Source organism: Bombina bombina, chromosome 3 (assembly GCF_027579735.1).
Source record: "Bombina bombina isolate aBomBom1 chromosome 3, aBomBom1.pri, whole genome shotgun sequence".
In the NCBI taxonomy this organism is placed as follows: Eukaryota; Metazoa; Chordata; class Amphibia; order Anura; family Bombinatoridae; genus Bombina; species Bombina bombina.
This window is the reverse complement of record NC_069501.1, coordinates 684824453-684968631: the sequence shown is the minus strand read 5'-3', so window position 1 is coordinate 684968631 and position 144179 is coordinate 684824453. Positions and strand designations below refer to the sequence as shown.

General features: G+C 38.0%; 3 protein-coding genes across 4 annotated transcripts in view; 2 read left to right on the top strand and 1 right to left on the bottom strand.

The window, feature by feature from the left end:
• Positions 1 to 6854, bottom strand: part of LOC128653902 (merlin) — a 207576-nt gene extending 200722 nt beyond the window's left edge. For both annotated transcript variants that reach the window (XM_053707462.1, XM_053707463.1), the window contains exon 1: positions 6411 to 6854. The gene's annotated coding sequence lies outside the window, so the exon portion shown is untranslated. The remainder of the gene's footprint in view (positions 1 to 6410) is intronic.
• A 22032-nt stretch (positions 6855 to 28886) lies between these two features.
• Positions 28887 to 32929, top strand: MRPS17 (mitochondrial ribosomal protein S17). The gene is made up of 3 exons (XM_053704854.1): positions 28887 to 28960; positions 30297 to 30437; positions 32297 to 32929. Exons 2-3 carry the CDS (start codon positions 30315 to 30317, stop codon positions 32588 to 32590), a joined length of 417 nt encoding a protein of 138 aa, XP_053560829.1. The 5' UTR covers positions 28887 to 28960; positions 30297 to 30314; the 3' UTR covers positions 32591 to 32929.
• A 31667-nt stretch (positions 32930 to 64596) lies between these two features.
• NIPSNAP2 (nipsnap homolog 2) lies at positions 64597 to 114466 on the top strand. The gene is made up of 10 exons (XM_053707459.1): positions 64597 to 64742; positions 73567 to 73706; positions 77312 to 77357; positions 79905 to 79999; positions 80491 to 80561; positions 89033 to 89173; positions 90258 to 90289; positions 93697 to 93791; positions 100605 to 100688; positions 110798 to 114466. Exons 1-10 carry the CDS (start codon positions 64663 to 64665, stop codon positions 110860 to 110862), a joined length of 849 nt encoding a protein of 282 aa, XP_053563434.1. The 5' UTR covers positions 64597 to 64662; the 3' UTR covers positions 110863 to 114466.
• The last annotated feature ends 29713 nt before the right edge of the window (positions 114467 to 144179 follow it).

Genomic DNA, 144179 nt, shown 5'->3' with positions numbered 1-144179 from the left:
TTCCTATGGGGGAATCGTGCACGAGCACGTTTTTGAGGCTGGCCGCGTCCGTAAGCAACTCTGGTATCGAGAGTTGCATTTGCGGTAAAAATGCTCTACGCTCCTTTTTTGGAGCCTAACGCAGCATTTTTTGGGACTCTCGATACCAGAGTTAATTTTATGGTGCGGCCAGAAAAAAGCCTGCGTAGCGTTAACAGCCCATCTACCGCCAAACTCCAAATCTAGGCCTAAATTAGATGAAAATTATATTTAACTTGGGGGGTGTTAGTGTTAGGGTTAGACTTAGCTTTAGGGGTTAATAAATTTATTACAGTAGCGGTGAGGTCCGGTCGGCAGATTAGGGGTTAATACTTGAAGTTAGCTGTCGGTGATGTTAGGGAGGGCAGATTAGGGGTTAATACTATTTATTATAGGGTTATTGAGGCGGGAGTGAGGTGGATTAGGAGTTAATAACTTTATTATAGTAGCGGTGAGGTCCGGTCGGCAGATTAGGGGTTAATAATTGTAGGTAGGTGTCGGCGACGTTGGGGGCGGCAGATTAGGGGTTAATAAATATAATATAGGGGTCGGCGGTGTTAGGGGCAGCAGATTAGGGGTACATAGGGATAACGTAGGTTGCGGGGTGTACAGAGCGGCAGATTAGGGGTTAATAATAATATGCAGGGGTCAGCGATAGCGGGAGAGGCAGATTAGGGGTTAATAAGTGTAAGGTTAGGGGTGTTTAGACTTGGGGTACATGTTAGGGTGTTAGGTGCAGACTTAGAAAGTGTTTCCCCATAGGAAACAATGGGGCTGCGTTAGGAGCTGAACGCTGCTTTTTTGCAGGTGTTAGATTTTTTTCCAGCTCAAACGGCCCCATTGTTTCCTATGGGGGAATCGTGCACGAGCACGTTTTTGAAGCTGGCCGCGTCCGTAAGAACCGCTGGTATTGAGAGTTGCAGTGGCGGTAAATTATGCTCTACGCTCCCTTTTTGGAGCCTAACGCAGCCCTTCTGTGAACTCTAAATACCAGCGGTATTTCAAAGGCAGCAGAACTCTAAATCTAGCTGTATGTTAATACATTATAAATAAAGTATAATAATAAGAAGAATACTTTGTGTAATAGGGCAAAATAGAGTCCAATTATTTCATTTTTTGCATACTTTAGAGCTATTTTCATTACTTTGAATTTACAGCTACCACGGACAGATTTTGGGGTAGATTTATTAATGGTCGTGCAGACATGATTCGCTGTAGTGAATGATTTCCGCTCAACCTCACTAAATGCAGACAGCATACGTTGTCGGCATTTAACATTGTACAAGCATTTCTAGTGAAATGCTTGTGCAATGCTGCCCAATGTTCACCGGTGGCCAATCGGCAGGGAGTGTCAATCATCACGATTGGATCGGGATGATTTCACTCTGCTACCTACGAGGTGATGGCGAAGTTAAGGCGCAGCGGTGAGCTTCTTGTTTCAGGCGAGTCTGAAATAATGGGGGTAGAATGCAGCATCCGCTGCTTAATAAATCTATCCCTTAAAATTTATTCAGCTAAATAAATGCTGATGTGTCACCAGAGAGTGCTTATAGCTGGTTATGTGGTGATTGTTTAATATACTGTTCCTTGCAAACATGGCTACTGTGTGCAACCAATCAGAACGTCATGAAGAGTTTAAAGGGACAGGAAAGTAAAAAATCAACTTACATGGGCAGACAGAACATGCAATTTTAATAGACTTTTCCGTTTAGTTCTCTTATCAAATTCAATTTGTTTTCTTTGTATCTTTTGTTGAAAATAATACCTAGGTAGAATCAGGAGCAGCAGTGCACTACTAGGAGCTAGCTGGTGATTGGTGGATGAACACATGTGCCTCTTTTCATTGTCTCCCATTAGTGCAGGGGTTAAACCCACATTTATATGTAAACACAGAGCAATAATAAAATGCTTTTGCACTTGTATGCCCCTTTAATATTGTGTTTGTAAGCGGGCAGGAGAATGTGTACATTTGAGTATATTTACACTTTTGAGAAGAAGCAGAGTAAGTAAACAGAGATGCACCTGAGTCATCAGGGTGCCAGATATGTAAATCCAACCCTTGTCTACAGAATATGCCTAACAGCTTTGTGAATGTATATTATTTTCTCTTTATTTTGTGGCTATTTGGTATTCTCACTCACTTTCACTCTACAAGGAAAGTGCTAATAATACATATTTGTTTTCAGAAAAGGATTGCAATTATGTTGATGAGCCAGAGCTTTCTTCAGGCTCTACACCCTATGTTGATTCAGCAGGCACAATTAGGAATGCAATTACATAATAGATATGACAAGATGGGTCATGTTTAGCATACTTGTGCAGCGCATTTATTTGACCGCAATAAAAATATATGTTGTCAATTATACTGGGACACATGACATATATCAATACATGACATATACATCACGGTGTATGTTCAGCTCATGTACAATGTGATAATGCTAACACACAGAACAGACAGGCACTCCCAGGACTTTCAAAAATATAATCCACATTTTAAAAGGAAAGAATGGTCAAAATGTAAATGTGCATTGATGCATAAAACCTCCAAAAATTATTTCATGCTCGAGTCAGAGCATACAATTTAAAAAAAAACATTTCCAATTTATTTCTATTATTCAATTTGCATTGTTCTAATAGTATTCTTTATTGAAGAAAAACCTAAGCAGGTGTCTGGAGCACTAGGTTGCAGGATATAGTGCTACCATCTAGTGCTTTTGCAAATGGATCACATTCTTGCAAAACTGCTGCCATATAGTGCTCCAATCACATGCACGCTCCTGAGCTTACGTCCCTGCATTTCAACAAAAGATACCAAGAGAACGAAGACAATTTGATAATAGAAGTAAATTAGAAAGTTGATATAAACTGCATCCTCATCCTGAATCATGAAAGAAAAAAACTGGGTTTCATGTCAATTTAAATAGATTTTTTTTTTTTAAATATACCACCATTAGCAAAAATACTTCTAGTAAAAGTTATTACTGTATTTCACTGGCATATGCACATATGTGACTTGTGATTGGAAGATCAGAGTGCTTGCTCAGAGATCAGGGTGGTGTGTATACAATCCACCGCTGACTATCTGAGAAGGTGAATGGCGGGGCACTGGGCAATCACAGCATATAAAGGGCTAGATTATAAATTAAGCACAAAATATCTCTTTTGCGAAAGCAATATTTGCTCTCAATTCGTAATACCAGTGCACGCAAGTGTGCGCTGTTATTAAAGTTAGGTGGAATGCGAACGCGATCTCGCGTTCCTATTGCATGGAAGCATTGCGTTCACGAGAGCACACGTCCATAGGCTTCAATGGGAGCCTCGTTCTCATGCCATCAGACACAGCATGAGAACTAGTGTAGCGAAGGGGGTAAGTTGCGCAGCGTTGGGCAGCAGATTGTAAATATATATATATATATATATATATGAATATATACATATATAAGTATTGTTTATATGTACATACACATATTAGCACATAAATATATATGTTTATAAGCATATACATATATATTTACACGGAGAACACAGTTCTCCATAGTTCGCAATGTAAAGGCATTTTTTAGTGCCGTTTTTTTCTAACACCCCACTCCCACCAACGTTAGCCCCCTAAAACTGCTTAGGGCAGTTGTTTTTTATTTTTTTTTAAAAAATACACTTTTTTTAATAAATAAAAACTAAAATATACTATATTTTGGGTGCAATACAGGCACTTTTAGAAAATTAACCAGAGATCTGATCTCTGGTTAATTTTCTGAGTGCTAATTGCTACTGCGAGCTCTCGGTAGCAATAACCAGCCACTTGTAATGGCTAGTTATTTATCGCGCACCTGTAAACGGGCAAATTTGCTCAGTTACGGGCTCGCAATAAATTAGTGCTCCACTTGTAATATAGCCCAAAATCAGTAATAACTTTTACTAGAAGCATTTCTGCTAATTGACGTATATACTGTATATCAAGCATTCTATTAAAAATTGAAATGCACCTAGGCGCATTTCAATTGTAACCTTTCTATCCGTTTTAAAAAAAAAAAATGTTTGGCCTCATTTGTGCTTTTCTTTTTATATAAATGAAATGAAATGTGACCAAGTAACCCCTTATGTTACTGTTTGTAGGGGCCCAATCTGGCCCCGCAGTCAATAACGGCATTGGTAGAGGAGGGTGTCTTCTGTCTTTGGCTCCACCTGCATTCCTGCATAAATGGATTTTCCTTTACTAATATTGTGGCAGGGATTCCAGCATGGCCACACAGTGTTGCACAGAAAAACCTGCCACCACATTTGTACAGGAAGTACGTATTTTCTGAGGGGTAAGGATGACTCACAAGCCGCGTTCGGCAAGCTCTCAGAGCTAGTGCCGGCACATCTGTTTGAGCGATGACGTGGCTCTATGGAGACGTCACAAGTAAGGGAGCTTAGAAAAAAACGTTCCCAACGCAACGTCTCCTGTCACCACGCTGCCCGTACAAATTCTTCACAGCGAGTAATCAAAGCATTGCATCTGTGGCAAATTTACGCTTCTAAAGATGGCAGCCTCCATGAGCAACACGTGTATATATATATATTTATTTATATATATATATATATAGTTTTACATATATATATATATATATATATATACACGTGTTGCTCATGGAGGCTGCCATTTTTAGAATCATCTGAGCTTGCTCAAATAAGTCCCAGGGTTACAATTACGCTAGAGTGTAAGTGAGCTCTACTTACACTCTTGACTTGCCTTTCCAGACCCCAAACACACATAAACCCTACCCACACTTACAGCAACTCTTTATAATAATTAATGTCAAAATGTGTTACCCAGATCCTCAGACTGCATATAACCCTTAACCACAACATCCCCACATGAGTTAACCCTAACCACATTGACCTATATCTCCTGGTCCAGATCTCCCCACAGCAGTTAGCCCTAACAATGACTAACCCAAAGGAGTTGACCCTAACTGTGCTTAACATCTCCCCCAGTGTGAGGCCTGTGGCGGTTGTCAACCCGTAGCTTAGTCTGCAATATGGACAGTTAAGCGTATGGAGTAGCTGCTGGACTTTGCACTGGGTGTAGCTTCAGAATTGAGGTGCGCTAAAGATGGGGTGGTAGTATTCATCTGCAGTAGTGCTAAACATAGCGCAAGTTGTGAGAACTGTATAAAAGATACTATCACTGTTATGTTACAGTGGCTCCCAATAATATCCTTCACTTTACTCGGGAGCTGCTGCTCTATTTAAGCCATGTAACTTTTGAGTACCTTGAGTATGACAGTTGTGTTGAGTAACTGATTAGGATCTAAGCCTAAAAATAAGGCTGAAGAGCTATCTTTTCTGACGAATAAAAATGAGGACATGATCAAACATACAATAAACATACAATAAAAGAAGAACTATTTTATGGGGATGGAGATTAGTTCATGGTTATGTTTCTTTGCACACAGATACAGAGCCACATGCAATCACATACAGGTTAACTCTACAGGATAGGTGTAGGCAGAATAGAAAATCAGATTCATAGAAACTGCAAACAATAGGATTTATGAGTTATTTGCCATTTAAAGGGGCAGTAGGCATCTTATATCGTGTTATAATAATATATCAGTCAAGTCTAAATGTTTTTAAAACAATTGAGCATCTTGTTACTTGCCTTATTTAAGAAGCCAATCTGGGCTTGAGTCTGCAGACAAGACTATAATTATGTTAGTATAAAGTGCATTTTTTGCAGTTGTTATTAGCTAAAGTCAATCAGGGAAAGATATGTAGCAGGGTTAGTCTTGAGAAGTCTGCAGTGTGCTTTTCAAATTATAAGTACAAATTTGAAAATTCTTAATTTTCTAAGCTAAATTATATGAAAAGGAAGTAAAATAAATAATTAATGCACATTTTATATTAAAATCTCAAGTTGTATATTGTCCTTTTAATGTAATTATAATGGAAGTTGAAGATGTAAATTTAGACATAGGTTAGGGCATATAAAGTGTTTTGGGGAATGGCAAGAGAAGCCAAGTGGGGATATGAGGTTGATTACATCAGAGGTAAGTGGCTGGAAAGAAGAGCGATGTGAGGTGAAGATACGCAGAAGAAAGATATGTAAAAGAGCTGAAAGGGTGACGTGAGATAGGAGTTGGGTGATGGGATCAGAGTTGGGTGATGGGATTGAAGTTGGTGAAGTAGATAGGAGTTGGATGAGGTTGAAAGGTAGAAAAATATATTTGACAGAGGAAATGTGAAAACAGGAACTGGAGAGAAAAGAAGGGTCAGAGGGCGCAATAAAGCAAATCATTTTTTTTATATAAAAAAAATCTCTCCACATTTCTATCTAGTTATTAATTAAAACTTCACATCAGAATAGCTTTGCACCACAATATGTATAAAAAAAACATTTGCCTTACCGGTTTTCAGCATTAAATTACAACTGTGGTTATTATAAATCACAAAAGGAAAGCGGAGACAGTTCCTTACAAACTGCAATCTTTTGTTTCCGTACTGATACTGGTTCTTTCCTCACTTTGTAGCTTTGTAGAATCCCTTTGAAGAGGCCTCGGATTATTAAATGTTTTGATTAGTGCTTTTTTCACCTGCGACTCAGATGTGGCAGTGATGCCGGATATATATTTCAGTGTCTGTGTTGCCATCAGAATATGTTAGCTGCACACAGATCCCAACAAATTCAATAAAAGTTTTAATCTTCTGTTGCTGCAAAGAATCTAAACAGTTAAAAGCTTGCAGTACAGCACAATATATCCGGGCTGCATGTTTTATCTTTCCACACTCCTTATTTTACTTGCATATGGGTGTAAAAGAGAACATGCAAGCTGAAACATATGACACATTTAGAGAGCCTTTAATGGCAGCTATGACAGCCAATGAGAGCAAAGCAAACAAGGTATATAACCTGAATGGAATGAAAGGTGAGGCAGAGAGATCTGCAGGGAAACACTCCCATCCTCAGGCTTAACTGCTTGTTCCTACAATACTGCCAACATGTAAGAAGATCCTGTGCTTCAATGATACAATCCGGGAAATTTAAATATTAAAAAGGAGAATGTTTTTGTGATTGTTATAAGCGTTCTAACAATAGAAATTGTATTAGTGAGCTGTGAAGTTTGTTTAAGTATCTTATTTATTTTATATTCAGCTTTTTAATGCAAGTTTTTTTCTCACTAGGTTACTCTGCAAAATATAAAGCGATGACGGGGAAGGTGCGTGCAAATATATTAATGCTATTAACTCTATCAGTGCTGAATCATTTCACACCCTTGTGCTAAGGTTGTTTTTAGCTGTTTGGCACTTGTTGCATTTACACATAAATTATAACTTTTCTGTGAGGTACCCACAAGAATTATACCGTGTTTTTTTTTTCATCACACCAAGGGCTATTGTTTGCGTGGCGTGCTATTGTTTGCACGTGAGCGATATTGGGTTTTCATGGCCATTTGCACAAAAGTTAAATTTTGCTCGTATTACAAGTTAAAAGCAAATGTGAAAGTGTGAACGCAGGCACAATTTACGCTAGAATTATTAAAAAACAACATTTAAAAGTACAGATATACTCAAAATAACACTATCTAATGAATTATTACAAAAAAATTGCAATAAAAAGTTTTAAGGGCTCAAAGATATGAGGGCCCCTATTTATCAAGGTCTGGCGGACCTGATCCGGCAGTGCGGATCAGGTCCGCCAGACCTCGCTAAATACGGCGAGTAATACACTCGCCGTATTCAGCATTGCACCAGCAGCTCACAAGAGGCCGCCAGCAGGGGGGTGTCAATCAACCCGATCGTACTCGATCGGGTTGATTTCCGACAATGTCTGTCCACCTGCTCAGAGCAGGCGGACAGGTTATGGAGCAGCGGTCTTTGTGACCGCTGCTTCATAACTGCTGTTTCAGGCAAGCCTGCAGTCTCGCCAGAAACACGGGGCATCAAGCTCCATACGGAGCTTGATACATATGCCCCGAGGTCTCAGATCATAGGAAAAAAAGGCAGGCAAAGGGATTTAACTTAGAGATACATACAAACACATGTCTAAAAGTGGAGAGAAAAAAAAGCCAAATCTGACATAGTCCATGCAAAACTCCAAAAATGGACTGGACAAAATTATTGGCACCTTCTCAAAATTGTAAGCAAGTTTAAGTAAGTGTAAGTAAGTCCAAGTTTGTAATGCTCCTGTAATTTGTAATGAAACTCACCTGTATCAATTAACAGGTGCTGACAATATAGAAATCACACCAGCAACCAGTTTAAATGGTGAAAAATTGACTCAACCTTTCTGTTGTGTGTCTCTGTGTGCCACACTGAGCATGGAGAAGAGAAAGAGCACCAAAGAATTGTCTGAGGTTTTGAGAACAAAAATTGTGGAAAAGTATGGCCAATCTCAAGTCCTTCTCCAGAGATCTTAATTTTCCTGTATCCACTGTGCGCAACATTGTCAAGAAGTTTACAGCCTATGGCACTGTAGCTAATCTCCCTGGACGTGGACGAAAGAGAAAAATTGATCAAAGATTGCAACAAAGTATTGTTCGAATGGTAGATAAAAAACCTTGATCAACTTCCAGGCAAATTCAAGCTGACCTTCTGGCACAGGGTACAAATGTGTCAGCTCGCAATATACATTGCCATCTGAATAAAAAGTGACGCTATGGTAGGAGACCCAGGAGGACCCCACTGCTGACACAGAAGCATAAAAAAGCCAGATTTGAGGTTTACCTAAACTTACCTGAGGATGCCACACAACCTTACATAGACACCCACAGAAAATGCACAAAGACATACGCACACACCCTCACAGAGACACCCACAGAAAATGCACAGACACACACACTCACAGAGAAACACACAGAAACAAAAACATACACACTCACAGAGACACCAACAAAAGCACCAAGACATAAACACAGACATTCACAGAAACACTCACAGGTGGTAAAATGTCTGCACATTGCCATCCCCTAAATCAACAGTGTATGACATGCATGATAAAAAAATAGCAATAATTAAGAGATCCCTTTTTAAAGAATCATATTTGTAAATGTGCAAACAAAAATACTTCTGTGAATTTAAAATTGTACATTAATGATCTGTCAGAATGGGTAGATGAAGAAATGTACTTTTGAAAGGTTGACGTATGTTTGGGGGGTTTCCCCCATTTTCCCCAACCAAGAGCACCACTTTAAATCTGGTGTACAAATGTTCCCATCTGTCAGCTATATGGTCTTGGTGGAACCATAAGCTGCGGTACTCAGTCTCATACCATTAGATCTGGTTAAATGCAGGATCTAGGCTTGTTTTTATGTATTTCAAAAATAAGTCAGCTGTAGTGTAAACTGAACAGTGTCAAGTTAACGTGTCTTATTTCAAACACTGAGCAATCTTAGCCTGAGAGTATAACATTTTATGCAGATGTAGAAATCTTAGATGAAATGCCTCCTTGCATAAAGGGGCAGTAAACTGGAATGTAATTAACATATATATATATATATATATATATATATATATAAATAAATAAATAAATAAATAAAAAACTTTTTAACTATATTGATTAATCTAAATCATTTTCCCCCAGCTTACTAGAGGCCCATATTACTTTATTACCAAAACCTAATAAACCTATGGACCACCCATCACACTATAGACCAATTTCCCTTCTAAATTCAGACGTTAAATTTTTCGCAAAAGTGTTAGCAAGCCATATGAATGCCACTTTGTCAGACATAATCCATCAGGACCAGGTGGGATTCATCCCAAAAAGGGAGGCTAAGGACAATACAGTCACGGCCTTAAACCTCATACACTTAGCACAATACAAAGAAATTCTGTGTATTCTACTGTCAATTGACGCAGAAAAGGCCTTTGACCATGTTGACCCTACGCATCACATTGGAATCCATGGGATTTGGCCCTAGTATGTTAAACAGAATTTTTTCTCTTTAGTCCCACCCTAATGCTAAATTATTAATAAATGGAACTCTGTCCAAATCCTTTACTATCTCCAATGGTACCCGTCAGGGATGTCCTCTTTCCCCACTGTTATTTGCATGCTTTATTGAAACCATTGCGACTAAAATAAGACAGAACCCCCTCATAAAAGGATTACAGGCAGGTCCACACTCTTATGCCCTCTCACTTTTTGCAGATGACATCTTATTTTCACTTTCTGAACCAGAATCTTCTATCCCACCACTCCTACAAGAATTCCAATTATTTCATTCATTATCTAATTTTAAGATTAACTCGGATAAATCAGAAGTTTTGAATATTAACCTAGATGAACCCACCCTTCATAAAGTGAAAAGAATGACCCCTTTACTTGGTGCAAGTATACACTCCATTACCTAGGTATCGATTTGGCTACAACATTAGACGAAACTTTAAAAAAAAATTACAAATGGATTAAGAAAATTATTATTCGAGATCTATCTTCTTGGCTAACTAAAAAGCTATCATGGTCAGGTAAAATTAACGTCCTTAAAATGAACATATTCCCAAGATTATTATATATTTTACAATCATTACCAATCCCATTACCCATAAAATACGTTTCAAGTATACAGAAGGCGTTCAGCGATTTTGTATGGAATAGAAAACCCCCTAGAATAAACATCAACATAATGCAAAAGCCTAAACTTCAGGGAGGATTAGGTATCCCAAACATCACACTATACAGACAAGCAATTTTTTTACAAAGAACAGTTGACTGGCATATACATTACAACCATAAAAGATGGGTACAGCTAGAACACTCAATATCAGAAACTCCACACCTGGGAAGATTGTGTTGGAGCATGGAGAACTTGAAACACAAGTTAGCAAATAGCTCCCCACCTATATTAGAAACATTTACTGTTTGGGACCACATTTTGTCTAAAAACACAATGATCTCATCAAAGCCGTCCCCCCTCACTTCACTCATCGACAATAGGCAATTTACCATAGGAGGCCTCACCATAGTAAGCACAATAGACACAACTGTTCGTGACCTTAGTGTATATATGATAACCTCGAAAGAACAGATTCTTTCACAGCAAGACCTAATAGACAAGGGTTACACCTACTTCCATAGCTGGCTTAATTATCACAGAGTGCACCGATTTGTCTCATTACATGAACAAAATCGAAATATGGTTAGACCCTTAACAAATTTTGAATCTCTATGTACTCGCACACCACCAATCACTCATACCCTTTCATTGATACATAAAATATTAACCATGAATCAACTGGGCCACATACCACAATATCTCGAGAACTGGGAGGATGACTTGGGAATAATCGTTCTTCCCCAAACGGGTGCAATGATTTTCCAGAACATAACAAAAACGTCAATATCACTTTCTGTGGTGGAAATTAATTTAAAAATCTTACACAGGTGGTACCTTACCCCAAAAAAAAATGTCATAGTTTATACTGTCACAGATCCAACCAGTGCTGGAGATGTGGCCACAGAGGCAGCGGCATGGTGCATATGTGGTGGTGGTGCAATTCCATCCAAACCCTTTGGAGATTAGTTATAACAGAAATAGAATCGATCCTGGACTTCCGATTCCCTTTGGATCCACTAATTTGGTTGTTATGCAAACCCCCTAAAATCAAATATAAACCCTACAAAAAACTATTCTATATTATGACAAACAGTATAAAAGTTCTAATAACCAGGAACTGGAACTGTAAAACTACCCCAACTTTAGATATGTGGTCTCATAGAGTTTCAGAATTCCTAGAACTAGAAGAATATTATTATATGAAAAACGACAAGATGGATGTATATGCAGAAATATAAAATATATGGGAACAATATCTCAAACAAAAACATCCACAATCCGAAAACCGCAACACCTTAACCCCTTTAATTACTTAACTAACACAGTTCTTAACCGGATATACTCTAGATAACAGAGTAACTTCATATAGATCAAATATATTATTGAACCGCACGCATATAGATGTCACAAAATTTACCAATTTTAATGATAATAAAATATATCAACCAAAGCGGGTTGCATGACCATGAGACCAGGAGCAGTCCTTTCCTTTCCCCTCTCTCTACCCCTCTCCTTTCTCCTTATAATTATTTCTTTTCTCCCTTCTTTCCCCTCTCCCTGTATAGAAAATATTATGTTTCAATCATAAAAAAAGAAGGGGGAAGATATTCTTGTCTTTTTTTCTTTCTGTGTGTTTAATTTCACATTTATATGTAAAACAATACTGAAATTGTTGTTGTTTTGATCGAGCTGCGTCTCCCACTTTGTATTATACAAATTTTGACAATAAAGTCAGTTTAAAAAAAAATAAAAAAAATCATATCTGCCAAAAGGGCACCTACCATTTATGTATTAAAGTATTCAAAGAGGTCCACAGCACCAAATTTTTTAAAAAATTATTTATTTAACACAGTAAAAAAGCGATGTTTCGGGGGTGGTCCCCTTAGTCATGCTATGAGTTACAATATGTGTGTACACAGCTTTTAAACCTTTATTTTTAACGCCAGACAGCCACTGGCTGTACAATGGCTCCCTCTAGTGGGCTTTCTTTGCAACATTTTCTATAGCCATAAAAACATTTTTTTGTAACAATGTAAGCATAATGTTTGCACATATCAATGTATATCTGTAATACAGACATATTATATAGTGTATAGTATATCAAAAAATCTGTGCATATATACATGGGTCAGAGAAAATTAACATGTAGTTTACAACTTTCTCAATTGTATAGTGAAACATAAAATTGGACTAAAAAAAAGTTTGACATCAATGCATTTTTTACATGTGAAAGTACCCATGTGGCATACCTTATAAAAATGTCCATATCCCCTTGTTTACTTAGGGGAAAGTAAGAGACCTGTGAGACAACGCTGTTCGAATATTAGATGCAGGAATCTAGAGGCTCCTGGAAAAAGGCCAAGGCATAAGCCAATTAAGATGGCAAGTCATTGACCATATCAAAATCCCTAGACATGGCAAGGACAGGGAGAAAATGTTACAACAAAAAGAAATGTGGTGGATACATAAACTTGAAACATTATCGCCTAAAGGTCTTATTAAAGCCTGTTTTTTCTATCAATGTTTTTTTATTTTTTTTTCCAGGTGCATTATTTTCAAAAAGTTGTCCAGCTAGATCACAGTCTAATTTTATGTTTCACTACACAATTGAGAAAATGGTAAATTACATGTTACTTTTCTTTGACCCATGTATACTGTATATGCACAGGTATTTTGCTTTAATGTATTCCCACTATATAATATGTCTGTATTACAGATATACATTGATATGTGCAAACATTATGCTTACATTGTTACAATTTTTTTTTTTATGGCTATAGAAAATGTTGCAAAGAAAGCCCACTAGAGGGAGTCTGGCATGAAAAATGAAGGTTTAAAAGCTGTGTACACACAAAGGGCTAGATTTATTAAGCCCCTACGGCAGCAAGTTCTCTCAAGAACTTGCTCGCCGTGATTTATCAAGCAGCGGTCACCAGACCGCTGCTTCCCTAACATCTACGCCACCTCTATTGTGGCGAAATTCAATCTCCTCGGTCGAGTCCAACCGAGGAGATTGACAGCTCCTGCCCACGCGTGATTGGCTGTGCGCGGGCAGGGGGCGGGATTGCACGCGAGCGCAAAACTGCGCTTGTGTGCAATGTTAATTACCTGTGGGTAATTTCGCCCCGCAACAGGCGAGCTGAGGCGTACAGGGGCGCGTATACGCGCCCCTGTACGCCTCAGCGTTGATAAATCTAGCCCATATTGTAACTCATAGCATGACTAAGGGGACCACCCCCAAAATGTCGCTTTTTTACTGTCTTGAATAAAGATTTTTTTAAGATATTTGGTGCTGTGGACCTCTTTGAATACTGGTATTATCTGGGACTTGGCAGTGTCCCTTGTCTTCACGAGCACCGTTCAGTAGTGCTGTTCCGCTTCTGTTTGAATATTTGTGTATTCAGGAGAAAACATGGTTGCATGGTTTTAAATAAAGAATTTCTACAGCATTGTCAAATAAAAACTGAAGTGCCAAGTCTGTCTCACACTGTGCATAGTGGTTTAGTGCACACTCAGAAATCCTCTCAAATGCAAATGCTTTACTCCTTGTAATGACATTTCCCACGCTCAATAGCACTCTGCTGTAGAGCCTTTTTTTTAAAAAATAATAGCTGTGCTTGCCTCATGGGGCCCTCTGGCCCAGTGGACCCCTGACAGGAGTCACCACTTTCACCCCCTTATGGCGGCCTTGCTGACAGCCAGGCTGCCTGACTCACTCCCTTGCAGGATTTCTAAGCACAGCACCCGCACTGCACTAGGTGACATCACATGACTGCTTACTGAAGCATCACATGGCTTATATGTCAGAGGGAGGCTTAGAAGAGGACTGCTTCGGTACTCTGATTTCCATTGCCACTGTAAGCTTTTAGTTATTTATTACACATACACAGGCAGCTCAGCCAGGAAGGAACTCAGATGTTCGTTTTTTTTCAATAAATAATACCGGACAGTAAACAGAAATACCGGACTGTCTGTTAAAATACCAGGCACCTGGCAACCCTACCTACATCGCAAAATATCCCACTACACTATTAACCCCTAAACCGCCACAACCCAATCACAAAATACACCTTTACACTATTAAGCCCTAAAATGCCACAACCCCTATCGCAAAATATCCCTTAACCCTCTTAACCCCTAAACTGCCACACACCCACATCACAAAATACCAACTAACATCTAAACCCCTTAACCAGGTATCCCCCTAACCTAACACCCCCTAAGTTACCCAAACAAAAACCTAACCTTAACTGAAAAATAAAACCTAACCTTCCTTAACCTTTTTTTACCAAAAATAAAAAAACACGTATGCCTGTTCTAAAACTAAAGTCCTATTAAAAAAAACACCCCAAATTTTTAAAAAAAACCTATACTAATACTAACTAAACTATTGCAATAACCCTTAAAAGGCTTTTTTTAAGGTCTAAAATAAATACTAGCCCATTCCACAAGTAATCCCCCACTCTCCCAAAAAAGGCTATCTAATAAAACCTACTCTAAATTTTTCTTTCCTATTGGCTGATTTTCCATTTCAAATTTGTGTGTGTGTGTGTGCGTATGTTTTCTACTAAAAAATCTTTGATAAGACGTGCACATTTTAATTGCTTTGATGCTAAGAGGCCTAGTTATCAACGTGTCTACTTTACCTGCCTTCGTCGGTCCAATACGCCCACCTAAGCTCGCCTACCTTCGCCGCCGCGGACCTGCAAAATTTCGCCTAAGTTATCAAAAAAGCTGTCAAAAAGCCACGCACCAAGTACGGGGCGATGAGCAGCGGACTGTGAGAGTTATCACTCATCCGATCTTGCTGCTCTTCGGCTTTTTGACAGCTTTATTCCTAGCCTGTCACTAAGCACCCACACTAACTACACTGTTCTACCCCCTATACCGGCGCCCCCGGAGCCTCCCGCAACTAAATAAAGTTAGTAACCCCTAAACCGCCGCTCCTAGACCCCGCCGCAACTCTTATAAATGTATTAACCCCTAAACCGCCGCTCCCGGACAACGCCCCAACCTACATTATACCTAGTAACCCCTATCCTGCCCCCCCTATACCGTCGCCCTCTATAATAAAGTTATTAACCCCTATCCTGCTGATCCCGCACCTTGCAGCAACTAAATAAATAGTTTAACCCCTAATGGCATTCCTTCAATTCCGATTGGCTGATAGGATTCTATCAGCCAATCGGAATTAAGGTAGGAAAAATCTGATTGGCTGATCCAATCAGCCAATCAGATTGAGCTCGCATTCTATTGGCTGTTCCGATCAGCCAATAGAATGCGAGCTCAATCTGATTGGCTGATTCAATCAGCCAATCAGATTTTTCCTACCTTAATTCCGATTGGCTGATAGAATCCTATCAGCCAATCAGAATTGAAGGGACGCCATCTTGGATGACGTCCCTTAAAGGAGCCTTCGATCGTCGGTAGTCCGTCGGGAAAGAAGGATGTTCAGCGTCGGCGGGATGAAGATGGATCCTGAAGAAAGAAGATTGAAGACCCCGCTTGGAAGATGACATCGCCCGGATGGAATACTTCTTCAGCTCCGCTTGGAAGATGACATCGCCTGGATGGAAGACTTCTTCAGCGCCGCCTGGAGGATCACTTAATCGGATGGAACACTTCTTCAGCGCCCCTTGGAGGATCACTTCTGCCGCTCCGGATCTCCTCTTCGGTTCCATTGGTGGGTCGGCTGGCTGAAGACAACTCAAGTTAGGATGATCTTCAGGGGGGTAGTGTTAGGTTTATTTAAGGGGGGTTTGGGTTAGATTAGGGGTATGTGGGTTGTGGGTTTTAATGTTGGGGGGGGTTGTATTTTTCTTTTACAGGCAAAAGAGCAGTTTTCTTTGGGGCATGCTCGTATGTCCAGGGGCCGCGTACAGTATTTGGTTCATTGGAGGGGCTACAGTCCAGAGGAGCGTTTATGGGTTCCCTCCTCTGAGGTTCATGCTCCCGCCCTCCTCCGTGCCTTCCATGCCCGTTTCCCCAATAAGCCTTTTGTCCTCCCGCGGGGGAGGGGTCGTTGAGGGGAGGGTACTGTCAGGGTTTTTTCCTGACTTGTTTGCCATGTGCTGCTGGCAGCCATTTTACTCACCTCTCTTTCTGACTATGGTGCATTGTGGGGGATGCTGCTCACTTCCTGCACTTCCTTTTATGGCCAGACTGGTTTTCATCATCCATGTGAGACAGGATGCAGTCTCAGAATTGTGATGTCATCACTTATTATTTAAAGGGCCTCTGTTCAGTATGCTTTGTCCTTGCGTTGTCTCAGACCTGTTTGTGAGAGCTCCTGTGTATTACCTGGCTGTCTGACGTCCTTCCTGGTTCCTGATCCCTGGCTTGTTCCTGACTCTGCTGTTCTCCTTGTTCCTGATTCCGGCTCATCTGACTACTTGCTTTGGCTCCTGACTCGGCTTGTCTGACTACCAGCTCTGGTTTTGATTACTGGCTTGTTATTTGACTTGTGGACTTTTTATTATTTTTTGCTATTAATAAAGGTGTGATTATTTTTGCACTTCTCGTCTCAGTCTGATTCCTGGCACCCTGACAAGGAGCTGTTCCGGCATCTGAAGGAGGCTGCAAGGGAAAGAGGACCTACCTGGCTTGAAGATCAGGTCCAATCGTTGCTGGGGGCTCCGGTTTCATCTGGCAAGGCGAAGGAGCAGTCAGTGCCCAGGAAAAAGTCCACCAGGCGATCCAGGCCTCCATTGCGGCTCAGCCCTGAAGTAAGCAGAAGAATGTCGGGTGGAAGAAGGTCCGGTTCGGGTGCTGGTAAGAAGAGTGTGGATGCGGAGGTGGTGCTGGCTCCAGTTGCTGAAACAAGTCCGGCGGTGGTGACGTCATTGCTGCGTGTGAGCAGCAGGGATCTGGAGCAGAGGGCTGTTGCTGGCCTAGCCACCAAATCCACTGGAGGTAGGGGTAAGGTGGCTCACGGTCCCGGAGGGGCCTGATCTGGAGGGGAGGGGCCTTCTGGTATGGGCTCCTGTGACGGTCCGGGTGGGCCACTGTTTTCCTTTGGGGGTGTGGTGGCAGATAGCGGCAGCGAAGGGGAGGAAGTGTGGGCCCCAGCAGGATCCATAGTTGGTGGGCATAAGGGAGGACAGGCTAGTGATGTTTTAGGCAGTTCGCAGCTTAGGTCCCTAGATGCAGGGCAGTTAAGTATGGGGGCACCTGGCACAATAGTTAAGCCTCAGGTTGGGCTTGTGGATTTAGATTATGGGTCTGGGGAGGAATGTGAGGAGTTTGAGCTGGGCCCTGGGGAAGTTGATTTATTTTTGAACTCCTCTGATGAGGAGTGTGTTCCTCCCTCTCCTGGGTCCTCCAGTAAACATGTTAGCCATTTTGGGGCGGTCAGCTGATAAGCCCCTTGCTGAGCCCAGGCCTGGGTTTTTTTCACCATCCTACGGTGGTACAGTTTCTTCCAGGGTTGGGGAAGAGGTGGTAGTTGGTGACTCACATGTCAGTTTTTCTTTTCCAGAGCATAGCCCATTTGGACAATGGCCAGGGCCTCAGCCTAGTCCATCTGCGAGGGTGGATGTCTTCGACAGCCTTGAGGAGGAATTCTCTGGCTTGCACGGCTCCTGGACGGACTCTATTCGTCTGGAGCCTGATGACGGTACACAGCAGGAGGTTCGGCCTGTTGGAAGCAGACAGGTGAGGTGTGGTGTCACAGCCAGGGTGTTAGAGTTGGCCAGAGAGCAGAGTGTGGCCAAGGTGTATACGGCGGCCACTCAGGGTGGTACAGGTGGTAGGGGTCGGCCAAATAGGCCTGGAGGATGTAGTGTTGTACCTAGGGAAGGGGCTAGGCAATGGCCGGTGGAGGATTTTGCTTGGCCTGGAGGTGAGGGAGGGGGGGCTCCCAAGAGGGGTAGGGGAATTAGTACGGCTAGGGGTACCAGCCGGCAGAAAGAGGGACGGGTAGCCCTGGATATATATTCACGTTCTACTGTTTTTCAGAAACAACCACAGCAGTTGGAACGGCGTGGACGGACGACTGCCACGACTATAAGAGGTGGGCAAGAGGTTACGGAGCAACGCATCGGCGGGCTCCAGGCGGCTTTACACAGTTCTTCTGGCGTTCAGAGTGCAGAGAGCACTTCAGCAGGTGAGACAGGGTTGTTGAATGTGAGGGGGAGGGATGTAATAATGAGTGGTGTCAGGAGTGTGGACAGTGACTCGGTGACGGGGAGAGTAGTGGCAGGATTGAAGGATTTACTAGCAAAATTGGAGGGAGGTGGTACTCCTCAAGGAGCTGCTGTGGAGAGAGCGTGGGTCCCGGTTGACAAGGCGGCGGGCGTATCGGTTTTAGGAAGAGTTGAGGGCTGCAGTGAGGCGGGACCTGTTATTGAGGATGGTAGCATCCCGGTTGTGGCACAGAACCCTGGGCCTTCAGGGGTGGCTCCTGGTGTCTGCCCTAAACAGGGTGATGGGGCTGAATTGAGGGTGGCTGACATAGCACTGTCTCGGTTTTGTCTCTGCTCCATTGGGCTGTTAGGGATGCATTTGACCTCTGAGGTGAGGGAAAAGATATGTAAGAGGGAGTTTATTGAATTGTTCTCTCTTCTTCCGCTTGAGCAGTCTTTTGAGATCCCCGGGGACTCTAAGAAAGATGTGGCCAAGAAAGAAGAAGATGATAGAAAAAAGTGTTATCGGAAGTTGTCAAAAACATTTTCTAACTGGTTCCAGGCATTTTTAATATATGCTAGTGTGTTTACCGGTAGGTTTCCTGATCAGGGTGCGGCACTTTTTTGTTACCTTGATGAGGTGTCTTCTGCTCAGCGGACGTATGGGGGGATGCCTTAGTGGTCATACGATGAGCGGTGGGACGACCGTGATATGGGGTTGTAGCTCAAAATAATGACGCCTTTGAGAGCTTCCCAGTCCTTTCGATCAGGAGCCGGTGGTTCCTCCATCGGTGGATCCCCTGCCACGGTTAGGAAGGGGTGTTGCTTTGCCTATAATGAAAAGTTTTGCAAGTGGGGAGCCGCGTACAAGTTTAAGCACGAGTGCTCGGGGTGCGGGGGGTCACACCCCTATTCGAAGTGTTTCCGAAAAGGTAAACCAGGCGGGATTGGGGAGGCTTCTGAAAAAGGGGGCGACTCCGGTGAGACTCGACGCGATGGAGCCCTGGCTCGCCCGGTACGCTAGGCGTAAGGGTTGTTTTGATAAGGCGGCTTTACTATTGCATGGTTTTCAGTTTGGCTTTGTGATTCCGTCACAGGGGGGTTGCAGGGTTTTTTGTGGTAATTTAAAGTCGGCTCGTCAGTGGCCAGAGGTAGTCCTTGACCATCTGCAGAAAGAGGTGGAGTTGGGAAGAATGGCGGGCCCGTTTGATTGCCCTTCTTGTGAGGATTTGCGGATATCACCTCTTGGGGTGGTTCCAAAGGAGGAGCCTGGTAAATTCGGCTCATACATCATTTATCGTTTCCAAAAGGGGGATCCGTTAATGATGGCATTCCTCAGGAGTTGTCGTCTGTAAAGTATGCGTCGTTTGATCAGGCGGTTAAATTAGTCAGAAAGACTGGTGCTGAGGCTTTGTTGGTAAAAGTCGACATTGAGGCGGCTTTCAGACTGTTACCTGTACACCCGACGTTGCATCATCTGTTGGGTTGTTGTGTAGATGGTTCTTACTATGTGGACTTGTGCTTGACCATGGGGTGTTCCATCTCATGCTCGCTTTTTGAACAGTTTAGCACATTTATTGAGTGGGTTGTTGTGGAAAGGTCAGGCCTTTCGTCATTGGTGCATTACCTTGGCGATTTTTTGTTTGTGGGTCCGGCTGGTTCAGGGGCTTGTGCACTATTGAGGGACGTCTGTTATCAGGTGACATCCGATTTCGGTGTGCCCATTGCATTTGGGAAATCTGAGGGACCGGTTACATCCCTGGAATTTTTAGGCATTACCATTGATTCGGTGAACATGGAATGTAGGCTGCCCAGGGAGAAGGTTACTGATTTACTGGAGGTTATTGACCGTTTATTGTTGTTAAAGAAGGTTACGCTTAGGGAGATACAATCCCTGTGTCAGGGTTAAGCTGTAGGTCCTGCCCCTAATCACCATTCCACCAATGACACACCAGTTGATCCTATTTAACCAATCCATCTGTTAGCAATCATTGCTTAGTATTTTGTTCCCACTACTGGAGCTATCTCTGAGCCATCACCTTTGCCTATTGGATTAACCATAACTTTATCCTCTCTTGCTTACAGATTTACTCTGGGTAGTGCTTTCTGAGAAGGCCTTTCATGTAAAAGTAGCGTTGTAGAGAATTACCTACTTCTACGATTACAACTCTGGATTTCTGCCTGCCTTCACCAAGTGCATATTGGGACTAGGAAGCAACTACTACTTATACTTCTCAGGAGGATCGAGGTAATAAACTTTCTCTAGAAAAGTACTTACTATTGTTGCAGTATCTTTCCAGTATTTCACATTCCTGATATCTCGCCATAACCGCAGCGGTCTCTGACGTCACACGCTGCTAGCAGAGACGTACACACGCTCTGTCTGCTGAATCAATCTGCGGCTTCGCTCCGGAGCTGCAGCCTCGCCACAGACCTCTCTCCCTACTACCAAGTAAGCCACAAAGGAAATTACTCTATTTCCTAACGATAACTTGTTTATTCAACCGTGTGTCTGATGCCATTATCATCTATTTAGTATTAGCCTAATGTAGAGATGTATTAACGCTTGATCTATATCCTGTGTATTAATCTGCTCCAGACCTTTGGGCTACGTCACATGCTGTTCATATACGTTTCTTACAAATAACTTAATGGTTGCCTACAAAAAGGTTGCTTATTCTCCTTGTCTCTACTATATTTATATAGTGGTTATCTACCTAAGATAGAGTATTCTAAGAGGTATTAAAGTACTCATCTACTAAATCATAATTACTAATATAAATTCACTGGATTGTAAGATAACATATAAAGCATATTTGTTATCTAAATATTCTGTGGCACAATACAAAATTATAAATAAAGTGGGACTGTTAGCACTTGTATGTTTAAACTTCAGATTCAGCCAAACTTCAGAGGTTGAACATTACATATTCCAACCTTAGGGCGCCCCGTTTGGTATCTCAGTTTCACCGAAAGTTTCCGGACCGCCCCAGACCCCAAGCTCAGGTTCAGCTTGCTTGAGGGGGGAGTCATGTCAGGGTTAAGCTGTAGGTCCTGCCCCTAATCACCATTCCACCAATGACACACCAGTTGATCCTATTTAACCATTCCATCTGTTAGCAATCATTGCTTAGTATTTTGTTCCCACTACTGGAGCTATCTCTGAGCCATCACCTTTGCCTATTGGATTAACCATAACTTTATCCTCTCTTGCTTACAGATTTACTCTGGGTAGTGCTTTCTGAGAAGGCTTTTCATGTAAAAGTAGCGTTGTAGAGAATTACCTACTTCTACGATTACAACTCTGGATTTCTGCCTGCCTTCACCAAGTGCATATTGGGACTAGGAAGCAACTACTACTTATACTTCTCAGGAGGATCGAGGTAATAAAGTTTCTCTAGAAAAGTACTTACTATTGTTGCAGTATCTTTCCAGTATTTCACATTCCTGATATCTCGCCATAACCGCAGCGGTCTCTGACGTCACACGCTGCTAGCAGAGACGTACACACGCTCTGTCTGCTGAATCAATCTGCGGCTTCGCTCCGGAGCTGCAGCCTCGCCACAGACCTCTCTCCCTGCTACCAAGTAAGCCACAAAGGAGATTACTCTATTTCCTAACGATAACTTGTTTATTCAACCGTGTGTCTGATGCCATTATCATCTATTTAGTATTAGCCTAATGTAGAGATGTATTAACGCTTGATCTATATCCTGTGTATTAATCTGCTCCAGACCTTTGGGCTACGTCACATGCTGTTCATATACGTTTCTTACAAATAACTTAATGGTTGCCTACAAAAAGGTTGCTTATTCTCCTTGTCTCTACTATATTTATATAGTGGTTATCTACCTAAGATAGAGTATTCTAAGAGGTATTAAAGTACTCATCTACTAAATCATAATTACTAATATAAATTCACTGGATTGTAAGATAACATTATGTTGTAAAGCTGAATCATTTTGTACGGCTCTCCAAAGAACTGAAGGATGACTTGAGGGTTTGGAGGCAGTTCTTGTTGGGCTTTAATGGCTCTGCATTGATTCAGGCGGTGAGGGTTTTTAATGGGGAGCTGGGGTTGGTCACGGATTCGGTGGGTAGTTGCGGTTTCAGGGCTTATTTCATGGGTCGATGGTGTGCGGCCAAGTGGCCAGAGGAATGGTTTTCCTTGGGTTTGGTGAAGAACTTGGTTTTTTTGGAGTTGTTCCCAATTTTGGTTGCCCTGTTTGTCTGGGAGGGAGAGTTGAGGAATCAGGCAGTTTTATTTTCTTTGGATAATATGGGAGTTGTGTATGCCTTAAATACATTGACGGCTACGTCCTTGCCTGTGTTGAGATTGTTGCGTCTGCTTGTCCTAAAGTGTTTGCAAATTAATGTTTGCCTTAAGGCCGAACATATCCCTGGTGTTTGTAATTCTATAGCAGACTCCCTCTCTCGCTTTCCGTGGCAGCGGTTCCAGGAATTGGCCCCCCATGCGGACGAGGAGGGTTGCCCGTGTCTGAGTTTCTTGTGGCGGCTTGGGGTGGAGGACTGGCTGGACTGGTAAAAAATTCACTGGCACCAGGTACTTGGGCAGCTTACTCTCGAGTATGGTGGAAGTTGGAAAACAGATTGTGGTCCCAAGGTTTTGAAGGAAGGGGACTTTGACAGTACGGGTGTGTTGTTGGAATGGATGTGGGAATGGGGGGTTTCTCACTTGTCACCTTCCGCAATGGATAGACATCTGACGGCATTGGCTTTCCGATTTAAAATATTGGGTTTGCAGGATGTTACCAAAGGTTTTTGTGTTCGGCAAGTGTTTAAAGGTTTGAAGAAGGGTTCAGGTGGGCCCTCTCCTGAGCGCAGGCGACCTATTACTTTCTCGCTATTGCAGGAGGTGTATGCGGTTTTATCGTTTGTGTGTTTGTCGGATTTTGAGGTCTGCTTGTTTCGTGTGGCTTTTGTTCTAGCTTTCTTCTGAGCTTTTTGAATTTTGGAGTTAGTTATTAAAATTTGACTTCCATGGGAGGTTTGGCTTTTTCGGATGTGGCATTGTTTGATTCCAAGGTGGAGATATTTTTGAGGAGGCGTAAGACCGATCAGCTAGGAAAAAGTAGAATGGTGGTTCTTTTTCCCAGTGGTTTAGAAGATTGTCCTTGGCGCTGTTTGCGTGAGTATTTGCGGGTTCACCCTGTTATGGGGGGTTCGCTGTTGGTCCATGTTGATGGTAGGCCGTTGTCGCAATTCCAGTTTAGGGCTGTTCTTAACAAGTCGTTGTGCCGGTTGGGTTTTGACATCAGAGATTTTGGGTCACATTCCTTTCGCATGGGGGCGGCAACTGAGGCTTCAGTGAGGAGTTTATCAGATTCGGTGGTTAAAGGCATTGGCCGGTGGGGATCCGGTCGGTATCGCCTGTATGTTCAACCGGAGTTGGGTGTTTAATTTGGTGGTGTTGTTATTCTCTTTTTTGTGTTTTAGGTGGCGAACGTTTGTGGTTAGTCGGCCACTCTTTTATTTGTTGGGCTCGAAGAGCGGCTTCGGTGAAGGTGGATGGATTACAGTTGGGTATCCCTAAGTCGAGCTGTGAGATTAAATGGTTAGGTGTCAGGGGGCTTCGTTGGGACAGGTTATTGCCTCTAGTGATGGATTATTGCAGGCGTTTTCAGCCTCCGACGATATTGTTGATCCACGCAGGGGGCAATGATTTTGGTTTTATGCCTCAGAGGGAGTTAGTAAGAAGCATGAAGAGGGACATTGGGAGGCTGGTGGATTTATTCCCTAGGATGAGAATTGTATGGTCTAACATTTTGTCCAGGATGGTTTGGAGGGCTGCGTGGGACCCAGTGCGTCTAGATAAAAGTAGGCGCAAAGTTAATAAGCTTATGGGGTCATTTGTCAGGAGGCTTGGGGGTTCGGTGGTCCATCATCCAGACTTAGCAGATGTTGGTCAGTGTGAATTTTATTTGCCGGATGGGGTGCACCTTAACGATTTTGGCCTGCAGTTGTTTATACTTGATTTTAAAGAGGCTGTAGGAGCAATGGTGGGGTTAGCGGGACTGGGCTGAGGTGTCAGGCCAGTCGGTGGCGGGGGTGCTAGCCCTTACAATTACAGTAGTTTATGACCAAATTGTTCTGGTGGTATTTACATTACCATGGGGGGAATTCAAGATGGGGGTCTCTAAGGGCAAGGGGTTCCTTAGAGACTGATATTGATTATTGATAACAGGCTCAATCAATTGCACGGTTGGGTCCAGTGGATGGAGTGACGGCCAGTTATATATATATATATAGGACTAACACCACTATTTTTTATGTGTAATGTGTTTACAATTATTTGCACTGTTATTTATTGAGTTATTAAAGTTTCTAAAAGTTATTTATTAAATAAAGGAGCTGTGTCCAATTTATACCAACACTAAGTCTGTTGTCTTTATTTATGGGGTTTAGGTGTTTAAGAAAATGTTATTAAGATATTTTGTGAAAAGGGCCGAAAATTAGTGACATAAAAGGTCAAGTGGCTCCTGTAAGCGGTGCAAAGCTTAGCTGGAGGGAGCTTTGACCGCGGAGCAATGAAGGCTGGGTGGAGTATAGGAGGAAGTGGAGGAGGAGCTGGCAAGGTTATATAGCCTGGCTGAGCGGGAAAGCCAGCAGTTGATATTTAACAATTTGGGAAAAACATCTCTCTCCCGCCCGTCCCTGTTTTTTATGTTCTATGGTAGTGGTGTTTGTGTGATTGTCGCAGTTTGTAGGCGGGGGTGCTAGCCCTTACAATTACAGTAGTTTATGGCCAAAATGTTCTGGTGGTATTTACATTACCATGGGGAGAATTCAAGATGGGGGTCTCTAAGGGCAAGGGGTTCCTGAGACTGATGTTAATTATTGATAACGGGCTCAATCAATTGCACAGTTGGGTCCAGTGGATGGAGTGACGGCCAGTTAGATATATATATATATAGGACTAGCACCGCTGTTTTTTATGTGTAATGTGTTTACAATTATTTGCACTGTTATTTATTGAGTTATTAAAGTTTCTAAAAGTTATTTATTAAATAAAGGAGCTGCGGCCAATTTATACCAACGCTAAGTCTGTTGTCTTTATTTATGGGGTTTAGGTGTTTAAGAAAATGTTATTAAGATATTTTGTGTAAAGGGACTAAAATTAGTGACATAAAAGGTCAAGGAGATGAGGCTGGGAGAAGGTTTTATGATGGATGTTATTGCGAATATAGGGTCAGGTGAAAGATGTTCAAGGTTATAGTTACAGTTAATCTTAGGGGTATTTTTCTGCGTAGTTGTGAATTTCTGGGTTCTTCAGTGGTAAGATTTAGTCAACTCGTGAAGTGTGCGAGCAATGCCTCAATGCCTATTATTAGATAAAAAAAATCAATTAGCAAAACACTAAGTTTTTAAATAACGTTTAGTTATGCATTATGAAACAAATGTGCAATATATTTTTATATTTTTCATTATTTATTTTGCCCCATTTCATGTAATTTAGTTATCAAAGTTGAGCAATTTCTAATTCTCAGAAATTGAAATGCCCTCTATTGACTTCTCAAGGCTAACTCGGCTACATTTATGTCCCTAATTGGAAATCAGTTAACAACTGCAAAAAAAAAGTGCATTATATACTAAGTTTATGACACTACCTCCCAACATTTAAAAATTCAAAGAAGGACCCCCCCCCCCCGGCAAAAAAATTAAAATGTGGTGTGCGGGGCTTAAAAAATCATAAGACCAAAGTAATATAAATAAAATTCTAAATAAAGTCATATATTTTAATATACTTAGGCAGCAAATCAAACACAAGCTCAAACCACTGGTATGGCTATGTGAGCTATGTATTTAATTAGCCTTTGCAAAGACATTGCTAAATATTTTTATCTTAATTGGACATTTAATAATAAATTCTTTAAAACTGCTCTCTGCATTCCCCATTAATATTCTAGATTCTGGCCTTTAAAGTCAGCAAAAATGCACAGTAGCACACTACATAGCATACACTTACACATGCAGATACACACACACTACATAGTATACACTTATACATGCAGATACACACACACACACTACATAGTATACACTTATACATGCAGATACACACACACACACTACATAGCATACACTTATACATGCAGATACACACACACACTACATAGCATACACTTATACATGCAGATACACACACACTACATAGCATACACTTATACATGCAGATACACACACACTACATAGCATACACTTATACATGCAGATACACACACACTACATAGTATACACTTATACATGCAGATACCCAGACACTACATAGTATACACTTATACATGCAGATACATACTACATAGCATACACTTATACATGCAGATACACGCACACACACTACATAGCATACACTTATACATGCAGATACACACACACTACATAGTATACACTTATACATGCAGATACACAAATACTACATAGTATGCACTTATACATGCAGATACACACACACACTACATAGCATACACTTATACATGCAGATACACACACACTACATAGCATACACTTATACATGCAGATACACACACACTACATAGCATACACTTACACATGCAGATACACAAACACTACATAGCATACACTTATACAGGCAGATACACAGACACTACATAGTATACACTTATACATGCAGACACACACACACTACATAGCATACACTTATACATGCAGATACACACTTATACATGCAGATACACATACACACACTACATAGCTTACATTTATACATGCAGACACACACACTCTACATAGCATAAACTTATACATACAAATACACACACACAGTTATGGATACAGATACACACACACACTACATCATATATGGATATCTGTGTAATTCATTGTATGGGGACCTGGGGTTGGCAAGCACATTAGCTGGCAGTCTGCGGCTGCTACTGTTTGTTACCCTGGTATTAGCACTGCTAATTGTATAAAACTGAAGGCATGCTAGTATTATCACCAGGGGTAAGACATCATCACTACCAGAGGTAGGTTAGAGAGGTCACCATTACCCGTGGTCAGAGTGTATACAGCCCTCTTACTCCTGCTTAACCCACACACCATTCCTTTTCCACAGGGAATCTAACAGGTATCTAACCCTGTGAGAGCAAAGCCAGCTGCTTCTGAGGATGGGCCCAATAGAATTTTTTTTAATGCATGGGGCAAATTCGGGACAGATGGCTAGCAACCCGGGACAGGGGGACAGACCCTTAAAATCGGGGCAGTTGGGGGGTAGCTACTAGCCTTGTTGTCTGTGGACGACTAAGGGCTAGATTTATTAAAGCTGAGGCTGACAGGGGCGCGTATACGTGCCCCTGTGCGCCTCAGCTCGCCTGTGGCAGGGCGAAATTACCCGCAGGTATTCGCCATTGCACACGAGCGCAATTTTGCGCTCGCGTGCCCCCTGCCCGCGCACAGCCAATCAAGCGTGGGCAGGAGCTGTCAATCTCCTCGGTCTGACTAGACCGAGGAGATTGAATTTCGCCACCTTAGAGGTGGCGAAGAGGTTAGGGAAGCGGCGGTCTGGTGGCTTTAATAAATCTAACCCTAAAGCCCAGATTGGCTCCTCCATGTAAGGAAAATGGTGAGTGGAGTTTGGCTGTTGAAAAACAATTCTTGCAGTAAAAATATGCTAATTTGTTTTAAAAACTGGATGATATGTTATTCAAAAGCAAGACAAGAGAAATGTCTTGTAAATACAAAGTTTTAGTATCCCTTTAAAATTCCATTATAATATGTATATATATATATATATATATATATATATATATATATATATATATATATATGTTAAATAAGCCTCTCATACTCTGCATTGTCCTGTGTAAAACATTTTAGTAAGTTGTTAAAGATCATTACTTTTCTTATCTATTGCACTATGAAATGCCACTGGAAAATCCTCTAGGTAATTTAAAAAGCGTACAAATAATTTGTTATTTGATTTTATGGGATCTCGGTATGCTCAAAAAAATATCAGTCTTTATAATCCTCATAGTTCAGTAAAGTTATATTCCATTATGCACTCATGCTTGTGTATGGCAAAGAAAAACGATAGCCAAGTTTTAGAAATTGACTTACTCAAATTAGGCTGCAATCACAAAAATAGCCTTCAGAGGGCGCGCTGACTATATTGCAGCTATGCATATTTTCCAGCATGACTACAGTTAATGTCGGAACAAATGTTCCCGGAACTGATTATTTGGTAGCCAGAGGTCAGAGGGACAGGAAGTGCTAGTGTGCTGCTGCAGTCAGAGTCTAGTAAGTAAAGAATGACAATGTCACTGTATACACGCTGCCTATAATTATTACATGATGTTTTTTTGTTTTTTTTAACCGATAGCATTGAAATCTTTCATGTGTGTTCTTAAATATTTTTTTTTGTATTATTTGCAAGTGTATTATAAGCACTATTTATTTATAAGAATCAAACACACCTCCCCATTGTACTATAAATTAATAACCGTGCATAAAGGAAAAATATTTTTTTATTGATCATACAGCCACGGAGCCTGTGAAAAAAACAGAGCAATACAAAAAAAATAACGGGATATTTTAAAGCATTTTTAATATTATAGATTTTATTTGTTAACATCTGTCTGAGCTGTCAAGTCACCCATTGATATAGTGTGGCACACGATTTGCTTGCCAGATCATCTTATGAATCATAAAATCACACTATAAAATTACATTTTAGTTTTACCAATAAGACTTTTTACTCGGTTTAAAAGTATTAAAATTAAGAATAATGTTTAAAAATGCACAGTATTGTTAAATGTTCATTATTAAAAATATTTAAATTTGCTCGTGGTCCATCTCCTTGTCAAAAATATTGAGCAATAGGTTTTAAGTATATGTTATATAAATTAAAGGGACAGTCAAGTCCAAAAAAAACTTTCATGTTTTAAATAGGGCATGCAATTTTAAACAACTTCCCAATTTACTTTTATCACCAATTTTGCTTTGTTCTTTTGGTATTCTTAGTTGAAAGCTAAAACTAGGAGGTTCATATGCTAATTTCTTAGACCTTGAAGACTGCCTCTAATCTGAATACATTTTGACCACTAGAGGGCATTAGTTCACATGTTTCATATAGATAACATTGAGCTCAGGCACGTAAAGTGACCTAGGACTGAGCACTGATTGGCTAAACTACATGTCTGTCAAAAGAACTGAAATAAGGGGGCAGTCAGCAGAAGCTTAGATACAAGATAATTACAGAGGTAAAACGTGTATTATTATAACTGTGTTGGTTATGCAAAACTGGGGAATGGGTAATAAAGGGATTATCTTTCTTTTTAATCAACAAAAATTTTGGTGTTGACTGTCCCTTTAAGTTATTCTGGAACGGGCTTTTGTTTAACTCCTCCTTGGATAAAACACACAGAGCATTTTACCATTGTGCTGTTATGTTCATTAACTTTTTTTTTTTGCAAACACATATTTTAAAACCTTTAAATAGTGTTCTTTCATAGGCATTTTTTTGTCTTTTTATTTAGTCAGTTTCCCTCTAAATAGCTAATATTCTTCTCTTTAACACAAAAAAAATTCTCTGCTTTCTAAATTTTGTTCACCGCTATTTTTTTCTGATTTATAGGTATTCAAGTTTTTTGTCATGTCAGCTTTACGTGCTCCTGTACATGCAAGATGGATTGTGGGTAAAGTGATTGGGACAAAGATGAGAAAAACTGCAAAAGTTAGAGTTACTAGGCTGGTGTTGGATCCCTATTTACTGAAGGTAGATGCATTATTTTGCTGTTTTATGTGTACAAGCCCTGTCTTGATCAATTGGTTGTGCAAGAGTAGGGGGCAGGACTACACAAGTTTTTACTTGTACTGTCACCCCAAACCTGGGCAAACTGGGTCCCTGGCTGTGAACATTGTCTGTCTGGAACATCATAAACTGTGACCATTGTCAGTCATGTAAACCCAATTTACTTCTAATATCTAATTTGCTTTGTTTTCTTTGTTAAAAAACGTACCTAGGTAGGATCAGGAGCTGGGATCTAGCTGCTGATTGGTGGCTGCACATATTTGCCTCTTGTCATTAGCTTACCAATGTGTTCAGCTAGTTCCCAGTGATGCATTGCTGCTCCTTCACTATAGGATACCAAGAAAATTAAGCAAAATAATAATACAGGTAAAAAACATTTATTCTAAATTGCTTGAGACTGGAAAAGGTTAGGATTTCAGAATAGTTTGGATTTTGGGATATTTTCATCTGTAAAATGGGACAGTTTGGAGAGGAGATGGAACCAAGTGTAAACAACAGTATCATATGTCATAGTACAGCTTATACATGCACTCTAAAAGTAGGTCTATAAAATTTGTAATACTTTTGTATACATAGTGTGATAGTACAGTACTGTAATCAGAAATGTAATAGTTGTTGTTTTAAATTAATATAGAGGACTTTTTGCATTTTAGAACACAAAAAAACAAACAAAGTCACAGGCAGAAAAGATTATGACTTACAGACAGGGAACAATAGATTGTTTTATTTTTTACAAATATGAATGAAAGTTTGGATTTCAGAATAAGTTTGGATTTTGGAATTCCAGATTTGGGGATTTGTACCTGTATAAGTAAATCGGAAAGTTGTTTAAAATTTTATGGTCTATCTGAATCATGAAATTTAAAATTTTGGATTTTATGTCCCTTTAAACTTTTAAACGACTCAGCTGTGTGAGTGCCACTGGTGACTTTAACTATTTATTTAACCCCTTTGTGGTATATAGGTGGTTGAAATGTTATTTTAAAGGTCCATTAAACCCTGTAAGGTTGTTAAAGGGACTGACAAGTCCCAAAAAAACTTTCATGATTCAGATAGGGCATGTCATTTTAAACAACTCTCCAATTTACTTTTATCACCAATTTTGCTTTGTTCTTTTGTTATTCTTAGTTGAAAGCTAAACCTAGGTAGGCTCATATGCTAATTTTTTTAGACCTTGAAGACCGCCTCTAATCTGAATGCATTTTGACAGTTTTTCACCACTAGAGGGCGTTAGTTCATGTGTGTCATATAGATAACATTAAGCTCATGCACGTGAAGTTACCAAGGAGTAAACACTGATTGGCTAAAATGCAAGTCTATCAAAAGAACTGAAATAAGGGGGCAGGTTGCAGAGGCATAGATACAAGGTAATTACAGAGATAAAACATGTATTATTATAACTGTGTTGGTTATGGAAAACTGGGGAATGGGTGATAAAGGGATTATCGATCTTTTTAAACAACAAAAATTCTGCTGTTGACTGTCCCTTAAATCAACTCATTTAGAACTGTTTCTAACTGCCCCCAGCAGAGTAGATAAGATGACATAAGATGTAACAATATGCTGGTGCCCATTATTTTATAGAAACTAAAACTTTTACTCTTATTTCTTCAATATTTAAACTACGAATATAATTTAAAAAGTCCAGCTGCATATTATTCTCAGGCTATTTTTTTCTTTAACTACACAATTATATCTAGCATTTATTTTTTTAATGTTTTATGTCCCTTTAACTGTGTCAATTTATATTAAGACTTTGTCTTCCACAAATTCTCCTGATCAGTCGCCGTCTTTTTTTTTTTTTTTTTTTTTCTTCATTTTAGTTTTACAACAAGAGGAAGACGTACTTTGCTCATGATGCGTTACAACAATGCACAGTGGGAGACATTGTGCTGTTGAAAGCTTTGCAAGAGCGAAGAACCAAACACGTGAAGCATGAACTGTCAGAAATCGTTTTTAAGGTGGGGAGAGTTGTTGACCCTGTGACTGGGAAGCTGTGTGCGGGAATTGAGTATCTTGAAAGCTTTTCAGACACTGATGTCCCAGATCTTAATGAACAGCTCCAAAATCTAGAAATCTCAGTGAAAAAAGTTGAAGAGAAGACGGTAGATCCTTGAAGACTGTAACATTGCTGTATTTGTATGAGTGCATCTCATATGCCATAACTTGAAGCCGGCTTTAATACGCTTTGAACTGTGATAGGCTAATGATTCCAGTGACACAGAACATTGGATCCAGATATATATTGATCTCTGTACTGAAAGGCTTTTTTTGGCTTGTTCTGAACACAATTATTTCCAAACGTTAGCATTGGTCATAGTTATTCTGTATAAAGAGAAATAAATCATGTTTTTGAAAATGTTTTTTCGTTACCATATCTGTAACTTACCAGTTAATTTTTTGAAGGGTACACAAAGCAAAATAATTCATATTAAACTTAACTTTATGTACAACTATATGATTTTTGTTCCAGTTTATAAAATGACTCTGCTTAATATAAGATGGACAGATGATAGAAGTCATCAGAAATGTATTCAAAATTGTGCTAGAATGTGCATAAAAAAAGCATCCGAAAACGTTAAAAGATTTTGAATGAAAGGTTAAATAAATGGGGTTTTTTTTAAATGTAAAAACAAACATGTCTGTAGAAAACCAATTCTCAGGCATCGCTCATCTACATCAGGAATATCCATTAGGGGGAGAAAAAACCCCCACTGTTATGTATTTTGAAAATCTTTGAGTACAATGTCCCTTTAAAAGGGCAGTACATTTTAAAAATATTTTCAGATCATTGTGCAGCATGTGCACAATCAATTACTATAATGATGGCCTCACCTTCTGACTATAACGATTTCTTTACACAGATGCTTTGAAAAGTCCTCTGCCAGTATCCTGAAAACTTTACTTCTTGGCGTGACTTTTTTTTTTTTTTTTTTTTTAAACGGCGCCCCAGGGTTGTTCTTCAGTCACAACCCGCTTGGTCATTTCGTTAACTGTGAGACACTTTCCCTCTGGATTAAGATGTTGGATGCTTTATCCCAGAGGAGGAACACGCTAGTTTAAAGGGAATAGCGTTATTAAGTGCTTTGTGATTGAAGAACAACCCTGTGACGTGGGTTAAAAAAACCCACCAGGAAGAAGATAAGGCTATCATTATAGTAATTCATTTTAAATATAATGTACAATGATCTAAAAATTATTTTAAACATTTACTGTCCTTTTAAGCCTTTTCAAAATGTCTTACCTAACACATTTTACATTAATGAAGTATAATAAAATTATGGAATACAATTATTATACGCAGCAAAAAGAAAACAATATCCATATGTAGATAATATAAATTATGTAGATCAACTGTGTGTATCCTTCTTCCAAATTGTGGGTTGAAATAGTTGAGCTGCTGTTATTTATTTTATTTTATATATATATATATATATATATATATAGATATATAGATATAGATATATATATATATATATATATATATATATATATATATATATATATATATATATATATATATATATATATATATATATATATATATATAGATCATCCATAAAAATACTTTTTGATTTATTTTTTTTTGATGGGAAAGAGAAAATAAACTTGATTACAATGACGTTTTAAAAAATGCCTCATATCACACAAAATGTCACACATATATTCACACAATTAGTTATCTATTGATTCCTTCCTCCTTCAGACATTCAGAACAGTAATTAACTCCTTCTATTAGCCACGGTAGAGAAGTGATTTTTCCATCTTGTCAGCTGCATTAGGAGCACTGTTTGATAAAACCAGCCTGTAATATACGGAGCAATGATTATATTTCATAGCACAACTACAGCGCAGTAATAAAAAATTTCTATGGCCCAAGAAAGAGAGTGAATCTTGCTAATCTTTGTGCCTGACAATTTGTCCAAAAAACATACGGCTAGATTACGAGTTTTGCGGTATGAGTGAAAAAGCAGCGTTAAGGCTCATAACGCTGCTTTTTCACTACCGCTGGTATTACGAGTCTTGAAGGTTTAGCTGCACCACACACTTTTTTGGCCGTAACGCAACGTAATTACCGAAGCTTTCAAAAAGTCCTTTTTCAATGGGACTTCCATAGCGCCGGTATTACGAGTCTGCCTGTCCGGCCAAAAAGTGAGCAGTACAGCCAATACCGCCAAGATCCATAACGTAAACTGAAAGTCAGTAGTTATGAGTTTTGCATAAAACTCATAAGTAAAGTGCTAAAAACTACACTAACACCCATAAACTACCTATTAACCCCTAAACCGAGGCCCTCCCGCTTACCAAACACTAAAATAAAATGATTAACCCCCTAATCTGCCGCTCCGGACATCGCCGCCACTATAATAAACCTATTAACCCCTAAACCGCCGTACTCCTGCATTGCAAACACTAGTTAATTATTATTAACCCCTAATCTGCCGCCCCTAACAACGCCGCAACCTACCTACATTTATTAACCCCCTAATCTGCCGCCCCATACTAAAGTTATTAACCCCTAAACCTAATAGTTGATGTTGCCTTTCGTTTCCCCACCTATACTTCCATATATTTTCCTTTGTTCTCTCTAAATGTTGGCATTTGAGTAAACAGTAAGGATTTTGTATAAATAATTAGACAGGTAAGATAATTATGACAGCTCTCCCTGCAAGCTCAGATAATTGTATTGGGTTGTGGTTTCAGTTAGCAGAAGCAGCTATTTTATGTACAAAAATAAATGTAAAGGAACTATTTCCCATACATTTTAAACTCTGCAGCGGGTATAACAAGTAATTGGAAACATATGGAGGGAAAACTAATTTTATAGTACCCTGTCCCTTTAACAGAAGGGACTTAAATATAAATGTAATGAAGAGAACTAATAAGCCAACAACTTCTGCAAATTTTTGTAAACGGAATGTATTAAGTGGTTTAAATGGTTTAATAAACAACATAAACGTTGGTATAGCAATAATTTATTAAAGGGATATTCTGGTCAAAATTGAAATGCACATGAATTGCATATTTGAATAGAAACATATTTACAATATACATACATTGGTAAAAATGCTTCTAGTAAAATGTATCACTTTTTTAGTGTTAGCATGTTTTTCTGCACGTGCATGTGAAGCATAGCTAGATATTCTTAGTGCACCAGCATTTTAAAAAGCTGCAGCTGCTCAGAGCGCCAGTGGGACTTATATCATGTCGGCAATTAACAAATTGAGTCATTACCAGATTATACAAGCATCTTAGGCTCTCTTAGCAAGTACTGTGTTTAAAATGCTGGTGCACGGAGCATACTTGAGTACACACTTGAAACAGCTAAAGCTTTTACTAGAAGCATTTTTGCTAATTCATGTCTATTGCAAAGATGCTTCTAGTGAAATACAACTGTGTCAATTCCAATTTTGTCTGGAATGTCCCTTTAATATATACATTAGACTACAAACATATAAAATGATCTAATAGATTTCCTCTAACTAATAAATATATCTCTATACTTTATTGACATTCACTGAACACAGCATATTACTGCCAATACAGCTACCTATTCTGAATAATGTGTTACTCTACCAATAATGAACTACTGTACAAAGCTTTATGATATTTTGACTGACTTATCTACATTATCAGGGAAGTGAAACAGAGTGGAAGTTCCATTTCTCAAGCCTCATTAGATGCAGTGAAAAACAGGGTTTAACAAGGGGTAAATAACATGACATTTCAATATTTACATAGTGATACAATAGTACCTATGAGTAACCAACACTGGGTGAAGTTCACGAGATTAATGTCCTGATGAAGTGGAAAATAAAATGTGTATTTCTTATGTGAGGAATTAATTATCTGTTCTATATCAGGGAGTTCAATCCATTCAAGTGAGATTGACTAGAATATTTCTTTCACTTGGAGAGACTCCACAAACGTAGAAAATCTATCATTCAATAAACACTGTGAAATATAATATGAAATTGAAAGCATATTCTTTTCCTTATTGTAAAATGAGTTTTCCCAACTCTGCTAGTGGGCTGTGCAGGACTGTTCCGTGAGTCTAGCTAAAATGTCTTCACTATGTCTGGTGTAGTCTCTAGACATTTCCTTCCTGCAGGTCTCGCTGTTTTTTCTTGCAAACTAAATGGTGGCAAGATTGTATCAAAATACACAAAACTATTGTTACCCTATAAGGAAAACACATGCATACAAAAATGGAACAGATTGCAAGATACTGATACAATATATTTGTATTCACTGCAGGATTTAATTGTTAAAGAGCGCTTCCTGCTAGTTTCCCTTTCCAGCGAGCTCCCTTACTTTCTGTGGGAGACGTCTTGCAACTTGCAGGGACATCCTCTTTTTTTTTTTTTTTTTTTGGAGAATTGTCTGACCCAGCAAAGTGATGCAAATGGGAAAATGTAGGCCCGATTATCAAAATCTCTGTACCAGACAGGGTCAAAATGGAATCAAAATTAGGAGTGCATTTTGTAAGCTTTCCTCACAAAGTCAGTCACATCAGACCCCTATACCTGCAGCACGCCTGTCAACTACATACCCATCAGACCAAATCATCCCTGTGTACGGGAGCATTAGGCTGGACCTAAGCAGTTTTTTTTGTAAGAAGTGCAGTTCAGAGCACTGCTAAATAAGTGCATTCAGGTCATTTGGCAGTTAATGAATACGGAAGATGGAAGCCACCAGTAGCATTCGGCTCTTTTCAGAGCCAGATTTCTTCTTGTGACAGAGTAACACACTAAGATATGTGCAAAACTAGATCTTAGTGTGTTGCACTTTCACAACAAAAAAATCTGGCTCTGAAAAAAGCTGAATGCCACTGGTGTCCTCCATGTTCCCTCTTCGATAGAGGCCGAATGACCCAGCTGCACATCCCTACTGCTTAATGTATCCATGCTTCAGGTGCACACATATAATCTGGGGATGTGGGACTATATAAAAGCATTAGCGCACCATAAAATGGCCCTTAAAAGGAGATTTACTGTATTATTTTTTTTCTCAGCTTTAATGTGTTCCCAATGATCCATTTTCTATACTGCAAATATACTGCTGTATTCTCTACAGAAACATTATAGAAACAAGAGGCAACAAGCTGCAATCAGTTCCCTGTGAGGGATTGGAGAGATAGGTACTAAAATTTTCAATGTGTCTAAGTATTGGCCATTATATAGACAGAGAGATAAGGTAAAGAGGTATTTTTGTAAACAAGAAAGATAGAGATAGGATTAGAAGTTCTGCATGAACGTGCATGTTCTTGAGAACAGTGGGCTGAGGTTTTAATGAGCAAAAACAGCTATTTAATTAATATTCAAAAATAAACCTAAATGAGCCATTTCCAATATATATAACACTGCAGCTAGTACAATAAGTAATTGGAAATATTTTAAGGGGGAAACAATTTTACAGTACAGTGTCCCTTTAACTGCTTTGAAATGCACGTGGATTTATTGCCGTCATGTGGATCGCAGCCTGTGTATGACAATCCGTGGCCATCCTAAAGGGGGAATCGCCATTTAAAAGTTGTTTTCCTGATTCCCCACACTACAGACTGGCGATCCATGGTGGCCTAGGGGGTGACACTCCCAGGCCTTTAATAAAAGTTCTGGTGACATTGCTACAAATGTGGTAATGTTACAAAGGGGCGGGGACAATGTAGATGAGGGAGGTTATTCAAATTGCTTGATCTCAACTCCATTAGCAGATACAGACGATCAAGAACCCTCTTTTGTACAATTATTATGCAAAGTTATAAAACCCAAAGAAAAGTTACGATTACACTACTGGCCTTGTTTCAGTTGCTGTAAACTGGTGGTAAAAAGTATCTCCATTAAAGTCTATGGAGATGTTTTGTGTTACCACCAGCAATGGAAACTTGGCCAATATGTATATTGCGCTATAGGTTTTATTTTCAGTGTTGCTAATCTGATAAATATCAGAATCCTATTTCATAAATTACACATATACTGTGACACATGAAATGTTTTAGGATTGTTTAATTGTACCTTTGCGGTATATGAAACCCAAAAATGTCCATTTGGGATTCAGACAGAGGATACAATTATAAAAATGTTGTTCCCAATTTACTTCTATTAAAACAATGTGCTTTGTTCCCATGGATAACAGTCTTATTATTGCCCAAAGTCCCTGTGTAAAGCCAATGATAGAGTCCCAGTAAGTTAATCCGAAACGTGCTTCGCTTCGGCTTTGTCAAGGATATTACTGGCTTTACACAGGGACTTTGGGCAATAATAAGGTGTTTTGGACCCTTTCACTTTAGGTTTATATAACCTTAGAAGGTTTGGTTAACTCAAGCTTATGCCCTATGTACGTCCATTGTTGTGCTAAAGTGTTGAGTTAATTTAATATGTTTTAATAAAACCTTTTTTATACAAGCCGTGCTGAAGGTTGGTTATGTACCAAACAATAACACTGCTGTATATGTTTGATCTTTACAAATTAAGCTCTGAACCACGTGATTAACAACTTGGTAAGTTGACACAATCTATTAGAAAAGTTTAACAACATTGCCCTATTGTGTTCTTTTTAATTTTTTATGTGTTCATGGGGAGAAACGTGGATTAAGTGTTGAATCAGAAGAAAAGACTCCAAAAAACCTTGGACACTATATCCTCTTTTGAATATATCTCAATATGCAGATATATTACCACTTTCCACTTATACCACTTTATGTTTGTTTTTGTTTATTTTTTATATTTTATTTTTTTATGTCACATTGCACATTGTATTTTTTAACATTTGATTGATTAGTTACACATTTATGTTTATTTTTAAATAACATTGTGCTGATTTCAGACTCCTAACCAAGGCCCAAAGTTTTGATGTATACTTATGTTTACAGACTTCAGACTGCTTCTGTTTGTATAATAGGTCTTTTCATATGCAGGGGAGGTTCTGTTATCAGCCCCTTTCAGTGGGTGTCCCAGGCTTATCTCATTAACAGTGTTAAACTGTGTTCATATTATTCTTTATAGTAGTGTCTATTACATACAGTTAAATGAAAATTGGTGTTTACCACCCCTTTAATTTTAGTGCTGACCGTAATATAAATCTATTATCTGGGGGAAAGAACGAAATTACAGGGAGTGCAGAATTATTAGGCAAGTTGTATTTTTGAGGATTAATTTTATTATTGAACAACAACCATGTTCTCAATGAGCCCAAAAAACTCATTAATATCAAAGCTGAATAGTTTTGGAAGTAGTTTTTAGTTTGTTTTTAGTTATAGCTATTTTAGGGGGATATCTGTGTGTGCAGGTGACTATTACTGTGCATAATTATTAGGCAACTTAACAAAAAACAAATATATACCCATTTCAATTATTTATTTTTAACAGTGAAACCAATATAACATCTCAACATTCACAAATATACATTTCTGACATTCAAAACAAAAACAAATCAGTTTCCAATATAGCCACCTTTCTTTGCAAGGACACTCAAAAGCCTGCCATCCATGGATTCTGTCATTGTTTTGATCTGTTCACCATCAACATTGCGTGCAGCAGCAACCACAGCCTCCCAGACACTGTTCAGAGAGGTGTACTGTTTTCCCTCCTTGTAAATCTCACATTTGATGATGGACCACAGGTTCTCAATGGGGTTCAGATCAGGTGAACAAGGAGGCCATGTCATTAGATTTTCTTCTTTTATACCCTTTCTTGCCAGCCACGTTGTGGAGTACTTGGACGCGTGTGATGGAGCATTGTCCTGCATGAAAATCATGTTTTTCTTGAAGGATGCAGACTTCTTCCTGTACCACTGCTTGAAGAAGGTGTCTTCCAAAAACTGGCAGTAGGACTGGAAGTTGAGCTTGACTCCATCCTCAACCCGAAAAGGCCCCACAAGCTCATCTTTGATGATACCAGCCCAAACCAGTACTCCACCTCCACCTTGCTGGCGTCTGAGTCGGACTGGAGCTCTCTGCCCTTTACCAATCCAGCCACGGGCCCATCCATCTGGCCCATCAAGACTCACTCTCATTTCATCAGTCCATAAAACCTTAGAAAAATCAGTCTTGAGATATTTCTTGGCCCAGTCTTGACGTTTTAGCTTGTGTGTCTTGTTCAGTGTTGGTCGTCTTTCAGCCTTTCTTACCTTGGCCATGTCTCTGAGTATTGCACACCTTGTGCTTTTGGGCACTCCAGTGATGTTGCAGCTCTGAAATATGGCCAAACTGGTGGCAAGTGGCATCTTGGCAGCTGCACCCTTGACTTTTCTCAGTTCATGGGCAGTTATTTTGCGCCTTGGTTTTTCCACACGCTTCTTGCGACCCTGTTGACTATTTTGAATGAAATGCTTGATTGTTCGATGATCACGCTTCAGAAGCTTTGCAATTTTAAGAGTGCTGCATCCCTCTGCAAGATATCTCACTATTTTTGACTTTTCTGAGCCTGTCAAGTCCTTCTTTTGACCCATTTTGCCAAAGGAAAGGAAGTTGCCTAATAATTATGCACACCTGATATAGGGTGTTGATGTCATTAGACCACACCTCTTCTCATTTCAGAGATGCACATCACCTAATATGCTTAATTGGTAGTAGGCTTTCGAGCCTATACAGCTTGGAGTAAGACAACATGCATAAAGAGGATGATGTGGTCAAAATACTCATTTGCCTAATAATTCTGCACTCCCTGTATGTAATCCTACATTAATATTGTAGCTCACACTATACTACAATAAATACTAACCATGGCTTTTTGTAAAACTTAATCTGTTTAAAATAGGACTCCACACAATTATGATAGAGAGAAACAGATGGAAAACAACAGATTTACATCTTCAAATTATCAATATCATCATACCAAAGAGGGATATGAACAAAGAGATTACAATAGATATCACAATAGATATGATAACCATATGCAAACTAATAGAAGATATAATGATAGGACATATTCAGAAAATCCAAGATCATACTATGAACAAACAGACAACTATTGGGAAAAACCCAAATATTACAGACCACAATATTCAAATTACACACATGAAAACGAAAGATACAATAAAGATTGGAGGATAAAAACATCTAATCGTTTTCAACCACTTAATGATGATTGCCCACAAAGAAATGAGAACCATTTTTTAGAGACCCCCCCACTCAACACCAGGGACCTCCACAAACACAGAACACAACACAGACCCACCCTTAAGAAAAAGAACAAGAGAGGGATTTGAGGAGGTAGAAAGAGAAAGGGACACAAAAAGGGTGAAATAACACCCGCTACTGGGGTCTTTAATATAAGTGATAGAACACTAAATGAAGAAGAAAATAAGGTACTAAATTTGGGTCTCAATTTTGCACCTACAGCCAAACTAATTAAATTTAATACTCACATTAATATTAGTCAATCTGTGAGGAAACTTACGCTTAAAAGGTATTTCCTTAAAAACCCTATAGAGAGAAATTGGCAAAAAACCTACACAAATCAATTCTTCTTCTGACAATATCACTTTTAAACACTCAGAGTTGAAACCCAAATCAACATTTTATCCAGTAAATGAAAAAGGAAAACATTTAGAAATGTTTGAAAAGCTAGTTCAAAGAGACATAAAAAAAGCTAATATTAAAAATAAATCAAATGATAATCTAACTCCTAAAGAAAAAAAGGTCTTAAAAAACCTTCAATCTGATCACAACATAATCATTAAACCTGCGGATAAAGGGGAGGAGTTGTAGTTATGAACAGATCACAATATACTGAGGAAGCATATAGATTATTGGGAGACGCTAACACCTATGAGATACTCAGTCTAGACACCACAAAAAAATTCTCTCTAAAATTAATGAATTTACTAGATATGGCATAACCTAAGAACATTCTAAATCAAAAAGAATACAGTTTTCTATCACCAAAATTGGTCAAAATCCCTGTATTTTATTACCTTCTTAAGGTACATAAAAGTCTAACCAACCCCCCCTGGACCCATTATTTCGGGATAGACTCTTTAACTTCAAATCTATCTAAATATTTAGATGAATTTCTTCAAATCTATGTGAAAAAAACTCCCCTCCTATTTGAGAGATACCACAGAGATTTTACAAATTCCTAATAATATAAAATGGGAACAAAATTATACCTTAGTAACTTGCGATGTCACTTCCTCGTATACTATTATAGAACATGAACTAGGGATTCAATCAGTTAAGACTTATTTAGAAAAAGACACTACCTTAATGAAAGAACAGAAAGACTTTATATTAGATGGGATTAAGTTTTATTTTAAATCAAAATTATTTTTCCTTTGAGGGTAGGTTTTACTTACAAAAAACTGGAACTGCAATGGGTACAAGATTTGCACCCAGTTATGCGAATCTCTTTATGGGATATTGGGAGGAATCCTCTTTTCCTCAGCATAAACTGGGTGCAAATCTTGTACTATACAAAAGATATATTGATGATGTTATCTTTGTGTGGAAAGGAGATGAATCAGAATTGAAAGAAATCTGTGAAGACATGAATAAGAATGACATAAATATTATTTTCACCTTTTCATATAGTAAAAATAAGGCTATTTTTCTAGACCTAGAGATTGATGTAATAGATAACCAAATAATCACATCAACCCATTTCAAACAGGTAGATGCCAATAATTTTGTACACTATAAAAGTTGCCACCTGGAGAGGTGGAAAAATAACATTCCCAAAGGGCAATATTTAAGAATAAAAATAATTTGCTCTAGGAATATAGACTATGAAAAACAAATACTAATTTTAGAAAACAAATTTAAAGAAAGGGGGTACGATGAGAGGACTATGAACCTGGCAAAAGAAGAGGTAGACAAAATAGACAGAAAAAATTTGTTAACATACAAAAAATAAAAAAAGGCTAATAATTATGAAGGCAATCCAGATGCCATAGAAGTATCATTTATCACAAATTTTAATTGTAATACTAAACTAATTAATACAATTCTGAAAAAGCACTGGCACTTAGTGCAAGCTGATCCTGTTATAGGAGACAAAGTATCTGAATACCCTAGGATTAACTACAGAAGAGCTAAAAATCTAAAAAGTACTCTAGCTCAGAGAGAGTTAAGACCCCTAAAATCTAATAGCAATGAAGCAAATCTAGAAGGAAAGAAATTGTTTTTTTCCCATGTTTTGGACGTCGCTCTTGCAAATATAGCTGCAAAATGAAGGAAATAGAGGTGAATAATTTAAAATTGAAGAAACCATTAGGTGTCAAGATAAAGGGGTCATCTATATCATTGAATGCTCGTGCAAAAAATATTACATAGGGGAAACAAGTAGAACCCTCCGTGAGAGGATTAGAGAACACCTATCATGTATAGATAGAGGAAACCTCGATACACACCTATACTCACACTTCAGAGAAGTTCATAATAATAAACCTCAAACACTTCAGGTTTTGGGGTTTAGCAAAGGTAAAATTAAACTGGAGAGGGGGTAACTTAGAGAAACAACTTCTTAAATTAGAAGCAAAAATTATTTATAATATGGATACACTGTATCCAATAGGTTTGAACTCAGAATTGGATATTTCCCCTTTCTTATAAAAAACTTCATCCAAATAATTCCTTCACACATTTATGCTGCAAGTTCACATACCATTCGTTTTATTTCAAACATACTATATGCATATGGGCCCCAATCATATAGGCCATCCCCTCTTACCAAGTTATCTTTTTTCCTCCTCTAGATAAATCTATAAGACATATTAATAATACTCTATTTAGTAGTAATCATCTACTGTTGAATATAGAATTTGTTCAAACAAATATTGTCACAAGTGTTCTGTCTTTTTAAGGGACATATATAATTTTAATTTTATTACATAACATCAGAATCAACATTTATAATATTGCTATATAGCAATTAAATGTATATATATATATATATATATATATATACAGTATTTCTACATTTAATCCGTCCCCGCCATCTAACTATGCTAACTACTAAAATAATGTCACACATATTTATGCATTTTTATAATATATTCCTATGATCATGCATTATGAGAATTCCACCTTAAGAATTGAAACTTATCTCTCTCTTTCTCTCTATTCCACCTTTAATTATCTTTTCCTAATATCCAATCAGATAAGCTGTAAGCATTTAAATATTTTGAGATGACAGACACACGTCTTGATAAAGCCTAAGCGCGAAACGCGTTGACCTTGACTCTGTTGTCATGTCACCTATACTTTGTCATTATTTACATAAGAACTGTTTTTATTAACGAGATAAGAATTTATACAGGACTTTGTTTGCTGTGCCCTTTATGGTACAAAAAAGAACTCTCTAGTCGCTACTAGCGACCGCAAAGACCATCTATATACTCCATTAGCCTATGTGGAGTTCTTTCTACCTTGCATACCACCTTCAACAAAAGACAAGAAGAAGAACATAGTCACAATTTGTGGCCGCCAAGATTACCTGTATTTTTCCCCCCAGGACTTCCTTTTGTGTTAAGGAATAGGGCACATACAAAGGAAACAAACCCATTTACTTGCTAAAGTGTATTTGGCTTTGCTGTTCACGATATTTATAATAAGATTAACAAGATTTTTTTAGTCGCTACTAGCGACCGCCAAGTCCACTAATACATTTGATCAGTTAAAGTGTATTATCTCCATTATCGACCACCATCTTCAACAAACGATAAGGAGAGAACATAGTCACAATTTTTGACCGCCAAGATCGTCCGTATTTCCCCCTCTGTTAAGGAATAGGGGCTAATACCAAGGAAAAGGAATCACTTATTTGCAAAATTGCACCTTCAATAAGCTTCTGTCTACATAAAGTTCTTTTGTCTGCTCCAGACGTTAAAAATTCAACACGTGATGTCAGAGGAGTCACGTAAAAGCCGCCACTCACCTACAGTCGGTAACGCCTCACACAAACAGTGAGTCTAATCTGCTGAGCAACACGCTGTGTTTGGTCTCCTTGATATTGCTAAATCGCTCTGTGTTTGTTCTCCTAACGATTGCAAGAACCGCATTCACATTTCAATTTCGGCAAGACAAAAACTATAGCCTGAGGCCAAGGCTATTTTTTTCACCTAAAAGCGCAAGTACATCGGGCCCCGGATGAATGCCTATGTGAGGAGGGGCCAATGACCTCACTCTAGGCATAGGGGCGTGGTTCCATGAGCCGTTGCTCACTCGTTGGTTTCCAGAGCAGAAGTGAAGACCTGTGAAGAAAGCATCCCTGTTTTTACTCACCATGTCGGATATCCAGTCGATCCTCGGAACGGTCCAGGAGCTGCTGAAGTCGAAGGGTGCCGATTGGATCCAGAAGAGGCTTGCTGCTGATGAAGACGTTGTCGCTGGAGGTGCGGTCACGGCGGGCGGTGAAGTTTCCAGGCCGGTTCGTAGATCCCGCCTGCCAGAGAGGCTGAGTCCGTCCAGTGGAAGAAGAAAGTCCGGGAGCCAGAAGAGGAGGTCGGTGAAGACGTCGGTAGCAGGCGGAGGATCCTTTCAACGTGCGGTGTCGGAGATGAAGGGAGGAGCCGTCGGACCGGGACCGAAAACATCAGCGGGCTGGACGAGTCACGGTTACCTCTTGAGGAGCCTGCAGCAGGTAATAATTTTTCTTTTTCAGGTGGCAGCTGTGTGTCCGGAGAAGCGGTGATCGGGGCTGAGGCGGCCATGGAAGCTGTGGAAGAGGATTCGGAGGAGGAGTCTTCTGTAAGTATTTTGGTGCCATTTCAGGATATGACGGCCTTTTCGGGCCTGGGAGGTTCCGGAGGTCAGGAGCAAATTACGGCCTCTAGGCCTGGGGCGCTACACGTCAGGAGCACTATGGCCCTTCAAGAGTCTAATATGAGGGACAATTTTGAGCTCAGAGCTAAGGAGCTAATAACAGTCAATAGGCCGGGGGGCAACGTTGGACATAAGGAGGTAGTAATGGTCAATAGGCCGGGGGGCAATGTGGAACATAGGGCCTCAGTAGGCCCCAGTCCCAATTTAGGAGGAATTGGGAGGAAGGCAGTAGCAAAAAGAAAACACTGCAATGAAGGATTGGGAGCTGTAAACACTGAGTTGGATGTAGCTAAAGGGGAATTATTTAGTGAGTGTTCTAGTATAAGAGGTGGGGTTATGAGGGATAATAGGAGTGACAATAGATTGAGTAGTAGTGGTAGTAAGGATTGCAGGGGGGGCTGCCTCTAGGCAGGTTAATGTTTCTTTTTCTCCAGAATTTGTGCATGCTAGGAAGAGCTCAGCAGGACGGAGCAGTGACAAATTTTCTTTGAGTATGCAGGAAGATGGTGACTCTTTGTGGATTGATGAGCACTACAGTGATTTCGGTGAGGAGGAGGAACAACAAGCATTGACATCAGGACCAGTTATAACGGAACAGGTAAGGGGTTTGGATGTTTTAACTTAATTAATTAGGGCTTTAGTTCCTGAAGGTAGTTTTAAGGGTAATGTTTCAGGGAGTCAGTCAGGGGTAGAAACTGTGGATAGGAAGGAGACGGGTAGTGTTAGCTTAGAGAGGGGCTCTAGGGAGGATATCTTTATGCACAATGTTAGAGGGTTAGCTAACAGGGATTACTCATCCTCTCAGTCTCAGGAAGTTCAAGTGGAAAGAAAAAGGCAAGAGAACAGATCCAGGATTCCTGTGTCACGGCGGCGGGCGAGATCCTGTTCACCTATTAGTTACAGAAAGAGTCAGGAAGCAGGTGAATCTTCAGTATGGGGAACTCTGGATAGACAGTCGAGGGAGAAAGGGAGACCCAGAAGGTCTAGAACCCCTAAGAAAAGGAGATATAAGGAAAGAGAGAGTCTGAGGCAAGGCAGCGAGTCAGTACGTCTGGAGGCAAGGAGTGAGATGGTCACAGCAAGGGAGACCCCTATAGTTCCCATTAATACAGGTGAGAGTATCTGTGCTATTGCTATCCCTAATGTGAGTGTCTCTGATGCAAAATGTGATATGATGCTGAAAGGATTAAAAGAGCTTGTTTCTCAGCTTGAAAGCAGTGGTCATTCTAGTGTTGGAGGTCCTTCTGGTCCTGTTGGTGTATGGGTTTCCCAGAATGTGGCTTCTGGGGGTGGTCCCCCGGAGCAGGCTAGTTCTGTGGTTTCTGGTAGTGCGAGCGTGGTTAGTCAATTTAAAGTATCTGATAAAGCCTTTAGGCGTCCATGTTTGTGTTCAGTTGGTCCTTTGGGCATTCATTTAGCTAAGGATGTAAAAGAAAAGGTTTGGAAGAGGGAGTTTGAGGGAGTGAATCGAGTAAGAAAGAAGAGGATGAGCGTAAAAGGAGATTTAGGAAATTGCCTAAAACATTGTCCAATTGGTTGAAAGCTTTTTGCATTTTGGCTAGTGTAATTGGAGAAAAGAACCCTGAACTATGTTCTTCTTTATTTTGTTATCTAGATGAGATTGCCGTACGTATGGCGGTCTCGCCTGGTGGAAATACGACGAGCAGTTCCGTTAGCGTTTGGCGGTTCGGCCTGAAATGAGATGGGACGACAGGGATATGGGCATATGGTTAGAGCTTATGACTCCATTAAGGTCAGGTCAGGCCTTTCGTGGTCCGGGGGGTGGAAGCAATGCCCCCTCTATGGCATCTTCAGCAGTGGCCTTTAGGAAAGGGCTTTGTTTTCAATTCAATGAGGGGGTCTGTAAGTTCGGGTCAGCTTGTAAATACAAGCATGAGTGTTCCTTCTGCGGTGGAATCCACTCAAGTTCCAAATGTTTCAGGAAAGCTAAATCTTTCTCAAAAGAGGACAGTGTTGTTCAAAGCCAAGACGCCAGTAAGAGTAGAAAAGATGGTGCAGTGGTTAAGATTGTACGGTAGAAGAAAGGTTAGGGAGTTTGATGCGGAAATTCTGCTAAAAGGCTTTAGTGACGGTTTATATATTCCTATCGAATCTGTTTTTTCAGGGAACTTAAAGTCTGCGTTGGATTTTCCTGAGGTGGTGGTTGAAAAAATTCAGAAGGAAATCTCTTTGGGTAGAATGGCGGGCCCCTTTTCAGTCCCACCGTTTGAAAATTTAAGAGTTTCTCCTTTGGGTGTTGTTCCTAAGAAGGTTCTGAATCAGTTTAGATTAATTCATCATTTGTCTTTTCCGAAAGGTTTTTCAGTTAATGATGGTATTGATCCTGTGTTATCTGCAGTCAGATATGCTTCTTTCGATAAGGCTTTGGATTTGGTTAGGGAAGCTGGTCCTAACGCCTTGTTGGTGAAAGTGGATATTGAGTCGGCATTCAGGCTTTTACCTGTTCATCCTTCTTGCCATCACTTGTTGGGTTGTTTTGTTGATGGTTCATATTTTGTGGACTTATGGTTTACCTATGGGCTGCTCCATTTCTTGTTCTTATTTTGAGAAATTTAGTTGTTTTGTGGAATGGGTAGTCAAAGAGATTTCTGTCATTCATTATTTGGATGATTTCCTTTTTGTGGGCCCTGCGGGGATGAATTCGGGTCAAATTCTTATGGATTCTTTTATGTTGGTGGCTAGGAATTTTGGAATCCCTATTGCCTGTGAAAAAACTGAAGGCCCTTCTTCTTTCATTAGTTTCTTGGGCATTTGCATTGATGCCGTTTCCATGGAATGTAGACTTCCTATAGAGAAGATTTGAGATATGGTCTGTTCTATTGATGCGGCTCTTTCAAGGAAAAAGCTTTCCTTAAGGGATATTCAGTCTTTGGTTGGTAAGCTGAATTTCGCATGTAAGATCATTCCTGTTGGCAGAATATTTTGCAGACGGCTGTCTTTGGCTACTGTTGGAGTTAAAATTCCTCATTTTAGGATTCGTTTATCTGTGCAAGTGAAGGAAGATTTGAGAGTTTGGAAGGCTTTCTTAAAGGATTTCAATGGTAAATCCTTGATTCAAGCTCCTGAGATTTTAAGTAGTGAGCTTCATTTATTCACTGATGCTTCGGGTGCGCATGGTTTTGGAGCCCTATTCGGGAATAAATGGTGTGCTGGTTCTTGGCCTGAGGCTTGGTCCGTTTCTGGTTTAGCAAAAAAAATCTTGTTTTTCTATCATTATTTCCGCTGGTGGTAGCTTTAAAAATTTGGGGTGTTGAATTTGAGAACAGAAAGGTTGTTTTTCATTCGGATAATATGGGGGTTGTTTTTGCTATCAACCGTCTATCATCCAGTTCTAAACCTGTGATTGGGTTGCTCAGGATGTTTGTTTTTGAATGTCTGAAGCACAATGTTTATTTTAGAGCTATTCATGTACCTGGAAAAGAGAATGTGGGGGCTGACGCTCTTTCTCGTTTTCAGTGGTGGAGATTCCGGGAGGCAGTGCCAAATGCAGATAGGATCAGTTCTCCTTGCCCGGAAGAAATGTGGTATCTGAGTTTCCTAGAATGTTGAGATTGGTGAGGGGAGCTCTAGCTCCTAGTACTTGGAGAGCATATTTATCAGTGTGGGTGCAATGGCTGAATAAACTAACTGTCAAGGTATTTGAAATATTATTAAATAATATATAGAAGTATATTTGTCTTTATTTGGTAAGTCTGTGGATATGCACACTGTTTGTAGAACAAAGGATTGTTTCTGGGACATCTCACACACTCAATATGCTAAATTATGCAATTGTATAATTTAGCAAGGAGCTGAAAATTGACAGCTGCCTGTTAAATGACTCAGGCTGTGTGGCTGATAACACCAGAATACACGTAACACAGACATTGCGTCTGGGTTAAGATAACACAGAGAAAACACATGACTTACATGCTTCCAACAACTGTAGTTAGATTCAATAAAAATATAATTCCAGGAAGATATATATATTTTAATGGATATGAGATGTATATTTATGTGATATCAAATATTAACATCTATATATATATATAATAGAATATAATATATATATATATAGATTATATATATATATATATATATAGTGGAAAGTAAAAGATGAATGATATATATATATAGTATATATATATAGATATATATAATATATATATTGAAGGCATGAATATCTTAGCCTCTGTGTGTTTTAAGAATATGAATAGATGTTTATGGACCTGAAGAGAAGTGATTATTAACATTTATTTTTATTTCAGATCTACATAGACAGGATTCATGTATTCAGAAAGAAATACACAGAAATGTAACATGCTATATTTGAATGCATGCCCGCAGAATGTATTAAATATAGAAATTGGGAAATTGTCTAATTCTCCTATTATTACATGGGTATTTGCTAAGCTTTGGGAGGTAACTGTTTTAGTCAGTCAAGAATGTTTAATAACCTCTGTTTTGTTTATATTTTTCAGGCATATAATCTCAGATCTGCATGAAGAAGGTTCATACATCATCGGGCTTATTAGAAACATAAAATATGGCATATTCTTGTTTGGAATACAATACAATACTGAATTAAAAATAAGCTGTTATTTGTATATAAATGCCAGAATACTGACAAAAATTATAATGCATTTTAAGCTAATAATTAGCAGTATTAAATTGCCTTAATATAATAAAATGTTAATAAATATAACATATTTGGTATCAGAATAATCAGAAAAAATAACCTAATATTAACCATCTGTAATTGGGGTTATATATGAATGATGCAGAGAGTGTAATCTGATAAAGAACCATTTTATGAAAATAATTAACTTGCTTAAAAATGTTTTAGAAATGTAAAGGTGAATTTGTTTTGTTTGGATGCCTGCTGCCACCTAGTGTTATATGGCAAAATTGCAGCCAATGAGATTGATTGGTTGTTGCAAGGATGCATTTTCCTTGACAACAACACTTACCAAATAAACCAATCCATGTTCAGTTGCAAAGAACGAATCCGAGACAAGCCGTGGACGTTTCCATACTCCACCATTGACTGATAATAACCAAAAACGGGGAGGGGTGAGATCAGATGATTTAAACCCCAGCATAGAGACTAAGAAAAAGGTTGTTGCTGGCTGACTCCTGAAGGAATAATAACTACGGCAGTTATTATTAAAGCACACACCTACTATTGGACTCCTTATGCATTATCCCCAAATTTTGAATTTCTGAGGTGAAATTGGATCTGTTAAGAAACATTGGAAACTGGATTGCTGTTTATTTGGTGAAGTATATTGTATTTTAAATTGGTATCACAGCCTACATATGTTTAAATCTGTGTAACTGATTTGTTAAGTTAACTCATCTGTTGCAAGTTCTGATATTGTAAGGGTTAATTTTGTATTAGGATAATTTGCAGTTAAATAGGCAGAATATATATATTATCCTATTGTTTAAGAGGCACAGTTTAAAATTGTATTGCTTGGATGTTAAAAGATTTGTAAATAAGGCTGGTTTTTTAAGATACGCGTGTATAAACTTTGCATAGCATATTTAAATAGTTTTTCAAGCGCATATAAATTTAATTTCATATTCCTTTTATTGCAAATATATTTCAAAAATGTTCATGGATATTAACTAAATAAAAGGAATTCAGATTATTAATATTAATTTTATGGTCTAGTAAGGTGCATGTTGATAAGGGTTTCTATTTTTAAGGAAAATTATTATTTGTATTGGTTATAACCCTGCCATAAGCTGATATATTATTTGGATAGCACACTACTAAGATTTTCATAAATATACTGACATAATAATTGGAGGCACTGCTGAGATTTAATAATATTCATCATATTTGATATAATATTATTTGCAGTAAATAGAAATTATTATAAAAGTTTCATATTTCGATATTAATATTTTGAAGATATAATTTTTTGAAAGGTTGAAATATTGATTTTCATATTTCGAGATTGATATTAATATCTTGAAATATTAGTTAAAGATTAATTTTTGAAAAATTAGTAAAAATATTAATTTTTCATATTTAAAAATTAATCAAAAATATTAAATTTTTCATATTTTCCAAAGTTAATAAAAATATAAATTTTTCATATTTGAAATATTAATTTTTCATATTCAAAATTAATAATATATATATACTATTTTTTTAATATAAATTTCTTTTCTCTCTCTTTTTATTGGCAAAAATTGTATTAGCGTTTTAATTCAACTAAATAATAAACCAATATATAATGTCTGTAGCCAGAAGTGACTCATTTAATTCTATACATAGTGATGAATTGGTCCCATTACAATACCCCTAATACTAAAGGTCAGGTCCATTAAGAAAGATATCTTAAGTTACATTAAAGGGAAGTTAAATATTGCTGGTAAATTAAATGATTTTGTGGATATGCTTGAAACTAGAGCTAAAAATATTACCGTTAATAATAATATGTGGAATGAAGAGAGAATGAATTCTTCCAGGAATTATTAATGATTAATCAATGCAAAACTCCCAAAAAGCGGAGAGGAAACTAATACTAAAATCTTGGCCCCTCTTAATATGCATGATTGACAAATGTCGTTTTGTGTCACAGACAAACAATTTGCAAATACAGGAGCTAGAAAATGTATTCGTTCCTCACGCAGACGCGAAGAGGATTTAAAAATAGCCAAAAATAAAATGGATGAATTTGCCCAAAACCTAGCCGCCTTAGATAAGCATAACATCGACTTACTCGCACAAATACAAGATTTAAATAAACAGCTTGCGCAAAGCCAGAAGAGAATAAGCGATTTAAAAAGGTCATATCGCCATAATGAAAACCCTTATATTAACAGTGAGAATAATACAGATAATGCCTAACTCCTTTAGCGAACGCGTCAGGGACGAGGTTACAAAAATATATAGAACAATATAGACTAAATGACCCCTAATGGGGTCAGAAATAAGATTTCCCAAATAGGCATTCACCTCATGATATAAATCCAGAGGACTGCTGTAGCGCAGCTGGCGCGGGGGGAGGGGAAACTCTAACAGAGAAGCCCAAAGTAAGTCTGATAAAGTCTATGATTCCCATAAAATAATCACCTTCGTACAGCGCGCAGTTACCTATATTCTCCATAAGGGAACAAACATCTGTAATTGATCATTTACAGGCTTTTGAAAATGCGTTAGGCTATAATGAATGTTACAAGTGAGAAATTGAAAATTGAATTTTCTGCCCTGGGTATTTTGACAGTAAGCATCACAAATTCTTTGCTTCACTAAAGGATATGAATATTTCATTCCTGGAATGGGATAACAACGACAATGCAGAAAAAGAATTTCGGGCAATATCGCACCTAAAAACTGCCGCGAAAATAGCGGTATATGGTTTTAAAGTATCGTGCGAATCAGAGTCCAATTGAATTTCCTTTCTGTATGAAAAATGCGTACAGTATGGCTTGAAGATAATCCCAAATTTGATGGCTCAGAATTTGTAAATTTATTTTTTGAAAGCACTGCCTACACCCATCAAAATCAACTTAGCTAGACAGATTTTGATGAGGGACTGCTCATTGGAATGGCTGATCAAAGAGAGTACAAAGTTATACTCTTCAGCAGTCCAGTGAGCAGGGGGTTAAAAAGGAGTCAAACCCCAAAATTGTAGCATAAACTAGGGTGGTAGCCTAGGCCCCCTCAATTTGGAATCTAAACAGAGAACCTATGCGGAGGTGGCCAGGTCAAAACAGGCCATCTCCACAGAGGTTTAACTCTGCCCCCTCCCCTACACAGGTTGAGGCGCAGGGAGACTATAACCAAAAGTGGGGGACATAATCAGGTGAATAATTACTCACAAAGAGAATACTCATCACCAAATAATTGGTATGCGCGCGAAGGGTAGATACAATAGACGGCAAGATATTCTCAGGGTAAACCAGACACCCCAGGTATATAATGCTCCCAAGGTACTACTTACTGAGCAAGCTGAACCCCAGGGGCAACCACGCCCAGAATAGAAATAGCGGCCCTGATTCTGAGGGAACCCAATGGTCCAGGAATCATTATTATGGGGCACCAAGAGATAGGCCCAGGGGTAGAGGTAACTTGTACACATCAGGTAGATATGCTTGTTTACCCAGTTAAATCGGTTGAGCGAACAATTCGCTACTATGAGTCAACCTTCTACGGCTCAGCAACCGAACAATACTTTTTTAGGCGTACAGCCAGTGGTCAGCAGTGGACCACAGGCACAAGTCATAAATACTGCAGTATCACCTGAAAGGGAGGGGAGAGATATACAAAATGTAATAATAAATATCAATGATACTATTCATGTTCTCTCCCCACAGACCGGAAACGGACAATTTAGCTGTGATGACAGGCAACCTCATCCGGGAAAAAATTAACAAACCTCTTCCCTTGCAGCACTCTTTTAACCTTGTTTCCACAGATGCAGTACGCAAGAATCCAGCTGGTCCTGTCATAGAGGAGACCGGTAGGTATGAAGCTTCTTCTGCGTCGGAAAGCATGGCAAACTCAGGTAACACGTTGGCGAAGCCCACAAATGTATGATAACGCCAACTTTATGTGTGAAATGGTAGAAACTGCAGGAAGATATTATGTATTAGTTGAGCTGCAAGATTCAGTCTCCAACCCTATCAGGGGATTAATTGACCACTGGGTCACAGGCAACTTTCTTATCCCACAAGTACTACACACAGCTAAATGAGCTAACACCCCACAAACCCAAAATAAGAGAATTTGACGGTTCTCTAATAGGTGTTGGGGGTGGACTCCTAAAAGTTTACAGTACTGCCTGGTTAAAATTTAAATTGGGGAACAGGGTCATAAGACACCCTGTCATTATAGTGGATCTGCCAACTGATTGTTTAATTATTGGTAGTGATCTCCTGAAGCGATTAAGCACCATAATTGATTGCATAAATAATGTAATTTGGTCACAAGTTAAACGACATATCAATTATTGAAAAATCTGGTATATCTCGCACCCGCATAGCTGCCACGTGGTGGAAGAGAAACCAGATGCTGTGGAGATTCATTTCTTGAATAACTCTGTACCTGAAATCACTATTCTACAAATAGATGATCAGACTCCTTTTAGTGGCTCTGATGGTAATACTTTTAAAATTTCGCCTGGTACTATAGCGAATATTTCCCTAGATGGCGATGTATTAACCATATCACTCCACAAGGGGGATCATAAAATCCCTAAGGGGGAGGCCACGCTCAATACCTCACAGGGATTGAGAGAGTTAAAGAGGATCTATTTATCCCTATACAAGTACATGACCTTGGTAAAACCAAGTATGCTAAAAATAAACTTAAAACAGAAAGCTATCTATATAAGCGAAGGTTATTAGCGCAAATAGCTGAACCTAAAGTGATTAAATATCTTTCCCCCCAAGACCACTGTGTCATCGACCTGGATGACAGGTCTGAAAGCTATAACATCACAGCTAAGTGCTTATTATCTATCTCTATAGGTAATAAGTCACCTGTTTTTAGTTTTAAATACTCCCCATAATCAAATATACATTGGCAATGATATCTTACGTAGATATGCCATACAAATAGATTGATTAACTCTTGCCTCTGGAGCAGGTTAAAGGGGGACCCTGAAGTATTTTAGGATGAAAATGCAGCCCTGAAATCAAACCAGCAATTGTCATATGCTGTGAATATGCAGGTATCTAGCAATGTCATAATTCCTGCTGGGGCTGATAAATTTCTTTTTACCCTTACAGGTGAAGAGAGAGGTCAGAAATTAAAAACTTCTGAAACACTGATTTGCCTCTCCCATAGAATAAAAAATCTGGGTGTCACAGTAACCTACACTCCTATGGTGAATAATTGGAACTATTCCAATACATATTATAGTGCATAACATGACCCCACAGGATATAACATTATCAAGGGAACTACCATAGGATATGCACTGGAATCAAGTTATTACACTTTTGGATTCCAGAATAATGTAATTGGGCTAATACCTGAAGGATACTTAACTGAAGAACAATTAATAGAACAATCCTTTGCATCTATGCCAGAGGATCTATTTAATATTCAGTCTATTTATCCCTTCAGCTCAGAGGAAGGCATCTGTAAAATTGAAGAAGCCTCTCTAGTGTTTGATCAGCCAATCAAACAGCAAGATTACCCCAATACCCAGAGTCATGGGAGCAATATAAATTATAATCAAGGGGATCTCACCTCTAGGTTGGAAGAAGCCTATGAAATAGGACAGCCTGAAATCTTTCCAGGATTTCAGCAAATAGTCGAAGAGCAAATATCCTTAGCTAATGGCTGTTCCAGCGGATGATGAACGCCAACAGCTGCGAGAACTCCTGATGGAGTACAAGGATATTTTTGCTAAGGATTCTTATGACTGTGGTACTACAGACTTGCACATTGCAAGAATACAAACAGATCCCGATGCACCACCTGTATTTGTCAAACAATACAGACTTCCCTTAGCCTCATATGATTCTCTTGCAGAGATCATAAGGAATTTGGAAAAAAGAGGTATTATCAGACAGGTGCACAGCTCTTATAATAATCCTATTCTAGGTGTCCTTAAGCCCAATGGACAATGGGATTTGTGTGCTGACTTAAGACAGCTAAACAAACGAGTATACATGTCTGGTTGGCCTGTACCGTACATTGACCAGTGCCTAGCACAAATGCAGGGATCCAATATATTCACGGCCATTGATTGTGCACAGGGATATTGGACCATAAAGGTACATGAAGAAGACCAATATAAGATAGCATTCTCCTTCCAAAAGGTCCAATATGCATTTCAAAGACTTCCTTTTGGATACATAAATTCTGGACATGAATTTGCTGTATTCATGCATAAGACTATGCCTGATGCACTGGAAAGGGGGACTTTATCTATGTTGATGATGTTTTAATCAAAAGCACAGACTTTGAAAACACGTTGCAGAGCTTAAACACGTCCTCAGCCAACTTAAAAGGGCTGGTGTCAAATTATCCCTACAAAAAGCTCAATGGTGCCGCACTCGTGTAAACTTCTTGGGACATGAAGTTACTTCTGAAGGATTAAATCCCCAGAAGAAAAAGGTTGAAGCTATAGTAAGTTCTAAAAGCCCAACTAACTTAAAGGAATTGAGATCATTCCTGGGTATGACGAATTATTCTCGCAAATTCATTGATAATTATGCGGAATTAGCTAAACCACTACTACTTCTTCTAAAGAAGGATGTGAAATGGCACTGGAGTGAGTCTCAAGAGACAGCCATCAAAGAGCTGAAGAGAAAACTCACTCAAGCACCTTGCCTAGCATACCCTGAAGGTGGTAACCTTTCTACTTAGAAACAGGGGACACAGATGTAAGCATGAGTGCTGTTTTTATACCAAAAGCATGATAATTTGAACAAAGCCATTGCTTATGCGAAGCAAAAATCTATCCCCAGTAGAAATAAAATTTAGCGATTGGAAAAAGCCCTCTTATCTACTGTATGGGCTCTACAAAATGTCCGCAGCTATATACAGAGCGAGAAAATAATTGTAGAAACGGCCCACCACGCCTTTGCTATATTTGCAAAGTGAAAGAATAAGAGATGGGAATTTGTCAAATAGCCGCATAACAGCGTGGACTCTTTCCTTACAAGGCTGGCCACTAGAAATTCGCTACAAGCAGAATAAAAAGAATCCAGTTGCACAAGGGCTTGCTGAGCTCCACGACTGTACTGCTAGAGATCCTGGGGAAGAATTATCAGAAGATGATTTTCTGGAGGAACAATTGCTTTCCCCATATAAAATGTACAATGAGGAAAATTGGCCAAACATTACCTTGGGTGTATGTTGATGTTTTGTTCTTACCATGCCACTATTTGATAATGAGCGCAGATTAGTCGCTGGCATTGGTATAACTGGGGCAAATGGATTCCCAAATATATCTATAGGTTTCAACATTGGACCAAGATCCAGTCAAGTTGCAGAACTAACTGCTGTTTTCAAAACCATTGAAATAGCTATTGAACATGATATTCATGAATTTGTGATCATAACTGACTCAAATTATGTGCGTGACAGTTTTGTGAATACCTGCCAACTTGGAAAAGAAATGGCATGCAGAAAAACAATAACAAACCAGTCAAGCATGGCAAGTTGTTCTGCGAGATTGATAATCTGGTGATATCCAATGATTTAACCATACACTGGAAAAAGATCAAGGGTCATTCCAGAGTTCTAGGTCCTGATAAGGAAGGCAATGATCTTGCGGATTCATTAGCCAAACAAGGAGCCATAACTGGAGAACTCCTTAATATTGACCACTTAATGGGTGCAATTCAGGTAGAAGCCATTACCAGAAACCCAGGCAAAAACAACAGAGTGAGCCTAACTTGGTACAATGGAGTCAGGATCCTCCTAGTGAGGACCTGATCACTAGTCAAAAAGAAGACCCCCATTGTAGGCATCTTCTTAAACACATAGAAGATCCTGAAAGCAACCCCATCTCAAAAGATGATTGTATTGGCAAAGAAGATCTGAGAATCTTAATAAATCTAGATCACAATTCAAGTTACAGGATGGTTTGTTAATTAGAACCTCCAAAACTGACATCCAGCAGTGGGTAGTACCCACCAAGTTCAGAGGTCTAATGCTTCAACATGCCATGATGCTCCCACATCTGGTCATCGTGGTGCCAAACTCACATATGAAATATTACGTGACTACGCTTTTTGGCCACACATGTTGAAAGATGTTCAAAACCTACTGTCAAGGGTGTTTATAATCTGCCCACAGTTCCAACCCACTGCACCAACGCATAGAGCGCCATTGCAGATAAGGGGGATGGTAATGCCATGGTCAGATATACAAATTGATTTTATTGGTCCGGTAACAAGGTCATCAAGAGGTAACAAGTACATATTAACAGTGACATGCCTGTTCACTAAATGGGTAGAGTGCATTAGTGCACCTAACAATAGTTCTGAAAACATGTGCAGCATTGCTCATCAACCATGTATTTTCCAGATTTGGTTTACCCCAAAGAATCGGAGTCAGACCGGGGGACCCACTTCACTAGCGAAGTGATGACCAAAATGTGGAAAATACTAGGGGTTAAAAGAAAGCTCCATATTGCTTATAGAGCTGCCTCAAGTGGTGGTGTAGAGCGTTACAACCAGTCCATTGTTAAAATCCTTAAAAAGTTTGTGAGTGAAACGGGTAAAGACTGGGATGTAAAACTACCTCTAGTCTTAATGGCATTAAGAGCAACTCCAAGTAGTGCTACCAAAATGTCACCTTTTGAACTGATGACTGGTAGAAGAATGGTTCTACCTCAGCATCTACTGTACCGTACATCAGACCAAAACTTGATAAACGCTGCCAATACACATCAATATGTGGAAAACCTAAGAAAGCACCTGCAATATGCCTTTGCATTTGCTCAAAGGAATTTAGAAAGAGGCCGCAACTGCCACCAAAACCTATTATGATCTCAAAACGTCCAAAAAGGAATATGAAATAAATGATAAAGTTTATTTTTATAACTTTGGAAGAGATCAGGTTAGGGAGAAGAAATTTCTTCCCTCATGGAAAGGTCCTTTCGTCATTACTGACAAAATATCTCCAGTGGCCTATAAAATAAGGATCCCCAAAAATGAAAGTTTCATAGATAAATGGGTCCATATCAAACAATTGCGGACATGTCATCCCAGATCCATACTACAAGTCATAGAGGGAGAATGAAGTGTTATATCCCCAAATGAACTAAAGACATACTGTAGTTCAAAGATGCCAACTGATAAACATGAAGGCTCAAAATAACGGACTTTCTACTTAAAGGACTGCCTATGATGTATACAGCCAATATCCTCACCGAGTACCACTGACTTTGATCCAATTCAAATACATGTGTCCTACATATTTTTGAATTTGAAAGGGGGATTTATGTCAAGGTATTTGAAATATTATTAAATAATATATAGAAGTATATTTGTCTTTATTTGGTAAGTCTGTGGATATGCACACTGTTTGTAGAACAAAGGATTGTTTCTGGGAGATCTCACGTGGGTATTTGCTAAGCTTGGGAGGTAACTGTTTTAGTCAGTCAAGAATGTTTAATAACATCTGTATTGTTTATATTTTTCATGCATATAATCTCAGATCTGCATGAAGAAGGTTCATACATCATGGGCTTATTAGAAACATAAAATATGGCATATTCTTGTTGGAATACAATACAATACTGAATTAAAAATAAGCTGTTATTTGTATATAAATGCCAGAATACTGACAAAATTATAATGCATTTTAAGCTAATAATTAGCAGTATTAAATTGCCTTAATATAATAAAATGTTAATAATATAACATATTTGGTATCAGAATAATCAGAAAAAATAACCTAATATTAACCATCTGTAATTGGGGTTATATATGATTGATGCAGAGAGTGTAATCTGATTAAAGAACCATTTTATGAAAATAATTAACTTGCTTAAAAATGTTTTAGAAATGTAAAGGTGAATTTGTTTTGTTTGTATGCCTGCTGCCACCTAGTGTTATGATGCAAAATTGCAGCCATGAGATGATTGGTTGTTGCAAGGATGCATTTTCCTTGACAACACACTTACCAAATAAACCAATCCATGTTCAGTTGCAAAGAACGAATCCGAGACAAGGCCGTGGACGTTTCCAATACTCACCAATGACTGATAATAACCAAAAACGGGGAGGGGTGAGATCAGATGATTTAAACCCCAGCATAGAGACTAAGAAAAAGGTTGTTGCTGGCTGACTCCTGAAGGAATAATAACTACGGCAGTTATTATTAAAGCACACACCTACTATTGGACTCCATATGCATTATCCCCAAATTTTAAATTTCTGAGGTGAAATTGGATCTGTTAAGAAACATTGGAAACTGGATTGCTGTTTATTTGGTGAAGTATATTGTATTTTAAATTGGTAGTCACAGCCTACATATTGTTTAAATCTGTAACTGATTTGTTAAGTAACTCATCTGTGCAAGTTCTGATATTGTAAGTTAATTTTGTATTAGGATAAATTGCAGTTAAATAGCAGAATATATATATTATCCTATTGTTTAAGAGCACAGTTTAAAATTGTATTGCTTGGATGTTAAAAGATTTGTAAATAAGGCTGTTTTTTAAGATAAGCGTGTATAAACTTTGCATAGCATATTTAAATAGTTTTCAAGTGCATATAAATTTATTTCATATTCCTTTTATTGCAAATATATTTCAAAAATGTTCATGGATATTAACTAAATAAAAGAATTCAGATATTTATATTAATTGTATGGTCTAGTAGGTGCATGTTGATTAAGGGTTTCTATTTTTAAGGAAAATTATTATTTGTATTGGTTATAACCCTGCCATAAGCTGATATATTATTTGGATAGCACTACTAAGATTTTCATAAATATACTGACATAACTGAGTTTAATGAGGATAAGGAGGATATTGGTTTGTTATTGGATTGGATTGAGGAATGGAGAGAGAAGAATATGTCTAAATCTATGGTTCAGCGGAATATGGCTGCTTTATCATTTTTGTTTAACCTTCTAGGTTGGGTGGGTTTATTGTATGCGAATGGCAGTCAGAAGCTTGATTCGGGGTAGGGTTTCGGTAGATAATAGGCGGGCCTCTGGTTTTTTCTGTTCTGGAAAGGTTAGTTAATGTTCTTCCTGTTGTTTGTTTTTCTCAATTTGAGGTGTTGTTATTTAGAGTTGCATTTTTGCTTCGTTTTTTGGAGTTTTTAGGATTTCAGAATTGGTTGCTGTAAATCGTTGGAGTGGTGGGGGTTTATATTATAGGGATGTGGTGTTGAATCCTCACGAGGTTCTGTTATGGTTGAGAAAATCAAAAACCGACTAGGTGGGAAAAGGTTGTTGGATTAGTTTGAGTGAGATTGGGGGGGTGTGCTGCCCGGTTACGGCAGTTAGGGAATTTTTATCTCTCCGTAGTAGTATTGATGGTAGTCCACTATTGGTTCATGAAGATGGTTCTTCTCTATCTCGTTTTCAGTTTGAATCAGTGATGAGAAAAGCTTTAGAAGCGATTGGTGTGGATAGTAAGTATTTTGGTTGCCATTCTTTTAGAATTCGGGCAGCAACAGAAGCAAGCATTTTGGGTTTGAATGTTGGTGCGTGAAGAAGATTGGGAGGTGGAGATCTGATTGTTGTAGGTTATATGTTAGACCAGATTTAGTTTGATAGTTGTATAGTTTTATAGATAGTCTTTTGTTTTAGCAGGTCCCCTTCACTGTTGGATCGTGGGACACTTATATTTATAGGGCAAGAAAAGCGGCATCTGTCAAAGACTCAGGGACTCAACTTACCTGTTCTGCTGAGCAAGTTTTAATTAAATGGTTTGGTATTAGGGGCATGAAATGGGATCAGTTATTAGGTCAGGTTATCAGTTGGGCTAGGCTTTTTCATCCCCCTGACATTCTAATTGTTCATGCGGGGGGTAATGATCTTGGATTTATGGCTCAAAAGTGTCTGATTGATATTATAAAACGGGATTTCAGTAGGTTAAGAGAATTATTTCCTAACATTATGATAGTGTGGTCCGACATTGAATGCAGGCTGTGTTGGAGATCAGTATGGGATTTAAAAAGATTGGATTCTTCTAGAAAAAAGGTCAATCGGACTATCACTAGTTTTGTCGCAAAAATTGGGGTTTTTGGAATTAGACATGTGGAATTTGAAGGAGAATCTGGTAGATGCTTCTTTTTAAAAGATGGTGTTCATCTTAATAAAATTGGACTACACCTTTTTAATTTTAATATGAGTGAAGGGGTGAAAAAGGCCTTAGCCCTGTGGGTTAGTGCTCGAAAGGAATTCGAGCAGTAGCGGGGTGCTAGCCGCAAAGTTTAAATAATTATTCTGGGTACCTCCTCATGTATGGGGAGAGGTTATGGATGTGGGGCGTGCCTGGAGGAGCGCCAGTGGAAGGCACGTTATGTTAATTAGGGCAAGCACCTTTAAGTGTTATTGTTGTTTTTAATAAAGTTTAAATTCAATCAATTTAAATAATAAATGCGGGCTGCGGCCTTTTACCCCCATGTTCTGTGTCCGTGTCTTTTATTTATTATAAATGTTGCCTAGATGTGTGGTCAGTCGGGCCCCGGATGAATGCCTATGTGAGGAGGGGCCAATGACCTTACTCTAGGCATAGGGGGCGTGGTTCCGTGAGCCGTTGGTTTCCAGAGCAGGAGTGAAGACCTGTGAAGAAAGTGCCCTCCCCTTTTGGTAAGTAGTTGTCGCAGCTGTTGCGGGGTGCTAGCCGCAAAGTTTAAATAATTATTCTGGGTACCTCCTCATGTATGGGGAGAGGTTATGGATGTGGGCGTGCTGGCGGAGCGCCAGTGGAAGGCACGTTATGTTAATTAGGGCAAGCACCTTTAAGTGTTATTGTTGTTTTTAATTCAATCAATTTAAATAATAAATGCGGGCTGCTGACTTTTCCCCTGTGTTCTGTGTCTGTGTCTTTTATTTATTATAAATGTTGCCTAGATGTGTGGTCATTTATTGTAAACAAAGTTTTATTATTGCCACTAAGCTAATTATTAGTCATCAATTGTTATAAGGGAGACGTCCCTTCTATCATGTTTTAGACGTTTTAGAGGATACATTTGAATTTTATTAAATTGTTACTCTGACTTCATTGTAGTTGTTCCTCTTTGATACATTTTTTACCTCTTTACACTGTTAACATACATTCACCTTATCTGCTAAATATTCCAGGCACTTTTATTATATATTATTTTTCTTATGGTAAACTAAAATCTGCCCATCAGTTATAATAATCTTTACACTTATTTGTATAATATTTAACCCGTGCTATCTTCACTAGCTTTTTGTAACACTTAATCTTGACAGAAATGTTCTTACAAAAAATGCTTTTTATTTTTAGGTTTCAATCATATATAAAACTTGTTTTTGAGAGCACTTTAAATTGTTTGAAAAAAATACACAAGTGCATTAGCTTAATAAAAAGATACGTTATACCTAAAACAAAAAAAAACATAAAAAAAAGATGTTTGGGGGTAGATGACAAAGACAGCAATTCTGAAGAGGTATTTGGTGTTTTACGTGCAAACTACTCTAGTGAAAGACTGGCAGAACTTAAGTGTAAAAGTATGCTCAGTACATTATGCGATGTGCAATAAGTAGTTTATTTATTATTATTTTTTTACACAGGCTGAGTCACATTTGATAATCTAGGGGTCTACTGTATACAACACCGTCAAAGCAAAGCATATCTCCATAGTGGCTGCTCTCAATATTGCAGCGCTCCTTGTAGTAGTAGTAGAAGCGCCTATAGGTCAGTTTGCCCTCTAGTGCCCTCTTCTAGTATTACAATCCTGCTCCTCCTCCTGTAACCTGACGTTAGTTGTCAGCGCTGAAGCCTGTGCAAGATGGCGAGCAGAGCAGTGTCCGCGGGATTGAATAGTGCTGCAAGGATTCAGGCCTGCGGGCTGAGTCCTCTGATAATCAGGTGAGAACTGCACTTGTTCTAGGAGTGCTCAGCGCTTTAATTCCGCTGTCTCCGTATATATTTGGGCGTTCTGTCCTCATTATACAGCTTTTACAACACTATAATAATCAGTAGTTTATTACACCGTGCAAGGGCACTGAATCAGTGTTTGCAAACCCACGTGCCCTGTTCTTGTCAATGTCGTCCTTGCGATAGTGCAATGCCAGCGTAGGGCAAGGGCTGCTCAAGGTCACTGCACAATCTGCGGAGCATGCCAGCTAGTGCAGCAGCCATACCCTGGTATTCACACTGGGTTTGTTTTGTATATGGCACCTAAAAGCCCACGCTCCATTTAATATTCCAATGTTCTTAGAACAAATTCTCATAAAGCACATTGCTTCTCCTTATATGAATTGTAACCTATTATTCTTGTACATTAGGTTTGCTGTAACTGTGTAGTGTGAAAAAGAACTGTACAAAACGTTAGTGTCTCATTAATGTTTGTTGCACACAATTACTATGTCTTTAGTGTTTTGTTTATGTGTAACATTTAACAATTTTCTAGAGAGCCAACAAAATAAGTTATTGGGAAGGCAAGTGTTTTGTCCAGTTTTTTATAGTTGCAATAATTACATTCAGTATAACTTTTAGAGTACAGTCAAGGAACATTAGGATGCCATAGACATGTATAAAAGTACAATAAAAATAAGTTCCCATTGAAACTTCGAGTTCTGTTCAATTCATGACTAAAAGGGCATTTTTATAGTATATATAGAGATTCGTTTTTCTATTAGTTAAAAAAAGTTTTTGTTAAAAAATGTACCTTAAACGTTTGTTTAAAAAATTATTCATATTACAAACCAATATGTAGCTATGACATTAACCAATCAATAATGTAGTATTATTGCCAAATTGAGCTCTCTAAATTTTAACATTGAGGCATTAAACTGCAATCTTGATTGGTTTTATTCTTAACAAATCAAAATATTTTTTTAAAAAAAATATAGAAATTAGAGTGTAAATTGTTCTCCTAGGTGAAACATTTACTAAGAACTATCATAAGCTGCTTGCCAACATAAACTTTACTTTTAACCCCTTAATGACCACAGCACTTTTCCATTTTCTTTCCGTTTGGGACCAAGGTTATTTTTACATTTCTGCTGTGTTTGTGTTTAGCTGTAATTTTCCTCTTACTCATTTATTATACCCACACATATTATATACCGTTTTTCTCGCCATTAAATGGACTTTCTAAAGATACCATTATTTTCATCATGTCTTATAATTTACTATAAAAAAATTATAAAATATTAGTAAAAAATTGAAAAAAAAACACACTTTTTCTAACTTTGACCCCCAAAATCTGTTACACATCTACAACCACCAAAAACACCCATGCTGAATAGTTTCTAAATTTTGTCCTGAGTTAAGAAATACCCAATGTTTATATGTTCTTTGCTTTTTTTGCAAGTTATAGGGCCATAAATACAAGTAGCACTTTGCTATTTCCAAACCACTTTTTTTCAAAATTAGCGCTATCTTTCAGGAATCCCTGAATATCCCTTGACATGTATATTTTTTTTTTTTAGAGGACATACCAAAGTATTGATTTAGGCCCATTTTGGTATATTTCATGCCACCATTTCACCGCCAACTGCGATCAAATAAAAAAAATTGTTCACTTTTTCACAAATTTTTTCCCAAACTTTAGGTTTCTCACTGAAATTGTTTACAAACAACTTGTGCAATTATGGCATACATGGTTGTAAATGCTTCTCTGGGATCCCCTTTGTTCAGAAATAGCAGACATATATGGCTTTGGCTTTGCTTTTTGGTAATTAGAAGGCCGCTAAATGCCACTGTGCACCACATGTGTATTATGCCCAGCAGTGAAGGGGTTAATTAGGGAGCTGGCAGGGTTAATTTTAGCTTTAGTGTAGAGATCAGCCTCCCACCTGACACATCACACCCCCTGATCCCGCCCCCCCCCCACAATTGTCCCCGCCATCTTAAGTACTGCCAGAAAGTCTGCCAGTACTAAAATAAAAGGTATCTTTTATTTATTTTTTTTTAGCATATTTACATATGCTGCTGTGTAGGATCCCCCCTTACCCCCCAACCTCCCTGATCCCCCCCCCCCCCCCAAAAAAAAACAGCTCTCTAACCCTGCCCCTCTGCCTTTTTGGGGGCCATCTTGGGTACTGGCAGCTGTCTGCCAGTACCCAGTATGCATAAAATAAAGTGCTTTTAATATTTTTTCCCCGTTTTTTTTTCTTTCTGTAGTGCAGCTTCCCCCCCACAGACAAACCCAACACACCCTGATTTATATTTGTTTTATTATTTTTTTAATATTCCCCCCACTTTTATACTTAATACATTTTCTGTAGAGTAGCGGTTCCCACCCGATTCCTTCCCGTGCACGCGCCCCCTCGTGCACGCGCTCGGCCCCCCCCCCGTCTACCCCCGCCCACGATCCCACCCCCCTTCACATCACTGGGTCCATCGATGGCCGCCACCCGCCTCCCAGACCGGCTCCCACCCACCAACGATACCGGCCATCAATGTCCGGTGCAGAGAGGGCCACAGAGTGGCTCTCTCTTCATCGGATGGCCAACGGATGTTATTGCAGGATGCCTTGATATAGAGGCATCACTGCAATATCCGGAAAGCGGCTGGAAGCGATCAGGATCGCTTCCACCGCTTTCCCAGACTGTTAACTGTCTTTTTTTTTTTGAGGACGTACCCTGCACGTCCTCGGTCATTAAGGGGTTAAGGTAATGGTTGAATAGTGGTGTTTGGGGGCCTGTTGGTCAGTGCAGTTATGTTTTTTTGTAGTTTTTTTAGTTCAGTTTAGGTTTATTGGGGTAAGGTCTCTGTTTAGGGTGATTGTATTGTAATCTATTTGATAGAGATACCAGTGTTATTGCAGTTGGGTTCATGTGCTCCCTTCCAGGCAGGTAAACACCCTGTAATTACAAGATTTGTTCGCTGTGTTGCATTAAATTATAGTTTTAAATTTGTAAAGCATTAAATGGGCAGTACATACCTTGATATTTTATATAAAATGGTTACTTATGCATAATGAAAAAACTTTGAAATATATATTTTATTAATTTTGCCTCCTTTTTATGTAATTTAGCTCTGAAAATTGAGCAACTTTTAATTCTTCGAACGTGAAATGCCCCTGCTGACTTATCAAGGCTAACTCAGCAACATATCTGTCCCTAATTGGATTTTACTGATGATAACTGCAAAACAATGTACTTTATACTAACATTGACAATTGTAGTAAATAAGATGATAGGACGTGGCTGATATGTTGTTGTATGGCAACACAACAGAACTGTCTTGTAAATATAAGGTGTTTACTGTGCCTTTAACACATTGTGTGCCGCATTTGTTTTTCAGTAGCCAAACTCTACCCACCTGTTGCCTTATTTTAAGCATCCAATCTGATTATGTTAGTGGAGTAGACACAGCCCGTCTCATTTTGGTAGCAAGCTATCCTTTGATTTGCTGTATCTTATCAATTCCTTTAAAGCCTATTAGAGACAGATATGTGGCAGGGTTAGGTTTGTGAAGTTTTGAATATTTGAAATGCAAACTTCAGAATTGGAAAATATGTTTCTGACTTAAAGTGAAGGTCAATTTTCAAGTAAAAGTGCTGGGGTTTTTAAAAAAAAAAAAATATTAAAAACAGGGTCACTTTCATTCATGAAAATTGACATGGCACCGTATTTTAAAAATACTTACCTTGTTCTTCTGAAACGCCGGATTGCCGCTCTGAAAAGTTGTCCCACCTGCTTCTTCCTGGTTTACTTACCCAGCAATGACGAAACCGGCTTGGAGGATGCCGGTGTTCTGTGAAGGGACCGAACTTTGTAAAACAGTGAACCATGTCACTTCCTGTGACGTTTCATCAGCTGTTGCTCTCAGTTTGAGCCTAATACGCATGCGTGGCAGATTCTTCACATTCCTGGGCGCATACGTAACGGTAAAACTATTTACAATTGTGAAATTCTGAAACCATTGTATAGCGCATGCGTGGGCTTTTCTATCACAAATGGGGGTGTTTTATTGAGCGATGTTTATTGAACACTGTATGCGCATTATGCTGTAAAACAGAAATAAATGTGTAGTTATTTATAAATATTTATTTATATATAAGTTAAAAACATACAAACATTCAAAGCACTAACATGGAAAGATGTTTATTTCTCCCTGCATGACAAACAGCCACTCGGATATCGCCACTGCATATCGTATTTCACAGTAAACATAAAGTTAAGTGCTTTGAATGTTTGTATGTTTTTTAAGTTATATATACATAAATATTTATAAATAACTATACATTTATTTCTGTTTGACAGCATAATACACATACAGTGTTCAATAAACATCGTTCAATAAAACACCCCCATTTGTGATAGAAAAGGCCACGCATGCGCTATACAATGGTTTCATAATTTCACAATTGTAAAGAGTTTTACCGTTACGTATGCGCCCAGGAATGTGAAGAATCTGCCATGCATGCGTATTAGGCTCAAACTGAGAGCAACAGCTGATGAAACGTCACAGGAAGTGACATGGTTCGCTGTTTTATAAAGTTAGGTCCCTTCACAGAACACCGGAATTGTCATTGCTGACGTATGAAGAGACTTGCGACAGGCTGGTGAAGCACTGGAGTGGCTTCAAGAAGAAAAGGTAAGTAGATTTTTAAGAAAACGGTTGAAATGTCAATTTTCATGAATGAAAGTGCCCTTGTTTTTAATAGTTTTTTTTTAAAAAAAAAAACAGGCACTTTCACATGAAAATTGACCTTCACTTTAAAGAGACATCAAACACAAATTGTAACCTGCTGATAATCTACCTTTATTTCTGAGAAGAGTTTTGCAATGAATAATACAGCTTTATTTTGTCAAAAACCCTTTTTGTTTGTTTTTTCTTTTCACTGATTTCCCTGTCCCCAAAACAAAAGGCAGCAAAATAAATAACTAATGTATATTGCAAAAATGATAACGTTTCAATAATTAAATGTTGAGTTTAATGGAAATGGGGAGAAAATAATGAAAATATGAAATAATATTGTAAAGGGTTTTTTAGTACATTTAGACAGTTTTTACTGTCCCTATATGTTTAACCCTATTGCAAGGGTTTAACATAACAATATTGGTACAAAAAATGCTCTAGCGAATAACAGTGTTTTGTTATTGAATCTTTATGTCCCCTGTCAGCTCGTCTTTGTGTCTAGTGGGCACCAATACGCTGCCTGCATTTACCACTGCAGACTATGGCTAGTGTGCAATGCTGCCTCCTGCTTGTGCGCAGCCAATCGTGCGCTAGCATGGGCCGACGGTCGGAAAAGTCCGGGGGATTAACATACACCACATAACAAGTGGAGAAGTGGCTTAAGAAGCAGCTGTCTGATGACCGCTGCTTCTTAAATTTTGAGTACAGGTTCGCCTATGCGAACTTGCAGCTGACGGCTCTCTCAAGATAAATGGGGCTCAAAGGGGCAGATTTATCAATGGTGTGTGTTTATGCGGCACAAAAGAACAGCGTGTTCGCCACACATCGCCAATATGAAAAGTGTATAAATACGGAAATATTTTTTTTTTTTTTTTTTAAGTATTTTGCTTGGTGCTTTATTGTGTTGTGTATGACGTTATATAAAGTGCTTTTGCAGTTTTGAGTTATTGGCAGATGGTGTGAAGGACAAAGCGTGCACCACTGATCTTGTGTAACTCTGTTACTCTGTACATGACATTTTCTGAGCTATATAGAGCATTAGTTCATATTCTCATGTCCCAATTTGGAGAAGATAATGTTACACTGTTGTTTTACTGATATAGAACAATATATCTTGTGCAGTTAAAGCACCTAAAGTGTTTTGTAGATCTATGACTGCAATTTAAGCTGTATACACAAATATAACTAAAGTACACTCAGACTAAAAAGACTACTTAAAGGGACATGAAACCCAAACATTTTCTTTCATGATTCATATAGAGAAAACTATTTAAAACAACCTTCCAATTTATTTCTATTATCTAATTTGCTTCATTCTCTTGGTATCATTGTTTTCACAATTATAAAATAACTTGATAATTTTAAATGCTCTTTCAGTGAAATATTTTTGTACAAACCCAGATTGCAAGGAATTAAGTTTAGAAGCCAAGTTCATTTTTGAAGTTTGTCAGACAAAAATAAACTGTCTGATAGGGTAGTATTTAATTAGTGAATTTGGTAAAGAATGTCTTTTTTTTTATATCTTTATGAAAATGTGCAAATAGAACGTAAATAGCTCGAAAAAAATGACTAGAACAATTTTAGGTATGTAGAAAATATCAAAGAAAACATTAAAGGGAAAGTCAAGTTTCAAATAGGGCATGTCATTTTAAACGACTTTCCAATTTACTTTTATCACCAATTTAGCTTTGTTGGTGTTATTATCAGGTATTTGTAGAGCGCCAAAAGATTCCGTAGCGCTGATTCTCTTGGTATTCTTAGTTGAAAGCTAAACCTAGGAAGGCTCATGATCATTTCTAAGCCCTTGAAGGCCGCCTCTTATCACGTGCTTTTTATTTGCTTTTCACAACAGGGGAGTACTAGTTCATGTGAGCCATATAGATAACATTATGATCACGCCCGTGGCTTGTGGCAGACACTGCACTAATTGGCTAAAATGAAAGTCAATAGATAACTGTGTTGGTTATGCAAAACTGGGGAATGGGTAATAAAGGGATTATCTATCTTTTAAAAAAAAAAACAACAATTCTGGTGTTGACTGTCCCTTTAAAAGGGATATGAAACAATATCATTTTGTGATTCAGACAGAGCATAGCATTTTAAAAAAGTTTCCAATTTACTTCTATTATAAAATTTGCTTTGTTCCCATGATATTTGGCGTATAAGAGATGCCTAGGTAGGCATCTGGAACACTATATGGCAGGAAATAGTGGGCTTGCAAATGGATAACATTCTTGCAAAACTGCTGCCATATAGTGTTCCAGAAATGGTCTGGTTCCTAAGCATATGTCTCTGCTTTTCAACAAAAGATACCAAAAGAACAAAGAAAAAGTGATAATAGAAGTAAATTAGAAAGTTGTTTAAAATTGCATGCTCTCTCCGAATCATGAAAGCAAAATTTTGGGTTTCATTTCCTTTTAAATTTCCTTTGCTGTTATTTGCTATATGCAGGCACAGATGGACAGAGGCATACAAAATAATGGACGTCTGCATCATATGATTTTCTTCTAAAGAGGCTCAAGAATAACGGAAGGGTTTTGGAGGAAGCATGCTTATTTCTAAGGCCTTATTTTTAATTCAACAGCTTGGGTAGCAGTGTATAAAGCTAAGTAATTTAATATTAACTATATTTGGATTTGAGTGGGCATAAGGTTGTTAAAGGGACATTAAACCCAAAACTTTTCCTTCATGATTCAGATAGAACATACAGTTTTACAACTTTCCAATTTACTTCTGTTATCTAATTTGCTTAGTTCTTTTGGTATCCTTTCTTGCAAATCATACCTAGGTTGGCTGGGGAGCTGGGAGCTAACCATTAGTGCATTGCTTCAACAAAGGATACTAAGATAATGATTCTAAATTGATAAGTAAATTGGAAAGTTTAAAAATCTATGCTCTATCATGAGAGAATTTTTTTTGTGTTTCATGTCCCTTTTAATGGGGAAGTGTCATTTTTTATTTATTTAGATATAAGGAGCAATTCGTGATGGGGGATAGGGAGACGGGACCGCTCTCTACGCAGAGAGGAATGCGCTCTCCCATGTCAGAGCTACCCACTCATGCGCAATAGCTCTCTATCCGCTCCGATGTAAACAATGAATCGTGAGACTTGTTGGACTGGAGCATATGAGATCACCTGAATATATATTTACATACAGTAACCTTAATTACCCTAGACAAGTGCTGCTCTATTTAGAGGACCCGATGCTCACTATTGAGTCTCGGCACTCAGTGGGTTCCCATTTTGCAAAGCGCATGCGCATAAAATGCTTGAGTGCCTTTTCCTTGATGCCCCAACAAATAATTGCACGCACATGTAGTAAACGGGGCACATTGGAGTGAGGTATGGGCACCAAATGGGGCAGCTTTTCATTGGATTTTTACTGAAACATAATAATAATAATAATAATTAAAAAAAAAAAGCATCAGCAAAGGGCGGAGGAAGGGGGCAATAGATATACGCTACAGAGTGCTAAAAACTTTATTATAAGACAAGTAATAAATAATTCATGAATGTAAGTTAGGCTAAGTTTTGATCCTTATTATGATGCTTTATTGCAACTAACCAAAGTTTACCATCACTTTAAGTGGTAGCATACTTTCCAAAGTGGCAAAACGCATGTAAATTGTGTTTTTATACTAACTAAACAGATTAGAATTGTTTCCACTTTTCATCACCCCTCAGGCAGCCAGTTGTATAAAAAGTGCACAGGAGTTAGTTCACACAGCCCTACTGTTATTGGCCTTATAAGCCTGGTTGGATGACACAGGCAGCCCTCTAGAAGCTTGGGAAATGAGGGTGGGTAACTGTGGCTGGCAAATGCAGCTGATCAGGTGTCTGTTAAACACTGTCACTAGCACTGATGACTTTTAACAAATATTTTTGCAAACCGTATCAAATTACGTATAAAGTAATATAAATATAAAAGCAGATTCACTTCATTTTGCCTGTTGTAATATAATACACCTGGTCTATACTATGTTGCTACTTTTCCCTGATGCAGGAGGTACATTTGCATTTTTACTGTCAGTGTAATCTGTTCTTGCAGTAACAATTTCTTTTTTTATATATATATATATATATATATATATACAGGGGCCTTTCCTCTTCTAGTCAAAAAGCCAGAGAAGATAGCTGGTTACGGTCACTGTTTGTGCGGAAAGTAGATCCCAGGAAAGATGCTCACTCAAATCTGTTGTCCAAGAAGGAAATCAGCAATCTCTACAAAATACAATGTAAATATTACTGCTACTGTTTATTTATTGTAATAAATATTTAACATGTATGAGTTTCGTCTGTAAAGTGCATAGTTTACTAAAGTCTGCATGTTTTGGGTAAAGAAACAGTCAAACAAAAGCTGCAGAAAATGTCTTCAATATTTTGCTTTGAAGTGTAATTTTTAGCACAATTCAAGAGAAATATTTTGTTTTAAAAAAATAAATGCCTATTTGCTAATTTTACAACAAAATGTTTTTATTCCTTTTCCATTCTTACTATATATTTTTTATAATGCATTTGGATTCTGTATTGAACCACAGCACTAAATAAACACTTAAAGGGAAATGAAACATTCAATACATTTCATTCTGCTCCCTCTAATTATGGGTGCTGCGGTAGGTTCCACTCCGGAATGCTTTGAAAGCTAGATTTCAAAACGGCAGTACCCATAACTAAAGGGAGGCAGCAATAACCATAATATTATGCTTATAAAATGTATTTAGTGTTTAATGTCTCTTTCAATAGATATATATAATTATCTCGGTTTTAACAATAAAAATGAAAATATTCTGAAAAGCATAAGTATTGTAAGATGAAATACAAACAGTAATGCGTATGGTCTACTACTGACATTTAGCATACATAATCTAAAGTAAGAGATTATGATGTAATCATCCTTTGTTTCCAGAATTCTTAATATACAATCATAAAGAAGTGATGACTGCACTATCTGAGATGTAAAAATTGCTTGTGTAACAATAAAAAAAATGAATACACCGGACTACATTTATGAAACTTGTGTGAGATGCTGACAAATTGTTCACTTCCTATCACCAACTCGGTTACAACTAAGGTGGTGACATCTGACCCTTTGAATAAAAGCTGCATTTTTAAATTAAGATGTATTCACTTCTAATTCATTGATTACATGTTTAGCCTCCCAATTATCATCAGAGGTGAATACATCTTAATTTAAAAATGCAGTTTTAATTCAAAGGGTCAGATGCATTTAGATGTCTTGGCATGTGGATAAGTCGGCATAAGAGCAGTTTTCATGATTATTTAATAATGAAACATTGGTGAATCCTGGCCTTAAAGGGACATGAAACCATTTTTTTCTTTAACCCCTTAATGACCGGACCATTTTTCAATTTTCTTACCCTTAATGACAATGGCTATTTTTACATTTCTGCAGTGTTTGTGTTTAGCTGTAATTTCCCTCTTACTCATTTACTGTACCCACACATATTATATACCGTTTTTCTCGCCATTAAATGGACTTTCTAAGGATACCATTATTTTCATCATATCTTATAATTTCCTATAAAAAAAATATAAAATATGAGGAAAAAATTGAAAAAAACACACTTTTTCTAACTTTGACCCCCAAAATCTGTTACACATCTACAATCACCAAAAAACACCTATGCTAAATAGTTTCTAAATTTTGTCCTGAGTTTAGAAATACCCAATGTTTACATGTTCTTTACTTTTTTTGCAAGTTATAGGGCCATAAATACAAGTAGCACTTTGCTATTTCCAAACAACTTTTTTTCAAAATTAGCGCTAGTTACATTGGAACCCTGATATCTGTCAGGAATACCTGAATATCCCTTGACATGTATATATTTTTTTTTAGAAGACAACCCAAAGTATTGATCTAGGCCCATTTTGGTATATTTCATGCCACCATTTCACCGCCAAATGTCATCAAATAAAAAAAAAGTTCACTTTTTCACAAATTTTGTCACAAACTTTAGGTTTCCCACTGAAATTATTTACAAACAGCTTCTGCAATTAAGGCACAAATGGTTGTAAATGCTTCTTTGGGATCCCCTTTGTTCAGAAATAGCAGACTTATATGGCTTTGGGGTTGCTTTTTGGTAAGTAGAAGGCCGCTAAATGCTGCTGCGCACCACACGTAAATTATGCCCAGCAGTTAAGGGGTTAAATTAGGTAGCTTGTAGGGAGCTTGCAGGGTTAATTTTAGCTTTAGGGTAGAGATCAGCCTCCCACCTGACACATCCCACCCCCTGATCCCTCCCAAACAGTTCTCTTCCCTCCCCCACCCCACAATTGTCCCCGCCATCTTAAGTACTGGCAGAAAGTCTGCCAGTACTAAATAAAAGGAGTTTTTCTTTTTTTTAATAAAAAAAAATAAAATGTTTTAGCTGTGATGGACTCCTGCCTTAGCCCCAACCTCCATGATCCCCCCCCCAGCTCTCTAACCCTCTCCCCTACCTAATTGCCGCCATCTTGGGTACTGGCAGCTGTCTGCCAGTACCCAATTTGCCCCCCAAAAAAGTGTTTTTTTTTATTATTTTTTATTTCCATTTTAATTTTTTCTGTAGTGTAGCAGCCCCCCACAATACCCCAACCCCCTCCCCCTCCCAGATCCTCATATATTTATTATTATATTATTACTTTCCCCCCCCCTCTTCCCACTCATTGGTGTCAGTGTGGGTAGGTAATCGCGCGCGCGCGCACGCGCATGCGCGCCCCCGCACGCTCCCGGCACCCGGCGTGCACATTGCACTAACAGGAGCCGGATGCCGGGTAGCGATGGGCCGCCCACCCGCCTCCCTGTTGCGCTCCCACCCACCAACGAACCGGCCGCATCGCTACCGGTGCAGAGAGGGCCACAGAGTGGCTCTCTCTGCATCGGATGCTTTCTAAAGGGTATTGCAGGATGCCTCAATATCGAGGCATCACTGCAATACCCTGAGAGCTGCTGGAAGCGATTGCGATCGCTTCCAGCACTCTCTTAGACAAGTGACGTACCAGGTACGTCCATTGTCACTAACTGCAAGTTTTTGCAGGACGTACCTGGTACGTCACTTGTCATTAAGGGGTTAATGATTCAGATAGAGCATATAATTTTAATCAACTTTCCAGTTTACTTCTATTATACATTTTGCCTCATTCTTTTGGTATCCTTTATTGAAGAAGCAACAATGCACTACTGGGAGCTAGCTGAACACAACTGATGGGACAACAACAAGAGACGTATGTGCATACATAAATCAGCAGCCTGACCCTACCTAGGTATGCTTTTCAACTAGGGATATAAAAAAAAAACAAAGCAAATTTGATAAAAGAATTAAATTGGAATGTTGTTTAAAACTGTATTCTCTATCCGAACCATGAAAGAAAAAAAAAATGTTTTTTCATGTCCCTTTAATTATGTCAAAGCATATAGGCAATAGAGAGAGTGATATTGCTTCCTACCTATATTATCTATTTTAAGTTCTGTAATTATGTCTGCAGGAACTCCATTACTAAGGTTGACATTTTTGATTATAAACCATTTTGCACCCTGTTCCTGTTTTCCATATTTGTAAAAGTTGATCATTAATGATATCTTGAGTTGCACAAGCAATTTTGTTTGTTTGAAACAGTTTTATCTCTGAATCACTTGTGTAATGGTCCTAACCAAGGAATACGCTTTTTTCCAGCTGCATGTATACAGTTGATTTTCATTTCAAATTCATTAAGGTCTTGCAATCATAGCTTTGTGTTTGTTTGTAGTAGCTTACTATACCTTGGCCTTTAAATCTTGCATGCAGGCTGCTGTATTTTTCCCACAAACTTGGGCTCTACCTGAGTCATTTTCTCATTTCAGTTCACAATGTAAAGCCAGAGTGCCTGGAAACCTACAACAAGTTGTGGTAAGTGGGACAATGCTGGCCTCTGAGCACCTGTGTCATTCCCAACAAGTGACTAATGCCTCAATATTGACACTGAACTCTTAGTAGGCTTGTGCAATACATTATAGGGACAATTTACCCCAAAATGTTCTCCCCCTTAAATTGTTCCCAATGATCCACTTCACCTGCTTGAGTGTATTAAAATGTTTACAAGTAGCTCGTTTACCCTTATTTCTGAATTTGAAATAGCTGATTTAACCTGTGGAATACCATCCTACACTGAGTTTCTATACTGGAGTCTAGGCTAGTGATAAGCCTAAGTAAACACAGCCAGCAGAAGAAACTACGCTCCCGTTGGGGTGCAGGATAGTTAAGTAATAAAATGTTAATTTTCCAGTTTTCTCTCTAAGGCAGGGGTGTCAAACTGGCTTTATTTGCAAATAATTGATTAGTGTTGTCAAAGAATATAACATTAAAAGATACTCAATACAATTCACAAACATAGCAGTGGCAATATATGTAGATAGTGTGCGGCCTGCATGAGTTACACTTGTATGTAATATGGCCCGCAACTCATACAATTTTGACCCACCTACTCTAAGGCCCTGATATTCAAAGATGCTCCAGCTTGGAGAGAAATTGTAGTTCAGACTTCACAAAAAAAAAGGGTTGAACTCTCCAGCACATTGAGATCTCTCTCATTTATGTATGTGAGGCAGAGACAAGCCCTGTGCAAGATAGCACTGCATGATACGAGCATTATGGTATTGCTTACACTTTGTGCATTTTATTTTATATTACTATACATTTCAGATTGGGTTCTTTCAGCATTTAAGCCTTGTACTTTCTTATTTGTATTTTAGTACATTTAAATTTTGATCTATCAGTGATTTTACACATACTGATTATGCTTTGAAAGTTTCTGTGTTACTTTGATCATACCTTTTTTTTTTTTATATATATATATATATTTGTGTATCTTTTACAAATGACTTTGTATCTTCTCCATTTTAAACTGACCGTTTCAGAAAGTGGGAGGGACAGGGCAGTTCACTGGGCTGAACAGGGGAGTTCCCAGGGTATGTCTGAAGCTCTTTCATGTAGTTTAGTTTTTGGGAAGGATGATTCATCAGTAACAATATAGTTAGAGTGAACAAGCATGTGTGACTTTAGAAGTAAGCTTCATTTATGTTTATTTTATTTTCCCCTTTTAATGCACACTGTCTGAATGCTAATAACTTTTCCCAGACTCAACAACATTTTTAGATCATAAATAAAAACTCTTTCTATCTCTCTAAAATATTTTCAGCCTTGAAATACCAGGCAGCAAAATATATTTATACAGCTTACACCAGTTTTAAATTTAGGCCCAGTAAAAAAAAATTTTTATCAGTGGAGACACACACACACCTGTGAGCTAACATTTAAAAAATAAAAAAAATAAAAGATAAAGTGGGTCAGAAGATGGTAACCACAGTACAGGTTTTCAAGCTGTAGGTTTAGATAAAGGAAAAGCCTATGAAATGCACACAATGATCGCGGGACATCTCTTAAGAGAACAGTAAACCCTTTTGAGATGGTAATATAAAATGCAGGCAGTCCCCGGGTTACGTACAAGATAGGGACTTTAGGTTTGTTCTTAAGTTGAATTTGTATGTAAGTTGGAACAGGCACTTTTTTTTAGGTGAAACTCTAGCCAAACATTTTTTTTTGTTTTGGATAGCATAGGATAAAGTTTGTTTTGCTATCTGTGCCCCTGTTCAGAAAATTTCACATCACTTTCTGTCCTTGTGACAATTGGATTTTCAGTATTTTGGATTATCCTGGAAAGAAGGATTGTCTATTTTCTCTGTATGTAAGTACGAGTTGTACTTAAGTCGGATGTCTGTAACCCGAGGACTGCCTGTATGTAGTTTATAGGTAGCTAAAAAAAATGTAGGCTGTTTGATTCCTGTTAAAAGTTCATACTACAGACTTAAAGGGACATAAAACCCAATTTTTTCTTTCATGATTTGGAGAGTGTAATTTTAAACAACTTTTCCAATTCACTTCTGTTTTCTGATTTGTTTCATAGGTAGGTTAAGGTAGGTTAAGGAGCTGCTGACTAGTGACTGCACATAAATACCTCATGCACTTGGCTCACCCATGTGCATTGCTGTTTCTTCAACAAAGGATACAAAGAAAATTTTACCAAATCAGACAACAGGAGTAAATTAAGTTGTTTAAAATTGTATTCTCTATCTCAATCATGAAAGAAAAGGTTTGGGTTTCATGTCCCTTTAACACTACTATATTCAACATAGTTAATGGTTGACCAGTTTATAACTGTCATTAATTAGCCTCAGCAGAGAAGTAAACATAGGTTACAACATTGATTTATCGATACTTAGATTTTATATTTATCTTTTCAATATTTAAGCAGGTAATATAATTTGAAAAAACATCTACGTATAATATTATTCACAGGCCAATCTTTGCTTTGAATATATCATTCTATGTAGCATTTATTTAATATTTTGTGTCCCTTTTTAAGTTTGTTTAAATGACCATTATTCTCTGTTTTTTAAGTGAAGAGATATTGCCAAAGATTCATGCAGAGGAAGACTATCCATGCACTCTTGTAGGCACTTGGAACACTTGGTACGGGGAACAAGATCAGGCTGGTATGTTAAGGAATACGCTGTATGTCACATTTGTTTTGGTATTATGTTTACATATCAAACACTTACACTTTGTGTTCTGACAGAACTTAAAAAGGAAAAACATTAAGACACATGCACTGAGGTTTTTGGTGGTCATTAGTTAGGGCCCATTGGTCTTTTGTGTAATCTATTTTTCGATTAATTTTACTTGTAGTAAAAGGTAAAATGAAACTCACAAAGTTGTTGCAAGAATATTTATTATACATTTGTAGTTTTAAGTAATGTAAAATAATGCATGATTGTCATTTGTTTTGATTGGCTAGAGAGATTGTAATTAAGAAACACATGAGAATGCAATTTTTTCACAAAGAGTGTGCATATTTATTTATTAACACATTGCTTATGGGAGTTTGCACTGCTCATACTTGAGTGTTTGGTTCTAATAGATTTCAGATTTTTTTAATAAAATATAAGTACTTGTCAAATGGGTTTTTCCTCTTTGGTTGTTTAAGTTCACCTATGGAAGTACGAAGGAGGATACCCAGCTCTGACTGACGTCATGAATAAACTTAGAAAAAACAAGGTAAGCACAGACTGCATTATATATACTGCACTGAACAATGTATAAGGACTTATTAAAAAAAAAAAAAATGTTTGCTACCGTGTGCGTGTTTTTGTGGAAATTTCAGAAAGTTTTCGTGAATAAAGCAAACAAATTAAATAAAGACCATTTCTCCTACATTGGTGTATCCGGTCCACGGCTTCATCCTTACTTGTGGGATATTCTCAATCCCTACAGGAAGTGGCAAAGAGAGCACACAGCAGAGCTGTCCATATAGCTCCCCTCAGGCTCCGCTCCCCCAGCCATTCTCTTTGCCGCTCTAACTAGTAGCATCTCCACGGGGGTGGTAAAGAGTATGTGGTGTTAGTTGTAGTTTTTTATTTCTTCTATCAAGAGTTTGTTATTTTAAAATAGTGCCGGCTTGTACTATTTACTCTGAAGCAGAAAGTGATGAAGATTTCTGCTGAGAGGAATATGATTTTAGCACCAGTAACTAAAATCCATTGCTGTTCCCACGCAGGACTGTTAAATACCAGAGACCTTCAGTTGGGGGGAACAGTTTGCAGGCTTAACTGCTTCAGGTATGATCAGTCATATTTCTAACAAGACCAAGTAATGCTAGAAGACTGTCAGTAATCCCCTCAGGGATAGGTAAGCCATTTTTCTCAGACTCTATAAAATGATGGCTTATGTTAAGGGCTCTTTGCTGGTTGACACTATTGTGGGCTTAATCGATTGCGTTTTAGCATGTTTTCAGTATGTATAAGGTGTTTTTTTGAGACTTTTGAAACACTTATGGGGTTTAATATTGCGCCTGGCACTTAATTAGACACCTAATCTGGTCTAAAGGCCTCACCACTCTGGAATGTAGAGGGAGGAGGCCTAATTTTCGCGCCTCAATTGCGCAGTTATTTTGACTAGACAGTTCATGCAGCTTCACGTGGGGAGTCCAGAGACATCAGAAAGGACTTCAGAGAGGCTTATTTCCTACCCAAATAATCCCTAAGGAAGGTAAAAGCCACAGTAGAGGCTGTGGCATTGTACTGTAGCGTTTTTAACCGGTTAATTGCTGTACTTAGCTCCGGTTTTGGCATTAAGGGGTTAATTGGTCTGAAAATTTGTGTGCAATCTTTTCAAAGCATTAAGACACTGTGGTGAAAATTTCGTTAAAGACGGATGTTTATTTGATGGTTTTTTGATACTTCAGTAATAAAGTGTGCACTTTTATTATTTAAAGACACAGTAACTTTTTTGTCAAAATTAATTTTTATTGCATTGAAGTTCTGTCTAAGTCTGTCAAACATGTCTGACCCTTCAGATAGCCTATGTTCTGTATGTTTAAAGGCCAAGGCGGTTCCCCCATTAAATTTATGTGTGAAGTGTGCCATAGCGTCCAAACAGCTTAAGGACCGTACAGTCAAGCTTAAAGATGTAGCCCTATATGATTCTTTAGCTGAAGGTAGTGAGGATAGCCCGCTATCCACTCCTTCTGTGTCAACACCAGCTATGCCCGCGCAAGCGATGCCCAGTACATCTAACGCACCAATTGCTATTACTATGCAACAGTTAGCAGCAGTAATGGATAATTCTCTCACAGCATTTTTATCCAAACTGCCAGCTTTCCAAGGAAGCGTGATTGCTCAGTTTTAAATACAGAAAATGAGCAAGCAGACGCAGAGGATAATTTATCTGTAGTGCCCTCACATCAATCTGACTTGGCGGTGAGGGAGGGCCTGTCTGAGGGAGAAATTTCTGGCACAGGAAAAGTTTCTCAGCAGGCAGAGCTAGATACCATAGCATTTAAGTTAGAACACCTCCGTGCCCTGCTTAAGGAGGTCCTAGCTACACTTGATGATTGTGACCCTTTGGTGGTCCCAGAAAAATTGTGTAAAATGGACGAATTCTTTGAGCTCCCAGTACACACTGATGCGTTTCCGATACCTAAGAGGGTGGCGGATATCGTGACTAGGGAGTGGGAGAAGCCAGGTGTACCTTTTGTTCCCCCTCCTATATTTAAGAAAATGTTCCCAATTGTTGACCCCAGAAGGGACGCGTGGCAGACGGTCCCTAAGGTAGAGGGGGCAGTTTCAACACTAGCTAAGCGCACGACTATACCAATAGAAGACAGTTGCGCTTTTAAAGATCCTATGGATAAAAAATTAGAAGGTTTACTTAAGAAAATTTTTGTTCAACAAGGTTTTCTTCTTCAACCAATTTCTTGCATTATTCCTGTAACCACTGCAGCAGCTTTTTGGTTTGAGGAACTAGAAAACTCGCTCCAGAAGGAGACTTCTTATGATGAAGTCATGGACAGAATTCACGCCCTGAAGTTGGCGAATGCTTTCATTACAGATGCCGCTTTGCAGTTAGCTAAATTAGCGGCGAAAAATTCTAGTTTCGCAATCGTGGCGCGCAGAGCGCTTTGGCTAAAATCTTGGTCGGCGGATGTGTCGTCCAAAACAAAATTGCTTAATATTCCTTTCAAGGGTAAGACCCTATTCGGGTCAGAGTTGAAAGAAATTATTTCAGATATCACTGGGGGAAAGGGCCATGCCCTCCCACAGGATAGACCTTTCAAAGCTATAAATAAGTCTAATTTTCGTTCCTTTCGCAATTTCAGGAACGGTCCGGCTTCTACCTCTACAGCCACTAGGCAAGTGGGTAACGCATCCCAGCCCAAACCAGCATGGAAACCATTGCAAGGCTGGAACAAGGGTAAAAAGGCCAAGAAGCCTGCTGCTGCTACCAAGACAGCATGAAGGGGTAGCCCCCGATCCGGGACCGGATGTAGTAGGGGGCAGACTTTCTCTCTTTGCTCAGGCAAGAGATGTTCCGGACCCCTGGGCACTAGAAATTGTTTCTCAGGGGTATCTTCTAGAATTCAAGGACTTTCCTCCAAAGGGAAGGTTCCACATGTCTCGCTTATCTTTAGACCAGATAAAGAGACAGGCATTCTTACGTTGCGTAGAAGACCTACTAAAAATGGGAGTGATACACCCAGTTCCAACAGCAGAACAAGGACTGGGTTTTTACTCAAACCTGTTTGTAGTTCCCAAAAAGGAAGGAACTTTCAGGCCAATACTGGATTTAAAAATCCTAAACAATTTCCTCAGAATTCCATCATTCAAAATGGAAACCATTCGGACAATTTTACCTATGATCCAGGAGGGTCAATATATGACTACCGTGGACTTAAAGGATGCGTACCTGCATATTCTTATCCACAAAGATCACCATCAGTTCCTGAGGTTCGCCTTTCTGGACAAGCATTACCAGTTTGTGGCTCTTCCCTTCGGGTTGGCCACTGCTCCCAGAATTTTCACAAAGGTGCTAGGGTCCCTTCTAGCGGTGCTAAGACCAAGGGGCATTGCAGTAGCACCTTACCTAGACGACATCTTAATACAAGCATCGTCCTTTCACAAAGCAAAGGCTCATACGGACATTGTTCTAGCCTTTCTAAGGTCTCACGGGTGGAAGGTGAACATAGAAAAGAGTTCTCTGTCCCCATTCACAAGAGTTCCCTTCCTGGGAACAATAATAGACTCGGTAGAAATTAAGATCTTTCTGACGGAGGTCAGGAAGTTAAAACTTTTGAACTCTTGTCGAGTTCTTCATGAAATTCCTCAACCCTCCATAGCTCAGTGCATGGAGGTAATAGGACTGATGGTTGCAACAATGGACGTGGTTCCCTTTGCTTGAATTCATTTAAGACCACTGCAACTGTGCATGCTCAAACAGTGGAATGGGGATTATTCAGATTTGTCTCCCCAGATACAAATGGACCAGAAAACCAGAGACTCACTCCTCTGGTGGTTGTCTCAGGATCACCTGTCTCAGGGAATGAGTTTCCGCAGACCGGAGTGGATCATTGTCACGACCGACGCCAGCCTCTTAGGCTGGGGTGCGGTCTGGGACTCCCTGAAAGCTCAGGGTCTATGGTCTCGGGAAGAATCTCTTCTCCCGATAAACATTTTGGAATTGAGAGCGATATTTAATGCGCTCCAGGCATGGCCTCAACTAGCAGAGGCCAAATTCATCAGATTTCAGTTGGACAACATGACGACTGTAGCGAACATCATTCATCAGGGAGGACAAAGAGTTCCCTGGCGATGAGGGAGGTATCCAAGATCATAAAATGGGCAGAGGATCACTCCTGCCATCTATCAGCAATTCACATCCCAGGAGTGGACAACTGGGAAGCGGATTATCTGAGTCGTCAGACTTTCAATCCGGGGGAGTGGGAACTTCACCCGGAGGTTTTTGCCCAGTTAACTCCACTATGGGGCCTTCCAGATCTGGATCTGATGGCGTCACGTCAGAACTCCAAAGTTCCACGTTACGGGTCCAGGGATCCCAAGGCGACATTGGTAGATGCCTTGGTCGTTCAATCTAGCTTATGTCTTTCCACCGTTTCCTCTTCTCCCCCGGCTAGTAGCCAGGATCAAACAGGAGAAGGCTTCGGTAATTCGGATAGCTCCTGCGTGGCCACGCAGGACTTGGTATGCAGACCTGGTGAATATGTCATCGGTTCCACCATGGAAGCTACCTTTTGAGGCAGGACCTTCTAATCCAAGTTCCATTCGAACATCCAAACCTAGTTTCTCTGCAACTGACTGCTTGGAGATTGAACGCTTAATTCTAGCTAAGCGTGGGTTTTCGGAATCAGTTATAGATACTCTGATCCAGGCTAGAAAGCCTGTCACCAGGAAAATTTACCATAAGATATGGCGGAAATATCTTTGCTGGTGCGAATCCAAGGGTTACTCATGGAGTAAGATTAGGATTCCAAGGATACTATCTTTTCTCCAAGAAGGATTGGAGAAAGGTCTGTCAGCTAGTTCCTTAAAAGGACAGATATCTGCTCTATCTGTTTTGTTACACAAGCGTCTGGCAGCCGTGCCAGATGTTCAGGCGTTTGTACAGGCTTTAGTCAGAATCAAGCCTGTCTATAGACCTGTGGCTCCTCCATGGAGTCTAAATTTAGTTCTTTCAGTTCTTCAAGGGGTTCCGTTTGAACCTCTTCATTCCATAGATATTAAGTTACTATCTTGGAAAGTTTTGTTTTTGGTAGCTATTTCTTCTGCTAGAAGAGTTTCTGAATTGTCTGCTTTGCAGTGTAATTCACCCTATCTGGTGTTTCATACAGATAAGGTCGTTTTACGTACCAAACCTGGTTTTCTTCCAAAAGTGGTTTCCAATAAGAATATTAACCAGGAAATAGTTGTTCCTTCTCTGTGTCCTAATCCAGTTTCTAACAAGGAACGTCTGTTACACAATCTTGATGTGGTTCGTGCTTTGAAGTTTTATCAAAAAGCAACTAAGGACTTCAGACAAACATCGTCCTTGTTTGTCGTCTATTCTGGCAAGAGGAGAGGTCAAAAGGCAACTGCTACCTCTCTGTCTTTCTGGCTGAAAAGCATCATCCGGTTGGCTTATGAGACTGCTGGAAGGCAGCCTCCTGAACGAATTACAGCTCACTCTACTAGAGCTGTGGCTTCCACATGGGCTTTCAAGAATGAGGCTTCTGTTGAACAGATCTGTAAGGCAGCGACTTGGTCTTCACTGCATACATTTGCCAAATTTTACAACTTTTGCTTCTTCGGAGGCTATTTTTGGGAGAAGGGTTTTACAAGCAGTGGTGCCTACCATTTAGGTTACCTGACTTGTTCCCTCCCTTCATCCGTGTCCTAAAGCTTTGGTATTGGTTCCCACAAGTAAGGATGAAGCCGTGGACCGGATACACCAATGTAGGAGAAAACAGAATTTATGTTTACCTGATAAATTTCTTTCTCCTACGGTGTATCCGGTCCATGGCCCACCCTGGCATTTGGTCAGGTTTAAATTTATTTTTGTAAACTACAGTCACCACTGCACCCTATGGTTCTCCTTTTTCTCCTAACCGTCGGTCGAATGACTGGGGGGGGGCGGAGCCTGAGGGGAGCTATATGGACAGCTCTGCTGTGTGCTCTCTTTGCCACTTCCTGTAGGGATTGAGAATATCCCACAAGTAAGGATGAAGCCGTGGACCGGATACACCGTAGGAGAAAGAAATTTATCAGGTAAACATAAATTCTGTTTTTATCCAGTAGTTTATCTTATATTATAGATTATTTTTACTAAAGGGGCATTAAACTTAAAGGGATACTAAGCCCACATTTTTTCTTTCAGGATTCAGATAGAGCATGCAATTTTAAGCAACTTTCTAATTTACTCCTATTATCAATTTTTCTTTGTCCTCATGTTATCTTGATTTGAAAAAGCAGTAATAAAAGGTTAGAAGCCCTCCCATTTTTAGTTCAGCACCTTGGTAGAGCTTGCTGATTGGTTTGCTACATTTAGCCACAAATCGGCAAGTGCTACCCAGGTGCTGAACAAAAAATGGTCCGGCTCTAAAGCTTACAGTACTGCTTTTTCAAATAAAGATAGCATGAGAACAAAGAAAAATTGATCATAGGAGTAAATTAGAAAGGTGCTTAAAATCTCATGCTCTATCTGAATCATGAAAGAAGAAAAAAATGGGTTTAGTATCCCTTTAAGTAATTTCCCCATTTTAAAACATGTATTTTATCTCACACTCTCTTGTAAGAACCATATCCGTACTGTTGGGTATATCGCCTCTGGAGTAGATAGAAACATCTCCTAGAGGATTCCTACCATGGCACAGCGTGGTCCTGAATAAACTGGCAGGAACGTTTTGAAGTTTCTGATTGTTATTGTGCTTTTGTCCGTAATGTACTCTGGGAAAGATTCTCGGTGTTCTTTTGGTCATGGTTATGTAGGTAAATAAGGCTTTTGGACAGTTTTTCTCTGTGCTATTAAATAAAAAAAAAACAGGATACATATTTTGGCTCAATGTTCATCTTCCCTTGATGATCTTTGAGATTTGGCTGTACTGTTAACTTTTTTTTTTTTTTTTTTTTTAATATTTTTGGAAGCTTTTTATTTTTTTTTTTTTTTTTTTCTTTTTTTTTTTTATCTCTTTAGTAGCTTCTAATTAAAGTGAAAGTCAATCCTAGTATTTGTGAAATGCTGGGATTGACCGTTGGAACGAATAAAGGGGACTTTCTTTCATGAAGTATAAAATACTTCATGCAGAAAGCTCCTTTATTTGTTTCAAGCATTTGCTGCACTGAGCTGTTCAGGCAGCCCACAGCAGAACGCTGTTTTGCTCGAGAGGTGACATTTTCACCTCTTAGCCAATAACCATGTGGGAAATCCGGCTTGTCTCCTTGTGGTGTTGTATTTCCCACAGGCTTTTTGCTAAGAGGTGACGTTTCCACCTCTTAGCAAACAGTGTTCTGACGTGGGCTGCCTAGCGTTTCACAAATGCTAGGATTGACAATCACTTTAATTAGAAACTACTAAGGAGATTTAAAGAAAAAGCTTTCAAAACTGCTTCAACCTACTGGATTTGCTCCTGCATCCCAATAGCCTGTTATTTCGTAAAAAAAACCCAGTTCTTTTTAAGATCCAAGCTCATTCAACCAAGGGGATTGCAGCTCCTTGGGCCTGTCATTATGAAACTTCAGTGGAAGTTATGTAAAGCAGCCATATGGTCTTTCACTATATTCTAGGTTTTAATGAGTTTGCTTCAAATCAAGCAGTATCTGTCTGAAATGTGTAACTGACTGTGCTATTTCAGTTCCAGGCAGAGGGTTTCTTCTCTTCTTATGATCTATTTGTAGTAATGAACTTATTTTGTTCTTTAAGGGGAGTGGGTATAAGTAGGAGTTGAAATCCAGCCCATTAGTCTTTAAAATCACACACCCACACCCACACCCCTGGATATGTTTACTAGGCCCAGTTCCTAGAATTTTAACTGTTGCCTATATTTAAGTGCCAGTGAACGAGGAGCTTTTTGTCTTCTGACAGCAAAGCTATACACACATACATGCTCTGGCAGTTCCTATACTTCATTTGATCATTATAGATCAGGGATTCATTTTTATTTTTAAATAAAAGGCAACTGCAGAAATATTAGGAACTTTCATTATTTTTTTTGTTTTGTTTTTAACCCTTTATAAACACATTTTAAGTAAGCAGAGGTTTTACCATAAGTTATGTTCAGCAACATATACACCCAGACTTGCACAGAAATTCATTAGTTCCTCACGGACAATACAGGAGTAAACTAGTGTCAGAGAAGTGCGGCAGTCTATGTATTACAAATGAGTAATAATAGGTGCTGCAGAGGTGCAGGCAAGATATGCATTGGGTGCCTGGAACTTTGGTTGATATCTCTTCTATGAATGATGCCTTAACTTTTTTAAATCGCAATACCTGATAAATCATACCTTTTTAAGAATGTGCATTGCTATGTGTCTTAATATATTATCACTAACTACTGTATAAGAAATATACTTTGTGCTTTCTTCCTTTATTTTACTTTTATTTGGTTTACAACATAAGCAGAACACCATTTTGCCATGTTTTTAGTAAATTAGTTGATACTTTCTTACATGTTGATTTGCTTGTTTCTTTTACATATAAAGGAATTCACAGAGTTCCGTAAAGAGCGGGGAAATATGTTACTGTCTCGCAAGAATCAGCTTCTGCTTGAGTTTAGTTTTTGGAATGAACCTGTCCCAAGGAATGGGCCCAATATTTACGAGCTGAGATCCTATCAGCTGAGGGTGAGTGTAACCTTTACAAGTAACTTATGACAGTTATCTTATTATATGATATCTTTTTGCAGAATGAACACACAGTAGTACGGAACCATATGCAGAAGGGAGTTCATTTATAGCGTGCGTTGGATGTATAGACTTTTAGGCAGTGCAGTTTTCATAAATAAAAAGAGAGAAGCGCTCAACCTGGAAACGAACAATAGCATAATAGCTTGTTATATGGCTAGTTACCACCCAAGAAGCAGCCTCTTTTTGCTCAACATGTGCATTTTACAGAGAAGAACTTTCCTGAAGCATATCAGTCTGATCCGGACTTCACAGTACAGTCCAGCCCCGAAATACCAGGCAATCCCTCTCTGAACGAGAGAAACCGCAAAATGAGAGAAACCGCAAAACCCCAGACGTACGTTGCTCTAGTTAAGATATCATGAATATCTGGCCTGTTAAGGGTCCTGGTGAGGACGGGAGCTGAGAAACACTGTTTTATATAATAGGTTTGTTGGCGACATTAGTTCTTGGCTCAGCCACTCATCTTATCTGTAGAGTAGATGGACAGACATTTCTCCATGCCCTGGATGGATTTTTACCCTATTCCCTCTCATTAGTTTTGTTCTTTTGCTTAATCAATTAATTAAAAAAAAAAATTTCTTTCAACTAAAATGCAAGCTACACAAAAAAGTGAAAGTTTACAGTTTTTTTTGTTTTGTTTGTTGCTAATTTTATTATGGTACGTCGGAATAAGGAAATGTTTTTATATTGCCTACAGCAGTTCCATAATCTTGGCTAATTCCCATGATCACAATAATCGAGCTCCTCTGTTGATAGGTTTCTCACACAAGTGTATTTTCCACCTTGAGGAACAAACTCTGATTTAGTGATTTGTTACTGTAGAAATGAGCAGTGAAACACTATTTACAGTGGGTTAGAATTAATTTACCTTTGTCCCACTCTGACTTTTATAGCTCAAATGTTTTACTTCTGTTGTTTAATGCAAGATGTTCTAATACAGTGGGTAAAATAATTTTATATTAAAATGTATTTAACATTTTTTTTTCCTGTTTTAATAAAAAAAATATGTATTATTTTCCAGCCTGGAACCATGATTGAATGGGGAAACCACTGGTAAGGACATAGATAATATCAGACTGTAATACAAGAAAAATATACATTAACAGTATGTGTATTAATCTGTAGAACAGACTAAAATGATTTAGTGCAACATATTTATAAGTTTTTGAATAAATCTACTTGGTTAGGGACATATACACAGCTTTAATACTTAAAACAACTCTTACAGGCTGTGTTTTTATGTTTAAAAACAACTTGGTTCCAGCAACAAACATTCTCTTAAATTGTGAAATTTCAGGCAGGCTCATTGGGTTTAGTGTCCCTTTAAGATTTATGCAATTTTTTTCTTTCATAACTCATATAGAGCATGCAATTTTAAGCAACTTTCTAATTTATTCCTATTATCAATTTTTGTTCATTTTCTTGGTATCTTTATTTGAAAAATCAGGAATGTAGTAATCAAAAAAATTGATAATAGGATAAAATTAGAAAGTTGCTTAAAATTGCATGCTCTATCTGAAACATAGAAACATAGAAACATAGATATTGACGGCAGATAAGAGCCATAGGCCCAGCAAGTCTGCCCCACCTTACCTAACAGTATCTGAATCATGAAAGAAAAAAATTGGGTTCAGTATCCCTTTAATGTTAATTAGCATAAACTCACTCTAACAGCACAGTATCCTTTGTCACTTTTATTGGAACATTAATGTCAAAAGTAAAATGTCAAGCACCCGTCCCTTTAAGTAATGGGTGCTTGACATTTTACTTTTGACATTAATGTTCCAATAAAAGTACTCCTATTATTATTACTCCTATTATCAAATTTTCTTTGTTCTCTTGGAATCTGTGTTTGAAAAGCAAAAATGTAAGTTTAGATGCTGGCCCATTTTTGGTGAACAACCTGGGTTGTTCTTGCTGATTGATGGATTGATTTAACCGACCAATAAACAAATGCTGAACCAAAAAAACAACTTAGATGCAAATAAAGATAACAAGAGAACGAAAAAAAAATGGTAATAGGAGTAAATTAGAAAGTTGCTTAAAATTGCATGCTCTATCTGAATCACGAAAGAAAAAAATTGGGTTCAGTGTCCCTTTAATTATGCCATGATTAATACACACTTTACACACATTTTATATACCTACTGAATAATCCATAATGCAGAAAATGCCAGATATTGTACAAACTTTACAAAATTAAAACTAATTCTATTTATTTCTTCTTATATTGGCTATCAAAGTGGAGTCAATCACAAAAACTATGTACAGAGAAGCTTAAAAAATCAGTTAAACATCGTTTCAAAAACAATTTCAAATCTCCTTACCTAGATCTTTAATCAATAATTTGCCAGTGTACTTGCCTAACCAAGGTTTCTAAAAAAGGAGATTTTGGTCTATTCTTCATTTGTTTTGCCTTTGTACATTTTAGAACACAGACATTTAATTAAATTATTACATAAGTAGAATTGCATGTATAATTTTTTTTTTTTTGACCACTTCTTGGATATATAAATGTAATTTAGAACCTCCTATATCAGTTTTAACTAATTTATTCCATGATTGAAATTCAGGTGCTCAAAACATTATGATTTTACTTTTGACCCTAATGTTCCAATACAAGTGTCAAGGGATACTTTGCTGTTGGAATGAGTTTGGGTTTGTCTCTTGGATTAAGTTGTGTTGCTGGTTTTTGGATTTATGAGTTTGTGGATTGCTGCAGCTTCACAGATGGTTCCATTGTTTTAAAAGGATAGAAAAGTCAAAAATGAAATGTGCATGGGTGCATTTAAATTTAAAATATAAACATTTTTGTGATATACTTTCATCAGCAAAAATTATTCTACTAAAAGTTATTACTGTTTTTCTGCAGTATACGCACATAAGGGCCTGTGTACTAGTATTCAAATACCTGTCTGTTCATAGAGCTGGCGGTGGTGTGTATTGTTTCTGGAGATATAATTTGTGTCATACAAGCTACTGCTTACTCTCTGAGAAGGTGTGGTGTTTAAATACTGTTGCACAGGCTCTCACAGCATATGTGCGTATGCCACTGGAAAACGGTAATAACTTTTACTAGAATCATTTTTGCTAATAAAATTGTATTGCAAAAATGCTTCTATTTCAAATTCAAATACACCCATGCACATTTTATTTTTTACCTTTACTATCCCTCTCTAAGGCATTAGTTCACACAACAACTATAACCCAGGCTTGTTTGTTTGAGAGGCAAAGTTTGTCATGTTTATCAATAAAAAATGTTTTTATTAAATATAACCTTAGTCTGTACAGCCAACATTGAAATTGTAACTTTGTTTGCTAAAATGTATATATTCCTACAAAGTAGATCACCGTAGTTTACAATGATAAAGTGCATTTATTTTCTGACAAAATTGTTTTACAATTGTTTTTAATTTTAATAATAAATTAACTGAAATTAATGACTGTAACATACATTTTTAGTAAATGTTAGTATTATAAATACCAGCCCAATGCATTCATGAAATAATACAGTGTGTGCACTTTTTGTTTAATTACCACAGCATGGTAGAATTGCAGAAATGGGCTATATAAAAGCATTACATTTGATGATTTTTAAGGTTCCTGATATTCTTTCAAGCTTGCTAATGTCCTTATGTTTTAATCTTTTCTTAAAGGGGCACTGAACCCAAATTTTTTCTTTCATGATTCAGAGAGATCATGCAATTTTAAGCAACTTTCTTATTTACTCCTATTATCAATTTTTCTTCATTCTCTTGCTATCTCTATTTGAAAAAGAAGGCATCTAAGCTAAGGAGCCAGCCAATTTTTGGTTCAGACCCTGGATAGCGATTGTTTATTGGTGGGTGAATTTATCCACCATTCAGCAAGAACAACCCAGGTTGTTAACCAAAAATGGGCCGGCATCTAAACTTACATTCTTGCTTTTCAAATAAAGATACCAAAATAATGAAGTACATTTGATAATAGGAGTAAATTAGAAAGTTGCTTAAAATTGCATGCTCTATCTGAATCATGAAAGAAAAAAATTGTGTTCAGTGTCCCTTTAAGCAGTATCTTGCACATTTCCTTGATTTACTAATATGTTGCATAAACTCTGGCATAGACCATTAGGGAAAGAGCATAGAATTCACATTGTGCTTGAAGTAGACCTGAAACCAATATGTTGTCAGCCTGCATGCAAGAATTAACAGTGCAAAATATAAGTACTATTGGACTTGAAAAATACTAGGAGCCAGGGAACCAAGCTACTAAAATTGGTGTTATGGCTCCTAACTTTTGGATATTTTAAACGTTAATTCCTATATAAAATTATTAGTTATTCAAAATAAAGTTATTAAAAAAAAAAAAAAAATTTCAAACTATTACTAACTGCTTAGTATTCTGGATGGCTCCTAATGTTTTGATTCCAGTATTAATTTTCCTGTTTTTGTCTTACTGTGGTTTCTATTGTGTCTTAGGGCTCGTGCCATACGCTATCGACAGGATGGGGATGAGGCAGTAGCCGGCTTCTTTTCCCAGATTGGCCAGTTATATATGGTTCATCATTTATGGGGTAAAATATTTTATATGTTTAATGTTATAATCTAAGCACATAACTGGAATTTCAGAGACCCTTTAGTATGGCCTGTGCTTCCCTTTATAGTTTGTCTAGGAAGGGAAGTGAGTAAGTGAATGCACTAATCCTAATGGTGGGAGAGTGTCTGAAGGAGTATATTAAAGGGACATAAAACAGTCTGGTTCATTGTTGCATAACCAACATGGTTATATTAATACACTTTTTACCTGCCCCTTATCTCAGTTCTTTTGACATACTTGCATTTTAGCCAATCAGTGCTTCCTTTTAAATAACTCCATGGGAGTAAGCACAATGTTATTGATATGGCACACATGAACTAGCACTGTCAAAATGCACTGAGATAAGAGGCGGTTTTTAACAGTTTAAAAATCAATTTGAGCCTACCTAGGTTTAGCTTTCTGCAAAGAATACCAATAGAACAAAGCAAAGTTTAATTTTGACTAGACTGTCCCTTTAAGCTCTTATTATTTACCTGAGGGCAGTAGCTACACTGAGAATTTCTCAGTGCTCATTTTGCGAGAAAATACGTTTCTTGTTTTTTTTTGTTTGCTTTTACTTTGATTTAACAAATTTGTTTTACTAAAGGAGCACTGTATCATATCTTTTTAAGGTGGAATATTTCTTAGATTTGAATAAGGAAGGAATTGCCAGGAAAATTATCATTTATTTGTAAAGCGCTGCCAAATGGTGGAAAATGGTGAATAAGAGTTGGAACATAAACTCACTAATAACAGTTTTACGAGGTTGTTGGAGAGGCTATACAATGCCTTGCAAAAGTATTCACCCCCCTTGACATTTTTCGTGTTTTGTTGCCTCACAACCTGGAATTAACATGGATTATTTGAGGATTTGCATCATTTAATTTACAAAACATGCCCACAACTTTGAAGATGGTTTTTTTTTATTATTATTGTGCACCAAACAACAAATAGGACAAAATAACAGAAAAAGTCAATGTGCATAACTATTCACCTCCCTAAAGTCAATATTTTGTAGAGCCACCTTTTGCCGGAATTACACCTCCAAGTCGCTTTGGATAAATCTCTGAGTTTGCCACATCTTACCACTGGGATTTTTGCCCATTCCTCTTTGCAAAACTGCTTCAGCTCCTTCAAGTTGATGGTTTGCACTTATGAACAGCAATCTTTAAGTCTGACCACAGATTTTCTATTGGATTGTGGTCTGGGCTTTGAGTAAGCCATTCCAACACATTTACATGTTTCCCCTTAAACCACTCGTGTTGCAGTGTGTTTGGGGTCATTGTCCTGCTGGAAGGTGAACCTCCATCCTAGCCTCAAATCACGTGGTACCTAGTGGTACAGGTTTTGCTCCAGAATATCCCTGTATTTAGCACCATCCATCTTTCCCTCAACTCTGACCAGTTTCCCAGTCCCGGCTGCTGAAAAACATCCCCACAGCATGATGCTGCCACCACCATGTTTCACTGTGGGGATGGTGTTCTTTGTGTAATTTGATGTGTTGGGTTTGCGCCAGACATAGCGTTTTCTTTGATGGCCGAAAAGTTCAATTTTAGTCTCATCAGACCAGAGCACCTTCCTCCATACATTTTGGGAGTCTCCCACATGCCTCTTCGCAAACTCAAAACGTGCCATTTTGTTTTTTGCTGAAAGTAATGGCTTTCTTCTGGCCACTCTCCCATAAAGCCCAACTCTTTGGAGCGTACGGCTTATTGTCGTCCTATGTACAGATACTCCAGTCTCTGCTGTGGAACTCTGCAGCTCCTCCAGGGTTACCCTAGGTCTCTGTGCTGCCTCTCTGATTAATGCCTTCCTTGCCCGGTCCATGAGTTTGGTGGGAGGCCGTCTCTTGGCAGGTTTGCTGTTGTGCCATATTCTTTCCATTTGGTTATGATAGATTTGATGGTGCTCCTGGGGATCATCAAAGATTTGGATATTTTTTTTATAACTTAACCCTGACTTATACTTCTCAACAACATTGTCCCTTACTTGTTTGGAGAGTTTCTTGGTCTTCATGGCAGTGTTTGGTTAGTGGTGCCTCTTGCTTAGGTGTTGCAGCCTCTGGGGCCTTTAAAAAAAGGTGCGTATATGTAATGACAGATCATGTGACACTTAGATTGCACACAGGTGGCCATCATTTCACCAATTATGTGACTTCTGAAGGTAATTGGTTGCACCAGAGCTTTTTATGGGCTTCATAACAAAAGGGGTGAATACATACGCACATGCCAATTTTCTGTTTTCTATTTCTAAAAAATAGTTTTATGTATATATTTTTCTCATTTCACTTCACCAACTTTAGACTATTGTGTTCTGATCCATCACCATAAAATTCAGATTAATAAAACATTGAACTTAAGGCTGTAATGTAGCAAAATAGGTAAAAAGTTAAGGGAGGTAAATACTTTTGCAAGGCATTGTATATTCTTGCCAGTAGAATTGCATTGAATGTTAGAAATCAATACGATTTGGTTTTTTGGAAGTGATATTTCTCTAATGTTAAGAGCCTTGAGACGTGTTGTCTCCAACTCTGTATTGTAGGTACTTGTGATGTTTTCCAGAGTCTAGGAATCAGTTGTTTGGCTCCACTGATCATAATATGCGATGAGAGCATAATTTGACATTTTAACTTAGGTGGTTTGTTAAATAAAAATATTAAGGGGTCTAGTTTTAAGTTGGGTGATATTACTTGCTCTATTTCTTTCAGTATCCCCTTCCAATATGTTGTGATAGACGGGCATTTCCACCATATATGTAACAACGTACCTTCTTGATCACACCCCCTCCAGCATAATTTACTTGTATTTGGGAACATCTTGTGGAGTCTACTTGGATTTAGATACCATCTGGTTAAGATTTTCATGTTAGTTTCTAAATGCTCATGGAAGAAGGGGATTTACCCATCTGTCGAAATATAGTTTGCCAATCTTTGGGTGTAATTTTTAATTTTAATTCTTTTTCCCAGGTTTTGGAGCATATTTTGCTTTATCAAAAGGTCTGTGTTGGAGAGAAGGGGGGTCAATGGTGAGGGTATACTAGAGAAATCTTTTTTTATCCTTGAGTATTCTGTCCCATGTGTTGTATATTTGTTGGATTTTAATAGGGAGATGTGGGTTTAGTTGTCTTTTCAGTTTGTGAAGCCAGCAGGAACTGCCGAGGCTCTTACTATCAGTTATGGTATGTTCTAATCCCACACATTCTTTGTGGTCGGTATGTTTGCACCAGTCTATTATACGTGTCAAATGGGATGCTTGTCTATAATATGACAAGTTACTCCCAGCCCTCCATTACTTCTGTCCCTATACATAATGTGTTTAGAGATTCTGGGGTGTTTGTTGTGCCATATAAATGCATAAGATAAGTTCTGTAGGGAGGAGAGGAATGATTCTGGTATTGGGTTTGGTAATGTTTGGAATAAATAAAGGATTTTCAGTAGTAGGGTAATTTTAAAGGCGTGTATATGGCCTAACCATGATAAATATTTATGACTCCAGTTTTGTAAATCAGATTGTAGTTCTTTAAATAGTTTTTGATAATTTAGTGTAAATAATTCCTGTGATGTCTTTGCTATGTGAATTCCAATGTATTTTATGGATGATTTTTGGATAGAAAATTGATGTGTTTTTTACAGATTTGTTGCATTTCTTCTTCTGGCATTGCAATACCCAATACTTCTGATTTAGTGGTATTTATTTTATAGTATGCTAAGGCGCTGTATATGTCTAGATGTTTTTGGCATTATTTGGTATTGATACAGTGATGTATAAATTATCAGAACAGTTCTAGTTCTTTATAACAGATCACATAGAATGTATAGTATATATTTAATGGTAATAATTTGTGCTTTAAAATGTTATTAGACTATGAACCAGTACATAAGCCATACATCTTTTGCAGCCTGTTTGTATACTATTAAATATATGTAGATAATAGCTTGTTAAGTTTAATTATCTCCAGACCGTTCGGACCGATGCTGGCTATCTTTGCTGTTTATGGTGCTGTGTCCATGGTAATATGGGCTGATCTGGTGTATGCTACGGAGTTGGGCACATAACGGCACAGACTACTATGGTTCTATGTTGTTTACATGTTCCGCTAACCAGGGCCGCCACTAGAAATTTTGGGGCCCCTGACTTAACCATTGATCAGGCCCCCCCCCATCCTCCTTGGACATGTGCAATTTTTGACCAAGTGACTAAAACGTATATGCACTTTATTCTTAATTGTCTATTTAAACTTGGAAATGTTGTAAAGGTAGAAACATACACTGAAACACACACACACACTCACACATAAGGATTCACATATAGACACTCTAGCAAACACGCAAAGAAACTCAGACACAGACACCCAAACAGACACTTAGCACTTGTTGTTTACATTGCCCGGACAAGTAATGAGGTAAACTACAGTTTTGTAAAAAAAGGAGATTTAGAAAACAAAATATGGAGTTCTGATTATCTTTTTGCAAAGGAAGATGCCAACTAAATGATGACAACAGCATGCAGTGGCTGAAAGGAAGGGCCCTGAACTGCCTAAACAATAATTTAAAGGTTAAATGGTAGATTGGTGACTTCTGGAAAGGTCTCATAAGTCTCAAAGTCTGTAGAAAGATGTGAATAATCAGTAGTAAGGTCAAAATGTCCTAAAAAGGAACATACAATGGACACCCACACACAAACTCAAACTTGCACATACACCCAAGGAAACACCAACAGAGACAGCCTCAGAAAACACACAAAGACATACACACACACACACACACACACAGAGACACCCACAGAAAACACATAAAGACATACATACACACCCTCACTGAGACATCCACAGAAAACACACAGACATACACACCCTCACAGAGACACCCACAGAAAATACACACCCTCACAGAGACATCCACAGAAAACACACATACATACATACACACACACACACCCTCACAGAGACATCCACAGAAAACACAGACATACACACCCACCCTCACAGAGGCATCCAGAGAAAATACACAAAGACAAACACACGCCCACTCTCACAGAGACACCCATAGAAAATCTCAAAAACATATGCACACACTCTCACAGACATCCACAGAAAATGCACAAAGACATACACACCCACCCTCACAGAGATACCAACAGAAAAAAATACATACACACTTATAGAGACACAAACCAAAGCACAAAGACATAAACACATACACCCACAGAAACACTCACAGGAGGAAACATTTATGCACCTTGCATCCCCTAAATCAACAGTGTGTGATATGCATGATAAAAAATGCAGAAATTAAGAGATCACTTTTTAAAGAATCATATTTGTAAATGTGCAAACAAAAATAATTCTGTGAATTCAAAATTGTACATTAATGATCTGGGTAGATGGCTAGATGAAGAAAAGTACTTCTAAAAGGTTGACATATGTTTGTTTGATATTTTCACCATTTTCCCCAACCAAGAGCACCACTTCAAATATAGTGTACAAATGTTCCCATCTGTCAGCTGTACTTGTGGATTTTGAAAATGCTATACTCTATATGGTCTTGGTGGAACCATAAGCTGTGGTACTCATACCATTAGATCTGGTTAAATGCAGGATTTAAGCTTGTTGGTGTGCATTTCAAAATAAAGTCAGCTGTAGAGTAAACTGAACAGTTTTAAGTTAACCTGTCTCATTTCCAACACTGAGCAATCTTAGTCTGAGAGTATAACATGTCATGCAGATGTAAAAATCTTAGATAAAATGCCTCCTTGTATCTGAAAAGTCCTTGCATAAAGGGGCAGTAAACTGGAATATAATATATATAATTTGTGTATTGAGGAGGAAACATTTCTGCATGGTTTTAAATATAGAATTTCTACAGCATTGTCAAATAATCATAAATACACTGCTGCTAAGAAAAAATGTGTTTTTATGGACCCCTGGCCCCACCATACAACTACTACCACACTGAAGTTACAATCTTAAATTGCACAAAGAAATAAAAAACATTTACTAAGTAATTCCTACCTCCTCTGCAAATGAAAGTGATCAGCCATCTGACTCAGGCACACACTCTACAAACAAAGTGCCAAGTCTGTCTCACACTGTGCATAGTGGTTTAGTGCACACTCAGAAATCCTCTCAAATGCTAATACTTTACTCCTTGTAATAACATTTCCCATGCTCAATTAGCACTCTGCTGTAGTACCCACTGGTGGCTGCCAAAATTTAAAAAAAAAAAAAAAAAAAAAAAAATTTTTTTTTTTTTTACTTCTTGCCTCATGGGGCCCCCCTAGCCCATTGGGCCCCTGACAGGAGTCACCCCTGTCACCCCCTGATGGCGGCCCTGCCGCTAACGATGGCTCGTTGTGATGACGTCATTGCTAGGTGCAGGCCATGAAGGGAGTGTCCTAGAGACGCATCATGTACGCACTGGTGGTAACTACACACAGGTGTGTTTTAATTAGACATAAAGTGCAAAGCAACAAAAACATACTTATATACCCTCTAAAACTATTTGGGCCTCCACTGAGAAAAGCTCCTGTGCAAGCTGAAACATTTGGCAACAGGCCAATTCATATTACTTTTTGATTAAAGGCTGTTCTATTTGTTACTTACCTGTGTAAGCCTGCTTTATGTTCTGGGGATTCCAGCCGGCTCTGGGATATATCTTTGGGGGGGGGGGGGTTATATATTTATTTTATTGTACCAAATGGTTACTTGTAATGTATGCTATACATATTATTATTTATTATTATTATTTTTATCTGAAATATATTTACCAATAGTATAATATCTTTTTTTTCTTTCTTGTCTATACGTTATCCAGCATACAAAGACCTACAAACCAGAGACGATATCAGGAATTCAGCTTGGCAAAAAGACGGCTGGGATGAATGTGTCTACTATACTGGTAAGAGTCTTATTATAATATTTCTTCGTAGTAAGGCAACAATATTTCCACATATCACATTTGGCTAAAATCTGGTGACCTAAAAAGCCTCTTATCCTGTTCCTGATAACACAAGTTTACCTGCCTCTTAGTACGTACTTTCAGCCTCTCTGTTTGAATTTATTATGTGCAAAGATTGTGTCCGCAAAATTCTGATTATATCAGCCTGTCAGCATGCTCATAATGTCCATAAACAGTACAGAGTGCACCAATACCTCCTCTTTCTTGTTTGATGCAATAAGGACATTAAAGAAGGCAAGAATAGATTACACCATAACAATTGGAACAGAAACAACCAATAACAGAAAATCAAAATATTCTTGAATACAGGATGAAGAAACTTGACGTTGAGGCAGGAAAGGATCCTTCTAGGAATCTGTCTAGGCTAAAGGACGACTTTGAACAGATGATAAAGACATTGATGAATAATAGAAGAATCCAAATCAGTTAAAGGAGACGTTTTGAGGAGTAGATGCTGGAAATAAAAATATATTAATAAACAAATAAAATATAATTATACATATTGGGAGGGGAAAGAAAAAATGCCAGGGTGAGAAAATATTTGTCTTTGTCTTTAATAAAATCTAGATTATAGTTACACTAAAGCTAGGATAATCTGAATTTTATTACAAGACCAGAGACTCCTATTTTGCTAGTTTAAAGCAAAAATGGATCATGAAATTAAGGAAAAAGCGGCGTTATTAATATGTTTAAAATAAAAATGTCTAAAAGTAGAGTCCGAAGACCAGTCTGTTGCATTTAAAATATCTTGGAGGGAAGAGAATTTTAAAAAGGCTTTAGAGGCAGAAGCTCCGCGATCAGATTGAGCCGAAAAGGACTCTTTCACACCAGCAAGAAGCATAATTCACTTTACCCACCTGGCAATAGAAGTAGAGGAGACAGGTTTGAAAGGGGAAACAAAAGAGATGAGAAGTTGAGAAGAAAAATGAAGTAAAGGTTGAGTACGAGACAAATACTCTTTTAGACAAAGGACAACACACAATTTAGGATGATCAGAGCCCAGAGGCAGAACTTTTTTTCACTTTCTGCAATGAGATTTTTGCAACACTGGAGAATAATTGTAAAAGTTTTATAATATATTGCAGCAGTTGAAGATTGGATTGCAAATTAGCTGCAGACAAAAAAATAATCGGCTAGATTACGAGTTTTGCGTTAGAGGCTATGCGGTGCTAACGAGCAGTTTATGCTCACCGCTCACTTACCTACAGAGTTTTTACAAACCCGTTGTTAAAAGACAAGAAGTGAGCGTTGAGCAAAATTTTGCTCATTACCGCACTCCAATACCAGCGCTGCTTAAGTCAGCGGTGAGCTGGTGTAACGTGCTCGTGCACGATTTCCCCATAGGAATCAGCGGGGAGAGCCGGCTGAAAAAAAGTCTAACACCTGCAAAAAAAGCAGCGTTTAGCTCCTAACGCAGCCCCATTGATTCCTATGGGGAAATACAATTTATGTCTACATCTAACACCCTAACATGAACCCTGAGTCTAAACACCCCTAATCTTACACTTATTAACCCCTAATCTGCCGCCCCCGACATCTGCATTATATTAACCCCTAATCTGCCGCTCCGGACACCGCCGCCGCCTACATTATACTTATGAACCCCTAATCTGCTGCCCCCAACATCGCCGACACCTACATTTTATTTATTAACCCCCAAATGTCGATGCAACCTACCTACACTTATTAACCCCTAATCTGCCACCCCTAAACCTAAGTCTAACCCTAACCCCCCTAACTTAAATATAATTTAAATAAATCTAAATAAAATTACTACAATTAACTAAATTACTCCTATTTAAAACTAAATACTTACCTATAAAATAAACCCTAAGCTAGCTACAATATAACTAATAATTACATTGTATCTAGTTTAGGGTTTATTTTTATTTTACAGGCAAGTTTGTATTTATTTTAACTGGGTAGAATAGTTACTAAATAGTTATTAACTATTTAATAAACTACCTAGCTAAAATAAATACAAAAGTACCTGTAAAATAAAACCTAACCTAAGTTACAATAACACCTAACACTACACTATAATTAAATTAATTCCCTAAATTAAATACAATTAAATAAAATTAGCTAAAGTACAATAAAAACACTAAATTACAGAAAATAAACAAATTACAAGATTTTTAAACTATTTACACCTAATCTAATCCTCCTAACAAAATAAAAAAGCCCTACCCTAAATTACAAATAGCCCTTAAAATGGCCTTTTGCGGGGCATTGCCCCAAAGTAATCAACTCTTTTACCTGTAAAAAAAAAAATACAAATCCCCCCCCAACATTAAAACCCACCACCCACACAACCAACCCTACTCTAAAACCAACCCAATACCCCCTTAAAAAAAAACCTAACACTAACCCCATGAAGATCACCTTAACAGGAGAAGTCTTCATCCAACCGGGCCGAAGTCCTCAACGAATCCGGCAGAAGTGGTCCTCCAGACTTTGGCCCGGTTGGATGAAGACTTCTCCTGTTAAGGTGATCTTCAAGGGGTTAGTGTTAGTTTTTTTTTAAGGGGGTATTGGGTGGGTTTTACAGTAGGGTTGGTTGTGTGGGTGGTGGGTTTTAATGTTGGGGGGGATTTGTAATTTTTATTACAGGTTAAAGAGCTGATTACTTTGGGGCAGTGCCCCGCAAAAGGCCCTTTTAAGGGCTATTTGTAATTTAGTGTAGGGTAGGGCTTTTTTTATTTTGGGAGGGCTTTTTTTATTTTGTTAGGGGGATTAGATTAGGTGTAATTAGTTTAAAAATCTTGTAATTTGTTTATTTTCTGAAATTTAGTGTGAGGGGGTTTGTACTTTAGCTAATTTTATTTAATTGTATTTAGTTTAGGGAATTAATTTAATTATAGTGTAGTGTTAGGTGTTAGTCTAACTTAGGTTAGGTTTTATTTTACAGGTACATTTATTTATTTATTTTAGCTTGGTAGTTTATTAAATAGTTAATAACTATTTAATAACTATTCTACCTAGTTAAAATAAATACAAACTTGCCTGTAAAATAAAAATAAACCCTAAGCTAGCTACAATGTAACTTAGTAGCTAGCTTAGGGTTTATTTTACAGGTAAGTATTTAGTTTTAAATAGGAATAATTTAGTTAATTATAGTAATTTTATTTAGATTTATTTAAATTATATTTGTTAGGAGGGGTTAGGGTTAGACTTGGATTTAGGGGTTAATAACTTTAGTAGTGGCGGTTATTTTTGGGACAGCGTATTAGGGGTTAATAATTAATGTTTGCGAGGCGGGAGTGCGGCGGTTTAGGGGTTAATATATTATAGTGGCAGCGATGTCTGGTTCGGCAGATTAGGGGTTAAAAAGTTTATTTTAGTCTTTGCGATGTGGGAGGGCCTCGGTTTAGGGGTTAATAGGTAGTTTATGGGTGTTAGTGTGCTTTTTAGCACTTTAGTTAAGAGTTTTATGCTACGGCGTTGTAGTGTAAAATTCTTAACTACTGACTTTAAAATGCGGTACCAGTCTTGACAGGAGAGGGTCTACCGCTCACTTTTTGGCAGACTCGTAATACCGGCGCTATGCAGGTCCCATTTGAAAAAAAAGAGTATACGTAATTTACTTAAGTGGATTTGTGGTATTTCCAAGTCTGGCCAAAAAAGTGAGCTTTACACCTGTACCTGCAAGACTCGTAATACCAGCGGGCGTTAAAAAGCAGCGTTGGGATCGGCCAATGCTGCTTTTTAAGCATAACGCAAAACTCGTAATATAGGTGAATAATAGTAAAATGGCTCTTGAATACATTGTTTTCTTTTCTCTTGGTCTAACATAGAAATGTAGTAATAAAAAGGTGCATTGCTCAGAAGAATGTCATTCAGAAAACACAGCTTTGCAGACTGGGAAAAGTTAGGGAGCTGAGAGCCAGCCAACACTGCATATTTGACTTTTCACTTTAGACAGCACTTTGCTGTGGATGCGCTGTGTTAAGGAAAACTTACCCAATGCTACCAGAGCAAAGCTCTTTTTGCAGAGAACAGCCTGACAGAGAAAAGCAATAACAGTCCCTGCATGTTCCTGTTCTTTCTGCAGATATGCTGCATTTTCTGTGATGACATCTCAGATCACTGCCTGCTCTGCCTTGGGGGATCAGAGAAATAAGGATAAAAAATAGATTGAAAAAGACATTTTAGTTATTTTAAAATGGATAAAGGTGAAACCAAAAGGAGAAAACATTTGAGAATTAATATCAATGGCACGTACATCAGAAACTCTACGAAAAGAGAGGAGACAAAGAGTGGCAAGTTTAGCTGACAGCTGTTTGAGAGAAAGAAGATCATTAAAAGGCCAATTTCTAAGTAAAGACAGAACCAAAACTACGTCACAAAAGAGAGAATATTTAGAAGGGGGGGTTTTGAATACAAATTGCTTTTAGAAGTCTGCAGACCTGATGAATTTTCCCAACAGGGGTATTATTAATAGGGACGTGTCCAGCAGACATAGCAGAACAAGCTATATTGATAGATCTATAGGCAAGACCTGAATCAAAAAGAGAAGATAAATAATCTAAAATAAAATTTAAAGGAGCTGAAAAGGGATCCAAGTCCCTCTGGACACACCAGCCAGACCACTTGGACCAAGCTAAAAGATAACTTATTTTGGTTCCAAGAGTCCTGTAATAAAGATCGAGCTTGTTCCGAAAGTCCATCAAGAGACCATGATCCCCTGAAAGCATCCAAGCTACTAGAGTTAGAGAGTTGGCAAGCAGAAGAGGATGAGGGACTTCCAGGGGATCCAGAAGGGGGGAAGGAAGGAAGGAGAGTTCCAGAAGAGAAGGGTACCAAGGCTTGAGACAGCCACAGGGGAGTGATTAGGAGAAGAGATATCGGGTTCTTGCGGAGATAAGCCAAAGTCTGAGCGATCATAGAAAACGGAGGAAAAGCATAAGCTCCGGTGGGGGGCCACACTTGAAGGAAGGTGTCCACGGCAGAGGGGTCCGGTCTCCAACTGAAAAAGGAGGTGACCTTGAAATTGGTGCTAGAGGCAAAGATCTAGAATGAAAGTACCTCTGAGAGAGGAAATCTAAAGGAAAATGTCCTTGTGCAATTTCCAATCGCTGGAGTCCTTCAAATGGCGAGAACCCCAGTTTGCAGCTTGATTGGATAATCTGGGAATGAATTCCGCTGAAATAGAAATATTCTTCTCGAGGCAAAAATGAATGAAATTTTTTGGGAGGTCTGATAGATGTTTCGATTTTGTGCCTCCTAAACTATTTAAATAACGGCCTGCCGATAGATTGTCCATGCGAAGGAGAACTGAAATAGGGAGACTGGACTTGTGAAAACTTTGAATTGCGAAGGAACCCGCCAGAAGTTCTTTGCAGTTGATATTGAAGGTTGGATTCTGGAAGGGTCCATTTGCCACCTGTGATTATGGAACCACAACGAGCTCCCTAACCAGAGTTGCTTGCGTCCGATTCTATAACTAAATCTAGAACAGAACCGAAGATTGCCTTGCCATTCCATGCCTCTGTTTTGGATCCACCAGATGAGTTCTTCTTTGGCTTCTGGGGATAAGGAGATTCAATGCTAAGAGAAGCCTCTTTGGAGATGAGATATTTTCATGCGTTGAAGAGCCTAATAATGGAGAGGGGTAGGAAAAATGGCTTGAATGGAAGATGAGGAGGCCGATTATACAGGCTAACAATCGAAGAGGAAAGCGGGTTTTCCTCAAAAGAGAGGAAATTTTCTTCTTGATGTTTTTCAATTTATCTAATGGTAGGCTTAAAGAGGAATATAGAGTGTTGATCTGAAATCCCAAGAAGACAATGGTTTGAGACGGGAGAAGATTTTTTTTTTGTTGATTATGAATCCCAAGTTCTCCAGAAGAGAACAAGTGATGTTCAAGGGAAGGAGAGTCTAAGGAACCTGATTCATGATGAGAATGTCGTCCAGATAAACTATCAGGCAAATCCCTCTAAACCTTAACCAGGCTATGAATTTTCGTGAATATCCAAGGGGCCGATGAAAGGCCGAAAGGGAGGCAAGTGAATTGCCAAAGAGATTGGTTTCAGAAAAAACAAAGAAATTTCCTGTGGGAAGAATGTATAGAAACTGTAAGGTATGCATCCTTGAGGTCCAATCGGACAAGCCAATCCCTGTACAGAGTCCCTCAGAAGATGAATACCTTCCATCTTCAAGTGTTGATAGGTTACATAATGATTTAGATTTTTTAGGTTGATGACTGGTCGAAATTGGCCATTTTTCTTTTTTACCAAGAAGATATTGCTTATGTAACTGTTCTTGTCTACAAGAACGGGTTCTACAGCTTGTTTTGAAATTAAGGAGGAAATCTCTGAATCTATAGCTTGGAGATCTGAATTTGAAAATAAAATTGGATGAGGGAGAACAATTTGGATGGGAATGGAAATTAAATCTATAAGGACTCCAGAAACAGTCTGAAGAATCCAGGGGTCTGATGTTATTAGACACCAATTTTTGAAGAAAATGAGCTAGTTGACCACCCATCTTTTTTGGGCAAAAAAGAGAAAAGGGAGGAGGAGAGATTACCTGAGGGGGTTCTATAGCGACCTCTTGATCTTGCACCTCTGGGCCAGAAGCAGGCTCTTGTGGGAAAGAATAGGGAGACAAATTGCTGTTGCTGAAGCTACTGTTGTTGGTAAAATTGAGATGAAGGGTTGGCGGCCGGGAAAACGACCCCTTCTTTTTCCGGCCCTATCAAAAAGGGGACGAGGATTTTAAGGTAAACTTCCCCAAAGAGAAGACCATTAGGGTCTGTGGATGTCTCATTGTTGGCGAAATCTGACAATTTAGGGTCAAGGCTGCTAAGAATGGACCTTCTGCGTTCACATGCTATAGCTGTATTGGTGTTGCCTAATAAGACAAAGGCTCAGCCAATTCAAATATCTTTGATAAGGGGCCAGAAATATTTAAAAGCTTGTCTTGACAAGACTTAAGTAATTTATCGGATCCTCTCTTAATACTGGACCCAGGAGTACCCAGGAATTTTAAAATTTGGGGATCAATGTCAGGAGTGACAGAGGAATTACCTGGGAGGGACGAGGAAATTCAGCATGAAGTTTACTGCGGACCTCTTGCAATAAGGGATGACTTAAATAAAAGTCTATATATTCTGCAACACCTGAGGAGGTAAACCACTACAAGGATTTGGGGTGCTTAACCTTCTCAGGCTTGAATCTGGGTTTACCAAGGGGGTTTAGAAAAACAATTTAAAAATCATTAACAGGCAAAGATTTGTCGCGCCTTTTGAATTTAATAAAATTATTAATATCCGAATAATCTGAATCATCATCAGAGATTGAAATTTCTCATATTTATAATCATCTGAAAATTCCTCCTCAGCAGAAGAGGGGGAAACATTCTCAAAGAGAGGTTGTAAAAATTTTGATGCTTGTCTTTTTAGAATAAGCATCAGTAAGAGTACCCTCTGAGTTGCGAGACTCAACACAATCAGAAGTTCTGGGGCCAGATGACTGCCGGCTAACAGTACAGGTTCTTAATGGCAATAAGCTATGAGGGATGTCTGAAGCAGACTATCTGCATCTTTATCAATATGAGATGGGGAAAGATGCTTAGTTTTAGAAGTATGTTTTTTATGTACTTGAGGAGATTCTGGCTGAAAATTAGCAATAAAGCTATTCATTTTATTATCCATTTTTCTCATAAAGGACTGCATAGAGGACATAATGTTATGAAGGGAAGCGTCAGAATTAACAGGAGTGTTCTCCTCATGAGACATCTTCAGACCACAATAAAAGGGAGACAAAATTTAAAAAAAAATTATATTAAAATTTTATAAAATAAAATTCTTAACAGCATATAAAAGCAGCCCAACAGCAAGAAAAAACTGTCTAATCTGTAAAAGATAGAACAGTGACACACAGAGGTAGAAGTTAAAATTTCAAGAATTACTTGAAAAAAATATTTCCTTTAATGAGGCAGATAAACTTACAAAGTTGCTAAACCGAAGGCTATGAATGACAAAAGGGCGTGTATTAAGCCCTGATAAATCCAGATATAATGTTACAATACCGGCAAACCAGAATGGACTCCGCCTGGAGGAAGGAATTCCACTTTGCAGCTGAATACTATGGACTGAGAGGAAAGGGGGTGGGGGAAAAAGGGCGGACCAAAATGTCGCCGATTGAAGCTCACATCAATACAGGAGAGCAGAGGAAAAAACAGCTCTAACGAAAATAGCCGAAAATAGCAATGCGGTTAGGAAGGGAGCCCCAAACGATAGAGGGAAAGGTAAGGTAGAAATAGAAAAAACGCAAACAAAAGGATAATAGGATAAAACAAAAGAAAACTTACAAATTTTTTAGGGTATAACATAAAATGACAGTTTTATTTAGAGATAATGCACAAGGTACTTATCTTTTCAGAGCAGCGAAAAGAAAGAGGAGGTATTGCTGCACACTGGACTGTTTATGGACATTATGAGCATGTTGTTTGGCTGATATCATCTTTACAAACATGGCTTTGTCCTTATTGGTCCTTTTTGTTTTCTATGTTCTTTTATTTGTTTTATGTTTACTAATGTTAACACTGTATGCTTTTAAAAGCTGTCAGAGCAGTAAACTGAAAGTTAAACAAAATATGAGTCTCTGGTCTTGTAATAAAATTCCCTTTGCTTTGTTCCTGATGTACATATTCAAGTCTCTGTAGAAATAGAAACTTTTTTCTAATTAAAGGGATAGTCAAGTCCAAAAAACTTTCATGATTCAGATAGGGCATGTCATTTTAAAGGACCAGTCAACACAGTAGATTTGCATAATCTGCAAATGCAAAATTGCAAGACAATGCAATGGCACTTAGTCTGAACTTCAAATGAGTAGTAGATTTTTTTTCTGAAAATTTTAAGTTATGTCTTTTTCCACTCCCCCTGTAACATGTATCAGCCAATCACAAATGCATACATGTACCATGTGACAGCCATCAGCCATTCACAAATGCATACACACTTATAATTGCAGATGCTCAGTAGGAGCTGGTGACTCAAAAAGTTTAAATATAAAAAGACTGTGCACATTTTGTTAATGGAAGTAAATTGGAAAGTTGTTTAAAATGGCATGCTCTATCTGAATCATGAAAGTTTAATTTTGATTGAGTGTCCCTTTTAAACCACTTTCCAATTAACTTATCACCAATTTTGCTTTGTTCTCTTGGTATTCTTAGTTGAAAGCTAAGCCTTAGAGGTTCATATGCTAATTTCTTAGACCTTGAAGGCCGCCTCTAATATAAAAGCATTTTGACAGTTTTTCACCACTAGAGGGTGTATTTCTATAACAGTGTTGGTTATGCAAAACTGGGGAATGGGTAATAAAGGGATTATCTAGCTATATTTAAACATCAACAAAAAAGTCCGTTTTAAGGCAATTGTGGGTTTTTATATCTGATCCTACAAAGTATGACAAAAAGTTGGGCCTTCTACTGGCATAAAAAATTATATTCTAAATAAAACTTATCCAAGTCTGATTAATAAATAATTAATGGGCTATACATAGAATAATAATTTTCCAGATACACAAAACAAATACTTCTGATTGTTTAAAACCTTATAGTTAAAGGGACACTGAACCCAAATGTTTTCTTTTGTGATTCAGATTGAGCATGAGATTTTAAGCAACTTTGTAATTTACTCCTATTATCAAATGTTCCTTATTCTCTTGGTATCTTTATTTGAAATGCAAGAATGTAAGTTTAGATGCCGGCCCATTTTTGGTGAACAACCTAGGTTGTCCTTGCTGATTGGTGGATAAATTCATCCACCAATCAAAAACTGCTGTCCAGAGTTCTGAACCAAGAAAAAAAGCTTAGATGCCTTCTTTTTTATATAAAGATAGCAAGAGAACGAAGAAACATTGATAAAAGGAGTAAATTAGAAAGTTGCTTAAAATTGCATGCTCTATCTGGATCACGAAAGAAAATTTTTGGGTTCAGTGTCCTTTTAATATGTTTAAATGTATAGCATTAAAATGTATTTAATTTTATATGTTAACTTAATAGTACTGTACAGACTTTCTGATTGTTATTTTTGTTTTTAGTTCCCCTTATTCAGGAGATGGAATCCAGAATTATGATCCCCCTGAAAAGTTCGCCTCTTAAGTGATACGCAGTAACCTCCTCGTGCCTAAATGCAAAATGGTGGCAAACCTTTCACCTGAGTACATCAAATGAATTAACACAAGTTTCCAAAACATTGGTTCTGTAATTCTGTTCTGTTATTACTAAGGGTATGAAGAGTTACTCTACTTTCTACTAATCATTACATGCGATTTAGGAATAACCACTTCTATAATAAAAAATGTCTGACATGAAGTGCATTGCTTAGCAATGGCCCTAATCTCCTATAACATTGGCTCAGTTGTATAGCTATACATATTCTGTTCAACGTTTCCCTCTTAACGCACTTCTAGAAATCTCTCTTCCGTCCTAAGACATTTTATGTAATTTTTGTTCCCAGATAACTAAGCCTTTTAGGTTCCATCTATTTAGAGGCACAGTGAAGTTACATATTTCATCTTATGCAGTTAAAAAATCATGCTAAAATATTACTGGAAAAAAACAACAAAAAGAATTGAATACAATCTAGAACTCCTTAGCTCACTCTGCCTTATTTTGATTGTCATTCATCAGGACTACAAACTAAACTGATTATTTTGTATTTTACACAGTAATCTAAGATAAATATATTTTTGTATATTATTTTTTCTAAATTAAGAGATATTTAAAAAAAAAAAGTAATGTGTATAAAATCATTACTTAAACATGTAGAAAAAAAGGTTGCGTTACTTCTATTTAAATTGATACTAAAACTGGCGGTGTTTACAAAGTTGATCAAGCAATTTACCACTATTAGTGAGTATAGCTCAACAATCCTAAAATCATGAACTAGTGTGTTTTTTTTTTTTTTTTTTATTCTCTCTCTTTTTGTTTAAAAAACAAACAAACTGGGTCATCCACTAATAATAATGATAAGAAATTATACTGTTTTAAAATATCATCTTTGTATGCAACAAAAATAAAAAATGATCTTTAAATTCCTTAATGGAGAGATAATATGGAACTTTACTGTGCCTGTATAAGTCACTTATGTCTAATTTGCCATATCATTTATTTATATAATTATAATCCTATTCATATTTTTCTTTCATGATTCAGAGTATACAATTTTAAACAACTTTCTAATTATTTTTTATCTAATTTGCAATGTTCTCTTATTACTGTTGTTGCAGCAATGCACTACTGGGAGCTAGCTGCTGATTGGTGGATGCAGATAAATACTTTTTGTCACTGGCTCACCGCGTGTTCAGCAAGCTCCCAGTAGTGCATTGCTGCTACTTCATCAAAGGATAACATGAAAATGAAGCAAATTTGATAAAAGATGTTCATTTCAAAATTGTATGATCTGAATCATTAAATAAAATGTTTTGCGTTTCCTTTCCCTTTTAAGAACATTTCTAATACCAGATTCTCCCCCAAAAAAGAGCTGTATTTTTATTCACATCAATATTCTCAGGTCATCCATTGATAAATAGGTAGAGTTTGAGACACAAACAGCAGTTTTTAGGTTTCTGCAACATCTTTTATATGAGTCAGTCTTATGAACTGCTAATACATTTTTCTTCACATTTTATTCAGGTAAAATTCACGCAAGAATACTTTGTAATATTCATATGGGGATTATATACACATTTTTTTTTTCCTTTTTAAATGCTGCGCTTAAAGGGACACTGATGAGATGCATTAACTTATACATATTACTTAAATTGCAAGGACATAATGCCATATTTTTCAGCAATTTAAAACTGTGCTGTATGGCCAACCAGATCCTGTGTCATCTGAGCAGGTCATTCCTATACCCAGCAATCAAATAAAGTGTTTATAATTTTATTGTATTCTAGACTACACCATTATAAATTCCATCAGAGTCTGCAGGTAAAGAGTGCTACACAGGTCTTATTTTCTTTTGGCGTATTTGCGGAAATTGTTGTACATCAGTATACTGTAAAACCAAAACGTTTTGGCTTTGTATATTTGTTTAGCAAAAATATAACATTCAAAATGGTTTCTTTTTTGCTAAAGTGGTAATTGCTTTTTTGCAACAAAAGTGAAGATAGCTCTTCCATGTTCCTTTAAGAGATGCAATATATTTTTTATATTTTCAAAACACCTAATTTACTGGATAAGGGGTAGCAAATTGTGTTTCCTTAATATAATGAATGTCGGTGCAATTGGTTATCACAGTAGCAAGTTTGTGAATTTCATCTTTTTGTTTTGTTTCAGACATATGATATCATTAAAGCTGTTTATATATCTAATAGGAATCAGCTGCAGGTCTCTTTTTAGACTGATGCGAATCAGCTGTGTAGTTTTATCTTTACTACTGTATCTATTATTTGTGACTGAAATACTGAAAATATTGTATTTTTTTGCTTCTGAAATTATTTAAAGGTAAAATCTTAGCACAATGCTTATCTAAATCTAATTTGAGTATCATGCTACACATAGATGTGATGACAATGCTTCTTTTTTACTGTATTAAACTGGGTAAAGGATCTTAAACTCATTTATATTAAAGGAACAGTCTACTTGAAAATGTTTGTTTAAAAAGATAGATAACGCCTTTAAAACCCTTTCTCCAGCTTTGTACAACATTGTTATATTAATATACATTGTAACCTCTACATTTCAGCCTGTTTCTAAGCCCCAGCAGCTTGCCTCTTATCTGCATTAAGTGCATTTTATTAGCTTTTCACAGCCAGACAATGCTAGCTTATGTTTGCCATATAAATAACATTGTGCTCACTCCTGTAGTTATGCATGAGACAGCACTAATTGGCTAAAATGCAAGCTTGTAAAAAATCACTGAAATAAGAGAGCAGTCTGCAGAAGTTTAGACACAGAGGTAAAAAGTATATTAATATAACAGTGTTGGTTATGCTAAACTGGGGATTGGGTAATAAAGGTATTGGCTATATTTTTAAAGACTAGTAGACTGTTCCTTTTTAAGACTTCTTTTTACAGCTTGTTCTTAGAAACATAAATGTTTTTGAATTCTTTGCATTGATATTTACTAAAACAATCAAAAGTTCATAAGGTTTCTCTTTTAAAACCGTCGTAATTCTAGTATTGTTTTTTTCTTTAAATGTCCATTTTTTTTAACTGAACTCTGTTTTTCTGTTCATTGTCTAACTTTTGAGTTTACAGTATTTCAGAACACATTAACCTTAAAGGGACAGCAGTTGCAAGTCTTGCATAGCTTTTATCCTATAGCACTAATCACAGTGGTCTTGCAAGAGAAGTGTACGCCAAGTTCAGACTATCACAAAGCTAATATAATAGAGTATCCATAAGATGCATTTACAGAGTTTTTTTCCTTTTTTTTATTTAGTAAAAATGTCCTATAGAAAATAAAAAATAGCAATATTTACTCATAATATCATACTTCCAAAAGAAAAGCTGCTTTTACGGTTAGCCAATTGTATCAGTGAGGAGGATCTCCTCTCCCCCTAAAACCCCCAACAGGATAAGTTTGTTACAATGTGGAAATATTGTTTAAAGTATATGAATGTATTTTGTTTTTCCAATAACGAAGATAAAAGGTCTTAAGGTGATAAACTGTTACATTATCATAGGTCATCATGTGAATAAGAATATATAAAGTACATTGGGTTTCTGCTACAAAATATTAATAAAATAATTTTATTTGGTCTGCCGGCTGTTCATTTTACTGTCTGAAAATGTGTGTGTATATGTGTGTGTATATATATATATATATATATATATATATATATATATATATATATATATATATATATATATATATATATGTGTGTGTGTATGTGTATATATATATCTCTCTGTACATAAGTGAAATCATAAACTTTTGTTTTAAAAAAAAAAAAAAAGCACAATAAGGGGAATCCTGCACCATAAATAAATAAATATTCATTCATAAGGTATCTTCGTTCAAAGTTAGGAATATTTTTTGTAAAGATCTAACTTTGAGGGTGTTCAACAGAGTGCCAAAAACACAGTTTATCAGAATAAATTGGTGTTCTTTGATGCCCAGGAGCTAAATAGGGCTTTGCAGAATATTGAGGATACACACTTGAATAATAGAACACTACAACCAAATGATAGAATTCAATTTGTTAGTAATTATAGCCATATTAGCTATAAAATATTCAATTCCATTAAAAGGAATTGGCACATCTTAAAGAATAGATTTCCTCATATTCGTGAATTCCAGCAACCTCCTTTTGGTAGCTTACTGTAAGGGCAGAGCTATAGGTCAGAAATAAGTTAGGGACAGCAATACCCTTAGGGAGGGAAGGGTTCTGTCAGCAAAGAAGAATGGTTCTTGCCCCTGCATGGGTTTTGGTCAATATTATTAATAGCATTATTAAAGTAGATATGATCAGCCGTCCATATTCTGGTAAAAAAATAAAATAGAATAAGAGGGGTACTATTTTTGTAGCTCTTGTAATGTAGTGTACGCATTAAAATGTATGTATATGTAGGGAAAAAAAATAATAAAGGAGCATACTGTACACCATAAATCTAACATTAGGAACCCTAAGCTGCTAAAGCTTCCTGTACTATCACATTTCTCTAGAGAAAGGACTCCAGGTTAGTCAATGGAGGGTCTTGCTATTAGAAGGTGTTAAACAAATGAGATTGGGTGGGGATATAGGTAGGGAAGCCAAATGGATTAAGATAGTACATACATTAAACCCATATGGGCTGAATAAAGAATGATTTAACCAATTTATTTTAAATACGTTTTTGTAGTTTATCTGTATGTTTTATTTAGATTAGTAAATATTAGAGAGAGGTTTGAGGGTCCCTTTAAGACTTAGCATATATTCCTTTATGTTTAAATCTTTTTATAAAATTTTTGAAAGTGTACAATAAAAAGAAAAAAATGATCATAACATCAGTCTTGTTATCTCTGTTAGACCATGAACTGAGATAAATGACAATAACACCAATTTTACAGATGAAATCTTATTATTCAGTTCCTGGAATACTTCACATGTGAATAGGGCCTTGAATAATCATCAATATTTACCAATAAACATCACTATTGGTTTTGCAATGTCTATACTTCCAGACTTTTGTCTGAATAAGACTCCAGAGTCTCCGCTAAAATCCTGGTTTATCAGATATTTCCAGTTTCTATCTTCATCTGGACTAATACAGGCAGAAAGTATAATCATGTCATCTCAACCATGCCCAGATTCAAGACTCTCTAACAATACATCTAGTTACACAAAAATGAGAAGAAATAGAGAAAGAAAAAGGAGAGAAAAAAAGAGGAAAAAGATGTAGGTAAACCCAACAATTTTGGCTAAATATCTGTTTGGGTAATCACTAACTTAGTTGGGTCTAACGAAGTAAAACAGAAAGAGGAAGTAAAGTAGGGTGCCCAGGCTCTCCCCCCCCCCAATACCACATTCACTGAACCTCAAATCCCAAGGAACCTATCCAACCCTATCTATCTTGAGTCCCATTAAGTGTCCAGTAAAACCAAACTCTCGAATTGGGCTTGAGTGTCTAAGATCTTAGAGGCAGATTCATACATGTGGTGGGTCAACACAATTTTATTCCTAACTTCCTCCCAAGGAGGAGCCTTAACTTTCCAGTATTTTGCAATACTTATTCTAGTGACCGTGCATAGTATTTTAATAAATGTGTTTATCTGCTTGTTAAATCGAGGAATAGGATCATTTAATAAAGCCTGCGCTGGGGTTAATTGAATCTGATCTTCTAGGACCCCTCCAAGGAGGGAGGACAAATGAGCCCACGTGGGCTGTATAATGGTGCAGTCCCACCACATGTGGCGGTATGATCCTATTTCCCCGCAGCCTCTGTAACAAAGGTTGTTATTAGCCGGGGACATATGTTGAGTTTTAATCGGGGTTAAGCACCATCTGTAAATAGTTTTAATTGTATTCTCCCTCAGATCTGCGCTTAGCAATCCCGTACAGGCTGAGTGAAACAGGTCATCCCAATCCTTCTTATCCTTATTTATGTTTAAATCTTCCTCCCATTTTAGAAGTATGGAGGATTTGGAAGAATTAGTCAACGATTGGATCTCCAGATATAATCTGGAAATCGCTTTTTTAAATCTATGTTCAGATTGCAGTAAGTGTTCTAAGGTTGTGTGTGTTTTTGGGCTAGATGTTCTAGTATATTGTTGTTAATCTGAAGATATTGGAACCATAGTAGCTTAATTGGAGCCAATTTGTCCTGTATCTGGGCAAAAGACTTGGATTTTCCCCCCTCCAACCAATCTGCCACTCTATACAATCCCTTATTTGCCCATTTATCAGCAATAATCTGAATGTTGTTTGAAAGAAGATATCTAATTGGGCACATCAGTGTTTGAGTAGGTAATAGCTTCTGCTGCTTACTCAATAGAGACCATAAGCGCATAGTGTTGTCTAAGATATGTGAGCGATATCTGTCCTGTATAGTTCCCGTCGGGTATCTATTCCATAGGATATCATCTGTATGAGTGGATCCTCTTAGGTCTGCTTCCAGTCTAGTCCACAGGACCCCCTCCCCTCTTCCCCCTGTGAGCACTGTCTGTGCTAACCTTGCTGCTCTATAATATTCCAATAGGTTAGGGGCTCCAATCCCCCCAGAGTCCTATGTTTTGTGATTAGTGTAGCTGGAGTTCTGGCCATGTTCCTCCCTCTAAGAATGTTATTAGTTCTGCCTGTAGGGTTTTCAATTCTGAAGTTGGGATCTCTATAGGCAGTGTCCTAAATAGATATAATAGGCGGGGTAGAATTGTCATTTTCACTGCCGCTAATCTGCCCATCCACGAGAAAGTATACGTTTTCCATTTCTGTAAATCTTTCCTAATGTCTCTATAAATAGGTGTATAGTTACATTTATGTAGTTGATCGATCTGGGGGGTCAGGTGAATCCCCAGATATTTCAGAGAGTGAGTAGACCATTTCAGGTCAAAGTTCGATTCAATAAGTTTTTTAGTATGTCGCGGTAGACCTAATGATAAAGCCTCGCATTTGTCTAGGTTAATTTTATATCCCGATATTTGGGAGAAGTCCTCTAGTGTTTTATATAAATTGGGTAAAGAAATAAGGGGTCTAGTCAGTGTAAGTAAAATATCATCTGCAAAAAGTGATAACTTGTATTCCCTATCTTTTATCGTTACTCCCGATATGTCGGGCATCAGTCGAATTTTGGCCGCTAAAGGTTCTATACAGAGCGCAAAAATAAGGGGGGGACAGAGGGCAACCCTGTCTTGTGCTATTCAGTATGGGGAAATTTTAAGATTTGTAGCCTGAAACAGAAACAATAGCTGATGGGGTTGAATATATCCTGTTCAAAGCTTTAATGAAGGCGCCTCCAAATCCCATCTTAAGTAAAACTGTTTTCATATATTCCCAATCTATTCTATCGAATGCCTTCTCCGCATCCAGCGAGAGGAGCAGAGAAGGCATCCGAGTTTTACCCACATAGTCTATAATACTCAGCAACCTACGTACATTATCTGGCGCTTCCCTCTCCTTAACAAAACCACCTGATCCGAATGAATCGGCTTTGGTAGGATGTATTTTAATCTATTAGCTAAGATTTTTGTAAGTATCTTCAGGTCTTGGTTGATAAGTGAAATAGGTCGGTAGCTGGAGCACAATTTAAGGTTTTTACCGGATTTTGGTATCCCCACGATCCTGGCTTGTAAAAGGTCATCGGGGATGTTGTGGCCTTCTAGAATATAATTACAAAAATCAGTGAGATGGGGTACTAGTATTCCTTTAAATGTTTTATAATATTCGCTGGCAAACCTATCTGGCCCTGCTGCTTTTCCGGACTTAAGGTCTTTTATAACTCCTAGGACTTCTATTGTCGTTCTGGGTGCATTTAAACTGTCATAATCTTCCTTTGACAGGGAGTTAAGTCTCGCCTCTTCTAAAAATGTCGTGGTTTGCGATACTACAGTCTGTGTGTGTGCCACTTTATTCCCGTCATATAATTTCCCGTAAAAATCCGCAAAGGCATCCACTATATGCTGTGGGTGGGACACCGAGTCGCCGCTCAGGAGTAGAATAGACATAATGGTGGATGCCCTATTCAGCTCTCTTAGCTTGTGGGCCAGGTATCTGTCCGGTTTGTTCGCATAGATGTAGTATTGTGTATTAAGTTTTTGAATTGCTCTTATTGAGTGGTTATTGAATAGGTTGGCTAAGTGTGTCCTTTTGGATTCTAACGTGACAAGTATATCATTTCTGTGGGTTAATCTGTGTTGAGTCTCCAATTCTTGTATCTCTGTGTGGAGCTGTGATATTAGAGATCTATATTGTTTGTTTCGTGATGTTTTTTCTCGTATGAGCAGTCCCCTTAGATATGTTTTATGCGCTGCCCAGGGGGAGATAGGGTTAGTAGTGGAATCCTTATTAATGTCCCAATATTCTGCGAGTAAGCCGCTAAGTCTGTCTCAGGTTAAAGGGCCTTTTGCATATGAGGGGTCATAAGTCCATGTGCGAGAACGGTGAGTGTCCACACAGCCGTCTAAGTGGAGTGCGATGACCGAATGGTCGGACCATACACAAGGATGGATCTTCGAACCTCTATATAGGGGTTGAAGAATTTGACTAGTATAAATATAATCTAGTCTAGTGTATTGTTTATGTGCTGATGAATAGAAGGTTGGGTCTGTTGTCTGTCCGTATAGTGTAGACCATGATTCCAGTAACACATGTGAGGTCAAATGTTCTTGTATCGCATTTACGATTCTGTTGTGTCTAAGTTTTTTAGGGGATAGTGTAGAGCCGTCATATGTATGTCTTGTCATGGTGATGTTGAAGTCCCCTGCTAGTATTATTTTATATTGAGACCAATTAGTAATTAGCCTAGAGATGTTATGAAAAAAGGAGTGTTGATTATCCTTGGGGGCATATATATTGCACAGAATAATATCTGAGCCCTGAAGACTACCCTTGATGACAAGATATCTCCCTTCCTTATCTGCGATAGTGGAATCATGTTGAAATGATAAGCTAGAATGAATCAGGATTGAAACTCCTCTCTTTTTGGTGTCTGTGGTTGCATGAAAATGTTGCGTAAAGTGTTTAGCCCAGTATTTTGGAATAATAGCTTGGGTGAAATGTGTTTCTTGAAGAAATATAATGTTTGCCCCCAAATGTTGATATTGGGACATAGCTGTACGTCTTTTGATATTGGAGTTTAACCCTCTAACATTATGGGAGATAAGGTGTATCTGAGGGATCATAGTAGTGTTATGTAGTGGCATCTAGTTAGTGTTAGATTGATGGAAGAACTTTTGAATACATACGATCCGGGAGAGAGCGTCCTATCAGGACCTGGATTATGGTTACCATATATTAGAATGAGAAGGAGAGAAGCCCCGGCACTCTTGAAGAGAGTAAGAGATAAGATTAAAACCAAAGGATAACAACAATAATAAAAAAAAAAACAACATAGCATAGACAACCCTAGAATAGACCCCTCTAGTAGGTCAACCCATTTTAGCTGACCTGTCATTCCTATAGTAGGGTTGGAGCTGCTTATACATTAGCAGATATAAAACTTGGAGCATCCAGGCCCATTATTTTACAGGTTGGGCCAATATCTTCTATTTCACGTACTGTGAAGGTTTTGCTGTCTTTAAGGATGTATAAGCGAAGGGGAAGCCCCATTTGTATTTGATTTGTTGCTTTCTCAGGAGGATAGTCAGAGGGCGTAAAGATCTTCTTCTTTGAAGTGTGCGGAGGCTAAGGTCCTGAAAGAACTGTATAACATTTCCTTGGAACTTGTATGTTGGTTTGGCTCTAGAAGCTTGAAGGATTTTTTCTTTATTTTGAAAAAGTATAGTTTAATAATAACGTCTCTAAGTGGCTCTTCTCCTTTAGGCTTTGCTCGTAGAGCTCGGTGTGCTCTTTCAATTTCAAATTCTGAATCTTCTGACTCCCCTGTAATGTTATGGAACAGTTGTAAATAAGTATGTAATTCTGAGCTGGCTATGGTTTCGGGGACCCCCTTCAGCCTGATATTGTTTCTGCGAGATCTATTTTCTAGATCGTCAACCTTATCCTGCAGGTCTGTTATGGCTTGTTGTTGTGTTTGAATAATCTGGGAGGAAATTGCTAGTTCTTCTGCCATTGTGTCTTTATGTTCTTCCAGTTCGTCTAGTCTGCCTCCTAAATCAGCAATATCAGTGCGTATGTCTGTGAGGCTTGAAGGGACGGCATTATGCATAGAGTCTATTTTTTCCCATAACCTTTCAAAGTTGCTTGCAATGTCCTGCTTGGAAATCAGGTCTCTCAAATCTGATTTTGTTACAGGTGTCTTATCTTTGTCACTATTAAAGGCTATAGATTCAGGTTCTGAATCTCCTGTGGTCTCCATTGTTGCTGAGTCTATGTTTTTATACTGCTTGGAGGGTTTAAAAAAAAGTGCTTACTGTAGAGGTTTTGACCAGCTTATCTCCTCTGGCTTGTCTTCTGGCGGACATACTAGCTTAAACCTAGAGCTTACAAACTGCCAATGTCTCAGCTTTATAGTGCCTAGCTGCTGTATAGAGATGTTCTATGCCCAAAATGCAGTTAGTTTAGTAAGACCTGTGATATGGATTGTAGTATATTGTTGTTTGTAGCTATAGAACGTTCTATAATAACTCTCCCAGCTATTTCTTATTTTTCTATATTTTTTGTTGGTGTAAAGGAAAGTTTCTACCACTATATTGTATGTATAAGTCTTTAAATTCCTTGCAGAGACTATTCTCTTTTTAAAAGACGAAATATTACTTCATTTACCTCCCAGTACCAAATCAGACATGCCAGACAAGGGTAGGCCTTATTTTATTAGTATTTGCTTCCACCTGTGTGCAGATCTTATTCACAGCAGTGTATCGCTCTTCACATCTCACTCCTCATAGCTTCTCTCAATAAACTTTTATATCACTTGTCCCCTGCTTGTCATTTGCACCCAGCATAGTGTCCGCCATTGATAAATGGTGTTTAAACATATTGTGCCGACCGCTCTGCAATCGGTCAATGTGCCGCTGTAAGTATTTGCCCCCTTTCAGGTCAGTGTTATGGCATCTGTCAAATGCTGCCCTTTGTGCTTAATACCCTCTCCTAATGTCCGCAACCGCGGCCTACCTGAGGGACGCGGAGGGATCCAGAGAGGGCAGTGTCAGCGGTCACCCTGCATCTGATAGCCGGCAAGTATATAATGTTCGTTGTACCTCCGGTGAATTGTTCACAGCTGTCAGTTCATGATCCTGTTGTGCACCTTAATAACCGGGTCCGTTATAGTAGTTAGGTTGCAGCCGCGCCATTTTTCACTTCTACAACCCTGCTTCTTTTGGCGCAATGATGTTATTCCCTCTCAGCAAGAGTTAAAATAGCATTGAGTCTATCCAAAAGTGCCCTTATTAGCTCAGCTCACTTCAAATCACGCTAAGCAAGTTGTTTAGACACTTTTAAAAGTGTTTTAATGTTGACTTTTATGTTATGCAGCTCAGAGCTTAGAGACTACGCAGCCATCTCCAAGCTCAGCCAGGATCCGCCCCAGCATATATTCCTTTAAATGGACAAGCTACTTGATTTTTTTTAAGTAAAAATATAGATAATGCCATTACTACCCATCCCCCCCCTTTCACATCCAAGATTGTTATATTAATGTACATTGTTAGGAAATGTTAGCATTACCAACGCCATCTTGTTTTAGTTGCCATTTTGTCTTAGTCATCCATCTTGTCTAAGAAAGGTTTATTATGTAGTGAGAAAGATGTAGATGTTATGAATCTTTGTATAGCTAGAATGGCCTTGTAAACGCAGAAGTTTAGACACAGATGTAAAAAGTATATTAATATAACAGTGTTGGTTATGCTAAACTGGGGATTGGGTAATAAAGGTATTAGCTATATTTTTAAAGACTAGTAGACTGTGCCTTTTTAAGACGTCTTTTCTCTTGTAAGGTGTATCCAGTCCACGTGTTCATCCATTATTTGTGGGATATTCTCCTTCCCAATAGGAAGTTGCAAGAGGACACCCACAGCAGAGCTGTCTATATAGCTCCTCCCCTAACCCCCACCTCCAGTCATTCTCTTGCAACTCTCGACAAGATAGGAAGTATCAAGAGATATGTGGTGACTTAGTGTAGTTTTACCTTCAATCAAGAGTTTATTTTTAAACGGTACCGGCGTTGTACTGTTTTACTCTCAGGCAGAAATTAGAAGAAGAATTCTGCCTGGAGGTTGATGATCTTAACTAAGGTCCATTGCTGTTCTCACACATAACTGAAGAGTATGGGAAAACTTCAGTTGGGGGGAACGGTCTGCAGATTACCTGCTTTGAGGTATGTTCAGTATTTTTATTTCTAGAGAGATGAATAAGTTCTAGAAAATGCTGACAGAGCCTTGTGTATTTGAGATAAGCTAGATGCAGTGATTTAACAACGACTGGGATCATGCTTACAAAACAGGGTAATACTCATGTTTATACTCATATTACTTAGTGACAAAACGTTTACATGTTTGATAAATAGGACGTTTTTTCTCTGAGGGAGATAAGTCTTTATTTGGGGCCTAGTTTTCTACATGGCTAGTCAGATACTCCTAGGAGTATTTTCTTAAGGCCCCTCTGACATCCAGTACATGGTGGGAGGGGCCTATTTTCTCGCTCTAGATGCAAAGTTTTCCTTCAGACTGAGACATTCAGCTTCCCTAGAGGAGTCCTCTGGCATCTGAGGACCATTATAAAGGGTTTATTTCTTCTCTAAATCATATTTGACGGCAGGTAGGAGCCTCAGCAGAGCTGTGGCAAGGTGCTCAACTGTCTCTTACCTGTGGTTGACTGTTTTTAAATCCGGTTTGGGGGCTAAGGGGTTAATCATCCATTTGCAAGTGGGTGCAATGTTGCTTTAGTCCCTTACACACACTGTAAAAATTTCGAAGACTTTACTATATTTTTACACTGTTTTGCAGTTTAAGTGCTAGTTTTTTTCTCTTAAAGGCACAGTAAAGTTTTTGTTTAATTGCTGTTTCACCTTTATTAAAGTGTTTTCCAAGCTTGCTTGTCTCATTACTAGTCTGTTAAACATGTCTGACATAGAGGAAACTCCTTGTTCAATATGTTTGGAAGCCATTGTGGAACCCCCTCTTAGAATGTGTACCAAATGTACTGAAATTTCTATAAACTATATTATGGCGCTTAAAGATTTATCTCCAATGGATTCTCTGACTGAAAAAAGGGAGATTATGCCATCTAGCTCTCCCCATGGGTCAGAATCTATAACTCCCGCTCAATTGATGCCAAGCACATCTAGCGCGTCTAATTATTTTACCTTACAGGACATGGCGGCAGTTATGAATGCTACCCTCTCAGAGGTATTGTCCAAACTGCCAGGGTTACAAGGAAAGCAAGACAGCTCTGGGGCTAGAACTAATACAGAGCTTTCTGACGCTTTAATACCTGTGTCCGATATACCCTCACAATACTCAGAAGCTGAGGCCGGAGAGCTTCTATCTGTGGGTGAGATTTCAGACTCAGGGAAGGCGTTGCTTCAGTCTGATTCTGAAATGACAGCGTTTAAATTTAAGCTTGAACACCTCCGCTTATTGCTTAGGGAGGTTTTAGCGACTCTGGATGACTGTGAACCCATTGTAGTTCCAGAGAAATTGTGTAAGATGGACAAATACTTTGCAGTGCCTGTTTACACTGATGTTTTTCCAGTCCCTAAGAGGTTTTCGGAAATTAGTACTAAGGAATGGGATAGACCAGGTGTGCCGTTCTCTCCCCCTCCTGCTTTTAAAAAGATGTTTCCCATAGATGCCCCCATACGGGACTCGTGGCAGACGGTCCCTAAGGTGGAGGGAGAAGTCTCTACCCTAGCTAAGCGTACAACTATCCCTGTCGAGGACAGTTGTGCTTTTCTAGATCCTATGGATAAAAAATTGGAGGGTCTCCTTAAGAAAATTTTTATACATCAAGGTTTTATTCTCCAGCCTCTTGCATGCATTGCCCCAGTTACTGCTGCAGCGGCTTTTTGATTCGAGGCTCTTGAGGAGGCTCTACAGGTGGAGACCCCGTAAGATGATATTTTAGACAGGATTAAAGCTCTTAAGTTAGCGAATTCCTTTATTTCTGATGCCGTTTTTCATTTAACCAAGCTAACGGCTAAGAATTCAGGTTTTGCCATTCTGGTGCGTAGGGCGCTATGGCTTAAGTCCTGTTCAGCAGACGTTACTTCAAAGTCTAAGCTTCTTAACATCCCTTTCAAAGGACAGACCCTATTCGGGCCTGGTCTGAAGGAGATCATCTCTGATATTACCGGAGGAAAAGGTCACGCCCTTCCTCAAGATAGGTCCAATAAATTAAGGGTCAAACAGAATAATTTTCGTTCCTTTCGAAACTTCAAGAGTGGCGCAGCTTCAGCTTCCTCTAATGCAAAACAAGAGGGAAATTTCGCCCAGTCCAAACCAGTCTGGAGACCTAACCAGGCTTGCAACAAGGGGAAGCAGGCCAAGAAGCCTGCTGCTGCCTCTAAGACGGCATGAAGGAGTAGCCCCCGATCCGGAACCGGATCTAGTCGGGGGCAGACTTTCTCTCTTCGCCCAGGCTTGGGCAAGAGACGTCCAGGATCCCTGGGCACTAGAGATTGTTTCCCAGGGATATCTTCTGGAATTCAAAGGTTCATCTCCAAAGGGGAGATTTCATCTCTCACAACTATCTGTAAACCAGATAAAGAGAGAGAGGCATTCTTAAGTTGCGTTCAAGATCTACTGGTTATGGGAGTGATCCAGCCAGTTCCAAGGGAGGAACAGGGGCTGGGTTTCTATTCAAACCTGTTTATAGTTCCCAAAAAAGAGGGAACTTTCAGACCTATCTTGGATCTCAAGATCCTAAACAAATTTCTCAGGGTCTCATCCTTCAAGATGGAGACAATCCGAACCATCCTCCCTATGATCCAGGAGGGTCAATATATGACTACCGTGGACTTAAAGGATGCTTATCTCCACATTCCGATTCACAGAGATCATCATCAGTTCCTCAGGTTCGCCTTCCTAGACAGGCATTACCAGTTTGTGGCTCTTCCCTTTGGGTTAGCCACGGCACCAAGAATCTTTACAAAGGTTCTAGGGTCCCTTCTGGCAGTTCTAAGGCTGCGGGACATAGCGGTGGCCCCTTACCTAGACGACATTCTGATTCAGACGTCGACTTTTCAAATCGCCAAGTCCCATACGGACATTGTTCTGGCCTTTCTGAGGTCTCACGGGTGGAAAGTGAACATAGAAAAGAGTTCTCTCTCTCCTCTCGCAAGTTTCCTTCCTAGGAACTCTGATAGATTCAGTAGAAATTAAAAAATTTCTGACAGAGGTCAGGATATCAAAGCTTTTAACTTCCTGCCGTGCTCTTCATTCCACTTCTCGGCCGTCAGTGGCTCAGTGTATGGAAATGATCGGCCTAATGGTAGCGGCAATGGACATAGTTCCGTTTGCCCGCCTACATCTCAGACCACTGCAACTTTGCATGCTCAACCAGTGGAATGGGGACTACACAGATTTGTCTCCTCTGTTAAATCTGGATCAAGAGACCAGGGATTCTCTTCTCTGGTGGTTATCTCGGGTCCATCTGTCCAGGGGAATGAGTTTCCGCAGGCCAGAGTGGACTATAGTGACGACAGATGCCAGCCTTCTGGGCTGGGGCGCAGTCTGGAACTCCCTGAAGGCTCAGGGTTCGTGGACTCAGGAGGAAGCCCTCCTTCCGATAAACATTCTGGAGCTAAGAGGGATATTCAATGCTCTTCAGGCTTGGCCTCAACTAGCTGCGGCCAGGTTCATCAGATTTCAGTCGGACAATATCACGACTGTAGCCTATATCAACCATCAGGGGGGAACAAGGAGTCCCCTGGCAATGATGGAGGTTCCAAGATAATTCTATGGGCAGAGGTTCACTCTTGCCATCTCTCAGATATCCATATCCCAGGAGTAGAGAACTGGGATGCGGATTTTCTAAGTCGGCAGACTTTTCATCCGGGGGAGAGGGAGCTCCATCCGGAGGTATTTGCCCAGCTGATTCAACTATGTGGCAAACCAGAACTGGATCTGATGGCGTCTCGTCAGAACGCCAAGCTTCCTTGTTATGGGTCCAGGTCAAGGGATCCCCAGGCAGCGCTGATAGATGCTCTAGCAGTGCCCTGGTCCTTCAGCCTGGCTTATGTGTTTCCACCGTTTCCTCTCCTCCCTCGTCTGATTGCCAAGATCAAGCAGGAGTGAGCTTCAGTGATTTTGATAGCGCCTGCGTGGCCACGCAGGACTTGGTATGCGGATCTGGTGGTCATGTCATCCTCTCCACCATGGACTCTGCCGCTGAGGCAGGACCTTCTACTCCAAGGTCCATTCAAACATCCAAATCTAATTTCTCTGCGTCTGACTGCTTGGAGATTGAACGCTTGATTTTATCAAAGCGTGGTTTCTCCGAGTCGGTCATTGATACCTTGATTCAGGCTCGAAAGCCTGTCACCAGGAAAATCTATCATAAGATATGGTGTAAATATCTTCATTGGTGTGAATCCAAGGGTTACTCGTGGAGTAAGGTCAGGATTCCTAGGATACTATCTTTTCTCCAAGAAGGATTGGAAAAGGGATTATCAGCTAGTTCTTTAAAGGGACAGATTTCTGCTCTGTCTATTCTTTTGCACAAGCGCCTGGCTGATGTTCCAGACGTTCAAGCGTTTTGTCAGGCTTTGGTTAGATCCAGGCCTGTGTTTAAACCTGTTGCTCCACCATGGAGTTTAAATTTAGTTCTTAAAGTTCTTCAAGGGGTTCCGTTTGAACCCTTGCATTCCATAGATATCAAGCTTTTATCTTGGAAAGTTCTGTTTTTACTAGCTATCTCTTCGGCTCGAAGAGTTTCAGAGTTATCTGCCTTGCAGTGTGATTCCCCTTATCTGATCTTCCATGCAGATAAGGTAGTTTTGCATACCAAACCTGGGTTTCTTCCTAAGGTAGTATCTAATAGGAATATCAATCAGGAAATTGTTGTTCCGTCACTGTGTCCTAATCCTTCTTCAAAGAAGGAACGTCTGTTACACAATCTTGACGTGGTTCGTGCTTTAAAGCAGTGGCGTCACTAGGGGGGGGCGGGGGGGGGGCGGGCCGCACCCGGGTGACACCCTCCAGGGGGTGACACCAAAAAAAAAAAAAAAAAAAATTTTTTTTTTTTTTTTTTTTTTTAAATTTTATTGAAATTTTAAATTTTATTGAAATTGAAAGAAATACAATGTTGAGATGCATAGATTTTTTTTTTATTAGAGGGTCTGGCATTTGGGAACATTGGTGGGACTGGGGAAGTTGTAGACACACAATTGTTTGCCCCTTGAGCCAGTGCTGCAATTTCAACAAATAGTTTTCCCGGCTGCTTTTGCTTGTTTGTACTTTGCTTCTCCCCTGCCCAATTTCGCTATGAATGTTGTGGGCATGCCGTGGGGCTTGCAAAGTTGCGCTGCTAGCCTAAACCTGCCTGCCTATCTGTGCTCACTGCTCAGTGACATGTGGAGCAGTGGAGTCACTCACTGCTGTGCTGTCTCTCTAAACGGGAATTAGCAAATCATGAGGGGATGCCTGGCACCTGACCGCATGACTGTTTTACACTGTCTTTAAAGTGAAGGAGCCACGTATGATGCCCACCAGACCATTACGGTTACGGTACACTAAGTGCACACTGAACAGGTAGGAGGGCGGGCGGGGGTCTGGGGGTGGGCAGAGTGCAGAGGTGATTGGCCATAAGCGGTAGGCACGCGGCCCGGGGCTGTGCACTGACAGGCTTAGAACAGAGTCAGAGAGCAGATTTTTCATAGTTTGCGCCTAAACCTTTTCTTTAGTGATTTATTTTTAGAGTGCTCTTTCATTTGATGCTCTGCTGAGCCAGGGAGCAGCTCTAGGCATGAGCTTCATAATTAATGCAGTGCAGTTTACATATTTTGTAAGTGTGTGTCTGAGTTTTTGTGTGTGTGTGTCTGAGTGTGTTTCCGAGTGTTTGTGTGTGCATCTGAGTATGTTTTTAAGTGTGTCTGAGTGTTTGTATGTGTGTGTGCCTGTGTTTTTGTGTGTGTCTGCTTTCCGGGGGGGGGGGGGGTGACACCATAACTTACCGCACCGGGTGACACCAACCCTAGTGACGCCACTGCTTTAAAGTTTTATTTGCAAGCTACTAAGGATTTTCGTCAAACTTCTGCATTGTTTGTTGTCTACTCTGGAAAGAGGAGAGGCCAAAAGGCTTCGGCAACTTCTCTTTCTTTTTGGCTGAGAAGCATAATCCGTTTAGCTTATGAGACCGCTGGCCAGCAGCCACCTTAAATAATTACAGCTCATTCTACTAGAGCGGTAGCTTCCACATGGGCTTTTAAACATGAGGCCTCTGTTGAACAGATTTCTAAGGCGGCGACTTGGTCTTCGCTTCATACTTTTTCTAAATTCTACAAATGTGATACTTTTGCTTCCTCTGAGGCTATTTTTGGGAGAAAGGTCTTACAGGCAGTGGTGCCTTCCGTTTAAGTGCCTGCCTTGTCCCTCCCTTTATCCGTGTCCTAAAGCTTTGGTATTGGTATCCCACAAGTAATGGATGAACCCGTGGACTGGATACACCTTACAAGAGAAAACAAAATTTATGCTTATCTGATAAATTTCTTTCTCTTGTGGTGTATCCAGTCCACGGCCCGCCCTGTCACTTTAAAGCAGGTGTTTTTATTTTTTAAACTACAGTCACCACTGCACCCTATAGTTTCTTCTTTTTCTTACTTGTCTTCGGTCGAATGACTGGAGGTGGGGGTTAGGGGAGGAGCTATATGGACAGCTCTGCTGTGGGTGTCCTCTTGCAACTTCCTGTTGGGAAGGAGAATATCCCACAAGTAATGGATGAACCCGTGGACTGGATACACCACAAGAGAAAGAAATTTATCAGGTAAGCATAAATTTTGTTTTTACAGCTTGTTCTTAGAAACATAAATGTTTTTGAATTCTTTGCATTGATATTTACTAAAACAATCAAAAGTCCACAAGGTTTCTCTTTTAAAACCGTCGTAATTCTAGTATTGTTGTTTTTTTCTTTAAATGTCCATTTTTTTTAACTGAACTCTGTTTTTCTGTTCATTGTCTAACTTTTGAGTTTACAGTATTTCAGAGCACATTAACCTTAAAGGGACAGCAGTTGCAAGTCTTGCATAGCTTTTATCCTATAGCACTAATCACAGTGGTCTTGCAAGAGAAGTGTACGCCAAGTTCAGACTATCACAAAGCTAATATAATAGAGTATCCATAAGATGCATTTACAGAGTTTTTTTCCTTTTTTTTATTTAGTAAAAATGTCCTATAGAAAATAAAAAATAGCAATATTTACTCATAATATCATACTTCCAAAAGAAAAGCTGCTTTTACGGTTAGCCAATTGTATCAGTGAGGAGGATCTCCTCTCCCCTAAAAACCCCCAACAGGATAAGTTTGTTACAATGTGGAAATATTGTTTAAAGTATATGAATGTATTTTGTTTTTCCAATAACGAAGATAAAAGGTCTTAAGGTGATAAACTGTTACATTATCATAGGTCATCATGTGAATAAGAATATATAAAGTACATTGGGTTTCTGCTACAAAATATTAATAAAATAATTTTATTTGGTCTGCCTGCTGTTCATTTTACTGTCTGAAAATGTATGTGTGTGTGTGTGTATATATATATATATATATATATATATCTGTACATAAGTGAAATCCTAAACTTTTGTTTTAAAAAAAAAAAAAAAGCACAATAAGGGGAATCCTGTACCATAAATAAATAAATATTCATTCATAAGGTATCTTCGTTCAAAGTTAGGAATATGTTTTGTAAAGATCTAACTTTTGAAAAAGTTTCTGGCATAGAAACGAAACGTACGTAGAGAAGTTCTGTTTTTAAAGTTATTGTCTCAGGGAGGATACCAGGGCTCAGATGTTGTGGGCACCTATTGGGTGAGCTGAGAGACATAGATTTCTAAGTTTTTATGTTTTATTTCACAATAAACGTGTTATACTTTAAACACTGGAGTGGTATCCCTTCCATGTTTGATTGTGGACTGCCGTGGGAAAGTGAAACAATCTCTCCGGTTGGACAGGCTTTCCAGACGTCACTGAGGGAGGTTATCTGAGGAACAAACTCCATGGTTGTATACAACCTGATGTGCACATCATACAGAACGATCCTGTGAGTAATACCCAGGGAAGGGGGTTTTGATAATTGATAACTACCAAACAGATTACACTTAGAGCGTGCTGCGCTTCTCTTTCTTCATATTTTTAACTTTGAGGGTGTTCAACAGAGTGCCAAAAACACAGTTTATCAGAATAAATTGGTGTTCTTTGAAACTTGTAATGTTAGAATACAGGAAATTACTACACGATTGAGGTCCGTGGATATGATGCCCAGGAGCTAAATAGGGCTTTGCAGAATATTGAGGATACACACTTGAATAATAGAACACTACAACCAAATGATAGAATTCAATTTGTTAGTAATTATAGCCATATTAGCTATAAAATGTTCAATTCCATTAAAAGGAATTGGCACATCTTAAAGAATAGATTTCCTCATATTCGTGAATTCCAGCAACCTCCTTTTGGTAGCTTACTGTAAGGGCAGAGATATAGGTCAGAAATAAGTTAGGGACAGCAATACCCTTAGGGAGGGAAGGGTTCTGTCAGCAAAGAAGAATGGAACTTGCCCCTGCATGGGTTTTGGTCAATATTATTAATAGCATTATTAAAGTAGATATGATCAGCCGTCCATATTCTGGTAAAAAAAAATTAGAATAAGGGGGTACTATTTTTGTAGCTCTTGTAATGTAGTGTACGCATTAAAATGTATGTATATGTAGGGGGGAAAATAATAAAGGAGCATACTGTACAGCATAAATCTAACATTAGGAACCCTAAGCTGCTAAAGCTTCCTGTACTATCACATTTCTCTAGAGAAAGGACTCCAGGTTAGTCAATGGAGGGTCTTGGTATTAGAAGGTGTTAAACAAATGAGATTGGGTGGGGATATAGGTAGGGAAGCCAAATGGATTAAGATAGTACATACATTAAACCCATATGGGCTGAATAAAGAATATGATTTAACCAATTTATTTTAAATACGTTTTTGTAGTTTATCTGTATGTTTTATTTAGATTAGTAAATATTAGAGAGAGGTTTGAGGGTCCCTTTAAGACATAGCATATATTCCTTTAAATGGACAACCTACTTGATTTTTTTTAATTAAAAAGATAGATAATGCCATTACTACCCATCCCCCCTTTTCATAACCAAGATTGTTATATTAATGTACATTGTTAGGAAATGTTAGCATTACCAACGCCATCTTGTTTTAGTTGCCATTTTGTCTTAGGCATCCATCTTGTCTAAGAAAGGTTTATTATGTAGTGAGAAAGATGTAGATGTTTTTATTATTTCTACAGGCATTTATGATCTAATTCTTTGATGTGCCTAAGAGGGTACACATATGTATAGATATAATAAGAATAAAAATAAATCCTTTTTAGTAATGAACATATTTATTGTGTATAACGAATTTGCCATTTTACTATATTCTTCAATTTTTAATTAATTTTTAAATTTTTTAACTGAACTTTTATTTATTTACTTATTGTGTAGAGAGTAATCAGGACTGGTGTTGGTACAGTATAAATAAATAATTAATTAATTATCTTTAGCTAAGCAAAATATTCAATTGATTTTGAGCAAGCATTAGGTATAGGAGAGAGAAGGTAGGTAAAATATCCCTTTAAGAACTTTTTAGCAGATTTCCTCTTAATAGTAATTTTAAATTGCCAAGTATTAATACTCTGTATTTCAAGTTATAGCGTGATTTTATTTATTTATTATTAATATTGTTTAACCTGAATTTATATGAATTTATTGTTGTCGTGATTTAGAGTTGTATTTATTAGAATTGTTAGTGCAGAGATCGGCAGCTCCAGTCAAACACACCGCAGCAGTAAAAATTAGACTGGGAGTAGGTGTGTCTGATCCGTCCTTTGGATTGGTCTGAGGGCCAGCCTATAGAATTGGAGCAGGTGTTTAAAAGAAAGGATCCCCGCAAATTTGAACTAGAAGTCCTGAGTCTTGAAAAAGTCCTGTTGAAAAGGACGAAACGCGTAGACCTATGTAAAAAGGGACACTGTTGCAGACATTCATATCAATTGCAGTTGCAAGTATAATTACAACCTGGTTATCGATACCTGTGCCTGCGGACTTCAAAGAGACGCCATTCCAGATTTCAGCATGGAGAGCTGTCAGCGTGATTGCAGTCCAGTGAACTTTTAAACCAAAAGGCTTACATACTTCTAACATCTTGTAAGTGCAATTTGTTTTTAGCGCTTGAAGAAATAATAAAAACGTTTACCTTGAGTTGCGGTTGCGCTCTGTTCTTCTTTTGTGTTCACAGTTACCAGTTGTTTGGGCGCTCTTCAGCGTCCTGCGATCAGTGAAGCAGCATCGCTCTCATCTACAGAGACAGGAGGATTTGCATATAAGAATCTAAAGACATAGCAATTTTTACCATACTCCTAGGGACATCGAGGTGAGACCATTAGCAAAATTTAATTCAATTTAATTTATTTTAGTACTATTAGTATTTTTAGCATTGTGCAATGTATAGTGTTGTTTAAAGAATTTTTCTGTGTTTTATATTTGTATTTGTAAACGGATATTATTGTAAAACACATTAAGTGAATATGCTCATATGTTAAGGAGTGCTTTAATATTAGCTCATCCTGACTATATATTAATATAATTATTGTTTTTTTATATATTTGAATTAAGTCAGGGGTGCAGGGTACAACCATATACTTAAAGTGGAAATTATTCCCTGCAGTGGTGGTTCAGTTAGCGCAGTGTTAGGGTAGCAGCTTAGAAAGATGTAGATGTTATGAATCTTTGTATAGCTAGAATGGCCTTGTAAATGTTCCTGGCGATGCGCCTGGAAGCCCGTTATCTCTATAAGATGCCCACATGGCCTTGATTTGTGCTGGGCTATGAGGCTCAGATTTACTGTTAACTGAAGTTAGGTATTTCTGTAGAAATGACTCCCTAACACTCCTTTTCTACCAATTCTATTTTAAATGAGCTTCTTTGTTCTTGCAGAAATGCTATGTAAGATGATGTAATTATGAACATGTCACCGTGTTAACCCTATATGCTGTAACCACTGCCTATAAAAAGTGTTGTTCATCTTCTAATAAACAGAGCAGATGTTAGACTGATTGCTGTGTGGTTTGATTCCTGTTCTCTGGGATATCCCATCAAGTAACCCATTCATTTCCAGGTGACAGTGTATGATCCAGGCCAAGTGCTGACTGACACTCTCCCCCCCCCCCTGAAAATAACACCTAACAATTCTGGTGTCAGATCGTGGGATTCGCACTGGGTAAGTAGATAAGTGTTTTATACTCTACTTTTCCCTCTGTGAATCCGAACCTAAATTTTTATTATTTAAAAAAAAGGTGTTAGTGATATATGTATATATAAAGGGTTAAAGTCCTTTTATAATTGATAAGGGGTTCCTGCGGTGAAGGCGCAGGTTTTGCGGAGGTTCCAGTCCTGCCGGCATTTGTATTAACCCCTCCAGACAGGTTACAGTCCTGCTAGTTTAGACAGGTGTGGAGTCCTGTCTGGTGAAGCGCGCAGAAAAAAAAGTTAGCGTGCACTTGACAGGAGGTTTAATTCCCCCGGGCAGAGTGGCAGTGCTGTGTTATGGTGAGTTAGAGTCTCATCTGTGTTGAAGTTTTCCCTATATATTCCTATAGTAGAGTTTTATTACCTATCACTGGAATTTAATTGGTATTTGGTGCTGCTTTTGCTTGATTGCTTATGCTGATACTGCTGTATAATTGTGCTGTGCTATGCTGTGCTGTGCTTAAGAATATTAAAGTAATTGCTGCTCTTATTGTGTTGTTAAAAAAATGGGGTCTGCTCATAGCAAAATATTGATAATAATGCATATAGAAGAGGAGAATGTTATTACATATTTAATGTCTACAAAGGGGTTAACAGTTTCATTTCAAGGCAGGGAGCTGTGCATGCTGAAGTTTTTTCCTGCATTCAGAAAAGTAATGAGTAGAGAAAGGGGGGGCAGTGCTGTGTAATGAGTGTTTGTCGGTTCTCACTGTGTCTTGTATGATGTGTAAAAGATTTACTCTAAACCAAAATATCTGAGGATGTATTATCCTGTCTAAAATTTGTTTATGTCTCAATCTGCTGGGAAAATGGCCATTCCTTGCAAATTCAGACACTTTCAAATACATTTTAAATTTGGTGGAAAGTTAATCTTATTGTATTTCTAAATGTCTTTGGTATGTTATGAAATATGTTTTCCTGAAAGAAAGAGAACGCTAATGTGTTTTCTGTGTCACTAAAAGTTTGATGTATGTTGAAATTGCTTAAGAATAAATGTTGGGAGTGAATTTATGGTATGCAAGTTGATATGAGCTTGTGTGTGTATCGCTGTAAAAATGACCTTGGTGCATTTTTCTTTCTGAATGGTAATTATTCAGGCTAGTTTCTTAGCTACGAAATAGGACTTTTTTGAAGTGTTATTGGTGTAACTTGATTTAAAGTCATATGTATGTTCTTAATTATGTGTGTTTATTAATAGCATTTTTAGTTTTAAGTGATATTTGTTTTATGCAAATAAAGACTGTCCACCTGTTGCGGCATATAAATATATTGTTTTTGCAAGTGAACTAATTAAGGGATTTGTAAATGTGCGGATGTTTGTGTTACTTTCGGTCATGTTCTGGTAAATGAAAAAAGATCAACAGGTTGATTCAAGTATGTTGTGGGCGTAATGTAAGATTCATGCAAGGAATTAAACACAGGAGAATGGAAAAGACTATATGCTGTATGCTATTAAATTTATCTAAAGTATTTGGGTCCGTTTCTGTAGAGTAGAGTAATTTAGTAGAGTTATATAATATTAATTGGTAACATATTACTGTGTAATATTTATACTGTGATGGATCTCATTTAAATATGCAGGTTATGATACAGTAAAAAAGTAGAATTTTAATGGTAAATAAGACAAGTGTCTTAATCATAGCTAGGTTATATATATGTAATATACTGTACATGTTATAAATGGTCAGTCCTTAAAGGGACAGTACACTGTAAAATTGTTTTTCCATTAATGTATTTTAAATTGCTTGTTATACCAACTGCAGAGTAAAAAAATATTTGAGAAATTCAATTTTCATGCTTATTTGTGTATATGAAGTAGCTGATTTTGTGCTTTGAAACCACAGCCTATTACAATGGGTTGAACTTAAAGGTGATATCAGATCTCATTATGTTCTAAGTTTGTGTAAACAGATTTGCTTCCTTATCTTTTATTTGGCTAGAACACCAAAGCTCAATACATAGAGAGAACAATGGAAAATTATCATTTTATTACTTAACTATCCTGCATTCCACTGAGAGTGTAATCTCTTCTGCTGGCTGTGTATACGTAGGCTATTCAATAGCCTATACTTCAGTATTAATTTGTTCAGTATAGGTGGCGACACCACAGGCTAAATCAGCTATTTCAAATGCTGAAATAGGAGTAAAGGAGCTACTTGTAACCAATTTAATACACTCTAGCAGGTTAAAAGGATCATTGGGAATAATTTAAAGGGGAGAACATTTTGGGGTGAACTGTCCCTTTAAAGGGACCGTTCAATGATTTGTTATTCCAGCTATGTAGTATAAAAAGTAGGAGAAATTGTATTTTCAGGTTTATTTGTATATAAGTAGTTGCTTTTGAGCTTTTAAATCACAGCCTATTGCAATGGGTTGAATTTCGGATAATAAGCATATCTCATTGTGTTCCTTATCTTATATTTGTCTGTAAAACCGGAGCTCAGTGCTTAGACAGAGCAATGGAAAATTGTCATTTTATTACTTAAAGTACCAGTTCACTCATGGGAAAAGAGATCATGAACAGCAATAACACTGTATTAACAAGTAAAGGAGATAAAACATAAATGTAGCAGTTTGTAAAAAATATAAAACATTTTATATATATAAAAAATGGACGTCAGTATACATTTTTATTATAAGTGGCTAAGCTACAGGCTAAATCAGCTATTTAACTATGCCAGGGTAGGTATAATGGAACGCTTTGTCAACATTACATATATTCCATCAAGTAAAATGGGGAACAATTTAAAGGGGACATTTTTGGACAAACTGTCCTTTTAACCTTTTAGTGTACATTCTTATTATTCTTTTTAGAAAGCTCATTTTGTTGTATACAATTGTTATATTTAGTCAGAGAGCTGCAAAATGGTGAATATCAAATTATATTAAAAAAATTAAAGGGACAGTAAACCTCAAAAATAATGTTATTTAATTCTGCACATAGTGCAGAATTATATAACATTATATTAGCCTTATCTGTATAAAACGTAATATTCCCTTTTAATTTAAAAAAAACCCTGCTGTTTTACAGACCCGCTCTCTGCTAAGCGGGTCTGTTTTATTCACACAGCGCATCGCACCAGCTGTATAGTCACAGCCCGGCCCGACCGCGCCATAACACAAAGTGCAGCTCGCTCCTGCTCTGTCTGACAGCAGGAGCGAGCTGCACTGTGTATAATGGCGCGGTCAGGCCGGGCTGTGACTATACAGCTGGCCCGATGCGCTGTGTGAATAAAACAGACCCGCTCAGCAGAGAGCGGGTCTGTAAAACAGCCGGGTTTTTTTAAAATTTAAAAGGGAATATTACGTTTTATACAGATAAGGCTAATATAATGTTATATAATTCTGCACTATGTGCAGAATTATATAACATTATTTTTAAGGTTTACTGACACTTTAAATCAAATAATTGTGTATTTATTAAAACCTTGGTTATGTAAAAGTATAGACTGGATTCTAGCGCTTTTCACAAATTATTTGTGCCAAACATGATTTATTTAACAGTGGGTTTCCACTGTGCATGCAAGCAGGGGCTATATACAACCGTGGCTGTACCTTTATTATCGGACCTTTCCTAGAATATAGTACTTAGGTGTTTGCATGTTCCAGTGTAAAGTTTATGGTTAGGGATTTTATTTGTAAATATGCAACTGGAGTTTATTGATCTTCTGAAGTGATTGCATTATTAGTGTGATCTCATAGTATTGTGCATGGTAAAATTTGCAAATCTAGAGCATAGAAAGTTGTTATAGGATTTTAATTATTGGTAGTGTTTTGCTAGAATGTAGTATTTTTCAGTGCTGTGTTTCAGTGAGTGTAAGTATATGTGTTGAATTTCAGGTTGATTCTGGTTGTTAAAAGTTTGTGCCGGCTATTAATGTTTTGTTTTGTGGAATGAACAGTTGGTTTTAAGTGTTCTCTAAGAGAATGATATGTTTTTATTTTTAGTGAATGCGTGTGGAAAGGTGCTGTATGAATGGAACATTGAATATTGAGGTGTATTTGATTTTGCCTGATGTTGAGAATAGTATACTACGGAGTGCATGAATTGTCTTTTAGTTTGCTGTTATATTGTGTTTGCATGACACATAGGGTGTTTCATGCGAACAAAGGGGGAAGTATTGATGAGTATCTTTATGTGATTTGGGTGATTGTTTGAGTAAGAAAATTAACCTAAAATGTTTTTATTTTTCTATTTTGTTCTTGACACAATATATGTATTTGCAGGATGAGATCATGGAGCTGTATCCAGAGAGTAAAAACACTAACTAATTTATTTTTTAGTTTTTCATATTTAGGTAAAATCTGTACAGATACAATTCCATAGTGCACTCTCCAAAAGATTTAAGATTGAATGCAAATAAACCTTTTAAACAAATAAATGCCTGGTGCCTAGGTGAAGAAAAGAAAAAAGTTTGTTTAACCACCATACTGCAGTAAAAGTTGCTGAACTATCTTTGGATCCATTCTTTGCTTTGCATGCTGAACTGGACTCTGGGTAATCTATGACTGTTTCCTATGATGTGTGTCTTCAGAACATAAAGACTATCCTTTTCTGGACTGTGCCTTGCCTGTTGGAATTGAGGACCTGTTACGCTGTTACAGAGTCATCCACAGTTAAATTTGAGGAGTATTGTTTTAATATATATATATATTTATATATATATATATATATATATATATATATATATATATATAATATTGCTTGTTTTGTATTCTCTTGTAATTGTGTTATTTTTGTTGATCATATTAGTTATAAGAAGTCATATAGCTTTGTCTACAGAAAAGTATGCCTTAATTGTATTAGTACACATTGTAGTTTATGTACTTAAACAAAGTAACCCTCCATATAAGTGTAACTCTAAACCTTGCAGTATTGTAACCTATTGAATGGCCCACTGAGTATAGAGAATATGTTTGTACCTGTATAGTTTAAAGAAAATGCTGCAATATATCGGAATATTCTAGACCCTTCACCATTGTAGAACACAGAAGGCTCACCCATGTTTTTGGGAGTAGTATAATTATAGTTATATTGATGGTATATTTTCTACCTACTTATTGGATCTGTGTTATGAAAGCAAATGTATTTTTCCCTTTATTAATTGGTATGGTATCTGCAATTTGAATTTTGTAATTCCAGATGTTTGTGAATGAAAGGAATTATCTTACCATAAAAATGTGTTTACCTTTAAAAGATTTTGTAGTTTTAATAATGTTATGATTGTATTCTTTCCTCATACAGGAGTGCGAGAGAATTTAGGCTGCATAAAATAATTAGTGAACTAGAAGTGTTTATATAAGAAGAGACTGCTGACTATTAAGATCATAGTTGGAAAATTATAAACATTACATATAGTACCTTTGCAGAATAAAGGAACACTAGGTTATTTTATTTGTTTTAGTAGTTCAAAGAGAAAGTGTGAAGAAATTAATTTTAAAGAAAATATTTTTATTGACTGTTTTACTTTTCATTTTTGTTGCAGGGCAGGCCTTAGCATAAGTTACTTAGCATAGCCATGCAGCCTCTTGATGAAATCTAGCAGTTTTTATTTGCTCAGTATTTATGTTTAAAGTATTATTTAAATTGTATAGAGAAGCTGTGAGTTATTCTCTGTAAAAGTTTCAATGTATTTAGTTTGTATTATATATCCACAATGTTTTCCTGGTTTTAAATGACATAGGATAAGTTAAGCTATTAAAGGAATTGTGATGCTTACAAAAATGTGAAAGTGAAAAAAGTTTTATTTGGACATAATTGTGATTGTATCCGTGTGTGTGCTCATCTTGTGCTGTTTTGTTTCCTTCTGACTCGAGTGTCTGCTTGCTATGAGGATCCACTGGCTTTCTTTGTCTACCCCATGAACAAACCATCGGACTTGCAGCATCTACCTGCAGAAGAACACTGGACAAGCACCCCTACTGCAAATGGACTATGGTATTGAAGCAGAGTCTCTGAGGAAGGTGGAGCTCTAAGAGGCCACCCAGAGACACTTGTTCTGTTGGACTATCTAAATAGTGTGCAATGTGAATAAATTGATGATATATAGATGATATTTTTCTTATTTGGAAAGGAGTCCAAGAACTACTCAATCTATTTCTTGAAGATCTCAATTGTAACACCTGCGGAATTAATTTTACTTATGAACATAGCAAGGAAACTATACACTTTCTAGATGTTAAAATAAACATTATCAACAATAAAATCATCACAGAGACATACTTTAAACCCACTGACACTAACAGCTATTTACATCCGGATAGCTACCATTTAGAACAATGGATCAAAAATATACCTAAAGGCCAATTCTATAAAATAAAGAAAAACTGCTCAGAAGATAATATTTTTCATGAACAAGCAAATATATTAGAAAAGAAATTTCAAGACAAAGGATATAAAAATAACATAATTAAGGAAGCAAAAATACAAGCTATGCAAAATGATAGAACAGAACTATTAAAATACACTAAAAAAGACGTCAGTAAAAATTCACATCAAAAAATATCCTTTATAACAGAATATAATGAGTATCATAAAATCATAAAAAGGATCCTAGAGAAACACTGGCACATAATTAGAAAAGATCCACTTCTATCAGATATTCTAGATCAACATCCAAACGTAATTTACAGGAAAACACAAAATTTAAAAAGCATATTAGCACCCAGTCAGTTCAATAAAACTATAAAATCAAAAGAACAAGACCTACTAGGCAACAAATTACATGTTTTTTTCCATGCACTAGTTGCAAAGCTTGCAAATTTGGTAAAAAATATAAAGAAGTTATATCCTCAAACAACAATTTCAAATACCCTATAAAAGACACAATAAGATGTTCAGACATAAACATAATCTATTTAATACAATGCCAATGTAAATTACAGTATCTAGGACAAACAAGTCGACCACTACATGACAGAATAAGAGAACATCTCTCTAATATAAAACTTGGTAATTGCAAACATTTACTTTCCAAACACTTTACAGAAATACACCAGAAAAAAACAATAGGATTTAAATAGAGGGGCATAAAAAAGTTGTGAATAACAGGGGAGGCGATATGGAGAAAATCCTGCTACTTAAAGAAGCAGAACTGATATTTAAATTTAATACACTGACCCCCAATGGCCTCAATGCTGAACTTAACCTCAATCCATTCATCTAGATAAATAACAGTATTGAGTTGGACTATTATAATTAAATACATACTAAAACTTTCTCACTATTTGGTTCTAACACTAACATATACACTTAAATCGTCCATTTCACACTTAAATTGTAGACTTAAATTGTCCACTTCATTAATAACAAAATATGATTGTAATATGAGAAATAATACATATAACCCATAAGCTCTCTTTTTATTTTATATCTACATAAACCTGGTTTATTTTTATCCTTCCATATCCTCGTAATTATACACATAATTATTACATCTAAATCCAGTTTATAGAAGTTATAGGATTACACAGAAAATATACACATGTGCACCTAAACACCGCTTTGTATATAATTATATAACAGAAATGTACATCATTCCTCTACTCGTATCATATTTATTTTTATTTTCATTTTATATATTTTTTTATTTTATTTTTATCTTAGTTCAAATATCATTTTGAGGTCCAATATTTTCATTTATATTTTCACTCTGAGTCTTTTATATGTATTTAAGACTGTCATCTATAATATACCAGATATAAGTATTCTGAACCAATCATATCACCCTTGGGATGAGTTCCCCACACCAATGGGACTATAAAGGAGCCGTATAAACACACAAGATTATACAGTCTTGATAAGGGCGCACATCCAGCGCTGAAACGCATAGATATTGACTTTCAAGTGTGAACAACATCGGCTCCAGCAAAAGAAACACAGGACCGCAATAGGAACACTCCGCCCACGACCCGACTACCTGATTGGACCTCCGAGAACCACGTGTCACTGACCACACACACGCTCGGGTAGGAAGTGTTTGCCGGGAAGTTTGTACAGTAAGACCCCGACTGGAGATGGAACTTAATCTCGTTACTTTTAAACATCTTTAAACAGAGGCAACCTTCCCATAACCCATAATCACTTCAGAGGAGGTAAGGGATATCGATAGTCTGGGTAGGGGGAGCACCACTACAGTCTTTCTTTCAAGCTTGGCTATTTTATTTACTCTGACACACAGAGAACTTTCCTAAAATCCTTTTTGGATACAATCCTTGTGGATATACTCTTTTATACAGTTGTGGCCTCAACTTACAACCTTTTATCTCTAGATCGTCACAGATTGATCTTTTTACCTATTGATATAATTCATATTCCTGCACAAGAACTTTTTACGTTATATCTGCATGCTTGATTTGCGGTACACCTGTATGCTTTATTCCTAATACATACAGCCGCTATTTGTTGCTACTTCTTATATATGTAATAACCATTTATACCGCAACAATTTGAATATTGTAACCAGCTGGAATATCACAATATACATTGTAACAAGTTTTTATTGCAAATTTATTGTACAGTTTATTGAATAGTGACCTGCTGAATTTTAGGTAGTAAATTTATTTTTAATATTATATTGCCTCAGTTTATAATTCTACTGCAGCAACACATTAGGTATATCAGCCATATACACTGTGCACGGGCACTGCATAGTGCATCCATTAGGAGCTAACCAATTTGAGAACACTATTTTCTGATATTATATTATTCTTGCAGACGTCAATGAAAATTCTTGTTTATTCTTTGGGACACACCAAATATTGGTACACACTTTGGGATACACCAAAACAGCACTATTTCACGCTATTGTTATATCAACATCTTTTTTAACGTCATAATACAATCACTGACGTTATAACATATAGACACATTTTAGTCACAGATACTTTTACAGAATATTTACTTACACAGTAACCATAGTCACGGATATGTTTCACATAAATGTACTGAATTTATTTACATTCTATGTCGTAATATAGAAACATCCTTAGACACGGACACTTATATAGTGCACAACATCTATTCAATTTATTCACATTGCACACTATTTAGATAGTCCAACTCATAGCTCCTTTGGAGCGCTCCCCACCCACTCCTCACTTTTTTACTCTTGTATCTGATTTTGGGAGCATATCAGATTTGGGGAAGCATAGTTCAGTCTGATATCAGTATCACCACACACACCCTTAGTACACTTGTGCTGTTCCCATGTCATGCTTCACTGTGGAGAATGTACAGAGCAAGAAACTGTCGGAAATATTGGGGGGTGCTAGCAATGCAGGTTGAGAAATAAAGATGCAGCGTTGTTTGGGGGTAGATAGGGGGCTGGTTGGGTCTTTGTGCAGATAGACCAGTAGTTTGAGGATGCTGGGAGGTAGAAGGAGAGTATTGGAGGGGCCATACCTATGTGCAGTGACAAATTGTGCCCTATTGGCCTATACAATTATAGCAGTAAATATGAATGCATTTCTCTACAGTATTCTCACATAGATTCATGTTACACCGAAGTATTAGGCTTATACTGTTAAAAGATTTATTAATTTTCTGTGCTGTTCCTTTTATGTTATTCTGGTAGAATAAAAGAGTGGTATGTTAGGAAATGTTAACATTACCGACGCCATCTTGTTTTAGTTGCTATCTTGTCTAAGAAAGGTTTATTATAACAGTTTATTATGTAGTGAGAAAGATGTAGATGTTATGAATCTTTGTATAGCTAGAATGGCCTTGTAAATGTTCCTGGTGTTGCACCTGGAAGACCGTTATCTCTATAAGATGCCCACACGGCCTTGATTTGTGCTGGGCTATGAGGCTCAGATTTACTGTTATCTGAAGTTAGGTATTTCTGTAGAAATGACTCCCTAACTCTCCTTTTCTACCAATTCTATTTTAAATTAGCTTCTTTGTTCTTGCAGAAATACTATGTAAGATGTAG

What these genes read in the sequence shown, in the direction of transcription:
- MRPS17 (XM_053704854.1), top strand. Translation starts at nt 30,315, where the DNA reads ATGTCAGCTTTACGTGCTCCTGTACATGCAAGATGGATTGTGGGTAAA. An exon ending in TGGATCCCTATTTACTGAAG is followed by an intron (nt 30,438 to 32,296) that starts GTAGATGCATTA and finishes TCTTCATTTTAG; the next exon opens with TTTTACAACAAGAGGAAGAC.
- NIPSNAP2 (XM_053707459.1), top strand. Translation starts at nt 64,663, where the DNA reads ATGGCGAGCAGAGCAGTGTCCGCGGGATTGAATAGTGCTGCAAGGATT. An exon ending in CTGAGTCCTCTGATAATCAG is followed by an intron (nt 64,743 to 73,566) that starts GTGAGAACTGCA and finishes ATATATATACAG; the next exon opens with GGGCCTTTCCTCTTCTAGTC. An exon ending in CGGGGAACAAGATCAGGCTG is followed by an intron (nt 80,000 to 80,490) that starts GTATGTTAAGGA and finishes TGGTTGTTTAAG; the next exon opens with TTCACCTATGGAAGTACGAA.